Source organism: Cryptomeria japonica, chromosome 11 (genome assembly GCF_030272615.1).
Source record: "Cryptomeria japonica chromosome 11, Sugi_1.0, whole genome shotgun sequence".
Classification (NCBI taxonomy): domain Eukaryota; kingdom Viridiplantae; phylum Streptophyta; class Pinopsida; order Cupressales; family Cupressaceae; genus Cryptomeria; species Cryptomeria japonica.
Genome location: NC_081415.1, coordinates 722,798,667 through 722,942,845, shown reverse-complemented (window position 1 = coordinate 722,942,845; position 144,179 = coordinate 722,798,667). Strand labels below are relative to the sequence as shown.

The 144,179-nt window shown below is 35.6% G+C and overlaps 2 protein-coding genes and 1 pseudogene across 3 annotated transcripts; 2 read left to right on the top strand and 1 right to left on the bottom strand.

Moving 5' to 3' along the window:
- Positions 1–47,946: 47,946 nt before the first annotated feature.
- Positions 47,947–49,909, top strand: LOC131061380 (purple acid phosphatase 22-like; annotated as a pseudogene).
- A 3,862-nt stretch (positions 49,910–53,771) lies between these two features.
- On the top strand, positions 53,772–55,937 carry LOC131061259 (purple acid phosphatase 22). The gene is made up of 6 exons (XM_057994828.2): positions 53,772–54,140; positions 54,221–54,512; positions 54,663–55,042; positions 55,154–55,342; positions 55,438–55,526; positions 55,650–55,937. Exons 1-6 carry the CDS (start codon positions 54,009–54,011, stop codon positions 55,831–55,833), a joined length of 1,266 nt encoding a protein of 421 aa, XP_057850811.2. The 5' UTR covers positions 53,772–54,008; the 3' UTR covers positions 55,834–55,937.
- A 25,514-nt stretch (positions 55,938–81,451) lies between these two features.
- Positions 81,452–130,987, bottom strand: LOC131061261 (purple acid phosphatase 18). Of its 2 annotated transcripts, none has more exons than XM_057994830.2 (6): positions 130,354–130,987; positions 103,965–104,256; positions 82,936–83,312; positions 82,591–82,779; positions 82,408–82,496; positions 81,452–81,984 (listed from the first exon to the last, which is right to left on the bottom strand). In XM_057994830.2, the coding sequence occupies exons 1-6, from the start codon at positions 130,483–130,485 to the stop codon at positions 81,780–81,782; spliced, it is 1,284 nt and encodes a 427-aa protein (XP_057850813.1). In that variant the 5' UTR covers positions 130,486–130,987; the 3' UTR covers positions 81,452–81,779. The 2 variants fall into 2 exon arrangements, with proteins under 2 accessions (XP_057850813.1, XP_057850814.1); XM_057994831.2 differs by lacking the exon at positions 130,354–130,987 and adding an exon at positions 122,350–122,609.
- Positions 130,988–144,179: the final 13,192 nt, after the last annotated feature.

Below are 144,179 nucleotides of genomic sequence, written 5' to 3'. Positions count from 1 at the left end.
GGTTGAGAACGATTATTAGAAGTAGGTCTAAGTCCACAAGAAGCTAAAAAAAATAAAGGTAACAAATTGGTAGAAGACATTTTTTTATCCAAGAAGACTAGAAGAATAACAAAATGAGAAGAAGTTATAATCTATAATTTTGTTGTTATTAATAAATATTTAATTTGTTATCGGATGATTATCTTGCACTGCATGCTTTTTATTTACTGTTGTGACATTTTAATTTGTTATATTCATATCTAATTCCTTATTATAAATTGTAGAATCAAACCTAGAAAACAAAGATAAAAGAAAACTATATGTGAAACAGAATGATGTATATAAGTTACTATTTCTAATTATTCTCCCTTATGTTCTCATTGATTATTTATTTGTGAGATCTAAGGCAGAGTCATTTGTTGTAGGGGAAGAGCACCAGTAGCCATCATAGCTAACTTCGTGCACCCACAGATCCTAAATAGTACATCGAATATTGATTTATTTTTTTTAGTTGTCTTCGTATGCGACTTAACTGCTTATAGCTATTGATCTGGCTTCTGGGTAGTAACGATGCACGTTGTGGAGTTATGAACACACAGGTCAAAAAGTACACATTTCAAAGTGTCGCCTAATACCTAATTAAAGATGTTCCAGTAATCGTCAACTCAAAATAGCTAGTACTTGTTGTAGAATGTCTCAATTGAGAAGTCAACATAACAATAAGATGACGGTTATTGGAACTATGTTATCTATTGATATTCTTTCCCTATTTCCTTTTGATATGAGTTTTCCTTGATTCTTCTACAAGAACGCCCTTGTACACATCTTGGAGGAACTTTATGCTGCCGATGTGAACAATCTTTCATTGAACGCATTTGAAATAGAAAACACTACGTAGCCCCTAGAGTAGACTACGATTTTTTTGTCTCATTTTTGTGTAATTTTGCAGAATAATGTTGATGCGTGTGGGCCCATTCACATTAACGTGGTACAGGGGAACTCCATAAATTACAACTTCCTATCAACACATTCAGTTGTCGGTAGTTTTGTTTTATTTGCAACAGTTTAATTCTTCCACAGCTTTATAAATTAATTTGTAAATTTTTATTTGAAAAACAATAAATTTAGTATTCTCGTACATTTTTCGCTTTTATTTTTTAAGCCTAAACTGAGAATAGTATTAGGGTACAAGAAATTAAATTGTACATTTTTCCCATTTACTGTGGCTGGCAGTCTGCAGGAAACGAGATTCCAATGCAATCTGATTAATTAATTTGATACCTTAACATTAATTTTCACTAGAAAATTTTACAACGCCGCAGGTCCTTTACATTTTAAACATTTATATTAAAGGTTAAAAAAATATATATAAGAAGATTTCTGATAATTTTCAAAATTTATAATGTAGTATACTGTAACGATGGTCATGAAATTTTGGCTGAAAAGATATATATAGATAGAATAGTAAAAAAAAAACATTAAAAATAGTTTCAGTTTTTATGATGCATGGTGCAATGTATGTGATTGAGACATTCAATCTTGAAAATGAAGTTTGAAAGTAAAACAAATTTTAAAGAATTAAGGGAAGAGTATAGCTAACTTCACGCACCCACAGATCTTAAACGGTACATCGGATTTTGATTTTTATTTTTTTTAGTTGTTTTCGTATACGACTTAACTGCTTATAGCTATTGATCAGGCTTCCGTTGTGGAATCAGTTATGCGCACAAAGGTCGAAAAGTACACATTTCAAAGTGTCGCTTGATACCTAACTAAAGATGTTCCAGTAACCGTCAACTCAAAATCGCTAGTACTTGTTGACAAATGTTCCAATAGTGGTGCACTAGTGTTCCAATAGTGGTACACAAATGGGACAAATGTTCCAATAGTTGTGCACAAATGGGCCAATTAATTACAAAAAATGATCGGCTATTGGTACAAAACAAATTTGAATTGAAAATTGGTTATCAAGTTCTTCAATGTTGGATTGAAAATTATCAATCTTATAGTCATGGGTTTGATAGAGAACTTTGAATTAAAATAAAATCGGATTCGGATCTTTTGAAACCTTTCCTCTAAATTTTGGTAATACTGAGGGATAGATGTTTTTCATGTGAGACTCATTTCTTTCAAGAGTCAACAAAATTGGATATGAGAAAGTCTTATTGTTTGGTCCATCATCACCTAGAATTTTTTCGGCCATAATGATGTAGGGTCCAAGGGATGTATAAAATTCTTGACCTAATAAATGATTTGATGATTCCCCTAGGATAGATATTGATGGCGAATGCAATTCTTCTATTTATTGACAAGGGCTTTCTTTGTAAAGCAACCTAAAGAGTTTCTAGGATAATTTGATCCATTGATCTTTTCTTTTAATCCCATCCATCCAATATTATAGTTAAAAACCAATAAAGTAAAGCTAATCCAAGTCATTTTCATTGTCTTGGTCTTATGCATTGTTATGCTATCAACAAAGGCACCCACATCCATTGTCGTTGAGCACAACCACTATGACTTGGTGCAATAAGGGTTGGTGTTAGTAAGACTATTGTTTCCTTATATCAAAGTTTATTAATTCTTATGCTTAATGTAAATGTAACATATATTGTGAGTAGAATAGTTTAATATAGATTTAACTTGTTCTTATATGCTCCACTTTATTATGTGCATAGAACATAAAGAGATTGCATGATTATAGATCATATCAAGTGCATTCGCATTCAATCTAGATAAAATAACTTACAATGATATCATGATCATACATATGACTTAGGGGATTACTATAATGCTACAAACCAATGACATGATCTAGGAGAGAAACAATGAACTTTTGCACATTTTTATATTGTGCAAAGCAAGTTATCTTGTAATGCAAGATTAATATCAAATGAAAGTGGGCAATTTTAAAGCCAAAAAATATTTATAAAATATAAGGTCCCACCACTAATGACCGACCACTAAACATGTTTAATGATGTAACAGAAACCAAAGAATGAGCTTTGACATCATAAGGAGATGTGTGAGCCATATAATCAAAAGGAGGTGGTCCACACACTACAAGAACATAAGACCTTTGCAAAGAACAACTTTCTCCACTATTAAAATAAATTCATTCTCAACATGCATACACGGTGAACTCAATTTTTAGCTACCTAATACATAATGTACTACCAAAGATCAACACTTAACCAAATCACATGATCTATCAATATTCCTATAAAGCTCAAATAAATGGATGAACATATAGGTCACCATGAAAGAATACACAAATCTTGGTGAAAAGAACATGAGCAATATCGCATGGGCATGGGAAAGCTTAAGAGGCACAAAAAGGGGATTTAATGGTGCCCGTTAAATTAAAATTATTACCTTATTCATAACAAATTTTGGCTTTTTTTGGGTTACAACCAAAAATTATATTTGTTTAAATGCATCACTTTCTTTGTTAATGAGCTCTAAAACCTTAGCCTCACACAGTATCATTATATAAATCATTTGGATTTTGTTTAAATTTCAAGTTCTAAAGTCTAAGCACTTCATTATTGTAGTGCCTTTAATACACACATTGAATGGTGTCTTCATTGTTTATTAAAATAGTTTAATAGAATTGAAAATATTGTTATAAGGAGATGATCCTCATTTAGTATGTTCTCAAATATGTTAACTAACACCACTAGTAATTTATTCTAGGTCTAAACACCTAGATTAATCCTTATTTGTAAGTATAATTTGTTACATGGCATAAGTGTTGCTTCTCTTTTATCATTTGTCCTTGATATCAAAAATACATATGCATATGGAAGGGTTTCAAAGGTACATGATGATAAAGAAATTGATGTTTTACAGGCAGGTGATTGAATGGTTTGAAAATTTCTAAGTGTTGGACACTAAGCACATTTCTATGTGTTGTGGTTTACTTGGACTATGTTTTATAGTGCATTATCATAGCACTTTCACTGATAGTTTTTATGAATATCGGGCTCTATTTTATCACATGTCAATTGGCTTCATTGACAGCGAGGCATTCTTTGATAACCCACGTGGATTTGAGTAGGCAATGAAATGGTACTTGATTGACACATCATGATGTCAGTGGATTTGTGGATTTCAAAGTGATTATTATATTTTTTCTATCACTTACGTACTTAAATTTTTTAATCAACTTGTTTTGGGAAACAAATGAAATGTTTTAGGGTAGATAAAGATGTATTTTCTATTTTGCAAGACTATTGCCGAACCCTAGCCACCATGGTGCATATATAGTCATAGGATGGATATGTTTTAGCTAGTAATCTGATATTGGTTAAATTCACTATGCTCCAATTACAATGGATGCACAGTTCGTTGATGATTTTTTAGCTCAGATGGTCATGCATTCAACAGGTTTAATAGCTTTTTTATTTGACTTTTGGCCAGCTTAACACGGGTAATATCTAAATGAATTATTTTGTAGATATTCAATTTTGATCAGTTTGAAAAAGAAGTAAAAAGTAAAATGAGAACATTTTCTTTGTTAATTACCTATTGAGTTTGTTTGGAAAAGGGTTTTTATTCATTTATTTTAAATAAAAGATCATTTAGTTATTTGTTAACAAGAAAAACATTTGCAGAGTTTTCATTCATTGTTTTTGAAACAAAGTTATAACTAAAGGATCTTACAGTTATTGGTTAACTGAAATCATTTGAAAGTGGACTGGTTTTCTCTTCAACTGAAAAAGATCGTTGTTTTTTCTATAAAAAAACCCTAACTCGAGAGAAAAATGGATGAAAGTTGATAGTTACAAATAGGGGTTTCTTATGTTATTTTATGGCTTAAAGCTATAATGTTTTTAGTCGTTCAATAACTATTTCTTAACTTCAACATTGAAACCCTAGTTTGAAAAATGCAGTTGAACTTAGGGTTAACTTGTTCTCTCTTGTAATTTCTTGTCATATGTATACCATAAAAAAGGATATTGGTCGATATGTTAAACAAGTTGTGAAAAACAGGGCAGTTTAAGAGGCATTTAACGTTCTATCGAAAAAGATTGAAAAATAGAAAGAATTTTTATTGTCTCTGGTTTTGATAATGGAGAACATTATTTCAGTTAGAGGCATTATTGTGGCACTGTTAATTCAGTGGTATTGAAATGAGATTATTGAAATCATACTTTAATTGTATTCAACTGTGATGTTAGGACTGCACATATAATCCAAATTTAAGATCATTGTTGAGTACATTTCTTGATATTGATGTTTGTGAAGGAAGTTGATTTGAGGTGTAGATTTATACTCCACCATTGTAAAGTGTTAAATATTTGAGATTGAATAAAATAAGATAGGTTCAAGTGGTTTTTTATAACCCATGAGGGTTTTTTCACTCAGGAAATTTTGGTGTTATGCATTGCCATTGGTCTCTCTCTATTTATCCTATGTGTTCATGCAATATGTCAAGCTCTGATACTTAATTTCTTTGAGTTGATCATTCAGTTCATTTTGTACCTTTCTGTTGCCAAACTTTTCTTGGTCAGTTTGACTAATAATTATAAATCTGCAATGAACATAGTATGTCAATAAAGCATAAACATACTGTTCAGTATATTCTTTCGAACAATTTTATTAAAATCTTTTAAGATGAATTATTTGTTTGAGTAAGTGCTTTAGTTGCTCTCACATGTTCAGTTCATTTCATTCATGTATTGTGATTAAAAGTCTTAAATCTATCTCAAGTTTGTTTTGTGAAAATTTACATCACTCTGATTCACCCACCCCCCTCTTAGAGTGAGGGTGAACTCACAATAATGGTTCCCACTTTTTTGCCACTTTTGACACTGAGATGAACAATTTTAAAATAATCTTCAACTTCTGACAACTATAACTTTTAAACTATTAAGAATTTGAAGATGATGTAAATTAGTGATCTGTAGCATTTTGTCTATAGATTCTATATAAAAAAATTTCAAATTTTTTTGAAGGATGTTTTTTTAATTTTTCCATCTCCCTCGAAAAGTAGTTTTTTACAACAAACTATATTTTTTAAGAGTGATGTGCCTCCTGAAATGCATAACTGTTTTTCTATAAATGATAAAGACTTAATTCTTTCGAATTTTGGTTTGTAACATCAATATCCAGGGCTTGCAGTTGGTTTGATAGTGATATGTTCAATATTTTTCATTTTATTAAGTTTTGAAGTCCGACTAGTCATAATTCAGACATAGGTTTAAGTTTGAAAACATAACTTGATCTATATATATCGAAATTCTTTTTTTTTTTTTTGTTAGAAAGAAGAAATCAATACCTGGGGCTCAGATATTTTTCAGAATTTTTTTGAATTAGTTTCCTATTTTTCCCAATGTGTTGAACAGAGAAGTTCATGTTCGATGAAAAACCTATGTTTGGTAAAATTAAAAAAACAAGTTCATAATAAACTCAATATGTAATAAAATTATAGTCATTGGAAACTTTTTTCGAGGACTACAATACTTCATTTTGGGTTGTCAAGATCATTCCATTTGAGCCTTCAACCAGAGGTTTCAAGGCCAAAAATTTGCAAAAAAATGTAGAAATCTTCAGAGAAGTGTCAAAAAAGGGGTTCGAACGAAGGGGGGCTCGAGCGAACCCCCCATTTTTAGGGGGGTTCGAATGAAGGGGGGTTCGATCGAACCCCCGCGCTATAATTGAAACAAGCAGTAAAGGTGCTTCGCTCAAAAGATGGGGTTCGAGCGAAGTGGGGGATTCACTCGAACCCCGAAGGGTATTTCGTTCAAACACCCTCACTTCGCTCGAATCCCTCAAAAAATAAACTTCCCACTTTCGCCAAATTCCTTCGTTGGCAAAAGTGGGAACCGGCTTTGTGAGTTCACCCGTGAATCCATTTCCAGCAAGTGGTATCAAAGCGCAGGGTCCTGCATTAGGTCTTCTCTAAGATAGATCCTAGTCGAAGTCTTTCATCATGTCACAAGTTCAAGAGGGGCTCCAGTTACTAGGGCTCCGTTATTTGATGGAACTAATTATGTGTTCTGGAAAATCAGAATGGAAACATATCTGATTTCTATAGACCTTGGTGTTTTGGAATATTGTTTGTAGTAAATACATTGTACTTGTTACCATACCTACTACACCAGATGAGAAAAAATAATATGAAATAAATTCTAAAGGAAAACATGCTATATTGTGTGGTCTAACTAAAGATGTATCTGTCAAGATCATGCACTATAAATCTGCTCATGAAATCTAGGAAAAACTTGAAAACATCTATCAAGGATATGAAAAAGTCAAACAGTCTAAAATACTCACCCTCAAAACTCGGTTTGAGGAAATGAGAATGAAGGATGATGAAAAAGTTGTTGAATACTTTCTAAGGACGGATGAAGGTGTAAATGGGATGAGAGGATTAGGTGAAGAGGTAGATGAATTGACATTGGTTAAGAAGGTGATTAGAACCTTTCTACCTAAATATGAAACTAAAGTTTCCGCCCTTGAAGAAAAGAGATTTTTTAATAATCTTACCCTAGATGACCTTCAAGGAACCTTGATTGGTTTTGAAATGAGAACAAGCAAAGTTGACAATACCAATTCGTCATTGAAAGAGATTGCCTTCAAAACAAATAAAAAAGAGGATGTGGATAGTGAATCAAAATTATTTGATTCTTCAGAGGCCCTCTTAGTGAGAAAGATCAAAAAGAAATACAGAAGCAATCTGCATCTAAAATTATTTTCTTGTGACAAAGTTGGTCACTTTGCAGCCCAATGTCCTTATGCTGATCAAAACAATGATGATGATCAGAATGAAAAACATTTTAAGAAAAAAGCCTTCATTCCTAAAAAGAAATTGAACTTTAAAAACTTCAAAAAGAAAAAGACTCTAATGATGAGTTAGATGACTCTTTAGGTGATGAAGGTGAAATCTTATTCATGGATGAAATTGATTTATCTAAAACTTCAAGTAGTAAAACTATTAGTAAATTGAATAGTCAATTAGATTCAAAAAATTGTGAGATAAATATTGAAGGTGAACAACTCTGTGCCCTTCAAGAAATTAAAAAACTCAAGAAACATATTTCCTCTCAGGAGAAGAGTTCAGATAATTGGACTATTTCTCTTCAAACTGAGCTAGATGACTCTAAAAGAGTTCTAGAGAATCTCATATCAGTACTTTCTGAAAAGAAAAAAGAAAAAAAAGGAGATTCAAGCACTCAAACAAAAAGTCGGTATCTCACAAAGCAAGTGGAAGAACTATTCACTTGCACAATATTCTTGGAAAACAAAAGCAAACTGATAACACATGTGAATGTTCTAAATCTGCAAATCAAAATGTGACAACTGATAGTAAAAAGCAATCATTTGAAAATAAGTGGAGCAATTTCAGATTTAATTCTTTCTTTAATGGATATTACTTATTTTATAACAAATTTGGTCACAAATCGAATACATGAAAATTCATGATGCCTAGAACACCAAGATTTGGTCAGAAACAATATTTTGGATTTTCTAATATGATAAGGTGATTCAAATGTAATATGATTGGTTATACTTCCAGACAGTGAAAACAAAGTAAGCCAACTACAAAAAAGATTTAGAGACCCAAAGTAGTTCAGAACATAGAACAATCCATGCTTGTTCAAATTGCTTTTCTTTCTAATAAGAAACTTTATGGGTTGTTGATAGTGGTTATTCTAACTATGTGACAGGGGATAAAGACAAGTTCTTGAAACTTGAAGATTATGCCGGTGGCTTTGTGAAGTTTGGTGACAACTCAAGGATTCAAATAAAAGGTAGATGATATTTACTTCTTAATGATGATACACCTGTTCATGATGTGTATTATGTAGAAAGTCTCAAACACAACTTGTTTAGTGTCAGCCAGATCTGTGATAGTGGATACATTGTCTCATTTAACTCACAAGGTTGTGCAATCAAAACTAAGTCTAGTAAAACAATTGCAACACGATTAAGAACTCATGGCAATATATGCAATCTTATTGACTCATCTAATCATGAAAGAAATAAAGGTATGTGTCTTATGGGTCAAGTTGAAGATAATTGGTTGTGGTATAAATGTTTAGGTCATGTAAACTTTGATAATCTGATTAGAACCAATAAATTTTATAATGTAATAGGTTTACCAATGCTTAGTAAACTAAAAAATGTTACTTGTTCAGGGTTCCTTAAAGGCAAGCAAATAAAGGTAAGTTTCAAATCAAAGGAACACTCCTCCACTAAACCTTTGCAACTTGTTCACACTGACCTATGTGCTCCTACTAGGACAAGATCTATCAATGGTGAAAAATATTTCATGTTGTTTATTGATGACTACACTAGAATGATTTGGGTAACCTTTCTCAAACATAAATCAGAAGCTTTTGAAAGATTTAAAATCTTTCACAAAATGGTTGAAAAGGAATCAGATTTCAAACTTAATGAGTATTGTGAAAGTCATGGCATAAAAAGACATTATGATGTTGCTAAAACACCTCAATGGAATGGGGTAGTTGAAAGAAAAAAATGAACTATAAAGGAAATGGCTGGAACTATGTTAGATGAAGCCAGGTTACCTAATAGATTCTTGAAAGAAGTTGTTCATACAACAGTCTACATCCTAAACAGAGTGCAGATTAGAGTGAAGTCTAATTTCACACCATATGAACTATGGTATAGTCATTCTGCCAACTATTAAATATTTTAAAAATTTTGGTTGTAAATGTTTTATCAAAAAAGATGAAGAAAATATGGGCAATTTTCAATCTAAATTAGATGAGGGTATCTTTTTAGGATACTCTACACATAGAAAAGCCTATAAATGCTTCAACTTAAGGTTGAAAAATATTGTTGAAGCTATAAATGTCACATTTGATGAGAAGATGTTTCTAGATAGTAGTCATGTGCAGGACATTGAGGAGGAGCCTACGTTAGTACTTGATAGATCTCCTAAATTTGTTGAAGCATATAACACTCAATAGAAGAATGTTTCAATTTCTAAGGTTGTAACACCTGTAACTATACCCTCTAGTATTGTAAACAAGAGACATCCTCAAAATCTAATTATTGGAGATAAAGATGCAGCAATTTTAACAAGAATAAGAGCCAAACTTGATGAACAAGCTCAAATTACTGAACATTTCTATATGGTAACTGAATTTGAGCCTAAGATTGTTATTGATGCTTTGAAAGATGATTGTTGGTTGAAAAGTATGCAGGAAGAAATCAGACAGATTGAGAAAAATAAAACTTGGCAGTTAGTCCCAAGACTTGACAACAAAAATGTAATTCCAGTGGAAAATGGATTTTCAGGAACAAACTGGATGAGTGTGGCAAAGTGGTTTGAAATAAGGCATGCTTTGTGTGCAAAGGGTATGCTCAACAGGAAGGTATTGACTTTGGTGAAACTTTTGCACCTGTGGCTCGCATTGGGTCAATTAGAATATTTTTAGCATACGCTTGTTTCAAAAATTTTAAGGTTTAACAAATGGATGTTAAAATTGCATTCCTGGAAGAGGAGGTATATATGGAACAACCTGAAGGGTTATTTGCAAAAGACAAACTTGGTCATGTCTTCAGGTTGAAAAAGGCTCTTCATGGTCTTAAACAAGCTCCTAGATCTTGGTATTCAAGGTTGGATTCGCATTTGATAGAAAATGGTTTCATCAGAGGTGGTGTGGATATCAATCTCTATGTCACGAAGGAAGGTAATGATATTATGGTTGTAGAAGTCTAGGTTGATGACATTATCTTTGGTAGCAACAATGATGCACTATCTCAAAAAAATTCAAAGATTATGGAATCTGAATTTGAAATGTTTGGGTCCCAATTCTGTGGAAGTCTGCAAGCAAAAACGTTTGCTGATAGAAATGAGTGCCCATTTTTTAAGAAACGGGCACCCATTTAGCTTCGGAGCTCCGACCCATAAAAATAAAACGGGTGCCCGTTTAGGATCGGACCACCGTAGAGAAACAGGTGCACGATTTTTAGAAATGGACACTCGTTTCTAAAAATGGGCACCTGTTTCTAAAAATGGGCACACGTTTCTTAAAGTACTATAAATTTCAAAACGAGTGCCCTTTTTTTAATTTTAAATAACAGGCGCCCATTTCATAAAATATGGAGCGGGAAACACACCCATGCCTCGGTTTTGGCTCCAGGTTAGGCTTGGTGGGACCAAGCCTATGCTTGGACCTCCAAAAAAATGGCCAAGGCACTGGAATACTAGATTTCTGCCTTGCCATAATTTTTTGAAGGTCTTCCTGATCATATTTTTTGATGAAACAAAAACCCATTAGAGTTCTCACTGTCCTAATTTCAAAAATATAAATTTCATAGTGATATGATTAGTTTTACTATTTTTGCATTATTTATTAAACAAAAGTGGAACCTAAATGTAAAATAGTGAGGTTTAGTAAAACTTTAATAACTTTTTTGTTTTTAGGTTTTTTTGAAAATAAACTATATGACATCAATCTACATACAATTCTTTTGAAGATTAAAAAAAATAAAATTAAAAAATATGAAATTTTCATCAAATTATGGTGGTCGTACACCAGATGTTTTGAAAATGTACTTTATAGTCAATTAAAATTTAATTAAAAAAAATATATTCAATAAAAAAATAAGAAAAAATATTCTCATCAATATTTGGTGTATTAGGTATCTTTTCCCAGAATAATTTGCAAACATTCTTTTATTTACATCAAAATATGGTGGTCGTACACATGTGTGGTATTGTCCTGAAACAAGCATTTTGAAAAAGTGGTTTTTAAATATGCCTACTAAAAAGAAATTTCTACCATGTGGGTATTGAAATAAATTACATATTTGAAAATTAGACTTCGAGCACTACATTTTCTATTACTAAAGTTTTTTCAGATTCAAACTCTAAGTACCTCAAATTTTGACATCAATCAACAAAAAAATTGAAAAATAGGGAAAACACTTCCACTTTTTGCCCAAAAGTGGGACTCAACTTCTTGCACCCACCCGACATTGTTAGGTGAACTAACATTCTTTCTTGGTCTTCAAGTTTCTTAACTTGAACATGGCATATTCTATCCCAAACAAAGTATGCAAAAGAAATGTTAAAACAGTTTCAAATGGCTGGTTGTAATGTAGTAAACTTACTCCTATGGTCACCGACTGTAAACTTTCTAAAGTAGATGTATCTCTTGATCTTGATCAAACTGAATATAGGTCTCTGATAGGCAGTTTATTATACTTAACTACATCAAGACCTAATTTAATGCAGACATTTTGTATGGTTTCTAGATTCCAATCTGCTCCTAAACAGTCTCATCTTATAGCTATGCAAATAATATTTAAGTATATTAAGGGTACTCTTGATTTTGGCCTTTTGTGTCCTAGAAATGACAACTTTACTTTAATGGCTTATATTGATGTTGATTGGGCTGGTTGTTTGGATGACGGAAAAAGCACCAGTGGTGTTGCATTTTTCCTTGGTGATTGTCTTGTAGCATGGCATAGCAAGAAACGAGATTGTATCTCTCTTTCTATAGCATAAGCAAAATATATTGTTGCTACATCTTGTGTATTCAGTTGCTTTGGATGGCTCAAACACTCTTGGATATGGGTATTACTGTTGACAAACCTATTCCTATATTTTGTGAAAATACTAGTGCTATAAGTTTGTCCAAAAATCCAATTATGCATTCCAATTAAATGAAACACATTGCTATTAAGATACTCTTTCTTCATGAAAAGGAGTTGGCTAATGAAGTTACCTTGCAATATGTTCCTACACAAGCACAAGTGGTTGATATCTTTACTAAGCCCTTGGCTAAAGAAACATTTGAAAGGCTTTCGTTATGATTGGGAGTTGTCTCTCAATCTTAGTTTTCATAAATATCTTCATTGGTTCAGGGGGAGCTTCTAAGCTCTCTAAGCAGCTTTTTGTTGTTTCCTACGGCTTTCATTTGCTACTTCACATGTTAGTTTTGCTACTTCTTAATATATCTGCGTCATTTTAGTTTAGTTTTGCTTAGCATTATACAGTTTACCCTTTGTCCTTGTGAAAAAAAAGGGGGAGAAATCTGAGTTTTTTATGATTTTCTGGTGGCATAATAATTTGTGATTTTCTAAGTTTTTGATATCAAGGAAAAAGAGGGAGTTTCTTGCTTCTCTTTTGTCATTTGTCCTTGATGCTAAAAATACATATGCAAATGAAAGGTTTCACAGGTACATGATGATGAAAAATTTGGTGTTGTACATGCAAGTGATTGAATGGTTTGTAAATTTCTAAGTGCTAGACACTTAGCACATTTTTATGTGTTGTGTTTTACTTGGACTATGTTTTATAGTGCACTCTCATAGCACTTTAGCCGAAAGTTTTTAAGAATATCGGGCTCATAACTTAAAGTTATCGTGCTCTATTTTATCACATGTCAATTGGCTTCATTGACAGCGAGGCATTCTTTGATAACTCATGTGGATGTGAGTAGGCAATGAAATGGTACTTGATTGACACATCATGATGTCGGCGGATTTGTGGATTTCAAAGTGATTATTATATTTTTTCTATCACTTACGGACTTAAATTTTTTATTCAACTTATTTTGGGAAACAAATGAAATGCTTTACGGTAGATAAATATGTATTTTCTATTTTACAAGACTATTGTCAAACCCTAGCCGCCATGGTGCATATGCAATCATAGGATGGATATGTTTTAGCTGGTAATCTAGTATGGATTTTCACTATGCTCCGGTTACAATGGATGCACAGTTCATTGATGAACTTCTAGCTGAGATGGTCATGCATTCAACAAGTTTAATAGTCTTTCTATTTGACTTCTGGCCAGCTTAACACAGGTAATATCTGAACGAATTATTTTGCAGATATTCAATTTTGATCAGTTTGAAAAAGAAGTTAAAAGTTAAATGAGGATATTTTCTTTGTTAGTCACATGTTGAGTTTGTTTGGAAAAGGGTTTTTATTCATTGATTTTAAATAAAAGATCATTCAATTATTTGTTAACAAAAAAACATTTGCAGAGTTTTCATTCATTGTTTTTTAAACAAAGTTACAAATAAAGGATCTTCCAATTATTGGTTAACTAAGATCATTTGAAAGTGGATTGGTTTTCTCTTCAACTGAAAAAGACAGTTGTTTTTCTATTAAAAAAACCCAAACTCGAGAGAAAAATGGATGAAAGTTGACAGTTACAAATAGGGGTTTCTTATGTTATTTTTATGGCTTAAAGCTATAATATTTTCAGTTGTTCAGTAACTATTTCTTAACTGCTGAAACCCTAGTTTGAAAAATACAGTTGAACTCAGGGTTAACTTGTTCTCTCTTGTAATTTCTTGTCATATATATACCACAAAAAATGATATTGGCTAGTATGCTAAAAAAAATAATAAAAAACAAGGCAGTTTAAGAGGCATTTAACGCTCTATCTAAAAAGATTGAAAAATAGGAAGAGTTTGTATTGTCTCTGGTTTTGATAATGGAAAACATTATTTCAGTTAGAGGCATTATTGTGGCACTATTAATTCAGTGGTATTGAAATGAGATTATTGAAAATCATACTTTAATTGTATTCAATTGTGATGTTAGGACTGCACATATAATGCAGTTATAAGATCATTGTTGAGTACATTTCTTGATATTGATATTTGTGAAGGATGTTTATTTGAGGTGTAGATTTATACTCCACCATTTTAAAGTGTTGAATATTTGAGATTGAATAAAAGAAGACAGGTGTGAGTGGCTTTTTATACGGTACGATGAGGTTTTTTCTAGTCAGGAAATTTTGGTGTTATGCATTGTCATTTGTCTCTCTTTGTTTATCTTATGTGTTCATGCAATATGTCAAGATTTGATACTTAATTTCTTGGAGTTGATCATTCAGTTCAGTTTGTACCTTTCTGTTGCCAAACTTTTCTTGGTCAGTTTGACTAATAATTATAAATCTACAATAAACATGGTATGTCAATAAAGCATAAGTAGATTGTTCAGTAAAGTCTTTTGAACAATTTTATTAAATGCTTTTAAGATGAATTATTTGTTTGAGTAAGTGCTTCAGTTGCTTTCACATGTTTAGTTGAGTTCATTCATGTATTGTGATTAAAAGTCTAAAATTTGTCTCAAGTTTGTTTTGTGAAAATTTATATCAGACTGATTCACCCGCCCCCCCTCTCAGAGTGAATCCACTTCCAACAATAAGTTCATATTTATATTTTATTTTCAAACCTATATACACAAAAATCACTTCCATAAACAAAAATTCACTATAAAATTATAAAAAAGATTTAAAACTTTTTTTTTTTTTTTTTTTCTGAAAAGGTGGCAGTGCCACTTAATATATCATATTTTCTGGTTCAAAGAGCTCCCAGAGAAAAGAACCAATAAGAAAAACTCTGATCCTTGCTCACAGATACAATGAAAATAATTTGAATCCTAAACTAAGGAACCTTGAATGCTAGCCATACGTTAGTTACATGATCATTAAAGAGTACCTCGAAAAACCACTAATCCCCCATACAAAGAAGGCCAATGGCCATATGATAAACTTGTCTTTCATCTCCAGCAAAATATATCAACTGATACTGATCTGCATGTGAGCACAATGTTCGCCCAGAAAATAACCTTGCCCGTCCTTGTAGCCTAGCTCCATTCAATGAGACAAGAGGTCTCCCTGTATGGTTCAATACAAATTCTTTAAGAGAACCTCTTGATATAAATGAGGGAAGAAATTTTGAATTTTTTGTTGATTTAACGAATCTTTAAAGGTGAGGTTGTCTAGGAGATATCTGCATTATTGGACCCTCCACATGAGTCCCTTCACTGCCTAGGGGAAAGACTAGGCTTCACAACATCTTCCAGCTCTAGTGCCCCAACAAGTTTACGTTTGTTGATCTCTCGTCTTGCCTTGTTCTCATCATTTTCATCAGATTGATTAAATGATTTATATATCAATGCTTGGGCCTCAACAATTACAAGGTTACACTTTCCAGGTGGAAGGAACTGTGGAAACCAGTTTCAATATGAGCTTCTCTAAGTGCAAGACTGTGCAAGGAGAAGATGATTGCAACTGCAGACCTGGGGGCACATGCACCTCTTGCCCCTGCCAAAAGTGTAACATTAAACTCTACCTATTAATAATCTAACATTAAACTCTAAATGTAGCAATAAACTCTACCTTTTACCTTTTTATCATTTTAAATGTAACATTAAACTCTACCTATTAATAATCTATCACATAACTTTTATCTTCAATTTTCAATTTTAACACATGCATTTTTTATTTTTATTTTTTTAAATTTAATTATATACTTATAATTTTCTGTTTATCTAGTATTTAATTAGCCAATATGCTATTTTTAGGGGGGAACTCCCCATTGGATTCCACGGTTCTGACTCGAGTTTTTTTTACATTAATCATAAAGCTATTTTTTTTGTTGTTGCTCATAAATACACAACAGTCTTGCTACACTATCAATCCTCACTTCTTTGTTCAACCACCTACCTCCACCTCAAATTTATTTAATGCTTCTACAATTTTATCTTGTCGTCCAGTATAATTTTGCAAATCACCTTTTGAATACTATAAGTGCAAAGGTGATTATAATTCAAGTATGTTGTTCAATCAATAAAAAAATAGCTTTGCATAGCTTATCAAACCATGACAAACATTGTTGGTTTGCAAGATGCTATTATCAATGATAAGAATGGAGGCAATGCTTTAATATTTCTTTTCAAGTGTATCTGTAGTGTGATGTATTGTCTTTACTTTTCACTCACTTGTGACCTATAGAAATATCATTTCATTTCATAGGTCTTTTCATCTCTTATTTGCAACGTCCTAACTTATTATAGATTAAAAAACAAACTTTAGTATATTTTGTTGAACTATTAGAAAAGAAAAGATGTCATCTCTCACTCTTTGTAAATGCTAAAAGGAGACAAAAAGTTAAAAGATATTCCAGAAAAAGATTATGATACAAAAACTTTATTTCACATATCATAAAGTAGAGCCTTGTCAATAATTTTATTTATCTAGAAATTATACAGACACGGAATAAGCCTTGGTAGCTCCTATGGACCTCCCCCTAATCCACCTTGTTTGTTGAACTTTTGACGAACCTAGAAAGAAAAGCTACCAATTCTACTCTAAATCTAAAAGGGACTCCTAGGTAAATGCATGATCCTATGTCACACTTCCGGCCAACTATGGGTAGTTCGATCGGACTACAACTAGGCCGTGTGGCACCTGTGTGGCATTGAAATGGCGTCGGGAGTCCGGCCAGACTATTGGTTATATAAACCGATATTTTCCCCACTGACCCTCATTTGCACCCTAAGGAGTTTTGGGAGTTCAACTGGACTCACAAGGAGCTTATTTCCAACCCCCATTTTTCCAAGTAGGTTTATTTTTTTCCCTTTTTTTTTGTTTGATATTTGTAATTAAAAATTTTTATTTATTTATTGCTATGATTATTTTTATTGAATAGTTTATCAATTTTTTCAAAAATTTTAGAATGAAAATATTAGAAAAATATTAAAAAAAAATTAAGCCTAGCAAAATTAAAAAATTCATTAGAAAACTATTAAAAAAAATTTAGAATGAAAATATTAGAAAACTATTAAAAAAATATGCACATATACCTGTTAAATAATTTTTTTTTAAAATCATTTTCTCATTACCCTTACATATAAACCATAAAATATTATAATCAATACACTGCACTTCAAAAAATAAATCATTGTACCCATACAAAGACATAGATGCATACACCTACACCCACACCCACACCGAGACTCACGTGCACATACATACAAATATACATACACATGCATACACTGGTGTACATGTGTGTGCATGTGTGTGTGCATGTGTATGTGCGGGTATGTATGTGTGTATGTACGCGTATATGTATATGTGTGTATATGTGTGTGCATGTGTGTGTATGTACGTATGCATGCATGTGTATGTGTACATGTGTGTATGGATGTATGTGTGTGTATGTGGGTGTATGTGTGTGTACATGTATGTATGTGTGTGTATGTGTGTATACAGAGACACATATATACACACAAACACACATACATACATATATACACATACACACATAAACATACATACACACACACACACATACATACATACATACATACATACATACATACATACATTGACATGCATATATATAGACATACATGCATACATGTCCATACACATACACACATGAATACATACGCATGCACGTGTACACTTGCATACATGCATACACACATAAACACACATACATATAGATATACATATACATATACATATATATATACACATACATACATAGACACACATATACACCCACATACACACATACGCATGCACATGCATGCATGCATACACATACACACATACGTGAACATGTACACACTCATACATGCATATGTACACATGTACATGTGTATGTGTGTGTACATATGCGTATATGCGTGTGTACATGTGCACGTATGTGTGTATGTGTATGCATGTACGCGTGTATGTATGTGTGTACACATGTGTGTATACGTGTGTACATGTGCATGCATGTGTGTATGTGTATGCATCCATGCATGCACATATGTGTATGTGTGTATGTGGGTGCGTGTGTGTGTACATGTATATATGTATATACATATGTGTGTGTGCATGTGTGCATGTGTGTATGTATGTTTGTAGGTACATCATGTATGTGTATGTGCATGTGTGTATGTATGTTTGTAGGTACATCATGTATGTGTATGTGCATGTGCATGTGCATGTGGATGTGTATGTGTATGTGTATTTGTGTATGTGTATATGTATGTACATGTATTTGATGTTAATTTTTCTTAAAAGTAATTTCTATGTGTATGTGTATGTGTATGTGTATGTGTATGTGTATGTGTATGTGTATGTGTATGTGTATGTGTATGTGTCTGTGTCTGTGTATGTGTATGTGTATGTGTATGTGTATGTGTATCTGTATGTGTATGTGTATGTGTATGTGTATGTGTATGTGTATGTGTATGTACGCATGTATTTAATTTTAATGTTTCTTTATATGTGTATGTGTTTGTGTGTGTGTTTGTGTATGTGTATGTGTATGTGTATGTGTATGTGTATGTGTATGTGTATGTGTATGTGTATGTGTATGTGTATGTGTATGTACACATGTATTTAATTTTAATGTTTCTTTAAAGTAATTTGTATCAAATGTTTCACTTACTTCGAATTGTACTTTAAATTACAATTGTATATCATTTTGAAATATGCTTCAATTAGTTTAAATTAGTTTTCAGAATTAGTTTGAATTGTTTAAAATAGTTTTGAATAATTATTTTTTAAATTCTTTGCTTTTATAATGATGTACATACAGATATTTTCCACATGGTCGATCAGGCATCAGATGGTAGTGTTCATCACGAGGGCACTGACCAAACATCTAAACAGTCTTGTCAAATACCTTCTAGTGATAGTGATGTCAGGGCTCAACTTTTTGTCGAAACCACTCAGGCCCTATAGCTTGCCCTAGACCATCTTGCATCCACATTATATTTTTCCACTCCCCAACCTAATAAGGAAATGGAAAAGACTATTACGGATGAGTTGCTACATATGATTGACACTATTCAGACATATAATCTTTATAATGATATGTCTATTGATTCTTTCTATATCTCCCTTTCTCGCAGTGTTACTAGCACAGTGAAATGGGAAATCGTGAGCAAGGATGTATCTTCTACACAGATCAATACTATGTTCCCCTATTATAAGGGTCTAAGATTGCGCATGATTAGAGGATATTTAGTTACCAGATGCACTGATCTAGTTATGGCCCCATTCATATATCCTAGATGATTGACAACTCATCATATGTGGCCACAAAATGATGAGTTTCCGCTTTATTTGTCTAAACAATTGTTTGCAGAGTTTCATATGGGCTTAGAGTTTGATTATACATCGATACCACCGAATGTTGGATAGGGGAGAGGGAGGCTCGGTGATAAATTTAGATGACTTGATGCACCAGCGCTCGTTAATAAATGGGCACTAGCTGGTCCAAACCTTTTGGTTCTACCAAGACGTTTGGAGTTATCACAAGCAGCAGATGCAGTAGTTGATGATGACAGGTGATATTGTTAGATACTTGCTCAGTCCCAAAGACACTGAGAGGGGGGGTGAATCAGTGTCTAACCGGTTTTTGAAAGATTTAAACTTGTTTGCAACTTTACAACCCAAATTAATATACCGCTAAACAAGCAATAATACAATAAAGAGACATAATTGTATAACCATCAATGCACACCATAACATAGATATTTTTGGCAAGGAAACCCGGCAGGGGAAAAACCTCGGTGGGATTTGTGACCCACAATATTTACTCACTGGCCAATATGAATAAATATTACTTATACAATAGGGGGCAAGAAGGCCAACAACCTAGAGCTCACTGCTCAATCACAAAAGGAGTCACACCGACTATAAAATTGGATGATTAAATCCAATGATAATGTACTACTCAAAATGGCATCTGTAATGTTGGATTCAGTACTAGTTTAAGCTCTGTCAAATACCTTTGCCATAAACCTTGCTTCACTTTGCTCTGCTTTAATTCGCTCATAAAATTATTACATCAAAATGCATATACAGATATTCCCTATCATATACCGCTTCCATTCATTACCTAATTACATTACATATATGATCTCATACATATATGAGTCTTTACAATACGTCATGTTGGCTACACAATAATACTATAATACAAAACAACATAATTTCTTTGTTGGCTAGGGTGCCAGTAAGATCTGTTGTCGATGTAGATTGGATGTCGGCGTGAATAATCTTGTTGTTTCTGTCGATGCCGGTAGATGATGTCTATTGCCGGTGTAACCTGTGAACCATGTTACAAGTTGGTTGCCATCAATGACAACATCAGCTATTCTCATATGAGTGTAGAATGCCAACAATCTCCCCCTTTGGCATTGATGGCAACACTCATGAGAAAAATCCAAAAGCTAATATCCTAAAATAAAGTCAAAAAACTGATCCAAGAAATAAGAGTGTTCCCCCTGAGCAAATGATCTCTTTTGTACATTTTTCTCCCATACTACTACTCCCCCTTTAACATCAATGACAAGGGATGTCAAAAAGAATCAAAGAATTCAAAATTACCTCAAGAGCCTGTAACTCATTGTTTACAATCTGAAAGATATATGCTACATAAATTTAGTGTTGTCTGAAATAATGGTTTTATTTTGTTGGATCGTCTCGGTCAGATAGTGCATCTATTGCTCTAGTGATCTTTCTCCTTGAATTATTGTTTTAGTCAGCTAAATCCATTGAGTTAGAAGATTGTCCAATCTAGGACCAAGTTTATTTTTCAGCTCTCATGCCTTCATTCTTATCCTTGCTTTTTCTTTTTCTATTTTCTCAATCTTTTCCTCAAAAACTACCATTTCTTGATAAAAAACTGAGGTAAGTTCTGAAGAACCTATCATGTTGTTTTCTATATCATCTATCTCTTTTTGTGTTTTCCTTATCTCCTCATCAATGTCTTATGCTAGATGGTGAGGATTGCATGCTTCCTTATACAATTCTTTATATTCCAAAATAGTGGAATTAAGTACCGGTAATAAGAAATCAATATGCTTAGTACAGTCCTTGATAGTCTTATCAAAGAATTCACTTTTCTCCTTATTCACCCTTTCCTTAACAGTCTCTTCATTAATTTTATCTACAGTTAGAATATTTGAAGCAATGAATTTGGACAGTGTGTCCAATTTACCTAAAGATCCATCAATATGATCTATCTTACAATCTAGTGCAATCATTTTCAATATAGGTAATGTATCATCAATGGCCTTAAATGCTAAGGCATTGCAATCTGTGATCCTCTTTATGGAATCCAAAATTACATCTGTCACATTTGTGGGTCTGTAACCCATGGTGGAAGTGCTAGGCGGAGTGTGATGTTCTGCAGTAGGTTTCTTATCATTTATGGATTCCTTAGCCACCTCTGCTAACTTGTTTCCATCATTGACCTCTTCTTTATTCATTGTTTCTTCCTTTTGTTCACTCGGTTTTTCAACTTTATTTTCATCTTTATTGTCATTTTTACTATCTGCCTTGCTGACTGTCGGTTCAGCTATACTTTGTTCATGTCCTTCTCTAGTTTCAGTTTGTGCTTCAACTTCTGCTTCTATCGGCTTTCCAATGTTCAGTTGAGTATCATCAAGGGTGGTATCAGGTTTCTTAACTTCAGCTAGTATCTCAATGTATTGAGAGTCAACAGTGTTTACTGGTGACTCGGAGACCTTAACATTTGTAGCTTCAGCTTCCTTTACCTCTGTGGTTTCTTTATCCATGACAATGTTAAAATCCCGTGTCCACATTCATAGTAAAAATAATTTCAGACTCTAGATTAGTGTCATCTCTCGTTATTTTCTCTACCTTCTCTTCCACTTGACTGACAGTTTGTGTCGGTGCCTCTACAGTTATTGGTGAGGTGTCCTGTGCCAGTGGAGGAAGGTTATCCTTGACCGTGATATTAGGTACACTACCAATTTTACCTTTACCTTTATCCTTCTGATATAACTTTGCAAAAGACATCCATTTTATGTCTTTCCTTTTCTTCTTTCTTCTCTCTTTCCACAAAAAATATATCCCACTTATCTATCATTTCATCTGCAATTTCCTTAACTCTGCCTTCCATAAGGCTAACCTATCGATGACTACTCACAAAAACTGTTCTATTTGCCTCTGATATTAAGTCATCAATTTCCTGTTTGGAATTTATAGGATGCATAACAAGTAGAGCCTCTGCCTTTAATTTCTTGTCTAATTCCATTACCGACATTCTCTTAGCCTTTAACCTCAGGTATAAATCATTTGGAAAATCATCTACAACTTCAATACGAACTTTCTTGTAGATATCAAGATGTTAAATAATGCTTTCTTCTATGGTGTCCTTATCACAATCCTTGAAAGAATGATAAAGTTTATTTACATTACTAAGGTTACCTTCTTGTGTGATTTCTTTGATCAACTCTTCCGGTGTAAGAGTATTTGGTGCCTTAGGTTCTGGTTTCTTCTTTGGAGTTATTTTCTTCTTCTGACCACGGGGCTCTCTTATAGCCTTTTGTTTCTTCCTCGGACTCCTTGACTTCTTGGGAGATGAAGCAGGTGTCAGCAAGTGTTTTCTTTTCTTCCTGTCCACTCTCTTGAATTTGGTTGCCCTATCACTGTTAGAATCGGATGTAGTAGCTACAGGTGAAATGTGAGCTACCAGTTCCTGTTTTGATTGTCTTTTTACTCCAACGACAATACTACTCATATTCATTAGTCCTTCTGTCACCTCCTTAACCACTTTTGAAGCATCTTTCATTATCTTTTCTCTTCTCTTTCTTTGTTTCTACATGTCTACATCCTTCTCTATTGTTTCACAATTACCAAAAATTTCTTTAGAAGGTTTCGGTGAAGCATCTAAGATTATTTTAGCATAAGAGTCTAAGATGTGAGAATCCACCTCATATCCCATCTCTGTAATCCAGACAGTTCTGGGTCTAACTACCTCCATCCAGATTTCATCTCTTTTTACTACAAAGCATATTTGTTTGTCATATTTATCTACGATTCTCTGTGGAATCCTTTCCCTCTCATTTTGGTTTGGAATTTCTTGAAGTAACCTTTTATCAATTCATTATTGTTAGCTCCCATACCGGTAAATGCCTCATTTATCTGTTTTCCAACAGAAATATCATAGGCAAAGTCTTTGTGACCAATACTAGGGATCACTTTTGAAAAGTAAAGCATTAAACACACTAACAGACTTCCAGATTTGAAGGTTCCTTTCTTATCACCTTTGATTTTATCCAAATTCTCTATCAATTCATCCTTTAACCATTCATAGATGTCAATTTTAGCATTGTCTATAATAATCTCATGTGCACTATGAATGCATGAACTTGACACAGAATTCAATCTATTTGTATGACCAACTTTATATCCAACTACCATGCTAGCAAATTTAACATTTTTGTCCTTTATGTCATTGACCCTAAGTGATTGGTTGTCATATGTTGCTCTGGTTAATCTTATAACCTCTTTGTTAGGGATTTTCTTCTTGTCGGGTCTAATACTGGTGGAGGGTAAACCAGTAACAACCCTGATAGCTTCCTTGGTAATCTTAAAAACTGAGTCCAACCACATAAATTCACCATGAACCCTGCTAAGGACATAACGAATGGCTTCATCTGAGAATTCTGGCATATGGAGGATATCTATGAAACCTAATCGTCAACTACCTTATGTTCTGGTTTCACTGCCCCATTCTTGTCAGTGATTACATTCATGTACATGTTCATCAAATCTTCAAATCCTAAACTTTCTATGTTGCAATGTATGTATGCCCTGGGGTCTTCAGTAAACGCGACTCCCTTCGGGATTCTAGAAAATGAACCAATAGAGTCATCCTGTTTTGCTATCTTAGGAATGATCTTGAAAAAGAGTCTAGGTCGTTTGATGTTCTCCACTATAATAGGGTTTTCTATGAATTTGGGAACAGAATATGAAGATGCCATTGGGAAAGATAAATACCTTTTAACTGAGAAATCCTTGAATGCCCTGAAAAGACCTTTGTTGCTTCACCTTTAGAATACCTTTGCTCAATTTCACTCTCTTCGAATGCTTGGATGCTTGGTAAGTTGAAATGAGAAGTTATCGAGCCTTTATAACAAAAAATTAACTTACAATTGCAATAAATGCTCGCCGATGAAGTGAAAATTCCACATATCTCCCGGTAAAGAAGAAATATAACTTCTTACCATCAACCGAGGGTAAATGCATGATTTTCAATTTGTTTCCTTACCCCTAAGGATTATTCCTTAGTTGGATGAAGAATCTCCTGCTGGTGCAAGATTACCCTGTTTTGTCGGTGCAGTGATAGATTCAACATTTCTCTGATCTCTCTTCCTAATCCATTGTTTAGAGAATTCTTGCTTGATTTCAGACATCGTTTCTTTGCCTTTATCATTAGATCCTTTATTGTTTGCCGATATAGTCTTACTTCTAAATTTTTTTGAAATATGTCCAATCTTGTTACATGCATAACAACTTACATTGTTTCTCTAAATAGCCTTTCCATAACCTTGATCGGTTTGAGTTCTACATTGATTAGATAAATGTCCAAATCTACCACAAACATAGCATTTCACATTCATTCTGCAATTGTCTGAGTTATGACCATTTTTGTTGCATTTGGAACATTGACCGATGGGTAAGTTTGTATTCTGATTATTCCTAAATCAGCACTGATTTTCTTTATGACCAAACTTGTTGCAATTAAAACATTTCCCATTAAATTTAGAAGTATTAGGTTGCCTTACCGGTTTGTTGTGATCATGATTGTTTGTAGTCCCGAAACTTTCTCCATGTTCAAATCCAAGTCCAATAGTTTCTCCATCAGGTTTCTAATTTTTCAACATATCATTAAGATTATCTGAACTCTTCTTGAATTTGTCTTTGTATTCATTAGCAGTGACCAACTCACCTTCCAAAGTGCTAACTTGTCTCAAAAGTTCCTCTTTGTCATGTTGCATGTGAATCAAATTTGTTTTAAGCATATCATTTTCATAGCTAAGCCTTTGAGATTCATCTGATCTTTCATTAAGTCTTCTGGCCAAATCTTCTTCATTCCTCTTTCTATCTTCAATATCCTTGCATAGTCTCATGGTTAAATCTTGCATCTCATTCTTCATGTTACTATTCTCTTATCACAATTTCTCTGCATTATCTTTGAGAGTTTCTTTTTCTTCATCATCTTGATTTTGCAATTGCACATGTAATTATTTTCTCTTATTCTTTTCTATAACCAGGTTATCTTGAAGTGCTTTGATGAATTCCTGAGCAGTTATGAGTTCATCTTCCAGTTTGATATTCTTCAATTTTTCTGCATCAAAATCTTCAAGAGCTCCTTCCAACTGTTGTCTCAAACTTCCCATCGGTACCAATTTCAGAATCTTCCTCAAGCTATTAGGCTTCTGCAAATAGAGGACTAGGCTCTGATACCAATTGTTAGATACTTGATCAGTCCCAAAGACACTGAGGGGGGGGGGGGTGTGAATCAGTGTCTAACTGGTTTTTGAAAGATTTAAACTTTTTTGCAACTTTACAACCCAAATTAATATACCGGTAAACAAGCAATAATGCAATAAAGAGAAATAACAGTATAACCATCAATGCACACCATAACACATATATTTTTGGTGAGGAAACCTGGTAGGGGAAAAACCTCGGTGGGATTTGTGACCCACAATATTTACTCACTGGACAATATGAATAAATATTACATATACAATAGGGGCCTACACATGCAGGAAGGCCAACAACCTAGAGCTCACTACTCAATCATAAAAGGAGTTACATTGACTACAAAATTGGATGATTAAATCCAATGATAATTACCTACTCAAAATAGCATTTGCAATGATGGATTCAGTACCGGTTTAAGCTCTGTAAAATACCTTTGCCATAAACCTTGCTTTGCTCTGCTCTGCTCTTTTTCTCTCATAGAATTATTACATCAAAATACATATACAAATATTTGCTCTCATATACCGCTTCCATTCATTACCTAATTACATTACTTTCATACGTTTTCACACTTACAAAATAACCTATAAGATCTCATACATATATGAGTCTTTGCAATACATCATGTTGGCTACACAATAATATTACAATACAAAACAATATAATTTCCATATCAGCTAGGGTGCCGATAAGATCTTTTGTCGGTGTAGATTAGATGTCGGTGTGAATAATCTTGTTGTGTCTGTCAGTGCCGGTAGATGATGTCTATTGCCGGTGTAACCTATGAACCATGTTACAAGTTGGTTGCAATCAATGACAACATCAACTATTCTCATCTGAGTGTAGAATGCCAACATATATATCTACTTTAGCATTGCATAGATTGCCACTCATGTCGACCATATGGCATCTGATCATATTGGGAGATATTTTTTGCAATCGCAAGGTACCATTCTATAGGCTACATATGCGACATCTAGCAGTAGCACTGATCCTTACACCCATGTGGACATACCATCTCAACTTGATGCAACATAGTTGATAGAGGTTGATCCATTGTAGCAGATGAGTGCATTGTTGTCTAGTGTTTTATTGGATTTGTATACACTTCTTTCTTTGATTCTTGGCATCCCACTCGAGGATGTACCAGCACGGGTGAGACATCATGTACACGGAGGTAGAGCATATCAAGATGGTATGGGGAGAGAGGACAAAATTACGGTGCATCCTACAGCCCATCCACCACATACATCAATTGATCCCACACCTCCTCCTCAGTCTACACCAGGCAATCCAACACCTAAGCAACCACGTCCTACACCGTTGCCGCCTATTACTTTTACACCTCATTCTCGAGCTCACGATCACTATACCATTTTTCTTATTGATGGTTTAGTGGACATGCGTCGCTGGATATAGACATTGACCACATGCCCTTCCATTCATCTAAGGTCAACAAGATCGGGAGAGCCTTCGAGTCTCGTGAGGTACACATTTTTTTTTGTAAGGTCATATTATTTATTAAATTTTAAATAGTGGATTTCAACTTCAAAATTGTTAAAACAATTTGAATTTTGAATTATGTACGGTAACCTATTGCATTGGAAATATTAGGAGATTTGCAGCCTCCTTTTGCTTCTGCACATGGTCACAATCAAGTACACAATGTTTTTTTTTTGTAAGGTCATATTATTTAATTGATTTTATATAGTGGATGCCAACTTCAAAATTGTTAGTTAAAACAAATTTAATTTTGAGTTATATATGATCCAGGTTCGTGGACCACGTTTGAGTTTTTCATCTCGGATACCTATGGCTCATCTCTAGTGGTGCAGATGATGGATCAGACCAGGTAAAATTTGTGAGTACTTATGTTGAAGTAACATTTGCATTTATCGTTAGATAATATTTGCATGTGCTTATATATATATGTGTGCTTACATGTAATTTATTGTGCACGGACAACATTCAGGACACAGATCAGTGGAGGGTCGACCGACTTAGTTTATACATTATCATTGTTTGATGAGATTATAGTTCAAGTTATATAGCATTGATCATGTTGTTTTAGATGATAAATCTTGATATTTAGTTAATTGAATTGTTGATTTAATAAATTGAATTATTAAATCAATTAGTTAGTTGAATTTTAAATTGTTGGTTTGATTTACTTAGTTGAATTGTGGATTTAATTATTAAATTAATCAAATCATTTCAAATCAAAAAGTGATTCAAATCAATTAATCAAATGAATTCATTGAATTAATCAAATTAATTCAAATCAATTAATCAAATAAATTCAAACCAATTCAATGAATTATTAAATCAATTAGTTAGTTGAATTGTTAATTGTTGATTTGATTTAGTTGAATTCTTGATTTAATTATTAAATTAATCAAATCAATTCAAATCAAAAAGTGATTCAAAACAATTAATCAAATCAAATCAATTAATCAAATGAATTCACTGAATTAATCAAATCAATTCAAACCAATTCAATGAATTATTAAATCAATTAGTTAGTTAAATTGTTAATTGTTGATTTGATTTAGTTAGTTGAATTGTTGATTTAATTATTAAATTAATCAAATCAAAAAGTGATTCAAATCAATTAATCAAATCAAATCAAACCAATTCAATGAATTAGTCAAACTAATTCAAATCAATTAATCAAATGATCAAGTCAATTCAATTCAATGAATTAATCAAATTAATTCAAATCAATTAATCGATTCAATTCAAACCAATTTGGTGAATTAATCAAACTAATTCAAATCAATTATCAATCCAATTAATTAATCCAATGAATTAATTTAAACAATTCAATTAAGTCATTCAAATACATGCATTGATTTAATCGAATCAATTCAAATCAATTAATTAATTCAATTCAACTAAGTGATTCAAATCATTATAAGATAGCATGCAACAAATTAACTCAAATTGTGCAAATTTTGATTTCAAAGTAGTTGCAAACAAATAATTTCAAATGTACATGTGTGTGTGTGTGTGTGTGTGTGTGTGTGTGTGTGTGTGTGTGTGTGTGTGTGTACATATGTTGCAAAAAATAACTCAAATGTGCATGTGTGTACATATGTCTATATGTATAGTGATCCAAAAAATAGCTCCACTAATACATTTAGACTAGATTTCCGACTGAGGTTTCCGACGGAGAAGGTATAATGTGACCAAATTTGATTTGTTTTTGAAAAAATGCTCGAATTCGTCGTAACTCCGATGGTAATTTGTCATTTGGTTTCGATGAAGAAGGCATTAGCAATGAAAATTTTCTTTTTTTCAAAAAAGTGCTCGAGTTCGTCGTAATTCCAACGAAAACGGCCATTACTTAAAAAAAAGAAGAGGGCAATTCATTTGTGCATTGCAATCCCACGTAGGCGTCCGCGGTGACTTCAACCCCCAACAAGATCAAACCCACGTCAAAGGCATTTGTGCATTGCTTGCAATCCCACACAGGAGGTAGATTCTTCACCTTAATTTCATGTTGCAAAAAATATACCATTCAAGAGATTCTACAACTTTTGCTTGATTTTATACATGCTAGCTATGCCTGCATTCTTGTGGGATATTGACCGATTGTGGAAGCAACTCTTGGAGTATGAGAGATTCGTTTTTTATGCAAAATATGTTAGGAAATGAGACATGTGGTGGTTAATTGCCCTAGTTTTTAATGCAAACTGGTCAATCTTGTATTCATATTGATTATCCAATCTCAGGCTGGATGGCTCCTAGTCAAAGGTGTGGCTCCTTGAATGCGTAATACCCTGTAGGAATCCACTCCTCGTAAAACCATATAACTATGATTGAGGAATGAGCATTCAATTTTGTCGCAGCAATCCCTTCCTCCCGTATACATGTTGACTAATCACTATTGTACGAGCTAATATATAGGGCGGTGTCTGCCTCTGGCTACTGAATCGATGGAGATCAAACCAACGCACAACAAAACAATGGGAATGAATATTATTCAAGTGATTTGCAACCTTCATTCAGTGTTGTTCGAGAAAGCCTTTCTTTCTCTTGCCAGCCAGCCTAACACCCCCGACCTGGAAACCCTTGGGAGATACAATTGTGTTCGGTTCAGCACAATCCTAACCTAGAAGGGGTGGATTGAAAATCTCCAACCACACAACTTATCACTTTGTAATTAACATACAGTATAAAGCTAGTCTATATGACCCCCGAACCATTTTCTTACTGTCTCGGGTTACCCTAGTTTAGGGTATTGGTAGTTTTTACTAAATCTTCTCTATTTTAGGGTATTGGCAACTATCTCTCCTTTTGCATAGTTTTAGGTGGCATACAAATTAATTGCCTTCTTTGGCTTCCTTGTGCCCTCAACCTCAACGATCATCTTTTGCAAACTTACTTTCTTCAATACTCTCTTCTTTATCCTTTCAAATTTGAATTGTAGCCACTTAGGAACATCTAGATTCTCATCACTTTGGATGGATGGGTTCATGGTAGTTACAACCTACTTTGGCATTTGTTCTTCATCTTGTTGCTTGTGCACCTAAGTTTAAAATTTTGGAGGAGTCATCTTGGGGGTGGGGGCCTAGATAGATGCTCTTTTTCTTGTTCTCCATGCTTCTTTGACTCCATATTCTAAGTTCCTTCTGACTTATATTTCATTTTCATGAGTCAACTTATTCAGTTATAGGCTAGTATCTTGTGTGTTGATTGTACCTCTTAGTTTGATAAGGTTTTGGGTGGAATTTAATCTCTACTTTTGAGGAAAAATTTTCCCTATAAATGTAATTTCAAAATTCATTTTGAGGGTCTAATAATTGATTATTTAAGGTCCAAGTTTAGTAACACTCATTAGTGTGTTTTCTTTCAAAATACATTTAGCAATATGTTGTAGATTGAATACTTGTGCTTTGCTAGTATATTTTGAAGAATTAATGGAAATGAAGTTCATAGTTTGCAACAGTATTGGTAGTCTTTTTTGATTGCTTGGTATTCTTTTATTTCCTTCATTTTCCTTAGTCCTGAATTAATATTTACATTTATGAAACATCTTCTTTGTTATAATCAATTTGTGCATCTTTCGTGATGATTGAGGTTAATAAGGAACATGTGAATGAATAGTAGTAGTTGTTCTAGAGCTTTCCTTGGTCTCATTTTCATGTTAGAATTGGCAATTTTGGCATGATAAATTATTTACATACAAGGTTATTTCTAGATTTTGTTGATAATGTGGATTTAGGTAATACTGATGATTCATTTTCTCGTAGCCTTGTTCTATCTTTTGCAATTTATTTTAACCTTTTACCTTAGGCAGATTGAGAAATTGACATTTCAACTTGATTAGTGACATTTTCCCCTTGAACAACTTGATTAGGAAATGATAAATTCTAAATGTAAGCTATCTTAACTCAAGGGACTGAGATGGTATCCTACCATGAAAGATGATAGTTCTAAGCAAAAGACTACCTAATGATATGAAAGTTGATGCAAGATAGTATGGACAACAAGGAAATTTATTTTGAACTTTGACAAGATTGAATCTTTGGGTGGAAGTTTGAATGGATTGATAGCGAAAAGGCATGCTGATGCAGAGAATCCAATAAAGTCAACCAAAAAGGGGATATTTATCTCAACTCACCTATTCAATTAGGTGTCAACCCTTCACTTACTCACAAGACCCCTCACAAGACCACAAGTTACTCAAAAGGATTCAATACCCCGAAACACACCCATACTCACCAACCCTCACCCAACCATTGAATAACACTCAAATAGGACAAATAAACATGTCTAAGTCACAATCCAACCCTCCAACATTCAATCACCACCAACACCCTCAACCCTTATTCACACAAATCCTCCTTCAACTGGGTCTTCTAATCCCCCCTGGTACTTAACTCACAAAATATACTAGATATCCAAAAACCAATGTACTTTCAGATACTCTTACAAGAACCACCAAACATATACCACCATGGGTCTTTACCCTCCCAACCACCCAAAGGTCAAAGGAAGATTCACTGCTGCAACACTCAATTTTTGTGACAGTATTAAGCACTTAGGATAGTCACTCCTTTTATGACAGTATCAAGATCAGATCGATACTGGACTGGGTAATAACGGAACCACCAACAATGTATTTCTCATCTCAAATAATAAAGAGAATATAGGGCTGCATCTATGAAGAAAAAAATGTTGGAAAAGACTATTTCCACCTACTTTGCCACCAGAGTGGTTTTTGAGGTGTATTCAAAGCTTTTACTCCTTTTGTTGCATTTTCACTTGAAATATGGTTGAATTGGCTTTGTAAGCTCCTAGATACTTGGTACATGTTCTAATCGAGTTAAAAGAGTGTCAAGACTACCCTATAGTCATGCTCTACCTTATCCAGCTACTCAATTAGCTTCCCAAACTTATAGGACATATGGTTTTATTCCTTACTTTGAGTTGAAATTGTCTTGGGTTAGATATAACTAAAATAAGCCATTCCTTCAACTACTTCAAAAATTGTCAAAAAGACTTCATACTACTATCTACATGTGTTTCTATCCTTAAGAAGTCTAATTTATGCAAGTGAAAAAATACCTAAGAGGTCATAGCTACTCCTTTTGACTTGGTAATATTCATGGTTTTTCTTTGTCTATTTAACTTCATTCCTTGCATCTTACCCACTATCTTGTAGCATACTTTGTTTTCTTTTTTAATGAATTGCATTTAGTGGACTGTTGTGCATCTTTAAAATCATTTGACAACTTCAAGAAATGGTTTTCCTTCTTTATTACTTGACTATATCATTTAATATGCATGGATGGTATTATCATTTAATTTTCAAGATGGGCCTTATATGGATGGTCCTTGCACCTTTTCAAATTGAACTTTTGCAAAAGTCCAAATTTGGAGAGGAAATTCCTACTATTTGCGAATCCACCATTCATCTTTCAAATTTTAGGCTCAATTTCCATGAATAAGGGTTCCCAAGACCCTAGTCCTATAAAAATGAGCCACGAGGAACATCATGAATAAGGGAATGAACCAAATTTATGGAAACATTGTCAAACCTAAGTACAATTAGGCATAAATAAGGCACAACCACTTAAATTGAGTCCAAACTTAGTGTATATTTTTAAAGAGATACAACTTATGATGCAATATTTAGCCCCCTCTTAGAAAGAGTACGAAATTATGCTCATTTACTCTTTGGAAAATATGGAGAAACCAAATAGTCTTTCACCAAGATATTGAAGAGTCAAGATGTCGACAAGTTTGGAAAGGTGGTAGCTCCCAAGACTTATGATATTGTCCATCTACAATATTGAGATAAAAGGGAAGTACAAAGTGAGTAATATGAGTAACATTGGTAACACACATGGAGCATGCAAAACACAAAGTTATGACATTTAGAACTAGTAAGATTCATATATTCTCACTAGGAACCATATCAAAAAGACAAGGCATAGATCTAGGACTAGTAAGATCCTTATATAGTTACTAGGAGTCATGTCAGAGACACATAAAAGAATGATACCCAAGCTAGTAAGATCCTCTAATACTTAGTCATGGATCGCATTCTAACAACAAATAGAGACCTAATTGTGAAAGTTTGAGGTCCATTGGGAAAAAAGTTGTCATATTGCCATGACAACTTTTTCATTTCTTGTAGAAACTTCTTAAAAATATGGTTGGAAAGTTAGTTTATGGTGGTTTGAGGTTGTAACACACTTGGATGGGAATAAATAGGCCTTTGGCATGCCATCCAAGAGTTTTGCTTAATGAAATTGGGGTTTTATGTGCATTTTTCATGCTATGTATCATATCATGCTTGCTGATAGACCTCTTTTCATGCTATGTATCATATCAGGGAAGAATTTGGTGGGAAGACCAAGCGATTGGTATTTTGAAGTGGTTGATGATAGAGAGAGGGGTGAGGGGACCCTATGCAACCTTCGGAAGGGTTTGTTGATCAGAACCAAATGAAATAGATTAAATTTCTATGACTGTCCTAAGGGTATTGATTGTCCCAGTCATAGTTTTACTACTGATATTGTTTTTGTTTTGACATAGTTGTGTTTGTAAACCCAAGTGTGGACATGTAATGGATTCATGAGATGTCTTAAGACTACATCAATACTTTAACAACAACATAGTGTGTAGGCACCTAAAATATGAAAGGACTACATATTGGAAGGCGCGTGTGATGATGCCATGAAAGGTTTGATATCCCTATGTATCAGACTGAGAAAACCAGTGAAAGACAAAAAAAAATGCATTGAGAAGGAAAAATGTTGAATTGCCTAATGTTTGTTGTTGAAGTGATGTGTGGGGACCCTCCCAAGTCAAATACCTTGTTGTAGTTTCAAAGGGTGGAAAAAGAATAAGCATTTTATTTACCGTCCTAATAGACCATCCATCATAACAATTATTACGAATATTGATGTATGCATTGCAAACAAAGTTCTAGAGGAAGGCTCTTTCTATTGTAATACCAAGTGAGTGTTCATATACCTTCTGTAGGGTCCTCCTAGCCTAGATTTAGGAGTTCAAAGCCTACATACATTGATTTGGCCTTGTGGCCATCAATGAGTGCTCACCCAATAGGACAAGTCTTGAGACTGACAATTTTGGAAGCGTGGCATTGTTGAGAGCCAACACTTATGTGTGAACCCCGTCTTCACGTATTATGATTAGTTTCTATGATACTTGACCCTATCCTCATGATGTTGGCTCAATTCATATTAGTGTGTTTTGTTGAAGAAACATGATGTGAGAAGTTTGATGCAGAGTCAAGGGTAGAACTCAGTATTTCATATTAGGACAGCAACCACATTGATTAGGCAAGTTAGATAAGGTCTCTCCAATGTTTAGGATATTGAATTCACATTAGACACTCATGGATTATCCCAATTAGACATTAGTCAACTTAATATCTTATACAAGGATTGCATACCACAAAGCCATTAGATATGTTTTGAGATGAAAAAGAAGAGTTAAATGGTTTTGGTTCAATGGTGATAATTTCTATTTTCAAGTAATTTAATTCGGTATATTATACTGAAACGTGATTTCATAACTAACATTTCAACTTCTATATAACTAGTTCTATAGCCCAATTTTCTTGCCTATGAAGAAATACCATGTCAGACAATATCAATGAACAACAAAATAAGGAGACAATTGCTAGATTGTGGTCTAACTTGAAAAGAAAAGGGATGGAAAATGTTATTGTCAGGACTTCTAATCAAAACAACGAAGAAACATTGTAGGCTACATGGTCACATTGAAGATGGACATGATTATCATCCATTGGTAAGATTTTCATTATATCGTTTTAACAATTTATATACATAATAAATCACGTGATGATGAGATCATGATCATGGTTTATTTATGTTTATCAATTTTATATAGGTCGAGCACCCCGAAGCACATGGTATGGATCAACACAACCTGGAGAATATGGTTTTCGAAGTGGACGAACATGGAGGTGTGAATATCAAAGCTAAAGATAATAATCCCATGGAAGATGACGATCATGAGCCAAAAAACACAATTGAAGATGATGGTACAAATACATTGATCCATGACACATTTAGTACTCGCGCAACTGATCATGATGATGAAGATGACCTTGATGTTGTTCATGATGTCCCTCTACTTGAGAAGGAATCTGAGGCCCTTTACGAAGGCTCACAGTAACCTCTTCTCTCCGATGTATTGTTGTTGGTGAACTTGAAGGTTATGAATGGTTTATCCAACATAACAATGTCATGTATGTTAAGGTGTGTCATATATGTCATAATAAACTGTGAATCGTGATGTACCATTAATATTCTTTATATTAACAAATTATATTTTTTTGTTGTAGATTGATAGGTGAGTTTTTGTTACCACCATCAAATATTCTACCTCGCTCATACCGAGATAGTCAGGAGGCTCTTGGGAGTCCCTCAAACGTCTCAAGGATGTCCTAGAGATGTCTCAAAGATGATGGCATTGGTTTGCACTGGGGCGGCAGGGGGACGTCCCATCCAAGTCCCTATATTCTGAAGGTGTCCTCATTTCAAAAACAAACAGTTTTGGGGGAGGAAATGTCCTTGTGGAACACTAGCTCCAATACATACGTCTTGGTATGATTTTTTCAATAAGACACCAGAATTCATACAAGAATATCTTTAGAATCTATATTAATCAATAAAAGATGTTTCTAATTCAATGTATGTACCAAACCCTATTACCAACAATACAACAGCCCTAGCCTACAAATTGGACTAGTTAATTTTCTCCAATCAAACAAACATGTAATCACTCCATAAACTAGGTACATTAAGCACACATCGAATTATAAAATAACTAAATGTGATACATCAATATGTGAAAGTTTAATGACCTAGATATTAGGACTGTAAAATACTATATTGTATCCTAATTCCTAAAATAACCCTTTTTGTGTGATGTGTGAAGTACAATACACAACTAGGAACTATGTTGAGTCAAATGCAAAAGCGATACTAACCATGGACGCTGAGGATAAATCATGAATAACATATCTGAAGCAACACAGGAATGACTCAAGTGCAGATGAATGCTAGGAAATAAAGTAGAAAACAATGCAAAATTAGGTAAGAAACTAGGTGACAATAAACCATGAACAACTTGAAATAATCTATAATTAATGATCTATGTGATCCATCAACCTGTGACTATGAAACGTAATCTGCAAATAGTAAACTTGTGGACCATTAAGAACAAGAAGAAACTTGTTAGTAGATCTGCCATTTCTTGTCAATCAATCATCAAAGAACTTGTGATCTGCCATGCACTATGTATGTCGTATACCATATCTATATACAAAAATTTTGTATCGAGTAAACTACATTTATTGATTCATTGAACTTGTTTTGCTTGGATCCAAACACCATGGAAACATAACCATTAATCCTAATAACCTGTGAACCATGGAGTGCAAACTAAATGGAATCATGTCCAAAATTTTGGTTAAAACAATCTAGGGAAAATAGTGGGATTCCAATTATCCATCTCAAAACACCATCATTGAAACTTCCATGTTCAATATACAGAAAAAACTGTTTTTTTAACCATTTTACTCATCAATGTATTTTTTTGCTAAATAAAAGTTGGATTTATATTAAAAGAGCTAAATATTACAAAACCATTTCAGCACAGTTTATATCCCTATCATTTATCACTATTTCTTTTTGACAGATTGTTGCCTTTTTCCAGTGGCAGTGTTGTAGTATTGATTAATGTGCTACATCATAATGTGATCAACTTAAAAGAAGTACTAAATTTTACCTGATATTTCTTTTAAATGGTGCGCCTGATCATATTAGCTTGAAACCATACGCCTCATATTAGCCTCAAATCTATGCCCCCTACTGGTAGGTGGTGGGGATAGAATATCATTCGCTATACATATCAATGACTGGATAATAATATTTTTTTTTTGATAAAAATATTATCATCGTCGGAATTACGACGAATATCAAGCTTTCCACCGACGATGAAATCGGTGGACATACAGCGTTCTCGTCGGTGAAATGTTCTGGAGTCGTTGCACTTCCAAGTCAAACTACACAAACATCCGACGAGGATGTTGTACGTGCGATGACACTTCGTAGTCGGACGGTCATCGATGCCTCCGAATGGACCAACGACACAAGCATCGGAAAAATAGCATCACCGTCGGTGCGAAGTTCCAAATTATCATCGGCTTTGCAACGAAATCTACTGAAGCATCCGACAGGGATGCTGCATGGCCGACGAATTTTTTGATTGGAAGAGCGATCATGCCCACCATCGGCAGAGTCCATGGGATTGTCGTATTTTCGACGGTCAAGGCATCGTCGACAAATCCGACGATGAGTTTTCGATGGCTACTTTTGTCGGCACTCCGACGAAAAATTAGTCACAATTCTGAAAATCGACCGTTGTAAATTAGCTCCGAATGTACTAGTGCTCGAATGTGCGTACGTACATATGTATGAAGATCCAAAAAAATAGTACATACATATATGCATATATAGACATGTATGTATACATATATATGCATATATAGACATGGTACATAAAATATGGATCCTTTCTATCTTTTACTATCTCTAATATCCTTTCATAATCTTCGATAGGCAACCTCCACTTTTGGGGGACACAACCTCTTTTTGTAAAGTTTCAAAATGTAATCTTATTGCTATAACTAAATGGCTATGATGCAAAACTTTTTGGTTGGGCATGTATTCGATAAATGTAACACCATTGTTATATATCTTCGTTTGTTGATAATGAGTACCTTCAACAACGACTGATCCAGTGGGATATTGTTGCCCATCAGCATCTTCCACTGATTCTGATAATACATTTTTGGTTTTGTGCATCGTAGTAGGTAATAGTCAAGACCTTCTACATTTTTAGGATCTGCAAGCACAACAAAAATATCACCTATACATGACAAATTACAAACAATTAAATTATAAAGTGTATGGTAGAATGTAAAAAGAATTAAAATTTAAACATAGTACATGAAAATGTGTAAGGATATTTAAATAAAATGCAAGTGTACCTGGCACAACTAAATCGGAACCACGTTCATAATTAGTTGAATATATAGGATCATGAATATCTACAATGTCACTTTCTTCAAAAGGAAGCATTGCGACAAATTATTTCATCTCCCATTGTGAAACAAATCCATCTCTAATGTTCTAACATGGTTGAATATTTGCGTTGTTTTCAATGCACTCAACACAAAAATATGATTTTTCTCTAACCTGAATCACAAGAGGTTTGCTATGTTATGTAGTCATCACTTGATGCAAACTTCTAATTCCATTAATTTTTTGGCAATTATAACAATTGGATCAATCAATGTCTTTAACTTCCCAAAAATATCATTTGTTGTATGTTTTGTCACGTGCCCCAAAATGATTTTTGCACCATTCTACTATCTCACTTGAATTTCATATGATGTTACCTCCAAGTTCATATTGGCGAAGTGCAGGCTTCACACAAGCTCCTGCTCCATCATGCTCTCATTTTCCATGTCCACTCTCAAAAAAGTTCCACAAAAACTTTAGACCACGTTTAGCATGTTGTTGTGACAACCAATTGAACTCTTCTGCATATTTAAAGTGTCTTGTGAAGTTATAATCAAATCTATTATAATAGTTTACAAAACTTAATTATACTAGATAATTAAAACACTACAAAAAATATAATCATTTTTTTCGCTTACCAACACATCCATCAAACCAAATCCAATGTTGTGAAGCATTTATATGACGATGTATGATATTTTCAAAAAAAAATCTCAAAACAAAGTGCTACATAACTCCTAGCATGACAAGTGTCATCACTGATATAAAAATGAACTTCTTTAATGATAATGTGTTCATCTTCACTAGATTCTACATTGTCCACGTGAAACTCTGCATGTCTATACAAAACTTGTACAAAAATGGCAACCTGCTCAGAATGATAGTATTGACTTTGAATCTCAGTGTGAGGACTGGACATATAGTTGTCAAAGAAGTCTACTGTTGAAAGAATACAACCCGAAGGAAAGCAATTTTTTGAGATATGAAATTGTTTTGCTTGTCATCTTGCACCATGACAATGTAGGATATGTGGATATGTCATATTCTGAAATCTACACATAAACTCTTTGTAAGACAATTCACTCTCTTTTAACATAATTTTTTTCAATTCAACTCCTAACTTTGGCTGATATTTTTCATATTCAAATCTCTTCCATAGAACTTGCACTAAAAGATCAATGTTCTCATTTTGTACAAATTTCTTCAAATCTCCATAGTTTGCACATGTATTTTTTATACATTGTACTCATCTAAACCTTCAAATTTGTCACATAAAATAGACTTCACAAACTATGTTGCACTTGCAGGGATGACTACATTTGGATTAGTTTCTACCATTGCCTTTTTATATGATTGGAGGTGCAGCTGAAATTCAACATGATTTCGACAACAACAAGTTTCACATACCTTATTGATACACACAAAACATGGTCGTAATCCCTCAAACATTCTTTGACATATCTTGACATCTAGAAATTCTTGTTTGCATGCTTCAAATAGTTATGTCTGTGTTGTGTCTATAAATTATTTTGGATGTGCAATTTTTTTAGCATCTTTATTTCTAATCTGTATAATGTCTCTTCTATTAGAAGAAACACAGGAGTGACTGGTCTAGTATTCAATAACAAGTCTATTTACATCTTCAACAATTCTATCTTTTCGAGGAACCTTGCAAATATTGACCCAATTCTTTTCAATATTCTCATCCAACCTATTTATTTTCCTAATATATCTCTACTCAATTCTTCTAGAGACATCCAATAACTGGGCAATTGCTTGAGTTTGTCTTCTTTGTGATAATTTATTACTATAAATCATAGTCATTAATGCTCTCTATGCAGCACATAAATCAGCAATTCGACTTGTGCTCTCGATACATTTCAAAGCTTCTTGCAAATGTTCAACCATTGTCTGATTTACTGATCCCTCTGATGATTTTTTCTTGTTATCAACACCGCGCAACTCCAAAACGGAGGTCATTTCTTTTCTCCTAAAAAACTTTGCAAACAATTGTGCTCTTCCAATTAGATATTTATCTTGAAAATATTTGTCCCAAATTTTTTTGTTGTGTAGTGTTATTGTGCTTTCTGGTACCATATCCTCAACTGAAATCTCATTGAAAGGAGCATCTCCATCAAATTGGACATACCAAAGAAAAAAATTCCGAATTAACTAGGACCAATTTCTTCGCTTTCCTGAATCAAGACCACTTCATCATCAATGGGAACTTGTTCTTGAGCAGATGTTGTATCCCTTTTTTGTCTCTTTTATTCAAGCATACTTTTGTAATCTAGTCCTTTTATTGCCCATTGGACAAATTGCTATTGAGAAGCAATCCAAATCTGCAGACCCCTAAATACACATACCCACATGCACATATATTTCAAGTCAATTGGACCCATCTTTAAATATATAAATATACACTCATACATGCAAACACGGAAACATACATCCAAACACACACACATACATGTAGACATAGAAACATACATGCAGACACACAGACATACATGTAGACACAGAAACATATATACATACATACACACATACACACACACACATACACACACGTAGACATACATATACATACACACATACTCACACACATACACATGCACACACACACACACACACACACACACACACACACACACATTCACACACACACGTACGTGCACATATACATACATACATACACACACATACACATATATACTTGTGCACATATATACTCACACATACACACATGCACACATACATACATACACGCATACACACATGCATGCACACACACACACACACACACACACACACACACACACACACACACACACACACACACACACACACACACACACACACACACACACACACACACACACACACACACATATACTTGTACACACATACACACCCATACATGAACACACACACACACACACACACATACACTCATACACACATACTCATACATACACATACACTCATACACTCTCATACACATACACTCATATACACTCACATACACATACATACACACACATACACACATACACATACATACTCACACATACACATACATATACATACACACATACATACATACACAAAAACATAGTATATAAACACATACTCACACATGTAGACATGCATACACATACACACATACTCACACATTCACACACACATGTGCGTGCACATACACACACATACATACACACACATACACACACATACACATATATACTCGTGCACATATATACTCGCACATGCACACACACATACATACACACACAAACGTACATACACACACATACACATATACACACCCATACATGCACACATTCACACATACATACACACACATACACTCATATGCTCACATACACATACGCTCATACACTCGCATACACATGCATGCACACACACATACACTCATACACACATACACATATACACATACACATACATATACTCACACATGCACATACATATACATACACACATACTCACACACATACACATACATACATACATAGACACATACTCACACATGTAGACATATATACACATACACACACATGTACGTGCACATACACATACACGCATACACATATATATTTGTGCACATATATACTCACGCATACACACACATACACACATACACATACATACACACATTCATGTACATACACACACACACATATACAAACACACAAATGTGTACACATACATATACAAACATACATGTATACACATACACAGACATACATGTACACACATGCATGCATACACACACATAAACACATACATGTACATATATACATATATAGAAACACATATACACAAATTTTTTGTAGCCATTTAGATCAAACATCGCAAACAAGAAGACACAATGATCATTACAACTAGTGATACTATAAAAAATAGCGTGACCAATGTGTATGTTCATAGGCCAAATTCAACCCAATTTCCATGGGTCTAAACACATCAAACACTTTCTTGTCCTAAGGTCAATGTTCTCATGATGGTAACTTCAGCCCACAACCTGGAATCTTCGTCAGCTCAAGTGTAGGGACACCTTGAGGGTTGTATTCACTAATTTTGCCTTTTTCGTGAGCAAATAGCTAGGGGCCTCTAAGACTGGAAGGATGACCCTATCACCCTCTCCTCGGAAAGCTACAAGTATCTTATGCTAAGCCGAGGATTTCTATCTCATCCCACGGTAGCCTTATGGTGAGTGTCTTGGGGGGAAAACCATATATCCCCTTGCACTGAAGCTATCGAGATGTTCGAACAAAAAAAGGGTCGGCCACTACTCTAAGGTGTTTAGTGGGGGGACTTCTATGGAGTACAATAGGTGTAGATACACGTCACCAAAGCATCACGACTTTCGCCTAATGTATTAATTTATATAGCGAGTAGAAGAAAGTAACGCTTGGGTCATTCCTCTCTCACCGGCCTTATGGACTTTTTGGGAGGGCATGCCCTTCTACCTAAAAAGAAGATGATAACAATTTCTCTTAACCCCAACGCCCAATGGAAGACGAGGGGAGTTCAGGTACTTTTTTTATCATCTTTAGGGTTCTATCTAAACACAAAGCATGCCAAAGGCATAAAACACATCAAAAAAGTTAATTAACCCCGAAATGGAATAAAGATGTGAGCCTAATTAAACTAGAAAGGAAAAACAAACAGACATGTAGACAAACTTTCTAATAGTATTTAAATGAAAAATGGGTAAAAACGCAAATTATACATGTAATTTAAATATCAAAATATTAATAAATTATTAAAATTAACATCAAAAATATTGAATTGAATAAAAAATACCTTGTAAAAGTCATCAACAATACATCCAAATGGTCGTCAAATTGACCCTAATAACCCAACTAGTTGACTTTGCAAAAATAAATAAAAAAATCTAATTTTGTCACATGGTCGGATGGGGGGCCAAGTTTGGCGGGCAGGAGTCCGACCGGACTAGCCGATGTGGCCTACCATGTGGCACCAAAATGACCATTTTCTCTGCATTTTTACCAAATTGAACTTCTGGCCAATTTTTTCGTCACACAAAATTTGTTTTTTACAAAATATGAAAAATACCCTTTTGCAGAGATCGAAGTCACGAATCCGGTCATATATTTTTTTTACTTTTTTGATAATTTTAATATTTTTTATTAATTAAACATTGAGAGTATCTTTTTAATGTTAAAAATAAGCCTGATTAGAAATTAAAAAATAAATATTAATTGAAATTAAAAAAAATTAAAAAATTATTTTTCACTAGATGAGAGAATCTTATCGAAAAGGGTTTTTTTTTTGTTAATGATAAATTTAGTAGTCAAAAGGTGATGTTGAACGAAAACTGTCAAATTTAGCTATGTTGGACTTCCAAATATTATAACGAGAAAAATATACATCAAAATTAAATTTTATTTTTTTAACAATGCATATATATATGTTCTCTATTTGGAAAAAAAAATCGAAAAAAAAAGTCCATTTTCATTTTTTTTGGTGGCACCAACTAGAACCCCTGATTTTCAGCATTTTTCAGCAATGAAAAATCTCTCTTTGAATTTATAAAAAAAATATCAATTTTTTCCTTAAAAAATCAAAAAATAACAAACATAAATTTCATTAATATTTTTACATTTGATCAGTTTACATCATTTCAAAATTAAATTTAGAAATGTCACTTTTATGTGGTAGAAGTTAAATAGTTTTAGTTATGTTGGTCAATGCCTTTATAAAAGTGTGACACGACATTGTGCTTTTACCCTCCTACCTAGGTTAAAAAATAATAAACCCTCAACCCCTCTCGTTATTGGATTCATTGTTGAAGAGTTGAAGGCAGAGGAGAATATTTCTAAGGACTTTGCTTCCTCCTAGTCTAATAGGTTGGAATGGACTCCAAACAATTCTTCTTGAAAATCTTCCACCTCTTCATTTGGCTCCCCACTCCCCTCCCCTACTAACTCTCTGAGGAAATAAAATTTTCTAGCCTTTGGTGACAAGGTAAATGAGCTTTGTGATGCCTACAAAAAATAGGAAGCCATAATTTGTTGGCTCCTTGGCCAACTCAATATGGTGAAGAATAAAATAATTAGGATTGAGGCCCTCCCCAAGGCAAATATAAGAGCTTCTAGTTGGGCAATGGATGAAAAGGATCAGAGGGTTTGGGTGGCAACAAATGATTGGCAGACAAAGTTGAGAAGTGGGAAGGGCTGGAAGAGGAATTAAAGGTTTTTAGTGAGAGTATGGACCAAAAGGATGATAAGATGGAGACGACAAATCTTATTGAGGAGCTTTAGGATAACAAAGTGACCCTTAAAAGGAAGATGGAGGAGATGATGGCTATGAACAACACGATGTCAAAAAAGAACTCTGAGACTCTCCAAGCCATCCAGGATGAAATTGATAGAAGGCATGCTAAAACAAAATGACACATGGATTCATCTCCTACTACGATGATGGAGTTGTCGATGTCGAGAGTGAAAGCTACACCAGAGTCCCTTTTTGTTTCTTTAGGCAAAGGTTCGAACAAGAGGCTCTCCTCTATGAAAATGAATGTGAGAGTCAAGACTGAAAATTTGAAAATACTCCCACTAGGTAGACCATTGGTGTGTGTCTTTGGTGGGAGGTGTGTTAGAATTATTTTTTAATTTTATCGAGTAGTCTTTGTCTAGTTTTTTTGGTGTTTGGCTTTGAGTGTCAGTTGGGTTTTGTTCCTTTTTGTCTTCTAGTTCTCTAGTTTTGGGTTCTCACTCCTCTTGAGACCCTTGGTTTCTTCGTGTTAACAATTATGTAATGGTTCGAGCCTCTCTTGATTTAATCTAATCAAAACAATTTTATTTAGATGTTCTAAAATAGATTAAATTGGGAGAGGGCTCCAACCTAGGTACAAAATAGGGTACTCAAAAGAAGTGAGCCCACCAACACCTACAAAGAGGAATGAACCCCTTCATAGAAGTAGAGGCTTTTGACTAGAGCACTCACCCAATGAGAACAAAGATCTGGGAACCTCGAAAGGCTTACACTTTCAGAAAAAAATTGTTTAGGAAATCACCCCAAACCATAACCAAAACAAAAACCCCTGCACCAGTCAAACAATCAAGGAAGCAAAAAATAACCAACAGGTTTTGAAAGGCATCCCACAACATTTTTCCTGAAGGACCACCATTAGAAGAGACTTTCTTAGCCATGGGGGAAGGCCATAAGGATATCAAAGCTTCCACGAACCTTATGATCACAAAAAAACCAATCCCAATAGTAGAAACAAAGCATATAATACCAATGGTTTTGAAAGGTATCCCTAAACCTTTTACCAAAAGAAATCTTGCGCACACCAGGACCACCTCCATAGGTCCTCTTGCCAAAGTGTCAACAACCACAACAACCTTGTCAAACACAAGCATCAAGACCACCTCAATAGGCCCCTTGTCCACAAGGTAGCAGACACTATTTGTCCCAAAGGAACCACCAAAAGAAAGGACCACCTCCATAGGTCCATTGATAGCCGAACTAAACATCACAACCACCCCTGCATCTGTAGATATCTAAACCCCTGGCCCAATAGGCCTGTATATAGTTGTATATAGAGAATAACTAAAAGCCTTCACAAGGCCAAGAGAAATGGCACCAAAGGATACAAAAAGAAATCCCACATCAACATAGGTATCATGCACCTCCAAAACATAATCAGTTACTGGAATCCACACACTCCTTCTACCAAAGCAAAGAATCATGAGGAGAAACCTAGAAGGAGAACAAAATAGGGGGCAATGTAGATCCCCACTCAAAAACCTCAATCTCCCCTAGAATAGGAGAGTGAGAAGAACCAAGGGTGGATAAAGAAAAGCCCCAAGATAGTCACCAAAGCAAACAATCTTTGATGGGAGTTCCCTGCAGAGAGCATTGAAACTCACATTCCAAAAAAACCCTTCCACTGTCTTCTGTCAACAAACAACTAAAAAACCAAAAAAATGCACAAAAATAGAGCATCCAAAAAACTGAATGGATCAATTCTATCCTGAGAAGCACCTTGAGCGCTAAAACTCAACATAGCACAAGAGGAAACCTCCACACAAACCCAATAGTAGCGATTGTTGCCTCTCCAACACTCAAAAATGTTAAAGAGAAGAAGAAGCGCCCAAAAAAAGAGGGAGACAAAAAACAAATGCTCCTCATAGCCCCCAAGCCAAGTTGTGAACAAACACACCCACCTACCAAAGGATGACCCTAGAAAGCAGACCCATTATGTTGCCTCTAGGATCCTAGAACTAGGAAGGAGTCGAGTCCCATTTGTCATCCCAAGGTGAGAAAATGCAAACAAGAACTCACGACAGGGTATTAACCAGCTCCGTGTAATGCCCATGTACCACAACCAAGGTCTTATGAAGAAAGAGGGCAGCAAAGCCCTCAATGTTTGCCTCCCTATCTCCATCCTCCACCTCTGAATGTCCTTCAACATGTACATCGCCTAAAACCCTAAGTCCCCCACTCCTACTCTCCATCCCTTAAAGTCTTGTAGTTGTTTCAATTTTATTTATATGTTGATGGTATTATTGTTTATTGTTTTGTGTGTGACTATATGGGCTCATGATTTCAAATTTATTTTCCCATTGAATTCTTTGTTTTCACATTGTTTATGTTTCTTCTTGTCTATTCTTTTATGAAATTTGCTAAAGATACCATATACAAGTCAATCTCCAAATTTTGGAAACAAAATCATTTATCTTCACCTTTTGGTCTAAATTTGTTTTACCCTATGAAGTGTGTTTTCAGTGTGTACATGGTGTGCTTCTAGAATCATTGTTGTGATATAAGTAATACTTTGTGGTCATACTTAGAACATTCAAATCTTGATTAGTTATATTTAAGAGAGAGAGTTTCCTAGAAATTAAGAGATGTAGATTCTTTTGGGAAAAAGTCAAGTAATATTAGGTGAAAATTGTAGATCTTATTTTGAAATTTGAAAGGTCATATAACTTGTGAGAGGGTTTTTGGAGAAGCTCAGCATTAGATCTTGAGTGAAATCTTTGACTAATATGTCACTTTGTTTGAGATGGCCCAACTTAAACGCACAATAAGTAGTAAGGCCCCTCAATTGTAACTCCGTTTTTTTCTATTTCCACCAGATTGTAAAAAATTTGCAGAAAACCAAACAAGTGAAGCCGACATTACAATATCCCACTTCACACCAGCTCAATTTCAGGGTCTTTTCGGCCTCCGTCAATGAATATCCCAAGAGCATAACGTGATGGGGATAAATACCACTTTACCTAGTTGTGCTGCGAGAAACAAAACTACTCACAGTACTGAAAGCGGCAAACATGGAGATGGGTTTCTGTAAACTGTTTAATTTGCTAGTTATTATAGCAGCATATGGATCTGGATCTTTTGGCTTCCGTCCTCTCAAAGCAGACACGGACCAAGATCCATAACAGGTACTAAACTTTCTTTGCATTTTGGATTATGCTTTTTGAAAATTTTGGATTTACTTTTGGAGAATTTGTATTATGGGCAGGTACATATATCTCTAGTAGGAAATGATCATATGAGAGTTTCATGGATTACAGAGGATTTTGATGTACCCTCAGTGGTGGAGTATGGAACATCCCCTGGAAAATACACTTCCTCTGCAACAGGAAACAATACTTCATATTCCTATCTATCCTACGAGTCTGGTAGCATTCACAATGTGTTGATCGGATAACTTGCTGCAAATACTGTTTATTATTACCGTTGTGGGGGATTCGGGACTGAATTTAATCTCAAAACTCCACCCTCACAATTCCCCATCACTTTTGCAGTTGTAGGTAGGCATTGCTGTTAATCAAGCTCAAATTTTTTATTCTTTTGCAGGGGGTTTGTTTTCTTATAGCCTTTAAAATCTCAGGGAATCCATAAGATAATTGGGTATTGGTTGGATTTTGCAGGTGATCCGGGACAAACAGATCACACAAAATCCACATTAGCATACATTGAAGAGATGAAGTATGATGTTTTACTTTTGCCTGGAGACCTTTCTTATGCAGATACAAACCAGCCTCTGTGGGACTCATTTGGCAAGCTGGTAGAGCCTCTGGCAAGTAGCAGGCCATGGATGGTTACCCAAGGGAATCATGAGATAGAGACCACTCCACGAGTAAAAGATACATTCAGAGCATACAATGCCAGATGGAGAATGCCATTCGAACAAAGCGGCTCGAGTTCGAATCTCTTCTACTCATTTGAAGTTGTAGGAGTGCATGTAATAATGCTGGGCTCCTATGCAGACTTCGGCCCAGGTTCAAATCAATACAAATGGCTGGAGGTCTGCTAACCCCATTCTCATTCTTTAGTACATTCTTAAAAGGGCTATAAAAATAGATTGCAATACAATCCATTGAAATAACGAGACTTTTTTTTTTTTATGATATAAGGCGGATCTTGGAAGGGTGGATAGAAAAAGAGCACCGTGGCTTATAGCTCTGGTGCATGCACCCTGGTACAACACCAACACTGCTCATCACAGAGGAGGAGAAGACATGAGAAAAGTCATGGAGAAAATGCTGTATTCTGCAAAAGTAGATATGGTGTTTGCAGGGCATGTTCATGCATACGAACGCTTTGTGAGTATCTCATTTCAATCAAAGCAAGCAAAAACCTTAATAGCCTGTTAGGACTTGTGGGTACTCATGATACTTTATTGTATTGTATTTTCAGAATCGAGTGTATACTGTATAACAATAAGGCCGATCCCTGTGGAGCTCTTCACATTACGATAGGAGATGGAGGCAACCGCGAAGGGCTTGCTTCAAAGTAGGTTTACCATCGACATCGTCTCCTCCATTCTAATCTAATATAATGGGCTGAATTCTCATCATATTTTACAACTTGTATGATTCACAGTTAAAGTTTTTCTTTTTTTGGTTACCATGACAGGTTTGGGCAAAACCAGTCTGGATTATCTTTGTTTAGAGAAGCAAATTTTGTTTGGGCATGGTGAATTAACAATAATGAATGCAACGCATGCGAATTGGACATGGCATAGGAATGAAGATGGTGAGTCGGTTGCAGCAGACCAAGTTTTGATTCAGAGCTTCGCCAATTCAACAAGCTGTGTATCCTGAATTCTTTATAAAGAAGAGAGGGCTTATTCTTACTCTCTGTAAATCCCCAAGTTTGGCTGGCACTGGCAAATATTGTAATAAAGAGGGCTTAAACATTGTGTTAAAGCAGTTCCCGCAGCGAAGCGAATGTTGTTTCGTTTGATGCAAGCCTGGAATTTGATGGTCACTGTTTTTATATGACAGGTCATTGTAATATTTTTCATTTCTAAGTTTTAAGAAAAATATTAATTATTAAAGAGAAGAAAGTTAGAATTGGAAAGGTGTATGTTGTGTAATCAAATGAAGTGCCATTATTGACATTTGAAAGGAATTAAATTCACATTTTTTACATAAAATATTAAATAAATTATGTTCTCTCACAAAGATCGTAACAAGCAATGGTAATTTTAAAGTTTTCAAAGGTATGAACTACAAAGTATATACATTAAGATTCACCTATGCACAAGTAGAAGATTGAAGCTAATGTGAAATAAATGCAGATGTTGTTTCTTGAAAAGGAATGAAAATCGTTGTCTTTTCATTATTCGTATCAAATATGGATATATTATATAAGTAAAAAGAATGTAAAAATTAAGAAAACAATGATAAATTAGTAATATATGCAAAAATATTAAATTTAGTAAATAAGTTTCTAAATTCATACTCAAAAATCTTGTTTATTACTAGATTGGAAACTATTCTAAAAATTCATATTAAAATATTTTTAAAAATTAAAAACAATTAAGGGATTGTGTTTGATAAGGGTTTAGTTAACAATGAGGTGTGTTTTGAACACGTATAAGATTCTGGTTGCTTTGAGCCGCGTGCCACCTTCCTCTCTCTCCTCCTCTTCTTTTTAGGCTTGGTCTAATATGCAACTTGTCATTTTATGACTCCTAGCTCTCTCTACTATCATGATGATGGATCACAGAGTGTGATCTGAAACATTGATGTAAAAAACTATACACAATCTAATTCCAGAAGCACTACAGATTATTATTATGGATTGTGGAAATCTGATATCATTAACGTATAAGATTGTAAATTGTCTTGGGATACACTTGAAAAGTTGAGCAATTTATATGATTGGTATTTATAATTCAGGTTCATTCAACTATAATTAAATTTGTTCAAATTTGAATAAATATTGGTTATCAAGTTGTTTAATGTTGAATTGAAAATTATCAATCCTATAGTCATAGCTTTGATAGAGAACTTTGAATTCAAATAAAGTCTAATTTTGATCTTTTGAAACCTTTCCTCTAAATGTTGGTAATACTAAGGGGGAGATGTTTTTCACGCAAGATTCGTTTCTTTCAAGAGTCACAAAATTGGATATGAGAAAATCCTATTGTTTGGTCCATCCTCACCTAGAATGTTTCCTACCATAATGATGTAAGGTCCAAGGGATGTGTAAAATTGTTCACCTAATAAATGGTTTGATGATTCCCCCAAGATAGATATTGATGGTGAATTTAATTCTCCTATTTGTTGACAACGGGTTTCTTTGTAAATCAATCTAAAGAGTCTCTAGGCTAATTTGATTACTTGATCTTTTCTTTTAATCCTATCCATCCAATCTTATAGTTAAAAATCTATAAATTGAAGCTAACCCAAGTCATTTTCACTCACTTGGCCTTGCAGATTGTTATGTTATCACCACATGTCAATTATCCTTGAGCACAACCACTATGACTTGGTGCAATAAGGGTTCGTGTTAGTAAGACTATTTTGTGCTTGTATCTATGATTACTATTTATTATTCTTAATATACTTGTTACATATATTGTGAGTATAATAGTTTAATATAGATTTAGCTTTTTCTTATATGCCTCACTTTTTATGTACATAGAAGATAAAGAGATTGCATGATTATAGATCATATCAAGTGCATTCGCATTCAATAGATAAAAATAACGTAAAATAATATCATGATCATGCATAATACTTATGGGATTACTACAATGCTACAAGCTAATGGCATAATCTAGGGGAGAAACAATGAACTTTGACACATTTTTAAATTGTGCAAAGCACATTCATTATCCTCTAATGCATCATTAATATCAAATGAAAGTGGGAACTTTGTAGGTCATAAAACATAAGAGCTTTACAAACAAAAACTTTGTCCACTATTGAAATAAATTAATTCTCAACATGAATACACATTGAACTCAATTTTTAGCTACCTAATACATTTAATGCACACTAACAAATCTCAACACATAGCCAAATCACATTATCTATTAATATTCCTTAGTAAGCCATGTTTTTGTTAAAATACCTTTAGCTGGAATTATTTTTTTGTTCATTTATTTTTGGGTATTCTTAGTGTTATCAATGTTGTGTTCAAATATGTGTTATTACCACTTGTAGTTGACACATATGTTGTATTACATCCATTAGAGTGAGTCAAACATAGTCATCCCTACAACAGTATCACATATCCTTATTACCAATATGCAACTCAGTACAAGCAATGAAAAGCAAACAAGTTGTTTCTTAACAACTGTCATCCATTTAGATTCAAATTTAGACAAATCGTCACTTTAATTAGTAGGAAAAAGATGCACTAAAAATATTTTTCCTAAATGCTTGAATAATTTTGATTTCATTTCATACGTTTGTATCGCTTATTTGCAATGTCTTAACTTATTACAGATTAAAACCAAACTTTTTCTATTAGATAAGAAAAGGTGTCATCTCTCGCTCTCTATAAAAGTTGAAATGGGGAGATAAAAAGTCAAAAGATGTTGGATGAGTTATAAAAAATATTATGATCCAAAAATGTTACATATATTATTAAACAGAGCCTCATCAACAATTTTATTTATATATTGATGGTATTATTGTTTATTGTTTTGTGTATAACTTAATGGGTTCACAATTTCAAATTTTGAATTCTCTGTTTTCACATTGTTTATGCTACTTCTTGTCTATTATTTTATGAAATTTGTTGAAAATACAATAAACAAGTCAACTCTAAATTTTGGAAACAAATGCATTTATCTTCACCTTCTATTCTAAATTTGTTTTACCCTATGAAGTGTGTTTATAGTTTGTACATGGTGTGTTTCTAGAACCTTGATTAAGCAAAAAATAGTTGTGATATGAGTCATACTTTGTGGCCGTAGTTATAACGTTCAAATCTTGATTAGTTATATTTAGGAAAGACATGGTTTCCCCTAAATTGAGAAATGTAGATCTATTTGGAAAAGGTTAGGTAATATCAAGTGAAAAAGTATATCTTGTTTTGAAATGTGAAGGGTCATATAACTTGTGAGAGGGATATTTTGGAGAGGCTCGTCATTAGATCTTGAGTGAAACCTTCGACTAACATGTCACTTTGTTTAGATGGTCTTATTTAAGCACACACTAAGCATTGGCGTTTAGTGTGGGGCCCCTTTAACTTTTTTTTCCATTTCCATCAAATTGTAGAAAGTTGTCAAAGCCTTTCAGTAACTTGTCAAAAATTGCATGAGAAAACTCAGTTTTTGAAGCTTTACGTGCCTCCTTTAACTCACAGAAGACTACAAAGTCACACCTCATTTAACTCACAGAAGGCTACAAGTTATGACTTGAGAACTTGATATTTGATTTAGTTTTTTACATTTTAAAATTAATTTGTTTATCTTATAAATATTTTAAAATATATTTTACTATCTAGTAACCATTGCACCTCCTTTAAATACCAACGTTGATTATTAAATATATTTAGCTCAGATATTTACGTGATTTCCTTTTTAAGAAAAAGGAACCTTGCTTCAAAAGTCATCCTAGTACTATAGGGTTTAAGATATGGAAAGATTGACAAATAATTTTGAAAGCGATTTTTGTTAACGTATTTGACTCTTGTTACCCTGCACGCCTCTCACCAAAGGTTACACGTTGCATTGTCCGCCGGATATTCTGACTCTACTTGCCCGCCCTTGTTACCATTCACACAATTATAGATTCAAGCTTATTGATTTATGGAGGGGCTTTCAAATTTAGTTAGCTGTTACTGAAAATTTAGGACAAAATTTTAGAAAGTTAATGAAGAAAAACATACGAGATTCTAACTTACATAATTTCTCACAAAAATAGTTCATAAAATAGCTCCATAAGACACTGATATCAATAGAAAACCAAAAAGATGAAGCCGACCTTACAAAATCCCAGTTCACACTTGCTCAATTTGAGGGTCTTTTCAAAGCTTCTGTAAAAGAATATCCCAAGAGCATATCGTGATGGGGATAAATACCACTTTTCTAAATTGTAGTGCGAGAAACAAAACTACTCACAGTAATGAAAGTGGCAAACATGGAGATGGGTTTCTGTAAACTTTTTAATTTGCTGGTTATAATTGCAGCATGTACTGCATCTGGATCTTTTGGCTTCCGCTCTCTCAAAGCAGACACAGACCAAGATCCACAACAGGTACTACAGTTACTTTGCATTTTGGATTATACTTTTTGAAAATTTTGGATTTACTTTTGGAGAATTTGTATGATGGGCAGGTGCATATTTCTCTAGTAGGAAGTGATCATATGAGAGTTTCATGGATTACAGAGGATTTTGATGTACCCTCGCTGGTGGAGTATGGAACATCCCCTGGAAAATACACTTCCTCTGCAACAGGAAACAATACTTCATATTCCTTTGTAACCTACGAATCCGGTAGCATCCACAATGTGCTGATTGGACCACTCGCTGCAAATACTGTTTATTATTACCGCTGTGGGGGATTCGGGGCTGAATATAATCTCAAAACTCCACCCTCACAATTCCCCATCACTTTTGCAATTGTAGGTAAGAGCTGCTGTTAATCAAGCCCAAATTTTTCTTTCTTTTTGCAGGGCGGTTGTTTTCTTATTGCCTTTAAAATCTCAGGGAATCCATAAGATAATTGGGTACTGGTGGGAATCCATAAGATAATTGAGTATTGGTTGGATTTTGCAGGTGATCCGGGACAAACAGATCACACAAAATCCACATTAGCCCACATTCAAGAGATGAAGTATGATGTTTTCCTCTTGCCTGGAGACCTTTCTTATGCAGATACAAACCAGCCTCTGTGGGACTCGTTCGGCGAGCTGGTTGAGCCTCTGGCAAGTAGCAGGCCATGGATGGTTACTCAAGGAAATCACGAGATAGAGACCATTCCACTTATAATGAACTACCCATTCAGAGCATACAATGCCAGATGGAGAATGCCATTCGAACAAAGCGGCTCGAGTTCGAATCTCTTCTACTCATTTGAAATTGCAGGTGTGCATGTAATAATGCTGGGCTCCTATACAGACTTCGGCCCAGGTTCAGATCAATACAAATGGTTGCAGGTCTGCTAACCCCATTCTCATTCTTTAGTACATTCTTAAAAGGGCTATAAAATTAGATTGAAATACAATCTATTGAAATAACAAGACTCATGGTTTTTTTTTTGATAAAAGGCGGATCTTGGAAGGGTGGACAGAAAAAGAACACCGTGGCTTATAGCTCTGGTGCATGCACCTTGGTACAATACAAACAGTGCTCATCAGGGAGAAGGAGAAGACATGAGAGTGGCCATGGAAGAAATGCTGTATTCTGCAAAAGTAGATATGGTGTTTGCAGGGCATGTTCATGCATACGAACGCTTTGTAAGTGTTTCATTTCAATCAAAGCAAAGCAAGCAAAAACATTTTTTAGCCTGTTAGGACTTGTGGGTACTCATCATATTTTATTGTATATACAGAGTGGAGTGTATAACAATAAGGCCGATCCCTGTGGAGCTCTTCACATTACAATAGGAGATGGAGGCAATCGCGAAGGGCTTGCTTCAAAGTAGGTCCACCATCTACATCATCTCCTCCATTCTAATCTAATATAATGGGCTTAATTCTCATCATATTTTACAACTTGTATGATTCACAGTTAAAGTTTTTCTTTTTTTGGTTACCATGACAGATTTGGGCAAAACCAGTCTGGATTATCTATGTTTAGAGAAGCAAACTTTGGGCATGGTGAACTAAAAATAGTGAATGCAACGCACGCGAATTGGACGTGGCACAGGAATTCAGATGGTGAGTCGGTTGCAGCAGACCAAGTTTGGATTCAGACGTTCGCCTCTTCAACAAGCTGTGTAACGTGAATTCTTAGAAAAAGAAGAGAGAGAGCTTATTCTCACTCTCTGTAAATCCCTAAATTTGGGATATATTCTAATAATAAAGAAAGGTCTTAAACATTGTGTTTGCAGTCCCCGTAGCGAATATGTTTTTACTGCGATACAAATATATCTCTGTCACGGTTGTAATCACTCTTTTTCACCATTTTTGCGGGAAACCTAACAAATGTTTGTTTAGTTACACCGACTTCGTTGAAAATCGTGCCTACTGCCGACACACATAAGCGTACGAGTTATAGAGAATATAAATTGCGTGCCTTTCTTAATTTGATAAAAGGTTCTCCTAGGGCTGAGTCATTTTGCAAACCGACAGGGAGCTGGTGGAGGAGGTCACGTGAATGCAACAGAGGCTTTGTGGGACGGGTACAAGCACGCAAATAAGGGCTTTTGTCGGCTCTGATCATTTTGTGGGATTTGTACAAGGTTGTGTTGGTTCTGGGTCCCATTTGGACTACATCCCATCAGGTTAGATTCTTCTTTGTCTTTTCTGAATTGTTTTTGCTGCCTCTTATGTCTCTTTCCTGGCAATGGAAAAACAAACTCCTCCAATTTCAGAGAGTATTCTTGAACTTCCAGAACTTTTTGAAACAAATCAATTGGGGCAAGTGAAAATTGCCTCAACTACTAAAACTGGTAAATGGATCTGGGTTAATGCCAAACAGTTTAGGGGTATCTTGAAACATAGACGTGCTCGGTTAAGATATGCACAGGAGAAAAAAAAACAATATCATAAGAACAATAATCAGAGTCTCAGTTGCAAAGGTCACACCAAGAAATCCCCTTGGTTAGGTAGAGGGAATTACATGCCCTTTCGCAGCAGCGACCCTGGCGACTTTGACGTTTATAGCCCTATTTCCACTCCTCTAACTTGGTCATCTGAATTATATGTGCAAGATCTTTAAATGCCAAAAGGAGGTTGGAGGCTTTGGAGGCTAAAGAACAACAAAAAGAGATTAAAATACAGGGGTTGACAGCAGCTTATAAGTCCCTAGCAAACAACAATAAAGCATTAAAAGAACAAATATCATTTCTGCAGGATGCGCTTGCTGTTGGGAAATCTGAGTGGCAAAACATGAAGGATGGATGGCAAAATGTGAAAGATGAATGGCGAATTTTAAAGGTTTCAGTAGCAGCACATAGTGAGGGGCTTAATGCCAAGGCATTCCATGGTGGGATGGAGGAATCTTTGGATCAAGCACGCCACAGTTTCTCAGAAGTTACCAAAACTTGGGCCAACATCAGCAAAGAGACTACAAACATGGGTAAGGAAAAAAAATTTCGGGTAGACGAAACACAAGATAAAGAGCTCAAAGAAAGGCAAAGAAGAGCAACAAATGTAATCATCAAGGGAGTGAGGGATTATGGGAAAAATGAACACACTCTTGACCTTGCAAGAGATTTCTTAAGAGATATGCTACTTTGGCAAGGGCAAATCACTAAATCTTGGAGAGTTGGCAAATTATGTGATGGGAAAAATAGGCCTATAAAGGTTATCTTACCAAGTGTTCGCGACAAGCAAAATCTGTTAAGTAAGAAGCAACTTCTAAAGGGTACTCATTTTTTCTTGGATGAAGATCTAACTATGAGACAACTAGAAGAAAGAAGGGCTGAAATGGCAAAGATTAGGGCAGCTAGAGATGAAGGAAAAAGAGCGTGGTTGTTCAATGGCAAAGCAGTAATTGCATATTTTGGTCCCCAAAATAGGACAGAGCAACAAGAGAGCAGCAAAACAACAACAACAAATGGAGCTAGGTACATTGCAACAAAAACCTTTCACCCACATAGAGATGAAGACTTAGCACCGAGTCTTGCATCCCAAGGCAAATAGCAATCAAGATCTACCTAGGCCTCTTTGAGTCTAGTTTGTTGGAACTGTAGAGGCTACCCTTGGAGACGTGGGCCTGGGTTAGGGCCTATTGCGGAAGGTAGAGACGTTATTTGTCTTGTTGAGACTCATGAACACGAAGGTTGTAAAACTCCCACATTCGAAGGTTATTCAAAAATGACAATGTGGAACAAAGCAGCTAGCAATGGCAAGGGTCATGGTGGGATATTGGTGTTAGTGAAAGGAAAAGAAGGACGTCTCATTCAGCTTGAAAAAGAGGACTCCAATAAACAGTTTTTATGGTTTAAGATCTCAGAAAATTACAATTTTATTAGGATTGCAGCATGTTATTTTGCTCCGCAGGTCTCCAAAACTTACAAGAAATGTGGTCTTGACAGCAAAGACCCCTTTTCTGCCCTAAAAAAAGATATTGATGTGTTCTCTCAGCTTGGCGAGGTCCTCCTTGTGGGGGATTTCAATGCTAGAACTGCAAGTGAACAGGTTTGCATCTTTAGCTGTAAAGATGATTGTAATCCTATTTGGCTCCTAGAAGAAGAAAATCATCACTGGGAGAGAGTGTCAGAAGACACCAATGATTGCAACCAATTTGGGGAAGAGTTGCTTATGCTCTGTGGCATGTTTGACTTAATTATCTGTAATGGTCTGATTAGATGGACAAATTCCAGCAATTTCACTTGCAACACTTACAATGGGGCGAGTGTGGTTGACTGCGGTGTTTGTTCGCATAGCCTATGTGAAAAAATCGAAGATATGGTGATTGGTGAACATTTATGGGACCTCAAATCATATCACAAACCGATCTATTTAAGTATTGTTTGGGCAGAAAAGAGGTATTATGTGGAAAAAAATCAACCTTCCCTACAACAACATTCAAAGGGCAAAATTCTTTTGACGCAAGAAAATGCTTGTATCTTCCAGGCTGCTTTGGAGAGACTTCTTAAATGGGAGAAAAAGACATTTCATGATCTCAACAGTCATAAGTTAACAAATCTGATCCATGTGGCTCTCTCAAAATGCAAAAGAACAAAAAACAAAAAATCTAAGACAAATTGTTTCCTGGTGAATGCTTGGTTTGATGAGGCATGCAAAATGGCTAGAAGAGGTTTAAGAAAGTCAAATAATAAAGAGACTCACATCAAAGCTTACAAACAGATTTTAAAGAAAAAGAAAGCTGATTTTATGTGTACTAGGAGGGAAGAGTTAATTTTTCTTAGCAAATATAATCCCAAAATTTTTTGGAAAGAGTTGCAATCAAAAAAGAAACAGATTGACAATAGTATCACAACCACTCAATGGTTTGATTATGCTAGGCAACTTTATGAACATGATTTGGAGGTGGCTCCCCCACCCTTGGTCAACATTTCTACTAATCTTTTCACCGTGCAAGAAATTGAATTGGGTATTAAGAAATTGGGTGTTGGTAAAGCTAAAGACTTAGGTGAACTTCAAGCAGAGTTTCTCAAGTGGGGCATGAAGTCCCTTGCCCCTCATATTGCAAAAATATTCAATAGCATCATTCCTCATGGGTTTCCTAAAGATTGGACTACAAGTCTTGCTATACCTCTTTTCAAAAGTGGAGATGTCAATAACCCCTCCAACTATAGGACTATAATGATCAATCCTTTGTTTGCAAAATTATTTGGCAACATGATAGAAAATAGAATCAACAAATGGGCAGAAGAAAATCATAAACGTGCAAAAGGCCAAGCTGGTTTTAGACCTAAACATTTCACAGTTGATCATGGTATTACTTTGAGACACATCATCGAAAAAACCTGGGAGAAAAAGGAAGATGTCTTATGTTGCTTTGTTGATTTCAAAAAAGCTTTTGACACAGTCCCACATGACAAACTGTGGCACAGAATGGAAGAGCTTGGTATCCCGGCTCATCTTAGGGCTATTGTTCATAGGCTTTATGAGGAGGTTAAAGTGAAAATCAGAACTCCTAATGGCATTTCAACTAGTTTTAGGAGTGATATTGGTGTCAAACAAGGGTGTCCTCTTTCCCCTACCTTGTTTGGCTTATACATTGACAAACTTGAAGAATGGTTAAACATGCAGAATGGTGATGGTATTCAATTGGGTGAATTTGTGATAAGGCTGCTCCTTTATGCTGATGACCTCATTTTGCTTGCTAATTCCGCCCTTGGTTTGCAAGAGCACTTATTTGCCCTTGAGCGCTTTTGCAATATTGTGGGAATGCAAGTTAATATCAGCAAGACGAAAATCATGGTTTTCTCAAGTAGAAGGAAACAAGAGCAACATAAGTTTTACTTTGAAGGTAGCATTCTTGAAGAAGTTGCAGATTACAAATACCTTGGAATTGATTTCCACAAGAGTCTTAGTTGGGAAGGTTGCAGGAAGAAGAGAACTCTAGGCGGTTGGAAGGCACTCTATGCACTTCAAAATAGATGCAAAGAGGCTGAGCTTTGGGATTGGAAAACCATCCAAACACTTTTTAGGCTTTTGGTGTTGCCGGTTATTCTATATGGTTGTGAAGTTTGGGCCAGCAGTACCTTAGATTCTCAATGGAAGCAAATTGAGATAATTCAAAAACGTTTGATCACAAGCAAGTTCAAAATTAAAAGCATGGTCCCATATGATATCATGTTAAGTGAAATGGGTGTTGCCCCTATTGAGGCAGCTGCTATGGTGCGTCTCATTAGCTATTTAAAAAGAACCGAGCAAATGGGAGAAGATAGATGGCCTAAGGTTGTTGTCAACGACACTTTGTGCAAAAGGAAGAAGACGTGGATGAAACAAAACATCAAATGGTTGAAAAAATGGGGTATTTATTTGAACTCATGCCCCACAAACAGCGAGGAGATAAAGGTCTTCGTTATGGAAAAGTTTTACAAGAAAAATTGGAGTATTGGGTTAGGAAGGAAGAAACAATACTATATTAATGAGTTCAACCCCAATTACGATCATCTTCAAAAAGTCTATATAGGGGCTAATATATCATGGAAGGCTAAAATTCTAATCGCACAGCTTAGAACCAACTCTCACCAACTTCGGTGTGAGACCGGGCAGTGGAAAAGGCCAAAAGAGATTTGGGAAGAAAGAGTTTGCCCGTTTTGCATCAGCGGGAGTGTGGAAACTGAAAAACATTTTATCTTGGAGTGCGAAGCACTTAAAGTCAGTCGGGAGAAGTTTGCCAATTTCCTAATTGCCAGCACATGGTATAACCTGTTCAGCGAGGAGCATATCGTGAAGATGGGTGCTCTCATCATCAGCCTGAATAAGCAGAGATCATACCTTAAAAAACTGATTCAGCTTGATCAGATTGTCCCATAGGCTATTCTTAGCCTTGTGGACGTTAAAATTCTTTCTTCTTCTTCTTAGTTCTCTTTATCTAAACAAAATTATTGAGTCCAAGAATATTACGATAGCTTTCAAGTGTGAATTTATATTGTCCAGGTGTGACAACACACGCCACCATATCCTAAATTATTATTAAGTTTTGGAATTATATGAAAGTTTTACTATGTTATAATAGTATAGATATTTTATATACATATAGATAATTGGTATAATTATATGTAAAGTTTAGCTCATTTTTCATTTTTTTTTTTTATTTATATTTATTATTTTTATATTTTATTTTATTGATATTTTTGTATTGTTTTGTATATATAATAAAATAATAATATAATTTGTGGAAAGTCTATTATACTCATATGAATATAACTAGCAATTGCATCTTGGTGTGAAATGGAATGTGGAAGAGGTGTGAAAAGTCAATTAGGAAAAATATTCATCTTATTTTTGCATGCATTTTGTCATACATGAGGTTGATTGGTAGGCCATTTAAGGACAGATATTGTTTAAGGCCATTTAAGGAATGATATTGTTTATGCAACAAAGGTCTCTAGGAAGAAGTGATAGCTTCAAATCAACTATGCATCTACTTATAGGGATCCAAACATGACAAATAAAAACTTTGAACTAGGAAGATAATCAAGTTCCATTACCAATAAGCTCATGTTATGTTTGCAATAGGGAGGGAGAGATAGGAATAGAAAGAGGAAGAGATGTAGGGGAGAAAAATGAGAGAGAATAAGAGGGATAAGGAGATGGAGGTGGAGGTGGATATGGAGAAGAAGGATATGGAGATGGGGAGATATAAAGAAGGAGAATGGGAGAATAAAGAGGGATATATATATATATATATATAAAGAGAGAGAGAGAGAGAGAGAGAGAGAGAGAGAGAGAGAGAGAGAGAGAGAGAGAGAGAGAGAGATAAAATTAGATATATATAGAGAGAGAGAGGTTTGAAGGAAGAGAGAGAGGGAGAGATGGAGGGATGCATGTCTAGAGATACAAGAGGAAGAGGAAGATGGAGGTAGAGATTTTAAGATAGATTGAGAGAGGAAGAGGAAGACAAATAGATAAAGAGATAGAGAGAGGTAGAGGAAGAGATAATGATAGAGAGAGAGCGAGCTAGATATGTGGAAGAGGTAGAGAGATATAGAGGGAGAGATAGAGAGATATAAGTGGTGAGATAGAGTGATAGAGACGTAGAGATATAAGGAGATATAGAGAAGGGGAGAGGGAGTGAGATAAAGAGATAGGGAGATAGAGGTAGAGAAAGATATGGGAGGGGAAAGACAGAGAGGCATGAAGGTCAAATAGGGAGATAGATATAGAAGTGAAAAGAGTGAAAAAGAAAGGAGGTGATAGAGATAAGTATATCAAAGAGGTATAGAGAGAGACAAAGAGATATAGAGAAGGGGAAAGATAGAGATAGAGATATGGAGAGAGCAACATGGAGTGTATCTTTATATAGGATGTGTTAAGGGGTGTCATTGATTGGAACCTAATACATGTTTGGAGAGGATCATGTACCCTATAGATTTAAATATAATAATATATTGTAAGCATGTTGGATGAAAGGTAGACTATCATCCCATGTGAGTCAATGTATATTATTGTGAATTATTAGAAGGCATCTCAATGTGCAATTGACCACCTCTATTTTTTTTGTCAATCTATAACTGAAAAGGTTATCAAATGTTGCATGCTTTGTAATGGTTATCACAATCCTTTCTTACGATATATTATATGATTGCATGCATATCCTATGCTAACATGCTTATATATTATGAAACTTGCCATGCTTGCATTATATGTCTTAATTTCGCATGCACATAATTCTTAGCTAGCATTTATGGTTATTGTTTTCTTGTTATTTACCTTTTTGGCGATAATATTGAGTAGCTCTTTTTACTTTCCCTAATTACATATGCTTTCTTGTCACACCTTAAATATGTTTTAACATCCATAAATTAATTGATAATATATTTACTGATTTTGCATCTTTTAACTTGGTTTTATCTTTTGATCATTTAGATTTAGGATATATATGTCAATACATTCATTTTGTGATCTACATGTTTTGGATTGACAAAACTAAGAATACATCTATGTAGAATGGACCTTTATCAATCCTCTATGATGTTCAAATATCCCACTTAGTCGCATTACTATTAATTTTTTCCTAGCAAAATTCCTATTATTTTCCACTTAGGTAATACTCTTCTCCTTTCTTCTTTAGCTATTTTTGAAGATAGTTCTCAAGCATTTTATAGTTAGTTAAATGTTTGACAAATGGTATTCATCAAAAGTTTTTTAATATTATATACATTTTGATGGAGCACTCGTTATGGAGAAGATCAAGAGTTATCATTGAGCATTAACCACTTTTTCATTTAGAATTAAACCTCATAGTAGTTTGCATGTATGCATAAAAGGATAGAATACAATACGAACTTTAAAGTTCATGTCATTTTACCTTATATATATGTGTGTGTGTGTGTGTGTGTGTGTGTGTGTGTGTGTGTGTGTGTGTGTGTGTGTGTGTGTGTGTGTGTGTGTGTGTGTGTGTGTGTGTACACACATAGAGAGAGAGATTGAGTGAATAAGAGAGGGAGATAGAGATAATGAGATACAAATATAGAGGGAGAGGGAGAGATGTGAATATAGAGATAGAGGAGCAAGAGTGAGAGATACATTGGGTGAGAGGGACAAGTAATAGAGAGAGGGGTTAGATAGAGAGATAGAGATAGGTAGGGGGAAATAGGGAGTGTGTGTATATGAGTGAGAGAGATATAAAGATAGAGATCTAGGGATGGAGAAACATGGAATGTGTATATGAGTGAGAGAGAGAGAGAGAGGAGAAAAGTAGAGATAAAGAGATATAGATAGAAAGAGGGAAAGAAATAGAAAGATAGATATAGAGGGGGGAAGAGTGAAAAATAAAGGAGGTGATAAAGATAAGTAATACAAAGAGGTATGTAAAGAGAGGGAGAGAGATATAGAGGCCCGGAAAGATAGAGAGATAGAGATGGAGAAAGATAGAGATATAGAGAGAGCAACATGGAGTGCGCCTTTATATTAGGAAATGTTAAGGGGTACAATAACATATTTTAAGCATGTTGGATGAAAAGTAGACTATCATCCCATGTTAGTGAATGTGCATTATTGTGAATTATTAGAAGGCAAATCAATATGCAATTGACCGCCTCTATTTATTTATCAATCTATAAGTTAAAAGGTTATCATTACATGCTTTGTAATGGTAATCACACTCCTTTCTTATGATATATTATATAATTGTGTGTATATCATATGCTAACATGCTTATATAGTTACAAACCTTGTCATGCTTACAAATTATGTCTTATTAATGCATGCACATAATTCCTATCTAACATTTATTGTTATTATTTTCTGTTTATTTACCTTTTTGGTGATAATATTGATTTATGTTTTTTACTTTCCCTAATTATATATGTTTTCTTGTCATAGCTTAACTATGTTCTAACATTCCTAAATTACTTGTTAATATATCTACTAATTTTGCATCTCTTAGCTTTTATCTTTTTATAATTACCTCCAATTCCTTACATCCTCTATATGCAACCATTTGGAGGTAGGACATATATCTCACTAACATTCCTTTTGTGAGACATGTTTTGCATTGACAAAACTCACAATCAACCCAGGTAGAATGGACCTTTGTCAATCCTCTATGTTGTTGAAATCTTCCACTTAGCTATATTCCTTTTATTTTTTTCTTAGGAAAAATCCTATCATTTTTCGCTTAGGTAATACCCTTCTCCTTTCTTCTTTAGCTATATTTGAAGATAGTTTGCAAGTATGTTATAGTTAGTGTCTATTTTAAATGTTTGACAAATGGTATTCATCACAAGTTTTTTATATTATATGTTTTGATGAGGCACTCATTATTAAAGATGAACAAGAATTAGGAGAAAGAGAGTGTATGTATGTGAGTGAGAGAGATATAAAGATAGAGATAGGGAGGGAGAAACATGGAGTGTGTATGAGAGTGAAAGAGATATGAAGATATAGATTGAGAGGGATAAATATATGTATAAATAGTGAGACATGAACTAAAGAGATATAGAAGCAAGGAGAGACATGGATAAAAAAGATGGAGATGTACAGATGAAAAGTAATAAATTAAGAATATGTTTCTTGTCACAATTTATTTTTGTGATGTTAATAAAAATTAATTGAATATCATATTATATTAAACATTAAATAAATTAAATTTCCCATTATATTAATTATACACAACTTAAAAAATAAATTATTAAATTAATTTTTAAAATATTAAAAAATTTCTAAAATAATTATATATTTTAATTTAAACATACAAATTAAAAAATTATCAAAATATTTTTAAAATATTAATAATTTGCTAAAAATAATTATATTTTTTTATTTCAAAATTACCTAAAATTTATTGAAATTAAAAATATTCAATTAGAGGAAGATTTAAATTTTTTGTAACTGGTATTACAAAAATTGGGAATTGACGGTTCAATTGATTTCACTCCCCAGTGGCTAAATGGAAAATAATGAATCATGGACCATACGTGATGGACATAACTGGGATCTACATGAAAGAATGGACTCCTTATTTTAACCTGTAGAGACGAGAGATCAAAGTTGTTCCAGACTGGATCCGGCTCTATAATCTTCCTTTTGAGTACTAGGAAGCAGATATTCTAAAGATCATTGGTGATAAATTAGTCTAGTTCATAATGGCAGATGAAAATATTGAGGATAGAGAATTTGGGACCAATGCAAGAATATGTATTAAAAAGGATGCCCTATCCCCCGCTCCCAAATGAATTAGAAATACATGCAAATAAAAGGGTTTGGGGGTATAAGATTGAAAGGGAAGATGGGTTAATTTCATGCAGTAAGTGCAAGGCAAAAGAGAATACAAACAAGGAGTGAAAACATCAATCCAAACAGTCCTTTAGAGGATCAAGCACAACCATGAGGGATTTTTTTGACTGAAGGAAGAAAGTGGAGAATGATGTTGATAGGAGAATGTTCCAAAGGATTGAGCCTTGAAAAAGGGAATACATTAGGTCATGAAGAAGCAACCAAAGAGAAGATCAGGGGAAATCTTGGTGAGATGGTTCAGGGGAAATCTTGGTGAGATGGTTCAGCCTAATAACTTGGCTCTATCAATAGATGAAAATATGGAAAGCAATGGGGAGATTATGGAAGAAAAAGGGGATATAGAAGGCGAGGCTTCAAAGCTCATGGTGTAGAAGGAAAAATATTTGACAATCAGGATGTAGAAGCAAGGGAGAGAATTAAGCTTCATGTACAACAACAAAAAAGTGAAAATGTGTAGATGGCAAAAGGATTAGACCAAATTCAAGAAAATAGGATGGGATGATAGTAAAGACAAGGAGTTAGCTGAACTTTTGTATAGCTTAGGTTTTAATATTCAAAGTGATAAATTAGAAACTCCAGAAGATAAGAAGGGGACAAGATAAGAAGGGGGTGGTGACCCTAAGGACGAGGAAAGTGAGTTTGAGGGAGATGAAGGGGATATAATGGAAGAGAGAATGCCAAAGGTCACAAGAAATTAAGAAACATGAAGGAAATTTTCCTAGGAGCAATGAGGCTAATCACTTGGAATATTAGGGGTGTAAATGCTCCTAACAAGTGGCATTTGGTCAAGCACCAAATTGACCAAACCAAAGTAGATATGATCTTCATGCAAGAGACAAAGTGGAGTATGGAAAAAGGTGAGAAGAGATCAGGGAATTGGAAATAGTGGGATGGTGTATTTGTTCATGTTCTTGGTGCTTTTGGGATGCGACCCTCTCAAACATAAAGGTGAAGAGGTAGAGACAAAACAAATTGGTGTTGTTGAACATTAATTATTTTCCAGGGAATGTATTTTTTTCACTTTCAATGTATATGGACCAATATCAATAGAAAACAAAAGGGAGATATGGCGACACCTCTCTGACAAACTACAATCCATGACAAGGGAGAAAGTGGTGGTGGTCATGAATTTTAATGCCACCCTGAACAACACAAAAAAGTGGGGTGGAATGACAGATGTCAGTCAAATCCAACTAGATTTTTAGTAGTTCATGGAGAATAACTTGAAATAAGGGGTGTTTGGTCCAAGAATGGCACTTTCCCTTAGACGAATAGGAGGAAGGGTTTCACCAATTTTGCAGAGAGGTTGGATAGATTCTTGATCTCTAAGAGACTAAGAGAACCTGATGATGATCTCGAAGGCTATCATTCTTCCCTTGACTGGTTCAAACCATTTTCTTGTACAACTCTGACTTCTAGATAGGGTCCCTATAAAGTGCCCCTACAAATTTGAGAATATGTGGCTTAGATATGTAGGCTTGAAGGACTTCATTGTAACTTGGTGAAATGAGGTCAGGTTTGGCAACAACTATAAACTCTACATTCTTTCGAAGAAGTTGTACCACATTAAAAATAAAATAAAGGAATGAAATAAGGAGAACTTCAAAGGCATATTTGCAAATAAGGATATAATTGAAAAAGAATTGATGGGATTAAATGATAAGTTAATTAAAGATGGCATGAGTGAGGATGAATTTTGTCGGGAGAAATAATTAAAGCAAGAACTGGTGGAAGTGTTAGCTAGGGAAGAGATATTATGGTAGCAAAAGTCCAGGGAAGTCTAGCTATAGGAAGGGAATAAAAACATTAATTTTTTCCATAAATCTACTATTGCTAATAGGAGTAGAAACAAAATCTTTGAGATCTGAAAGGAGGATGGAGAAATGGCCCTCACCTCAAATGAAGTCAATAAGGAAGTTGTAGGTTTCCCTAAGACACTCATGAACAAGGATGAAGTTGTCAATGGTGCAGAAAAGGAGAAGATCCGAAGAAACATTTCCAAGATCATCAAAGATTGAACAAAACAAATAATTATTTAGAAAATTCACAGAACAGGAAGTGAAGAAGGCAACCTTTCAGTTGAATCCAAATAAAGGCCCTAGGCATGATGGGTTCCCGGTTTACTTTCTTTGGGAGTTTTGGGATATTGTTGGTCAGGATGTGGTTAAGGATATGGAAAAATATAGAAGGAAGATGATGATGTTGGGAGCCTTGAGTCACACCTTTTTGGCATTAATACTAAAGAAGGAGGCCCAATCCATGACTGACTACAAGCCTATTTCTCTGTGCAATACAATTTATAAGATAATCACCAATTTTATGGAAAATTTAGGCTAAAGAAAGTATTGTAGGATATTATCTCTCTCGAGAAGAGTGGGATTTTTCCTAGGAGATCCATTGTTAAAGGTATCATCACCGCACATGAATCCATTCACTCTACCAAAAAGACCAGAGTGGGATTCTTTTGGTAGATGAACTACTGACACAAATTATTAGGAGATTCTTTTGGAGTATGATGAGAGAGCAAAACAAATTTCCTTTGATTGCTTGGGACAAGGTATGCTCTCCTAAAGAAGCTAGGGGAATGGGGTACAAAAGATGAAAATTATGAATTTTTCAATGGGAGCCAAATTAGTTTGGGTCATGCTTAGAAAATAAAATTAGAATTATATTTTGATACTTAGGCAAAAGTATCTAGACTCTGATATCCCATCCAGAAACATCCAATCGGTGACCCCCCGAGAGGCTCGGTAGTGTGGAATTTCATATTGGAAAGCAGAGATATCATTACAAAGCTTGTAACATGGGATGCTAGAAATGGGAGAAAGGCCTCCTTTTGGGCTAACTCTTAGGACAAGCATCCCCCACTAGCCAACAATCAAGACCTGCAAGAAATTAGAGGGGCTACTTGCAGAGCCTGGGGACACAAGGTAAGGGACTATGTTGTCTTTGACGAAGGGGGTGGGGTGTAGAGAGGGAATTAGAGGTCCTTATAGGATATTGATGCCCCAAAAGGCCAGAAGATTGAATTGAAGAGAATTCTAGAGCGAAAAATATTGCCCTCTCTACTAATGAGGATAGGATTAGATGGGGTGGATCAAAGCCTGGGGGATACAAGGTCAAGTTCGGATTTAGAAACAAAGAATTTGTTGTGAATAAACAGAACTAGCCTTTGCATCTTTTTTGGAATAAGAAAGTCTTACCCAAAGGGGGTGTATTTTCCGAGATGGTATTTCAAAAGAATATTTTAATAGAAGATAGACTCAAAAGGTTTGGCATTAAAGGGTCGAGCGGATGTGTCTTGTGTAAAAAAGAAGAGGAAACAACTAATCATGTGCTTCTTTCTTGCCCCTATGCAAAATACTACTAGAAAAAATTCATTGGCAAACTCAACTGGGCTTGCCCACTCACAAAAGATATCAAGAATTGGTTCCAAATGTAGCCCAAATTAAAGAAAAAGGCCTTATTTGGTTGCATTTAGGTTGTTCTACCCTTTGGCATCATATGGGAAATTTGGAAGGAATGAAATAGGAAGATATTACAAGGTAAAGAATTGAGAAAGGAGCCACTGGTCTTAGAGACAAAAGTTATGGTGGTTGAACTATACAATGTGGCAACTCACAATGTGAAGTAACTGACTCACAAATTGGGATGACAAAAAACTGAATACTTTGAAAGGGTTAAGAGTTCCCCCCATTAATGGGACCAGGAGGATTGATCTTCCTCCCAATCCCCACGAGGGAGTCATGTGGATTGCTCCAAATATGAGTTGGGTGAAAATTAATTTTGATGTTGCCTCGAAAGCCAACCCTGTAGTAAGTGGAGCTAGACGTATTGAAAGATATTAGCTCAGAGGTTGGTTAGTCTTGGTAGAGGTATGAATAATGAGGCAAAATTCAAAGTAGCTCTGATCGGTTTGGAGTGTGGTCGAGATCTTAATGTCTACAAAGTGCGCCTGGAAGGTGATTCATTGATCAAAATAAACTCAATTTGATAGAGACAAACTCCCAATTAGAAACTATAGAAATGAATTCTTTTATTTGGGACTTGGTGGGAAATTTAAAAAAATCTAAAGTCTCACATGTATATATAGGGAAGGTAACATGAAGGTAGATTAGTTGGCCAAGTTGGCCACAATTACTCCATGACATGTCAATGGCTAGGTATAATTTGGATGGGGTTCAGTGGCAATGGAGAATTTTGCTTGCTATTTTCTCTTTTGATGACCATGTCGAAGCATGAGTGTTTTTTGGATGGGATAGTCTCGTGTGGCCATTATACTCATCTCTGGTGATTTTTAGGTGACATTGTACTTCACCAAATTTGATATCCCCAAATTTGAATGGAAATTAGACACGCTACATGGCTTCATGATCACCAATGATTTTAAAGCACATTTAAAATACGGCAGATAGCATTTGGCCTAAGTGACAGCTAGGAAAGTTGGGAAATGCTACTAAAAAAATGGTGATATTTATGAACTTGGAGATCGGGGAATGATTTGTTTTCATGTATGTCTTCTAGAATTAATTTGTCATCATTGTTCATGATTGCAAGAAATCGGTCTAATGCATGCTATAGCCTTTAAATAGGTATCATTGTTGACAATCTCAATAATTTGATTTTTGCTCTAACGATAGTAGTGCCTCCTAGGTGTGAGAGTGAAATGGACACCCCAGTTCAGTTAGTCTACACGAAATGGTAAATGGCCTTTCTTGGTGAGATTTATGAGAAGAGGCTAAAGTGCATTTCAAGTCAACCCACAACTTAGTGGTCCATGCAGTGAAGATGGTGTTGGGTGAAGAGTTTATTAAGATAAACCATCACGTTACTGAGTTGACGTTGATATTTCCTCCATGTTTTTGGCCACCCTGCTCAATGTGGGTGATTCCAAGGAGATGGCCAAATTGGTATACCAAAGCGTGATAAAGAAGCAATTTTTGGATAAGTTTGGTGATGTTTTATAGATCCACTTCCGAAGGAATTTTATGTGCAATACCTTAGCTGCTTTTGATTGATCAAAAAATTGACGTATTCCCAAAAAAATATGCGCTAATTTGTGTTGATGAAGATACTACAAGTGGAGGCAGAAGTAGTGAAATTTTATCTAAACTTGCACAGTAAGAATCTAGCTAGGAAAGTAAGAACACAACTTGCAAAATAGAGAGAAGAAAATTTGAGAGAAATAAGAATGAAAAATGATTTATTAACTAATTTACAATGAATGAATTTACAAAATATATAGAGCCTCTCTGAAAGCATAAAAAAATGGAAAAAAGAAAAGCCTCTATGAAAGCATAAAACGGAGAAAAAATAGTAATAAAATTGCCTACTTTCATTAGCTTACAATAAAACAAGCAATAGCTGCAGTAACCCATAAAACACCGATAAAACATATTGCAGTGTTTGTTATCCAAGAAAAACATGGAAAAGCAGAAAAAGTGGATCAAGCAGATTGTGTTGCCATTGCAGATTGTGCTAACACTCCCCCTTAAGTCTAACTAACGAGACTAAAGCCTAAGGAAAGAGGAAAGAGGGAAAACCCGGTGGGAACAAAACCCCCCCTCAAAAAAATTACACTAATTTTGCATAGCAGCTTCTATGTTGCAATGTCCTCCACCCCAAGAAGGTCTTACAGAAAGTGAAATTGAAAAGATATGGCCCATTTGTGCTTCCACAAAGAAGAAAAAGAATGTCAATACAAAATGTAGCATGGCGAATTCTATAGTAGGTTCATCTGCAACAAATGATATTAGGGTAAAAGTACAAACTTGTGTCTCACTTTTATAAAGGAAAAGACTAACAACAACAAAACTATTCAACTTCAATGGCACAAAAGTGATATTTCTATTTGGTATTTGAAGATGATGTAAATTGATGAAATGTGTAAAACTGGATTAAGTTTATGCCTGTTATTTTTTAAAAAAAATTGGAACAAGAATTGATATCTTTTTTTAATTATTAAAGTCAATTTTTGAATTATTGAAAAATACTACAAATCATGGGTTTCTCCTCCCACCACAAAACTATATGTAAATAATCTTGTTTTCCTCTGATTCTGAAATATGTTTTAGATGACATCCATAGCCAATGCAGAGAAAAAAAAAAATCTGATTTCAATGTATATTTTCACCATTATAACAATTCAAAGTCGAAGTTTCTCGAAATCGACAATTTTCGTCTCCCACCAAATTTCCCCTCTCAAAACTATAGCAATCCCAAAAAAAAAAAAAAAAATTCTTGAAGAGGACTCTCTCCTCTAGTGTTATATAGAATTTTTAAATTTTTCTGATACGATTTACTATTTTTTTTTGTTTTTCCGAATCAAAGTCTTCTCAAATGTTAATATACCTACCTGTAGTATTTTGTAATTTTAATATACGAATTCTAATTGAAATTCTATAAAAAATATATGTCAACGTTCCTCACTCCGAGCTCTTGAAAACGGTATTTTAGTTTTTTTTTTAAATAAAAAATTGATGGTCTAATTCTTAGTAGAACTTTCTTAACAGAACTTAAAAGTTCTGCAAATTGGGGGGGGGGGGGGGGGTTTGCTGAGTAGGTTGCCATGTGGGATGCCACATAGGCAGCCTCGGCCGAGTACAACTCGGTCGAGTAGGACTCGACCGACTCTTACTCGGCCAAGTAGGGCTAGACCGAGTCCCCCAAGTGACGGGACCCTCCACAAGCGGTCGCATGGGGAAGCGACCACTCACTTCCCCACCCTTTCCCTCATATATTAATGCGACACGACACTATGGGGGGCTAAGTGCAGTTGGCGGGTATATGTAGGACTCGATCGAGTATACCCCGCCACCCATCCTCCACGTAGGCACCATGTGGTGCCACGCAGACTCAGTCAAGTCCTACTCGACCGAGTAGGATTTTTTTTTCCTCGCACTTAGCCTAAAGTGTTACACAACACTATACTTTCACCCGATACCTCTTCCTTTTGGAAGATAGAAACCTCGAACTGTCGAACTGCTGAATTCCCACTCAAGTGAAATATATGAAGGAATCAAAATGAATGGTTCTCGAAAATACTCATATTTCTCCAATCTGATGTTGAACTGTGACTCTGTCATACAAGACTCAAGAATGGTAACCACTGAAGTGAGAGATTTATTCGGATGTGAATTAAGATGTGTCAAGATAGTAGCATGGAGTGGTTGAGAGAGTACAAGAGAATCCAAACCAAAAGAATATGCATCTTGATGTGAGCTGACATTGGAGAGATGGCATGTGTCCTCAATATTATCATCATGATCAAGAAGAGATTCAACAAACAAATTATAAATGTCTAATAGAATGATATCTCTCTCATCAAGTGGACAAGAATGAACCTGTTGAAGAGAATCTGAGGTAGCATTTGGAGAAGCCAAAATCTCTGTCAAACTGGTAGGTGGAGGTGACTGAATAGATGTCGATACTGGAGGTGTAGAAAGAGGAGATGTCTCAGTCTATTCAAGACAATCAAGACTCTTCCAATAAGCAATTTCCTCTTCATTGTCATCATCATACGTAGGATCATCATCATTATCAAGGGAGAGAAGCATATCTATAGTTGGATCATCTGGGAATGGAGGTTCAGTGGGATCTCCATACATTTCCCATAAAGTGGTCCAAAGAGTGTGAGGGCACTCAATGTGTGATAAAGCCCATGATGTGTGGTCCCCAACACTTAAACCAATTAATCCTAATACATGATCATTTCTACTTTCCCAAGCAGATTTCTGCCAACAAGTACTTGGTTCAGGAATAAACCCATACAAATGTGGCAATAGATGAATCCATTGACAATGCTTTAGGATTCCATCATGCCAAGACTTGTAGTTTCCTTCTTCCAAAGTGATGACAGATGGATGATATTGTATTCCCATTTTAGACTTAGATTACCCCCTCTTGGAACTTTATTTCAGTTCATGAATACATAAATGAAATTAACAAAAAACCCCAAGACAATGAAAAAATTCATTCTAAACTAGCTCTAATCTTCAAAAATTGCAAAAGATTGTTATGCTTCTTCTTTTTAGCAGCCATGTGCTTTGATACCATGTAAAATTTTATCTAAACCTGCACAGTAAGAATCTAGCTAGGAAAGTAAGAACACAACTTGCGGAATAGAGAGAAGAAAATTTGAGAGCAATAAGAATGCAAACTGATTCATTAACTCATTTACAAATGAATGAATTTACAAAATATATAGAGCCTCTCTAAAAGCATAAAACAGAGGAAAAAACAAAAGCCTCTGTGAAAGCATAAAATAGAGAAAAAATAGTAATAAAATTGTCTACACTCGTTAGCTTACAATAAAACAAGCAATAGCTTCAATAACCCATAAAACACCAATAAAACAGATTGTGGTGTTTGTTATCCAAGAAAAACATGGAAAAGCAAAAAAAAGCGGATCAAGCAGATTGTGTTGCCATTGAAAAATTGCACTAACAGAAGTGACTAAGAAGAAAGAAGTGAAAAGCTTCTTTTGAATTGAATGAGACTTTGAAGGTCAACAAATTAAGAATAGAGTGAAGTCACCTCCACATATTCAAGTTGATTATGCTCTTCCTCCTCTATCATCCCATGTGGTTTCTCTTATTTCTCTTAACATCTCATTCATTTTTTTTATTTCACCATCCATTCATATTCAACTAGAAGGTACTTCTTTTTGTTTTGTACCTCTACACCATGATCTTCATCCTTCCTACTAATCAACATCTCTTCCACCTTTTTAACATATAAAAGACAATTCAAATAGACTGATTCAAAGAGACTGATTGAGGATGCATCAAAGTAGTTGTAAGCATATTTGGTAGGAAAAAAGGGAGTGGTGACTATAAAAGCTCTCAATTTTGTTGTCATCTCTACAATGATACAAAATCACAAAGTCGTGAGGTTCAAAAAGAATAGAGGGTTACATCGTTGTAGATACAACTATTCCACCAAATAATAAGGATATCCAAGAAATGTATGTTTCCAACTTTTCAAATCATATAAACCAATTCGGCCAATTAATAAATAGGGCAATATGGATATATTGCAATTTGCAATAGATGGTGTTAAGGATGTGATAGGAAAAGATGGAGAAGATAAGATCGCCTTGAAGGGTAAAAATAGGGAGTAGAGAGTTGAGGATGGTAATCAAAGGAGACAATTAGAGGAACTAGTGTCTCAACAATGGATTGTATAATTTTGTGATGAAAGTCTAAAGCTTATTCATTAGCAATTCAATATGCTCAAGAAAATCATATCAGAGTTGCACTAAGTTATGGACATGGAGTGTGCAATGACTTAAGGTTTCTTCTTCTAGAAATGTCATTACTTATTTGGAGCCCATTGAGTTATTGGGCATACATAAATTTGGATTAGATTGAGAGTCATTTATAATCCTATTGGTTATCATTTTCCAAAATGATTAGTATCATTTCAATTGATTTTTTTGGAGATTGAAGCAAATGATAATTTGGAAGAAGTTGAACTCGGATTTGATCAACTAGTGCAAGTGTACTTAGAAGGTTTTGTTGTTGTAGATAGTGGAAGAGCCATGAATATTGCGATGAAATTTTCATCAAAATAGAGTAAGATGTGAGGAATCCAATTGTTGATTGAGAGAAATAAGATTTTTGCTCATCATAAACTTAGTGAGGAAAAAATAATTTCTAGACATCCAACTATCATTGCAAGATAATTCATTGAAAAAGTTCAATTGTCTATTAAAGAGGATAGTATACTAACACCTATTTCTCCACATTTTGAATTACTTTTTTTCAAATACAAAGGAACTTTTAAACTAGGCATTTTTGGTTAATTCTATTTTGATCATATTCTACATTTTTGCAAATCTTCCTCAGTTTTTCTCTAGTTTTCTAGTAGTCACTTAAAAGAATAATTTTTGTGGATATATTTTTATTATTTTAAATCCCTAAAATCTATATTATTTGTACAATATAAATAAAAGCTTTGGGCATAAAATATTCTCAATAATAGTTAAACTTAAATTTATGCTCAAAAATTTGCTATTCATACATTCAATGTAGGTTTCATGTGTGTTTATTGTGTTAAATTTTATTAAGTGAATTGAAAGGGATGAATAATGTTAAATTTTGGATTATATTGCAATTCATATTAGGCAACTTCGTGTTCTTCTAAGTGGTTCATTTTACTAAATTATTACATTATGGATATGTATTAGGAGTTTTTTTATCATTTATCTTGTATGTGGACATGTTGGTATTTGTTTCCAACAAGTAAGACAATTGTGATGCTATAAATGTGTGTCAATGGAAACAAGCATACACATAGATGAGACAATAAAACATAAGTAGGAAGCAAATACAAAAGCTAAATTAAAGATGCAAACCCATAGCCTCCTTTCAAATGTCTCATCTTCTTCTATTCTTGAAGACCTTGAAGGTTGTAGAATTGTTGGCTCTCAGTGGAGCAATGACCTCCAATACTGACAACTCAAGAGTTGAGTAGCTACTTAATCATGATTGATTGTGCAAATGATATGAGATGCATGATGATTGATGTATGATTTAGCGAGAATGATCTATTCAAGCTACATGATTGATAAAATGCAACAAGATTAATATGAAAATAAAATATGATTAATCTAATTAACAATTATTGCTAGATGATCAAGATGTAAAATGCCTATAGTAAGTATGCAAAAACTATGAGTGCAAGGGATCTTTATTGCTCCAAAATGAGGGGTATTTATAGGATTTTCAAGGCCAAAGCTGAGGTGGCATGAATCGACGGTCTGGATTCGATCTAAAGATATCAAGGGCTGGGATTGGGGAAGTTGGAGAAGAGGTTGGAGGAAGGGACACATATCATCCCTATGGTGACAAGTGTCAAGGAAACTTGCTCATGAGAGGGCAAGTGTCTAAGGGAGAAGACATGTGGCAAAGTGCCATGTGTCTCAAGGAGGGGATATCCAACCCACAGGAGGTTAGAATAAAAGAGGTTAGGATGTGCAAGATAGAATAGGGTTAGTTAAATCCAAGATTAGATAAAATGGGTTAGGTTAGGGGGTGGTTAGGCTAGGAGGTTAGAAGTTAGGAGCCATGTGCTCATTTGAATTTAGAAATTCAAATAATTAGGAAAATGGATAATTAATCTCAACAAACTTGGATTTGTTAATTTTAATTATAGGATTAGAAGAATTGATTAAATGAAGGGAATTAATTAAAGATTAATTAATCAAAGGGGATTATTGAAATGAGCTTAATGAATAAATCCTTAGATTTATTTATAAGTAGATGAATGGGGAAATTAATCAAATTATTTGCGATTTCAATTAATTGGGAAGGGTTATTAATTAAATAACTATCTATTTAATTAATTATCTTCAGACCATTTTTAGGTGTATACAACAACATTTATTTTAGTTTTGTTTGTTTTTATATTAGGAAAAAGTGGGTTTTGAAAGAGCTTGAACACTTGTACAATAGAATAGCCAATAGAAAATTAGAATAAGTACCATGAGATATGGGACAAACTAAACAACCCAACAAAATGATACGAAGTGAGATACAACTTCAGCCAAGTTGTTGTAGACAACAACCTAAAAGTAAGAAACAACTGGATGCCTCGAAGTCCAAACTAGAAAACGTCAAACCCAACCACGTTTAATCTCACACCCTTCAATCTAGTATGATTTTGAGAGACAAAATTGGGAAGGCCTTTCTTCCGCCTTGTACAATAGTCCATGAAATATTATCATCCAAGTTTTCTTTTGTATTTTAGTAAATAGTTGTTTCATCTAGTTGTAAGTGTTTTAAAAATAAAAAACCTTACTTGTGAGAAAATAACCTTTCAATTCTTGGGCTCGCTCCTTGAGGTAAGAAAGGTAGGGTGGGATCACATTTCAATTGTTTATTTCATTCAAATGGCCACTATAAAAATTGTTATCGCTAACTTTTTTTTTTTTTATGATGACTAAGCTAGCTTAGATCTAAGGTTATTTTATCTTCCTAGGGATTTTACCCTCCAAATCTAGAGAGGGGTTTATCCTTGTATACTACGTTGTTTTGTGTTGTCTTGTGAGACCCATTAAAATGCTAACAAACCTGAGGCATCTCCAAATTTTCTTCCAATTCATTATTGACCTCCAACACTCTAATGGTAAGTTAGAATTTCATTATCTACAGTTTGTTTTGATTTCATTAGAATATTTTAATTATTGTTTATTTTGTTAGCATAGTTAGTGTAGTCAATGTAGATTAAATTGCTTGTTTTCTTTGTTAAGCACTTCCATCTTTACTATCACAACTCAAAACAATTATAATGGAACATACAACACTTCTACAAAATCAGACATTTGCACATAACCAATAACATAAACATAATCCTAAAGCTTTGTATGAGAAACTAAAGAAGATCCTTTTGTGATCTTAACTTCCCATTTATCTATCAAACACTTAAATAAATAAGGGATTATCTTAGTCAATTAATAAAAACAAAACAACATTTTAAACATCACAATCAAGACAACTATAGAAAACATTGCAACATTCTAACAAGTCTTCCCATTTAACTATATAACTTTGGAAACATTTCAACACAAGGAATATTGTTCAACTTATTCAAGTATTTGAGGCAAATCTATAAACTTTATTAGAAATGAAAACCTTCTCTACACATAAATATTTCAAGAATTCCTTGCAACTTTGCATCTTTTACAATTATGAAACTTCTTCAAACTATCAAACCAATGTATAATCATGAACAAATCTTGTCAAATCAGCCCCAACACCTTTTCAAATTCTCTTTTTTGAGTCCCTTTGAGGCTTGATTTTGGATCTCTTCATTATTTCCAAACAAGCGTTAATGACTTCTTGTGGTTTGGGCTCAAGAAGTCATGTATGCCCATTTTAGTTGCATACAAAACGAGGTATGCATTTCTCCCATCTTCGATGTTGCAAATTTGTACCCTCAACATGTAGGAACAACTCAATGAAGATGATAGTTTCAAGTTTGAAAATTCTAGATTGAAGACAACTTCTTAGAAAGAAAGGGTAAGAGATTGAAGCAAACAAAAGGTAGAGTACAAAAACTCATAGGTAAAATGGCTGAATTCATTTTAGGCTAGTCATTATGAAAAATCATTAGAAGAATTCTCATGAAAAAGAACTCGTGTCTTTTTCCACCTGGGTTGTGTAATGCAAACAAGGCCTCTATTTGACAATCAATTAATCCCTTATAAATAAAATTTTCTATAATGATTATCAATTAAAAGTTGCTCTTTAAATGTTACATCATTAAAAAATTGTTGTATCTTATGACGAAAGAATAAATACACCCATACAACAATCAAATTTAGCCCTAAATTCAAAGACATTCCTAGTTGCATGAAAAACCAAATCAACCCAAAAAAAAAACACCAGAGCTACATAAGTGTCATGAGGTTTGTTCTTATATTGACTTTTTATGAAACATTTGGTATGCATATATTGGTGTAGATGAACTTAGAGGAGTTGACTAATCTAAGGACTAATTTACGATGATTGTTTGTGAAACCATCATCAAAAGAGAGGTCACCAAACTCGAGACATAGAAAGAAAAAAAAATGTTGTTTTATGTCCTTCTAACCTGTAGAGAGACATCGTGGCATTTTAATGATTGGAGTCTTCAAGATGTCTTTGAGAGGAATTAACGACATTTTGTGGGTTTTTTAAATAGAGAAGAGTCCACCTTCATATTTTGTATAGCAACACTTCTATAGGGGAGTTATGATTGTATTTATGCTAAAAAGTGTTATTTTACCTTATTCTTTTATATTTTAACTTGTTATACTCATCATGGGTTGTGGAAAGAGTTATGATTGTATTTATGCTAAAAAGTGTTATTTTACCTTATTCTTTTATATTTTAACTTGTTATACTCATCATGGGTTGTGGAAGCTCTATTGAATACCATCTACATTCATGCAAAAAAGGGGAGAGAATTAATGAAGAAGTTGAGAACATTGGACTTTACCTCTTTCTATTTTTTTTAAAAAGCAATAGAAGATTGAGAGAAAAATGAACGACATGTTGGTTTTTCATGATAAAAAGGAAACCACGCTTTAATTTTTAATAAGGGTTGACTCTGAAGTTGTAGCTTCGTATTTGTATCAGTATTTTCAATTAACATGTTCATGGGTCCATGAAAGTATTTTCAATTAACATGTTCATGGGTCCATGAAAGTGTAGCTTGGCAAAAGCAAGGTTTAAGAGCTTGTGTTTGAACTCTAATATAGTAATGTAATCGTGACAAATTGTTTAAAAACATTGATATCATAGATGATCTACATGTTTGGAGTGCTTGAGTGAAGGAATTTGATGCTCTATAAAATAGATCAAAATTTAATGTGTTGCACTCATGAATTTTTTTAGAGTTTAATTAGGTTGTGAGGATTAGGTGGCCCTTAATTGTATCCCCTCATTGTTTGCATCATCACATATCATAGAAAGGGATATATATCATAGAAAGGGACATTTGATAGCCTAAGTTTAAGAAAAAGCAATCTATTTGATGCTATTATGTTTAAAAAGTAATATAATCAACCCTCGCCTAAATGTGAGGGAGGATAAAAACACTTCTACATAAATCTAAGGTGAATGAATAACACAAATATTAAAAATCTACCCTAGATTAAATAGTTATGGAAATGTAATAAACATAAATGAATTAAATGCACTAAATCAAATACTTCATAAATTGAAAAAAAATATGAAGGTATGTAGAAAATGGCAACATATGTCAAATGATCATTTGCTGGTAGTGTAGAAATATCAACGAAGCTTAGACAAATGTTTTTGAATTAATGAATGCTCTATTTGTAACCCTGGATGGCTTCCACTATTATGGATTTTATATCACAAGTGTGGGTTTGATCTATCTTACAGATCTTATATGTGCATGTGGGCATGCTCTCTGCTAATTTTCATAATGTTGCTTAGGCTTGCTTTGATGTCCTCAATATGTTCCCAAATAAAAACTGTTTCTTGTGCTTTCTAGTTTGCGCATGGCAAGGGTAATTTCTCACTTGTATCAAACCATGTTAGGATACCGATTTAAAGGCTAGGTAAATAATTGAAAACAACACTATTAAACATGCAAGCAGCCCTAGATGATTGTATAATGCAGATATTTTGATAGTATGCACCTAATTATACATACAAGTAATAAATGATACCTCTAGAATGCTACTAGGAGATCATCTAACATGCCTAAAATAAACTAGGGTTTCCATTTTTATGTTAGGCCAAAAAGGACAGGTCCCCATGAATAAATGTGAATAGGAACATATAAGGTTCTGGATGTGTTCCCACCCTCGGATAAAAAAATGTCATTTGTATGCTTGTTATTGCATAGTAAACGGGTCAATTGAAGATAAGGACAGGTCCCTATGAATAATTGTGAATGGGAACATATAAGGTTCGGGTTTTGTTCCCACCCTCAGCTTAAAAACTGCCATTTGTATGCTTGTTATCGCAAAAAGGTTATTCTAATTGAAATGGCCCAAAACTTAAGGAAAAGGGCTTGGATATGCAATTTTCACTATTCCAATGTTTATTAACAACAAGAATCACAAGTTCAGCTAATTACACTTATGATATATTATACAATTTCATTGGACGACTACTATTACAATGTTCTCTTTTACCTGTTTGCTTTGATCTTATCAACTCTTGATAGGAGATGCAATGTGCCTTACAAGACTGCGTCAAATATTCCTCCCATGTCTGTTCTGTTTTTTGGCATGCTTCAAAAGTTGCCAAACTACCGTGTAAGTTACCAAATAGATAAAAGCCAACATCAATAGTGAATTCATTTATGACATTACAACATGACACTATCCCTTCACCATATCATCACTATCAGTACATGTGCTTGAGTTGCTTAGATTGGTGATCCAAACTTCATCTACTTTAACTGGTTGGTCATCATCATTACGGTGCCAGCTCCAATGTGCATGAGTTGCATTATAAATTGAAAGTTCACCATGTCCAAAGCTTGCTTCTCGAAATAGTGAATACTGAGGATGTGGATTCAAAAATCTGAAGTACAAAGGTATAAGAATGCAAATGAAAGTAAAATAAGTGAAAATGTCAAAAAGAAAATTGTAGAGGAGAGAGAATATCTTTTATTTACCTGATCAAGAAACAGCAAAAAATGAGTTAAGCAAAGACAGTACATGCAATATCTAATGGGATGAACTCAAGTGGTAAAATATTGGTACTTCAAAAAAGAGTGCCAACTTCAAATTCCTAGGAAACATGATAAAGATTTGAAACCGGATAAAGCACCACATCCAGATCACTAGGTAAGGCATTACTCAATGGACTGGATGCAAAGTCCCAGGTGAATTTGACAAAAAAAAACCTCAGTCCTGACATCCAATCCAAAGATCATCCTACAAGAGGAGTTAAACAAAAACGAAATTTAGAAAGACAGTACATGCAACATTTTCTTGTACTTACTTGGATGCAAGTCCTTCCCTATTTCCACCATCTCCTATAGTAATGTGCATAGCACCACACGGATTAATGTTTTTCTTGTAAACTCTAGTCTGAAACAAAGATCGAATACCAGATAATGTTACAACAATCAAGGAACCTGAATGAATTTAGAGCATGAAAAACAAGACCATGTAAGCTACTTACAAATCGCTCATAAGCATGCACGTGGCCAGCAAATACCATGTCCACTTTAGCTGTATAAAGTAGCGGTTCCATAGTTTCCATCATGTCATCACCTTCTCCTTGGTGAGCAGTGTTGCTGTTATACCATGGAGAATGGAATACTACAATAAGCCAAGGCGTTGTTCTTCTATTTACTCGTGAGAAGTCGGCCTGGATTTGACAAATATTCAAAGCCTTAGATATCTCCACCCAAAAGAATTGTTCTTTTATATTATTATTTTTGTAGTCATCTCCACCCAAAAGAAATAAAATTAATATTTATAAAAATATATTCATACTTAAACCACGAACAATAATGAGGTGCACCTGAAGCCACTTGTACTGGTCCGAATCCTTTCCATAGTCTGTATAGGAACCAAGCATGATTATGTGTACCCCTGCAACTTCAAAAGAGTAATACAGGTTGGAATCTGAACCACTTTCTTCAAAAGGCATTCGCCACCTTGCATTAAAAGCATCAAAGGAATGAGTTAATAATGGAATCTTTTCAATCTCATGATTTCCTTCTGTAACCATCCAAGGCCTTCTGCTTGCCAAAGGCTCCACCAAATGAGCAAATGAGTCCCACAGATCTTGTTTATAATCTGCGTATGAAAGATCACCAGGTAAAAGAAGCACATCATGCTTGAAATTTTGTATATGCTCTAAAGTTGAGGCTGTCCACTCTGTTTGGCCAAGGTCACCTGCAGTGAATGAAAAACAAACCAAAATATGTTTAGAACATTTGCTTGCATTTAATATCATTTTACAGTAGCATGAAGGAAAATGAACAAGAAAAAATTTAAGGATTAGTAAAGGAATAGGGAGAGAAAACTGAAGCAAGAAAACTCACCCAAATGCCATAATGAAAGATCTATCCCTTTCAAAGTTTCTTGATGACTCTTCTTAAGAATTATCATCCAAACCAAGATCCTAGGACTTTATAGTTTATACTAAAGTGCAGAAGTAGAGGGAATACAGATATGGGATCTCCCATCTGACTATTATTTTGCAATGTCTGACAATGGAACTCCTTCCTTCTATTTGAGAAATGGGAACATCTTCCATCCCAGATTGTTGTATGATGTTTAAGAAAGACAGAAATGATAATAAGGAGAATTCAATTGTGTAAATTACATTTTTTTTTAAATGGGACAAGGAATCAAATTCTTCCATTCGAAACATAAACAAACAAATTAGATGGCTACTAGTACTTCAGTAACTCGCAGTTAGCTCCATGTGAACTAGCTCTAGATTTGCAGTTGATTAAACTCTATATGTGGTCAGCAAAAAATCATGCAACATCTTTCTGTTGAATGTCTGTTTGCTAAGTGTCCTAGCAATGTCTAGTAATGCAACTCCTTTCTTCTGTTTGAGAAATGGGAGCATCTTCCATCCCAGATTGTTGTATGATGCTTAAGAAAGAAAGAACTGATATTAAAATATCTTTTGTGAATGTTATATCTGTTTTCAAACATCTGTATCTTAGTATGTATCTGGATTGGAATCTGAAGGTTCTTAAACATGGAGGCTTTCTGGTCAATTATGTCTACATAAGCATTTTGGTTTCTGTTGAAAAAAGGGAATGTTAATATTTTCAACAAGGCACTAAATATTGATTTGCATTTCCATTTTCATTTGAAGGTCCCTGAATCTACCTTGAGAAGGTTCTTGAATGGTGGGTACCTGCAGTTGGTCCTGAAAACCTGTTTGACACTAGCAGATTCCCTGGTTTTCCAGCTTTCCACCCCCTGCTGATTTGGCCCAAAATGAGATTTCAATTATAAGTGATGTAGATGAGGATGGGTGGAACAAAATGTCTAATTAGTAATGGCAACCTGATGTTGAACCTCCTATTGAGGACCATGAAATCCAGCAAGAACCCATTGTTACTAGAACAGGGATTGTTGTAGGACAGATTCAGCAGGTAAATGTGGTCATGATAGATGTAGAGCACTCTGACAAGATAGAGGAGAGATATACAAGCAAAGAAACAAGACTCAGACTCGGCGCGGACTCGGCGAGACTGACCCGACTTGGGACTGGGTAAAAAATCGGCAAGACTCGGCAGGACTCGGCAAAAAACCAGTTTCTAGTGAGTCTCGCCTAGAGCGAGTTCCTAGAGAGTCCCGAACCCCTGAGACTCGACTAGGGTCACTCGGCTCGAGACTCGCCAGGACTCAGAGAGTCCTAGCGAGTCCTGGAACTATTTATACAAGTGTTTCTGATGCTATTCTAAAGGATTTACAGGCATCAGCAAATAGGATGGAGAAGAGGCAACTACAGTTATCAAATCAACAACCTAATGAGAAGGATTTTGGCTCCACTAAGGCCAGAACTGATGATTCTTTATCTGCTTGTATACTTTCTTCTCACTCTTCATTGGAAGACATCCCCATTCCTCGAGTTTGGAAATACAAGCAGTTACTCCCTGCATTTGTTGAAAATTTGATACAGAATAAGGCACATGATATGGTTGAATGGTTCAGGGAATCATTGATTGGTTAGATTCTAGGAAAAATGAGGGACAATATAGAGTTGCAGCACATTATTATACAATTAAGGATTCTGGTCAGACTAGGAGGCTGAATGGCAAGGAGGACAAGGACAAAGGAAAGAATCTTATGAAAGATGTTGGCAAGCCGTTCCTTCAGGATTTCATTAGTTTTATTTGTTTTATATTATCTTAATGATAGTACTCTTTGATTTGTGAAAACCATGCATTGATCTGCCTGTGACGGGACTTTGATTTCCGATCACTAATTCTTTTCATAAGCTATGTTACACTGATAGATATTCAAGATCTTAAGTGATAATTTGATGTTTTTTGCCTGTCTTCTAGGCACACTCATATTTAATAAACTTCCATTTCAATAAAGAAAGCATTAGATTTTTGAGATAAACAATTTGATGTAAACTTCAATTCCTCTTTCTTTGTGTTCTGATTTTGAGAAATTAATTGCTAATTTCCAATGTCCATACTCTGAGTTAATGCAAACATATGCCACCACCACAACATTTTATGTCAGCCATGACAGTGAGGAAAGTAACACAACATGAAACCAGATTGCATATGGTGTAGATGAAACTCAAGTAGAAATCTGCATCAAAAACCCTGGAGATGTTACCAGAAAGGGCAAAATCAATATAGACATTTATGATAAAGGAATAGAAGTTAAGAGATAGAGAAGCTCATTAAACCAGTGTAATGGCTGATGATGATGAAGCAATAATCTTAATATTTACTATTGATGGAGTTTTGTTCTGAATCTAAATCTCCCTGAATTCCATCATATAAGGCCATTTCATTGCTGTAACATGTCTTACCCTTGTGTTGGCAGCAATCTGGAAAAAGTTAACTTTTAGAGTAAACCCTTTTCTTTGAATGCTTCAAAATGACATCCAACATTCTAGATTGTCAATAACTATAAAAACATATGGCTTTGCAAGAGATAGCAGACTGTGTAGAATGTTTAAAGTCAAATTTGGCATCAGGGATCAATACTCCACTTCAAAGAAAGAGTAGGGAACCAAACTAGATATTTGTATCTAATATTATATGAAAACCACTTTCTGTGAGATCCAATCCACTAATGGACACAACTAAAGACACCTCAGGATTTTGATGCCCTTTCTGTAAATGTGCAAAACCAACAACCAAGAATTGTTCAATCAGGATTTGCCATTCTCAGTAAAGACTGTTGACCACAATAAGGATAGGTAGATTATAGAAAAATGATTGCAAATTTTATCTCAAATCCATCTCAAATACTGTATATACCATAGAAGAACCAAAACTAGTAGTATTTCCAAGAAGCACTTCCCTTTCTTCCTTGGTGTCAATGGCCCTTAGAATCCACTTGAAAACAACTTCTCTCCTTCCATGTATAGTTATCAACATCAATATCACCCACATTTCCTTTGTCTTAAAAATCTCAACAGAAGTCCCAATAGACCATATGAAAGTATATTCTTCCATCAATTTAATCCATAAAAAAAAGACCTCAGCACTATTATGCAAATTTGAAACCTAGGAAGGAGCCTCTCCTCCTCTCCTTTTGGTTCTTCCTCTTCCATCAAATTTGAAAAAAAATTGGTTGTTTAACGTCTTAGCAAGAAGCCTCTTCTTGCTTCTTACAAAGACAAAGACTATGGAGGTGTCTTTATACCATTGAAGCTCGAAGCATGCAAAATAGTGGAAGATGAGCCAAATAAATTGCACAAGCAAGTTGTTTTCCTTCATTTTCTCCCCTGATGATTGTATTTAGCGTACAATGTCTATTGTTCAATAATATTGGTTATCCGACTATGTATTAATTGTTCGTATCAAGTGTTTGTTGGCATTGGGTAGTTATAAGCATCGGGTAGCTATGCGTGTCGATTTGTCAATGGTTGTGTTCCTCTTGGCAACTATTGGGTCTTTTAAATATATTGCGTATCATCAAGGAAAGTAGTATGATCTAGTCCGATAAACTCCGATCCCTGGCTGACCATCTTTGGTCTTCTTCTGCAATAATTTCGTGTGCAAATAAAGACATACTTTACTTATGTATCTCGTATGCATTGTCATCTTTATTATTAGTTCATGTATTTAATTTATCAGATATAGCAGTAAACACTGATCCGAAGGGCCAAGGCCACTAGTTTTAAAGGAGCACTGATATTTATGATTCTTGTAACCCCTTCAAGAAAAACATGATCTACCCCTCAAAAATTTCAGTGTTTGACTACCCGTTGTGACCAAATCACACATCGCCCCATCACAAATGGGGACCCCTCTTTGCTTTGTCGTAGTTTAGAATAATGTCTCAAAGAGTCTCTTTTGAGATAGCCCAGCATGAAGTGAGCAAGAGCGATTCACCTTCAAAATCAAAAATTTGGCTAAGGCCTGAAATAAAGTTTGCCGTTCTAGGCTAGAACACCATCCGTTCTACGCTAGAACTGTTTTTATCCTTTGACTTAGAGCCAATTGCATGATCAGCTCGTTCTAGGCTAAAACACTAACCATTATAGACTAGAACATCATCCGTTCAAAGCTAGAAAGCCATCCGTTCAAAGCTAGAAAGCCATCCGTTCTAGGCTAGAACGCCTTGTCCTTTGACCAAACATGCCATGTCCTTTGACCGTGATGATCTATGAGTGGAGCAATCTCAGCTAAGCCTACCTTGAAATGAGAAGGGATGATGTTGCCTCAAACTTTGAAAAGCAATGCAATTCATTTGATGAGGCATGATGAACTAGGAGATGATAGTGTGCTCAATGCGTGCAAGGCATAAGCATTTAGTGATGCCAACTTAAGACTTAAATTTCCAGGATGCAATCTGTATACCACATTCAATGTGAGTTTTAAAATTCAAGAACAATTTCAAACGATGAATGCAAGGCATGTAATGAGAGGACTCGCATAAGTGAAAGACATTTAAAATTGATATCCACGCTTTTGTGAAGATCAATGTGGATCGTTAACTTGGATATAGCCAGTTGATTCATAAGTGAAGTTCAAATTTTAAAAGTTCTAAGCATGGCTATGAACGATAATTGCGACACATATATGCAATTTGCATTTCACATTTAAGGGTTGAGATACAAAACTCGAGGTTATTTTCTCATGATTAATTGGGCCACATTTAATATATGAGGTTCGTTTTATGAATTGATGGCAATGTATTCAATCTGATAATCATGAGTTGATTCGATCAATGCGATATATTACATTTAATAACACCAAGGTAATTACACCCAATGACTCGAATTGCAAAGCTCGAAGCCCTTAATGGGCATCGATTACAATCATTTAATTCATGGCACCTTGTATTCATAAATGTATCCCAACACATTTGATCTAGGTAGCGACTCACAAGAATATCACAATTTTGAAATATGGTGCTCTCATTTAGCTATGCAGCATTGAATGATTACAGTCAGATTGCCCTATTGTTTTAATTGCAAGAACATTAAATGAAAGTTGCCAGATGATTTGTGATGAGGTATTGCTCCCAAGGGACTATAAGCTTGTATTGATCATTTCATTTTATCAATACAAAGATCGATATTGCCTTTGCCAAGAACAGCGACTCAACTATTATCAGCGAATTTGCTCTTGTTACAACAGCGAATTGCCTTCATTCTCTAGCGAATTTGTTCTTTAAGGATGGCGATTTGAATCTTATCTCAGGCAATGATCATTCTACAGTGGTTTCGATTTTGAAGGCCAGCGATTTCATCTAAAGATAGCGGATTTATTTAGAGGCAGCGCTTTTGTGACTATAGACACCATTGTATCCATTGACAGCGACTTAAGGTGAAGAGCGATTATACTAAGACACAGCGAACTGTATGCATTCCAGTGATTCGTGTTTCTGATTACACACTTCTAAATCACTGCATTACCTTGACAGCTATTCAAACATAGGACAGCAATCCTACCATTGGTGTCTGATCCAGGTTACATCAAAAGGGAACAACGAACTCATCTTGTTCACAGCAGATTGATATCATTTGGTTAGCGAATTTGTTATTGGAGATAGTGATGGAAGAAATTGATCAATGGCAATCAATTAAATCCCAGCAAATACACTCATCAACAGCAAATTTGGGAGCAAGATTATCATTTTTACATCAGCATTGGAAGGCAGTCTTGTCTAAAATCGATTACCAGCCCATTTTAGATTAGTTTGCAGGTCTGAGACAAGTTGAGTTTTGTCATATCAGACCTTATTATAAGGCTGGCATATTTTGTCATTCATCAAATTCAGTCATAAATGACTTTTTCAATGAGCGTTCGAACATCTCTTGATTATTTACAAAGATTCATTAATGATCATTTCGTGCTACGGGTTAGAGTTGTCACCCTAGCGTTAGATCTTGCCTAGGTTATTGAATTTTATTTGTTGATTGAATATCATTCCACAAAACTAACTTAGACAACTCTCATAGGTGCAGCATGGCTGGAGCAAGGCAGGCCCTCATCAAGGAAGATTCAAGGAACGTCATTGTGGAATCCAAAATCACATCATTTTGGGGCAATGTGGGCGATATCAACCTAGGCCAGATTGACATGAACAAGTTTCAAGGCCCATTATATACTACCAAACTGACAGGATGCTCCAGGGTGATGATAGATAGTGGCATTGTGAAGGCAGCAGGCTTCCCTTTGGCAGTGCAGTGCAATGAACTCATTGTGGAATGTGCTAAATGTTATGATCCGAGCAAGAGAATGATAGTAGCACCATATGGAAGAGAGCTCACCTACCTTTCCGAAGATGCAATTAGCGAGGCTTTCCATATTCCAGAATTCAACAACATGATATATAAAAGCAAGGATGTCACAAAGGCGGTCTATGATGATGATCCCGACAAATGCCAAGAGATAATCAACAAATATTGGGTGCTAAAGAGTAGACCCCGTCAATCAAAACTTTTGGGCAAGCTCCACAAGATTGACTTCAAGGAAGAGTTTGGAGATTTGATCACGCTTATTAGCCGAGTCTTCAGGATTCCACAGGCCTTCCAGTGCAAGACATGGATGTTCTACTTCATGGAGATCATTTCAACAGGAAAAGGGAGAATCAACTGGGCAAGGATTATCAGCAATAACATTGATGTACAACTCAAGAGGCTAGAGCAGACAAGGACATTCTACGTGGGCTCATATGTCATATATTTTCTCGCTAGGGCTTGTGAATACGCAGGATTAACATACAAGGGACTAGTTGATACAAGATCAGGACAACTGAAAGCTTGTGAATCTTACACCCAGATGCATTTCCTTAACAAGGCACGCTACAAGAGGGAGAATGATGCATTCACCATGTGCATATCACAAGGACACTACAAGGAGGTATTCACCAAAGGTCATCGCCAGAAGCAAAGGAGTTAGTGGAGAAGTTCGGTGCATGGTTCATTCAGTTTCCTAAAATCACTTATATAAGGGTCCAAGGATGCTCTTGCCCGCCTTATATGTTGCCGAGATATCCTCCTGATAAACTGATATTGCTTGAGCTAGTGAGGCAATTAATGGCATACAACAAAGTACAAAAGAACAAATTGAAGGCAAAGATTTCATTTCCCATTTCACTAGGACGATCCTTGGAAGTGTGTCCATCATTGTAGGCAGCAAAGAAGATAGATGGGGAATGGAAGTCTTTTCTCCTAATGTCGTATACTCTTAGAGACAATTTTGATCCCTACGGCAACATCGAGAAGACTAGCGGAAGAAAGCATAAACACAAGCTACAACTTGAAGATCATTTCATGAATGCACCTGATGATTTGGAGATAAGGAAGAAAATGTATTCCAGGCTACCTATTGAGATCATTAGAGTAACCAAGATTTTCAACATTCCTGATCAAACCAAGGACAGTGTAAAGCATCTTCTACCAATATACGAAAAGGAAAAGAACAAGGAGGTGAAGGTCAATTGGATTGAGGTAGAGAGCACAGACTTGAAGGACTTGATGAAACCGATCCTATCAAACACAAAGCGATGGACAGAAGCACAAATCAATATGTTGAGTGACCAAGGTGTTCAAGTGACATTCCTGATGATGGGAGAAGTGGAGTCTTCTGATGAAGAGATGGAAAGTGAAATTCAAAATGTAAGTCCCACCCATTCAGCTCATTCCAAGGGATCCAAGAAAAAAGGAGACAATGTAGAAGAGCATCCAAAGAAGAAACAAAAGTCAAGTCAAGAACCTCGTCCTTCTATCAGTACCTCATATGTACACCAAGTAGAAGTGAATCGAGCAGTCGAAACAGGTATTGATCACGGAATGAGTAATAAAGGAAAACAATAGGTGGTCCAAGACAAAATAGCCTCACCCAGGCCAGTCAATGATAAAGCAGGCAATGACACATATGTGAACATAGAAGATGAAGAACAAGAAGTCACATCTCCATGACAAGAACAGCAAGTAAATGAGATGCAGGTTGGAGAAGAGACACTAGCTATACCTGCATGGCTGAGAGAAAGGCTATCAAAGAGCGTGGTTATAGAAGAGGAACGAGATCATTTTGATGTAGGTAGCTACTTGGATAGAAATCGGGAACATGAAAAGAGGACAGCCACCAGGATGTCAAAGATAACAAGAAATGAAGAAGGATTCAGGATCATACAGATTGCCATTCCAAGGGTAGACAAACCAGAAGATGAAATTGCAACTAAATAATTTGATTTGGAGACCATCAATCTAGGTCCTCCTACCACCAATCAAGCATTGGAGGACATGAATGACACGGTGAAGACAGGTCATGACATGCTCGAGCTGGAAGAACAAAAGAATAACAAATTAGAGAAGGAGAACAGTATATTGACAGGTTATCTCGAGCAACTCAAATTTCCACTAAGGCAACATGACCCATCAGCTTCGCTATCACCGTTACCTCCTCCGGATACAGTTTATGACTTTGAAAAGATAAAGCAATCAACACAACTAATGGATGTTTTGATCACTAAAACTTATAGAAGGGCAAAGGCATTTATAAGGGAGTTAGCAAAGATATTTGAGAGGGCCATAATGATTCTTGAAAGAACACAAGCACTCAAGGTGGCATATGACAGTTTTGTCTACACAAGGGACTTCACCATACCTATTTTGCAAGTAAGTGAATGAGATGCAGGCTGGAGAAGAGACACCGGCTATACCTGCATGGCTGAGAGAAAGGCTATCAAAGAATGTGGTTATAGAAGAGGAACAAGATCATTTTGATCTAGGTAGCTACCTGGATAGAAATCAGGAACATGAAAAGAGGACAGCCACCAGGATGTCAAAGATAACAAGAAATGAAGAAGGATCCAGGATCATACAGATTCCCATTCCAAGGGTAGACAAACCAGAAGATGAAATTGCAACTGAATAATTTGATTTGGAGACCATCAATCTAGGTCCTCCTACCACCAATCAAGCATTGGAGGACATGAATGACACAGTGAAGACAGGTCATGACATGCTCAAGTTGGAAGAAGAAAAGAATAACAGATTAGAGAAGGAGAACAGTATATTGACAGGTTATCTCCAACAACTCAAATTTCCACTAAAGCAACATGACCCATCAACTTCGCTATCACTGTTACCTCCTCCGAATACAATTGATGATTTTGAAAAGATAAAGGAATCAACACAACTAATGGGTGTTTGGATCACTAAAACTTATAGAAGGGCAAAGGCATTTATAAGGGAGTTAGTAAAGATATTTGAGAGGGCCGTGATGATTCTTGAAAGAACACAACACTCAAGGTGGCATATGACATTTTGTCTACACAAGGGACTTCACCATACCTATTTTGCAAGTAATGAAGACTACACCAAGGCAAACATTGATAAGCGAAAGGATAATAAAAGATGGACAATCATCTGATTTTCAACAGTGGAGTAACTTTCTTCGCATGAGAAGGCTCATATTCAAAGACATCAACGGTGGATGCACCTAGGTGGATCAAGCAATCAATTCAATACATGATAAGATCTTAGAAGTGGCTGATTTTATTCTTGAGAAAAGAAAGAATGGAAGAATTGACATTGTTGCTAAAGAATTGATGGAAAATGTGAAGATTATCTTCTTTGAACCAAATGGAGCACCCTCTGAGAAACAACTAGATGCTATCCATTCATTCACCATGCTTACCAACAAGACGAGAGACTTTGTACCAGATTGGGAGAAAATTTTCACCTTGAGTTGGATGAAGTCAACTACTTGGAAGAACAACTAAAGAACATGCTTGGAGTCCCAATAACCGAGATAGAATCTATGACGTCTAGATTCGTTGAATTTGCAAAAAGAGAGAAAAGGATAAGGGCAACAAGATTCTAGAAAAAAGTTTGTTATGATCCTATGTGGCATCGAATTTTCCTATTGGAGGATTTTCCTAGTATTTTGTGCCAAATGGATGTCGTATTCCCATTGGCTGTCATTTAATGTTTTGCAATAAGTTAAGTATTTTGTAATAAAAAACCCTAATTAGGGTTTAGGTGGCAAAATTTGGGCCCTTGATGTTGATTTAATCTTGGCCATCCATTGTAATTGAGAGCTCTATATAAGCTCAGCTCATTTCATTTGTATCTCATTAGATGAGAAATTAGAGACTAGAAGCAAAAATTAGAGAGAAGAATCGATCAAAAGACTTCGAAGAATTATTGCTTGATGTTTCAGAAATTAATAAAATCATTGAAGTGTTGGTGACTTATCGAGTTTTGGAGCATTTGCCTGTTTCTTCATCCCTTTTGTGAGAGCTTATAATTGAGAAAAGACAAAAAAAATTAGAATAGATTTGCTTTTGAGTATTTTAGGTGAGTGAAAGATATATTTGCATGATTGATAGTGAAGCTCCATTATCCATACCACTAGCAGTTTGTTGATTGCATACTTGCCCTGCATGGTCAACTGGAATCATTCAGCTTAAGCTTAAATTCAATTGCTATTCATCATTGATATGTTTCAACTCGAAGGTGTCTATGTTTGAGTTAGTGATTTGAAAATCATCAAGCTACCCTAAGAAGATTGCACTAGCGTTGTGGAGATGTTCACAAGATATCAAAGCAAGGCTTAGTTGAGCTCACTTGAGATCGTCCATTATCTTGCATTCCTAGTTTAGAATAGCATTCCTAAACCCTATTCTTTTTTCACTTTTTTTATCATCGATCAGTAGAAGTAGAAAGAGTGATATTGCAATATCATTTGAAGAACGTCACACCATTGAGATTGAATCAAGATACTACGTAAGTCCCCTCACAGATACAACAAATCGCATCATACCATTGAAGCTATCCAACACATTAAGACCTAACATCGAGAACCTTGGAGTCATCTCAAGTGATCCTTTTAAGCAAATCTTCAGCATTTGAGAGTCTTTATTCAAGAGAGGATAGAATACCTTTGGTATTTTAGTCTGCGTTGCATAGTGCGTGAAAACACCAACAACACTACCACGAGAGGAAGAAGCCTATTCAGCTTTGATTTGCCAAACCAGATAATAGTCCCAGAATTTTGACAACATAAAATTGTATTTCAACCATCAATGCACAAGCACATAACATGCAAAGACCGTATCATCACAAAGGTTGGCCAAAGGAGTTCATCCTCTTACCCATCTTCAGTTTGCAGATGATATATGCTCCTAGGTAAAGCTACTTGCTTAGAAGCTCAACAATTGCAGAAACTTCAAATCTTTTCTAGAGCTACTAGTCATCTAGTTAATCATGTCAAATGTAGCATCATTTTCTTTCACTGCTCCAGCACACTGGAGGACCAAATTCTCAACATCTTCCACTTTAAAAGAGGATCTCTTCTACTTCAATATCTAAGGATACCTCTTGTAGCTAAAAAACTTAAAGATTTGCATTGGCTTATCAACAAAGGGATGAAATTGCAGAAGGGGTCTAATAAATGGATTTCATCAAGAGGATGAATGGCATTGGTTAAGGCAGTCCTTCAAGCCTTGCTTGTATATGTTTCCTCTATCATGAATATTCAAGGTTGAACTTTGAAACAATTGGATTCCCTTTGCCAGAAATTCATGTGGAGTGGTTTGCAAGAAAAAAGAAAGTGGTCCCTTGTTAAATGGTAAACTCTTGTCAACCTAAGTAGGAAGATGGCTTAGGTTTCAAATCCTCCATCAAGCACAGTAAGGCTTTGGTAGCTAAACTTTACTAGAGAATGCTTATGGTTCCTTCTGCATTGTGAGCAGCTAATATTCAAGCTAAGTATGTAGAGAATAACACCTCAGAGAGTATCATTAGGTTGTCTCTTCCTTCAAATGGATCATCCATTCTTCTTGTTCTAAAAGTGGGGGAAGCTCTTATAAAACAGCACTTGTTTTGGATTGTCCATAATGGTCAAAGTGCCAAACTCTAAATTGATTCTTGGGATGGACATCCACCTATCATTACTCAATTCCTAGAATTGAAGACTGCCATGGATGTTTTGCATGAAATAGGATGGATCAAAGTTGCTCACTACTACCATCCCACCACTCATGCTTAGAAGATTGGGCAATGTTGGATACTCTCTCTGGAATGGCCAATCATCATGGGGCAAGTACAACAGCCTCAGATTAATACAATTCTCTTGGCTTGTTCTCTTTCAACTTCCTCAAGGTCTGATTCCCTTGCCTTGGGAAACAGATCTACAGGTGAATATACAGTATCTTCAACTTATCCAGCTCTAAACCAGAACAGTTGCCACTTGTTGAAGGATGTCTTCAAACTCATATGGCAGCCTGCTATCTGCCCCAAGGTGAGTTTCTTTGTGTGGTGGTGCTAAAGGGAAGAGTGTTAGCTAAGGATGGACTAATGAAGTGTGGCTTCTATGGCCCCTTTCATTGTGTTTTTTATTTGGATAATGAGGAAACCATCACACATCTGTATTTTCATTGTCCATGGGTGGCTCCCTTATGGAAGTTTTTATCTAAACTATTTAATCTTCCATGGGCCAGCATTCAGTCTTTTAAACAACTGATTCAAGCATGCCAAAGCCATCTACCTCAGGGTTAGAATTTCCTCCCCACGTTGTGGTCTGCCATCATCCTTATGCTTTGGAACATTTTAAAGGAGAGAAATAGCAGAATTTTCCAGCAAAATAGCAGGGATATCAGTTATGTTTGGGAGAAGATCAAAATGAATTTAGCTGAATCTATCAAGCATAAGATTTGTCTGCCTCAAATTCTCCTCTGAAATGGGAGAATTTATGTAACAACTCTCTTTGCAACCTAGGACTTCAACAATGCCTTTTTTTACTTAAAAAAAAATATAAGCTAGAGAGACCTTGGACAGCTCCTCCTTTTGGGTATGGTAAGTTGAATATGTATGGTGCTTCAAGGGACAACCCAAGGCAGCCCAGTATGGGAGGTATTGGTAGATATTCAAATAAATCTTGTAATGTCCCCTTTTTAGCGCAACATGATATGGGGTGTCGTTAGCCTATTCTGACATGGTCCCGAAGGCTAACAAGGACATTGATGGGATCCTGAGGTGTTTTGGCCTAGGTGTTTTCGATTTCAAGCCAATCGGTGCTGCTTTGACAGGGTTTCTAGACACTTACTATTTATAGTAAGTTAGTCTCCAAGCAGTGACTTGAAATTTTTAGTGTTTCCCTGGTTGGCATAACTATCAGTAAAAATATTTGAAGGCGACAATGATTTAAAGGGATTATCAACAATGTTTTAAGATTTAACGATAAAGTGTAAAGTTAAATTAAATATTTAACTTTATTGTTATTTTATAAGGTTGGGAATATAAAGTAATGTTTAAAATATTAAAAGTTCCCTTTAATGGTACATTGTGGGAAATAATATTTTATTCTAATTGTATTATCCCACATTTAGGAAATGAAGTGTTTGCATCCAGGGAGAAGATATAAATGGAGGTTGAGAGCTCTCTTTTGGGATATGCTGGGATGAATTAATGTTATGCTGTTGGATTTCGTAGAAATCTGATTATTGGGCTTGGAGGACGGAATCCCTCTTTGCTAGCATTCTCTTCGCTGTTGAAAGACACAGTCAGGAGGATTAATGGTGTTTTCATTCAGGAAACACATTGGGCTTCATTTGGTGCTCTCGCATGATGTTTTACAGGAGTTTGAAAGTGCAGATTTGAAATAGTGTTTTGCTACAGTACCGCGTGAATAGTGATTTGCTACAGTACCGCGTGAATAGTGTCTTTGCTACAGTACCGCGTGAACAGTGATTTGCTACAGTACCGCGTGAACAGTGTTTTGCTACAGTACCGCGTGAACAGTGTTTTTGCTACAGTACCGCGTGAATAGTGTTTTGCTACAGTGCTGCGTGAATAGTAAAAATGCTACAGTGCCGTGAATAGTGCAGCTACAGTGCATGAACAGTGTTTTCAGCAGGTTCTATACTTGTGGAGTCCAGGTTTGAATTTGTTTATTATCATATGGTCTGTAATATTCTTCAAATCTGATTTGTATGCTTGGAGTTGGAATTAAATAAATACCATCAGCATTAATCCTCTTGTTTTTGGTATTTGATATGTCTGGTTATTTTTATATTGAATAAACTTTGAAAGCTTTACAATAAATATCAGTTTACCAAATTTATCCTATAGCAAATCAAGAACCAAAAAATCCAGTAGTCAGCGTGCACGCCAACTGTTTGACAAAATTACACTAAGTGAAAAGGACATAAATTTAGTACCGAACAGGGGGTGACCATTACAGTGGTATCAGAGCAGAAGATTCTGCCATCTTGTGGGAAACTTTCACCAAAACATATTGCAGAAATAAAACAGGTCCAGAATATATGATTGAGCATGCGACAGGGGCATTATAATTTTCGCAATACCAGGGCCAGACAAAATAGAAATCCAGATAGTCAGAGTGAGCAGTCTAGTTCATCCGTGCAGGTGGACATAGAATCCAGTCATACAGACATAGAGGAAATATTCTTTGATCAGGACAGCAGTATGGGTGACCGAGATGAGAGGAATGTCGTTCCAGATCAGGGGGAGGTGATGTTCAGACAGTTGCCGGGTACGTTAGAGCAGGGGCAGCGTATGCAGCAGGAGCAGAATAGGCGAATGGACATGATGTTGCAGCTTATGGCTAGACAGATGGGCATCAATATTAATCCAGGTGATGCCAACAATGGAAACAATAACAATGAGGGTAACACGATAGAGGAGAGCAGCATTCCTAAGGATGATAGATCGTTGGCACGCTTGACAGGGGCCCAAAAGGCAATCACATTTAAGGTCAGGGGCACTATCCAGGGGCAGAAAGTGATATCTCTCATTGACACTGGGGCTACACATAACTTTATAGATACACAGTTGGTAGCCAGGAGAGGTTTACAGACAGAGGAGCATGATGGTTTTAGAGTCATGGTGGCTAATGGCCAAAAGCTGTTATGTACTCGGAAGGTTTCAAATCTTCACATTAGATTTGGAGATGGTTATGAGTTGAAAGATGATTTCTATGTTGTGGACATGGGAGATTATGACGTCATCCTCGGTATGACATGGATGGCATCGCTGGTTGAGTTCACTTTCAACCTAGCGAAGTTGGAAATGAGGTTTCAGCATGAGGGTAGGACTGTTGTACTCAGGGGACTTTCAGATGGGAGTTGCAGGGTAGTCTCTTTAAGGAGAATGGAGAAACTTTTTCGACATAATGACATAGAGTGGGCGACAGAGTGCTTAGTTATGCCAACTTCACCGGAGCCTCGGGTGAAGAGTTATCCACCAGATATACAGGAGATTCTTGACAGGCATGCCAAGGTATTCAGTGATATTCCTCACGGGGTTCCTCCTAACAGGGGTGCGGAGCATGTTATTGAGCTCGAGGAGGGAGCCAAACCAGTGATGATCACTCCTTATCGTCATCCTAAGAAACATAAAGATGAGATAGAGAAGGCAATTAAGGAGTTGTTGGAAATGGGGCACATCAGGCCTAGCAAAAGCCCCTTTGCTTCAGCTGTAGTTTTGGTAAAGAAGAAGGATGGGACGATGCGCATGTGCATCGATTACAGGGCATTGAATAAGAAAACAATTAAAAACAGGTATCCCATTCCTAGGATTGATGAGCTGATTGATGAGTTGCATGGGGCATGCTTCTTCACTAAAATTGATTTGCGATCTGGATACCATCAGATCAAGATGAGAGCAGAGGACATTGAGAAAACAGCCTTCCGATGTCACTATGGCCACTTTGAGTTTATGGTTATGCCATTTGGACTAACCAATGCACCCGCTACATTTCAGAGTTGTATGAACCAGGTATTCAGGGAGCAGTTGAGGAGATTTGTCTTGATCTTCTTTGATGACATCTTGGTCTTCAGTAAGACCTGGGAGGAACATTCACAGCATTTGGAGGAGGTATTATCTATCCTAGAGAGAGAGTCTTTGTATGCCAAGGAGTCTAAGTGTGAGTTTGGTATGACAGAATTACTATACCTTGGGCATATTATTAGTGCGGATGGTGTTCGGGTTGATCCCGAAAAGATTAGAGCTATAGTAGATTGGCCTACTCCGACAAACCTCACACAGCTTAAGGGGTTCTTTGGTTTATGCGGGTTTTACAGGAGGTTTGTTAAGGGGTTTTCACAGACTGCAGCACCTTTGACAGACCTCACTAAAAAGGGAGCCTTTGTATGGACAGAAGCAGCGCAACGATGTTTTGACCACTTCAAACAAGTGATGTCATCTTGTCCGGTTTTAGCTCTACCAGATTTCACGAAGCCTTTTGAACTTCAGTGTGATGCTTCAGGTGATGGGATAGGGGCAGTATTGATGCAGGAGAAACATCCCATTGCATTCGAGAGTAGGAAGCTTCGAGGTGTTGAGAGGAGCTATTCTATCTATGACAGGGAGATGTTGGCCATAATGCATGCATTGGCCAAATTCCGATCATACTTAGTAGGTGGACGGTTTGTGATCAAAACTGATCACAATAGCATAAAATATTTCATGAGCCAGCGTGATCTTAATGACCGGCAACAGAAATGGGTTACTAAATTGCAGGCTTATGACTTTGACATAGAGTTTGTCAAAGGTAAGAAAAACGTGGTGGCTGATGCCTTATCTCGGAGACCTCACTTATGTGCTCTGGCAGAGATTTCAGGAGATTGGAGAGATCAGATTATAGCAGAGTATGTCGGAGATGCTTGGGCTTCTGGATTGATTTCAGGTACTATACAGGATGATCGCTATGAGGTGATAGATGGATTGATCAGAGTTCAAGACAGGGTTTATTTGATTCCGTCATCACATTTGAGAGAGGTGATACTTAAGGCATTTCATGATGCACCCACAGTTGGGCATCCGGGGATCTTCAAGACCTACAGGCAGATCCGAGAGCGGTTCACATGGAGAGGGCTCAAGGATGATGTTCAGAGGTATGTCAGGGAGTGTGCGGTTTGTCAACAGAATAAGGGAGAGCACACATTTCCTGCAGGTTTATTACAACCCTTGCCCATTCCAGATAGGAAATGGGAAAGTATTTCGATGGACTTCATCACTGGTTTACCACGAGTGCAGGGAAGGGATTGCATCTATGTGGTGGTGGACCGCTTGACGAAGTTCGCTCACTTCTTTGCTATTCCGTCCATTTACACAGCAGCACAGGTGGCAGATCTTTTCTTTAGAGAGATATTCAGGTTACATGGGTTGCCCAGATTCATTGTCAGTGATCGGGATAGTAAGTTTATGAGTGTTTTTTGGCAGGAGTTGTTTAGGTTGTGTGGTACAGATCTTACACCTAACACTAGTTATCATCCGCAGACAGATGGGCAAACAGAGATTGTGAATAAATGGATGGAGGGATATTTGAGGAACTATGTAACTGCACAACAAAAAGCTTGGGTCAAATGGTTGCATATGGGAGAGTATTGTTATAACACCACTTATCATATGTCCATCAGGATGACCCCTTTCATGGCACTCTATGGTTATGATGCACCTAGCTTCATGGATTTAGTTTTGGGGGACAGCAGAGTGCCCAAAGCCAAAAACTTATTGCAGGATAGTCAGGACATCCTGAAAGTGCTCAAGGAGAATATACAGCAGGCCCAGAATCAACAGAAATTGTACACTGATCGGCACCGAATAGAGCGCAGTTTCGAGGTAGGGGATATGGTCTACTTGAGGCTACAACCATATAGACAGTCATCACTCAAGAAGAGCGGAGCTGAAAAGTTGAAGCCTAGATTTTATGGTCCCTACAGGGTGATTCGCAGAGTGGGCGAAGTCGCCTATGAGCTTGAGCTTCCAGAGGGCAGTCGGGTGCACAATGTGTTTCATGTGTCTAGGCTTAAGAAAGCCATTGGTCAGAGTGTAGTGCCTTCTGCAGATTTACCCCCTTTGGATGAGGAGGGGAAGCTTGTGTTAGTACCCGAAGCTATTCTGGATATCAGGGAAAGGACACTCAGGAACAGAATCGTTAAGGAATACTTGGTGAAATGGAGAGACCTGCCAGATGAGGATGCTACATGGGAGAATGAGCAGGTATTGCAACATTCAGGACCGAATTTGCTTGAGGACAAGCAATTTCAAGGGGGGCGGACTGTAATGTCCCCTTTTTAGCGCAACATGATATGGGGTGTCGTTAGCCTATTCTGACATGGTCTCGAAGGCTAACAAGGACATTGATGGGATCCTGAGGTGTTTTGGCCTAGGTGTTTTCGATTTCAGGCCAATCGGTGCTGCTTTGACAGGGTTTCTAGACACTTACTATTTATAGTAAGTTAGTCTCCAAGCAGTGACTTGAAATTTTTAGTGTTTCCCTGGTTGGCATAACTATCAGTAAAAATATTTGAAGGCGACAATGATTTAAAGGGATTATCAACAATGTTTTAAGATTTAACGATAAAGTGTAAAGTTAAATTAAATATTTAACTTTATTGTTATTTTATAAGGTTGGGAATATAAAGTAATGTTTAAAATATTAAAAGTTCCCTTTAATGGTACATTGTGGGAAATAATATTTTATTCTAATTGTATTATCCCACATTTAGGAAATGAAGTGTTTGCATCCAGGGAGAAGATATAAATGGAGGTTGAGAGCTCTCTTTTGGGATATGCTGGGATGAATTAATGTTATGCTGTTGGATTTCGTAGAAATCTGATTATTGGGCTTGGAGGACGGAATCCCTCTTTGCTAGCATTCTCTTCGCTGTTGAAAGACACAGTCAGGAGGATTAATGGTGTTTTCATTCAGGAAACACATTGGGCTTCATTTGGTGCTCTCGCATGATGTTTTACAGGAGTTTGAAAGTGCAGATTTGAAATAGTGTTTTGCTACAGTACCGCGTGAATAGTGATTTGCTACAGTACCGCGTGAACAGTGATTTGCTACAGTACCGCGTGAACAGTGTTTTGCTACAGTACCGCGTGAACAGTGTTTTTGCTACAGTACCGCGTGAACAGTGTTTTGCTACAGTGCTGCGTGAATAGTAAAAATGCTACAGTGCCGTGAATAGTGCAGCTACAGTGCATGAACAGTGTTTTCAGCAGGTTCTATACTTGTGGAGTCCAGGTTTGAATTTGTTTATTATCATATGGTCTGTAATATTCTTCAAATCTGATTTGTATGCTTGGAGTTGGAATTAAATAAATACCATCAGCATTAATCCTCTTGTTTTTGGTATTTGATATGTCTGGTTATTTTTATATTGAATAAACTTTGAAAGCTTTACAATAAATATCAGTTTACCAAATTTATCCTATAGCAAATCAAGAACCAAAAAATCCAGTAGTCAGCGTGCACGCCAACTGTTTGACAAAATTACACTAAGTGAAAAGGACATAAATTTAGTACCGAACAGGGGGTGACCATTACAAATCTCTAGCTTTCCTCTTTGCTGAAAAATTGGGACATATCATTACAATAGTTTGAGAGCCATGGTCAATTGTACGTAACACATGCCATGCTAATCCATGTCCAAGACCTAATGATTTTCCATCAAATGATATGTTGCCTGTATCTAATTTTTGAGTTTTGATGTCAGCTTTTCAAAACATGCAATTTAAGATTCATCAAAGCTTCATGATATCACATTTTTTGGAAAAATTGACAAAATGTGGAGCCTATGACTAGATCATTTCAAGAAATACCATTTTCGGGAATGTAAAAACATTTTATTAACACATAATACATGATAATTTCAAATACACCTGACTGAACTCAGTTCTATATGTTTTTCACTGTGCATTGGCAAAAGTATCTCTGTAACATCAGATTCTGGCACTAGACGGGATGTCCAGATCTATAAAGCCTAGCAAGTAGCAGTGCTTATTGTAATATCATGAAGGGAAGGTATGTTGAAATTATATAAGAGATATTAAACACCATTGGAGGAATGAAGACTGTTGAAATCCCAAGGTTCTTAATGTGAAATGGATGGATGACTTTTTGTCCTAGATCATTAGTATTTAGGAATAGATTGAGAACGTGATCAAGATTCCAATGATCTCTGTCTCCTCAAGCTTGAAACAAGATCTGATTCTGCTTCTATAACAAACATAGCTTCATGCTAACTTATTTCTGTTCTCTCCCATTTCATTCCAAAGCAAAATATTTTTCCCCTGTTTGATTGTAATTCATCTACTATAACCTTTTTGCTAAAAACAATTTATGGATTCAAAGCTGTTCATTCAAGTTTGCAAGTACTAGTGGTACATGGACGACTTGTCTTGTATGTCCTCACCACTCACCATCTTTATTATGTATAGAGGTTGAGGTATGGTGGTTTTATAAGTATTCTTTTATCTGGGTAGTAAGTTACTCTGTTTAGAAAAACAAGATGTGCCCCCGTTTTCCCTACTCTCCCTCCCTCTTTCTCACACACAAATGCATTTACATGTTCCATTTTGTTTATATTCGACGGATTTTGAAGAAAAAGCCTCACCAACAATTGCAAAACTAATAGGAAACTGCGATGGAGGAGTTTTGAAACTATACTCAAGACCATAGCCTCCACATCGGTAGTAATATGTCTTATCAGCATCTAATGGTCCAATCACGGTATGATGAATGTAGCCTGATTTGTAGAGCATATAGGAATATTTAGTTATTTCTCCATTTGCAGATGAAATATAAGCGCCTGGAGATGTTCCATACTCCACTGCTGAAGGCACGTCTTTGGACTGTGTTAGCCATGTGATCCTCATATGATTTTTCCCTACCAAAGAAATATGTACCTGCATTTTTCAAAAAAGAAACAAAAAATAAGTCTTGCAATAATACAATGCAGTACTACAGGAGAACGAAATATAGGATATTTGTACCTTCTAAATTTTCTGCAATTTGGATTTCATTCAGATAGAACCAGGCTCCAATGCCTTAAAGTAGATTTGAAGGTATAAGGAAAATAAAGATCTAAATTCACATTAAATTTTTCAAAACTGTTTATTTCTCTAGAATGTTAAAATGGTGTTTTCCAATTCTTCAGTATTTGATTTAACAGACCTTTGTATATATATGTCTCTGACAAATCTCCAAATTGGTTTTGAAAGAGGCCATCTTTAGTAATAAATACATTAGATATTCTAAAACTGATGTTCATATGCAATTTAGTCATTATATCCAAAGCTAACATGAGTCTTCTACCCAAAATTGAATTTTGAATTTTCTATGATATACTACCATCCAGATGGTGAGAAAAAGACTTTCACAACAATGTTTACTCTTTAGAATATTCAAATTTAAACGAACAAGGAAACTTGTTATCTCAATCTGTCTGTCTTTATTTAGAAAGTCTCGTTGATTGCTCTTATGCTTCAATTCATACTCAAATATTCAGTTTTTTTATAAAATTTATGCTATTCTTTGAATGAAATAGAATCAATTTTATTTTCTTTAATTGTCCAGATTCTAGAGTGAATTGAAATGTTGTGTTCAAATTGTATTTAGATTTTTTTCTGAGACTCCAACAACCAGAAGGCTAATTTATGAAGCAATAATGATAATAGGATAGTTTTGCTACAAATTTCTTTATAGATTTAGTTAGGATTGCTCACAATAAATTTAGATTGCAAAGATGGCTAGAAATTACTCAAAAATTGCAACTAATAGTAGAGTAGTAAACCATAAATTGCTTAGTTGATTGAATTATGGATGCTACTATTGTAATTCCACACCTGTAATTGTGCAGTCTGCTTAATTAATAACAATACTCAAGTAGAAACATATTTTTCTACATATATATACACACACATGTACACTTATTTGAGTGACAGGTCCAGAATTAACCATTGCTAAAAATGAATAGTTTGAAATGCAATTTAGATGGAGACCATAAACAACCACTGTTACAAAATTCAACATGATTTTGTACGATAGACTGTGGCTACAAATTGAAAACTCAAAAATGACTCAAAGTAATTGTATTTTCAAAATTGCTTTAAATATACAATACAGTTGTGATTCTCACATTGATATGTTAAGGGTTGTACCATGGCAATTATAAGACAGAGATTAGCAATGGTACATGTGCATGCATGATGTGTATACATATATAATCATAATACATTGCAGATATAGGAGCATACTAGATGGATATATAATTGATACTTAATTATCAAAAGCGCGTAGCAATGAGGAAACTTATCCTAAAAGCTATGTGTTGATGTGTGTTTTGTGACACCTTACAACACAGAATAAAGTACCAAGTCTCTATCCTCTCTTGAACAAAATCTCCTCAAATGCTAAACTTCATGATCAAACGAGGCGACTCCAAGGTTCCTACCGCGTACAAGCGACTTTATGTGGGATAGACTCAGTGTGTTGATGCGATTGCTGGTATTCCAAGGGGACGTTTATGAACTACAACTGGAACATGAACATCAGATGTATCAATCATGTGATGCTTCTCCTAAACTAATTCAACCTCAAATGAAAAAAAGGACAAAAAGGGGAAAGGGTTTAGAGAATTTATGCTAACTCCCCATTCCTAAGGACAATGGCACTAATGAATGATGCTTTGATAGACAAATCCTTCATTGTAATGTCTGTTTGTCTGGTTGCTTATGGGGTAGGGACAATTATCTGGTAAGCCTTGATCTCAGGATATGACTTTCCTTCGCAATTGATATGAAATATGAAATCTAACTAATGAACTGGTACGTGCCAATAGAGGTTTTCTACTATTTATGATCCGTAGATTCCCCCTTGAGAATGGAATTCGATCTGGATTATATATCTTGTGAGCTAAACAGTTGTACCCCTTGGATATCTTAAGACATGTCTTTCCCATCCATGTCTCTCTATAATAGATCACATCTTTTCAATATGTTTATGGTAAATGGATTATTAAGTTCTCGCATTATTTCATAACAATTCAGCTAGCTATTGCCTTTACTTGTAACCACTCTCTTAGCCAAGAACATTATTTCTTCCTAACCGCAGATTGGAGAATATTGTCTTCATCATCCATAAATAGTTTATTGTTTGTGTAGTATTGCTGCCATATCCTCAGAAAGTATATGGAAAACTAATTATAATTCGATGGTAGGATTTTCTATTATTGATTAATTGCTTGTATGGGTCGCACTGTCTCTCATGCTTACTCTCGGTCTCTTAATGCTTTCATATGGCTATTTTTAATGATTTGCTACATACGGAAGTCTTCACTTAATTGCTCCATACCATTCTTATCACCAATCAATCTTTGTCTTAGTTTTAAGTCTTGCCCACGATTTGTCCATAGTGATCAACACTTATGAGACTTATTCACGATACTTGATGGTTTACGATGATCCCCCTTATGCCATGATCATGTGTCCTCTTAATCAATATTCTTGATATCTTATGATGAGCTCCTTCTACAATGTTATCGCTGCCTTATAATATTACTCTTGCTGACTTCTGTACTACCACATAATAATTTCAGATGTTCTTCTACAGCGGCTGGTTACGTGCTTACAAGGATTGCTTCATCAATAGTAAGCTATCTTTACTTGGTGCGGATATTACTGATTACTATCCTTAATCGCTGATTTGTGGATTACATTGATATCCTTCCTTTGGCTTCCGTTGTTCATTCTTGTCATTAAATTGTATATCTTTTACTTCCTAAATTGGGGACATTACATTCATCAAACTACTTTCTACTTAACCAGAGATAGCTCACAATGCCATAGAAAGAGTGTGATCTCCTAAGGTAGTGAAAGATCTTCATATTGTAAACAATACATTCGAATACCCAATAATGGCACAATTCAAATGAAGTATTCACAATCGAACTTAGCCACAATAATAATTAGGTTCAGGCTAACCATGCAAAACAACTTGCAATCAACAAGGTGTAAATGGTATGAACCAAAGGATTCATCAAATATCATCACACTTCTCCATCATAATCAATGAACCTTATATGAATTTGAGAAGTAACAAGGAACCATGCAAGATGTAGAAATTACACATAGAGATCCACAATGCTTCAATGAAGATTATGTAATAAAATCAACAAGTATTGGCAGCAATTCCTTCCTTCCTCCTCCTACTCTACTCTACATGCTATCTTACTGCTATTAACCTTTACAAATGAGGAGAGCAAGCCATTTTATAGACTTCTCTTTACAAATGAATGGCCAGGATCAAATCCAAACCAATGGCCAAGATTTTACAATAAAACCCTAATTAGGGTTAGTTACAACTAACTTCCTCTCGGCCCATGAGATAATTACATTAATTGTTGGCAATTGACACTCATCCGGTGGATATCGATGCTTGATTAATGGTTTAGGGTTGTCATTGATCGCAACCCTCCTTGGAAATCCTATCCGGTAATCATGGATTTTGATATCCGGAAGTGAATGTGATCTGGTGACAGACAACCGGTATTTCAGGTTGAGCGGAGCAGTTTTGATCCGGAAGCTTTCCGGTGATTGCAGTGGTAAGATTCGTTCATGGGATGATAGGGCCGACGTATAGAAATCATTTTATCATCATTTGGGTGATCCGCGTGTGTTTTGATGATCCGGTTTAAGCCGACTCATGTTTAAACGTTACATTACAGGTTGACTTGATAAATGTTTTGTTTGTGGTTGCAGATATATAAGACCGATATAGAAGATATTTTTGAGGTATGGTATGAAGCAATATGAGCGAGTAATGATCGAGAATCCCTTTTGGCGCAGTTTCACATGTGCATTCTTGATCTGGTAGCTGACTGAGACAGAAAACAGAGCAAAGTTGCAGAGTAGATACAGTCAGAGTTATTACACTTAACCGGAACTCGTCCAGGCATTGTTTGATGCTATTTTGGAGTTCAACAATTGTAATTCATCATTGTAAAAGATTTGTAAGGCAGTGAGCCTTTCAGGGTTGCAGCCCTTATTGTAATTGGGTTGTAAGCTCTAGGCAGTGTGCCTGAATGCTAGTGCATTCCCCTTTTGTAATATTGTTTTGCTACTGGCCATAGTAGAATAATATTGTGGGTTCAAATCCCACCGTGGTTTTTCGCATTTGGGTTTCCACATAAAAATCCTAGTGTTATGATTTTGTGGCTGATTATCTTGTGTTTTTGCATCTTACTTTCTTACATATGCTTCTGGTGGTTTGAGATTAAGTCAGAAAATTTGTTTGTCAGTAGATCACTAATTCACCCCCCTCTCAGTGATCCTCGATTCCAACAATTGGTATCAGAGCCTAGTTCCTCTAAGGAAGCCTAACTGCTTGAGGAAGGTCCGGGAGATTGAATCAATGGATTCTGGTTTGCAGAGACAGCTTTGTGTGGCTCTTGAGGATCTTGATGCAACAAGAAATGAGATAAGTTCCTTAAGGAGAAATTTGAATGCAGTTGAAGACTTCATTAATGATTTGAAAGATCAAGTGAACACTTCAAGAGATAAGAGGAAAGAGCTGATGGACAAGTTGAAGGAGAAAGAAGAACAAAGCATGGAAAAGCAGGACAAGGCTGATGAATGTGATAAGCTTGCTAGAGAGAATGTTGTATTGAAAAATGAGATGCAATCCATTGTGATGAAGCTGACTAAGGAGATTGAAGACCAGAAGAAGAATGAAGAAAATTTGACTCAATCATTGAAAGACAGATCAGATGAATGCTTCAAAATTACCTATGAGAATGATCAATTGAAGCTTGAATTGACACAATCAAGAAACAATGGTCAAGAACTTGAGAGACAGATTGTTGCCCTAAGAGATGAACTTGCTATTGCAAATGAATATAAAGACAAATTCGATGCTAGCTCAACAAGGCTTGATGAGATGCTGGAAAGTCAGAGACATGGAAAGGACGTGAGAGGACTTGGATTTGAGAAGGGAGAATCCTCCAGATCTGGACAAGGCAATGCAAAACCTAATCATAAGAAGAGCAAGAACCCTCCAGTAAGACAGCCTAATGCCTATAAATTCAATGGTAGATGTTTTACTTGCAATAAATTTGGTCATATGGCAAATCAATGCAGAACTAGGATGAATAACGGAATGAACAATATGAACAATGGTCCTACCTTTACCGGTCAGTGTTTCATATGCAATAATTTTGGTCACAAGTCAAATATGTGCAAAGCAGTAATGAACGATTTTCAGAACAAGAGATGTTATGCTTGTGGAATGTTTGGACATATCTCTAACCAATGCAGGATGAGACCAAATCAGAATAATTTCAGACCTATGCAGAGAAGTGTTGTTTGCCATGCATGCGACAAGCCTGGTCACAATGCTAAGTACTGCAGAAGCAAGAATAATGGTCCGGTAAACAAAGGCAAATCAAATGAGAAAGGAAAGGCAAAGGTAGAAGCGATTAGAGACAAGCATGAGAAGATGTGGGTCAGAAAAGATGAATCCAAGGCGGATAGTGGATCTGCACCTGAATCCGGTGCAGGATCATCATCTGGTAACTAAGGCTTTTGACCTTAGGGGGTGGCATTTTCATACAAAATCTTGCAGAACCCCCTGGAGAGATCTGTGATCGATCATGGTTGATTGCAGATGATTATCCGAAATTATTTATATCAATCTTGGAATCCGGTTGAATGGTTTATGCAGAATAGGGCATCCAGTTGAACCTTATCAGTGCATTTATGTCAACTTAAAATTAGGGTTTGCGAGGTTAAAAAGGGAAAATATGAATCATTTCTCACTTTGCGAGCTATGAGTTGAAGCAGCAAAGCAAGGCGAAATAGTTTCCAAGGCGATCAAAAACTGAGGCGATCCGACAAAGATTATTGTGCATCCGTCAGGAACGAGTTATTTACAGAAGCATATTTTGAACCCTAAATTTCTCAAAGTGGCATCTTCTTCTGATAATACACCTTTGGTAGTTGAGATTTTTGAAAGAGCAAGGCCACAATTCAAGAAACATCCATTTAAGTCAGTTGAGGACAATCCGAACGGTGCTTTCTCATCCGTACCATATGGAGTTTTGCATGTTGATGATGTGAGAGCTTATATTCACTGCAACATTGAGGAGACCGGAAATGAGGCGATCCTAGCACTCTATAACAGACACCTCCAGGACAAAGATGGAAATCTCAAACCGGAATATGCACAGTTGCAGAGGAAGGGTTTCACGCAATTTGTTCATTTCCCGCTATCTGATGAAGGCGAGTGGGTAAGATACATTATGAGTTGTGTGCACGATGAGTTTATCTAGTTGGACAAACCATACAAAATAACCAAGCAATCCATTCATGCAATCATTTGCCTGAATCAAATCGGTGACAAACCTAATTTGAGGAAGGTAACGAACCCTACTATCACAAAGCTAACCGGTGGGCAATTTGATAACAAATCTATGACAACTAATGATATATTGGAACATGATGTGAGATTTGCCTCTATGATCATCGGATATAAAGTTTACCAATCTAGCAGGCTGAATTTTGTCTCTGGTACAACAATTTATGCAGCATATCAAATGGTGAAGGAGGATATGCAATATGATCTATGTTCTGTCCTTCTTGAAGAGCTTCTCAGCAATTTGAAGAAGATTAAATCAGATAAGAAGAATGTTTTTAAATTCGGTTTTCTAATCATTTGTCTTGCACTTTATTTTATGAATGAGATTCCCAAAATAGGGAGAGTGCAATGGGCTTATGACTTACTGGTGGCAACTCAGATCAAACAAGGTCTACAGAGACTGGGTAACAGGGAGAATCAGACTGCTGCCTTGTGGAGATTTTTCAAAATCTTCCAAGGAAAAATGAAGGATAGGGAAAGGATTCCAAAGCAAGTGGTGGAGAAGTATGAAAACTCTATCTACTTCATGGTCGACAAGGACCAATGCCACATGGAGGCAGTAGAGCCCAGAACTATATGGATTTTGCCAATGGGATATGAAATTGATGCGCAAACACTTGAGGTCTATGCTCAACACCTTCTGACCAAACCGATGGATCCAAATGAACCAAGATTTGGCACCTTCAAGGAGAAAGATATGGAGCTTCACAAGAAGTTCACCCAGCCGGCAAGAAAGAGAAAAGTATCCAAAATGGTTGAAGAAGTGGTTGTGCAGATGGGATTCACTAGAGAAGCAGTCAAGCAAGCGAGAGAGAAGGCGGCACAAATGGAAGCTAAGGAGTCAAAGAAGCCTAAGGCTGAACCGGTTCCCTCCAAAGAAAAGTCTAAGGAGACCAAGTCTGCCCCTACTCCAGTAAAGCCTTCTACAGGTCAAAACTCATCTAGCAAAGGAGTTCTGAAGTAGAAGGAGAAACCAAAGAGGACTTATGTTGTTGTTGTTGCATCTGACACTAAAACAGATGAAGAAGCAGTGAAAGCAAAATTTGTTAGAATAGAAAGGAACCACAGTCCGGTGGAGTTCAACAGAGCAAGAAGACTAAATCTAAACCTAGTCTAACCGGAAGACCTAAGAGAGGAAGAAAGCTTAGGACCGAGCTTGATGAAGACCTTGAATCCGGTAATGTGCAAGGTAAATATACCTTTGATCCCCCACTGACAACAGAGCAATTGATTGATGAAATAATTGTTGATGGTAACCTGAAAAACATTGGAGCATATTATGAAAATCTTGTTGAGGTTGATCAAAGGAAGATTGAGGAAGCTGTTGTTTTGCACCTATACAACTTCAACAATTCCTTGATTGAATTGGAACATAGCATCCCAAAGGATCTATACAACATTCTTGATGCTAGGAGGTTGACCACCAGCAGAGTAGATACAAGAGATGAAAGAGCGTGAATTGATAAATGTCTGCACTTGTATCTCTCAAGAAGAAGCACATAATAGACTCATTGAGGAAGCCAATAAAAAGGAATTTAGGAGCAGGAATAGGGTAAACAGGCTAATGATTGGCAGGGTTGAAGAAGTAAGAAAAGAAATCGAAGATATATGGAAAAGGATCATAAAGAACAACCCTTTGTATAATGATGCCACTCAAAAGGAAGACACTTCCCATTCGGAAGTACAGGCAGGTGTCCCAGATGACGAGAAAGATGAAACTTAGACTGAGACACATCAGGTAGATCAGCAAAATGTAACTCTTGTTGCCGAGATCAGTGAGAATCCTCTGGTGGAAGGGAAAATTGGAGAAGTTCTTGAGATTCCAAAGGATAATACTGCACCAAGTGGTGACACTGGTGCACAGGATAAGGGAATATTGGAGAAGTTCTTGAGATTCCAAAGGATAATACTGCACCAAGTGGTGACACTGGTGCACAGGATAAAGGGTATGATGCTGAGGAAGAGGAACCGGAGAAGACAACGGTGCAGGACAAGGGAAAAGAGGTGGATAAAGGAAAGAAAATTGTTGATACTTCGGCAATTGACACTCCAAAGGACAAAGGGAAAAAGTTCCTACCTCAAATTTCAATTAATCTTGATGGCCCTTTGGATATTAGGCAGATGTCTCTAGCTGAAAAGCTGATGGTTGCAGCCGCAGTTCAGGCCCAAGCCAGTCAAGACCTGGTTAAGTCTGAAAATGAAGACAAAAAACTTACTCAGATGTCTATTGATGTTTTGCAAAAGGTGGTACCGAACTTGCAACTAGATCCCAATTCTAATCCCTCCAGTAAATTATTGCAGTTGATAAATAATGTAAATACCAAATTTGAATCATTGGAGAAGTCCACCACCAAGCGAGTATCAGATAGATTTAAGGAGGTTCGTATGCAGACATTCTGGAAGATGATAGAGGATGACAGAGTGAGATTAAACAAGGGTCTACAAACAATCTCAGAGGCACTGACTAAAGGTGATAAGATATACAAGTCTTGTCTTATTTTGCCCAAATTCACAGTTGATATAGACAAGCAGATTGGTATTTGTCAAGGCAAGCTAGCTGGAATTTCACAGTCATTTGACTCAAATGTAGCCCTAACCAGCAGCATAGGAGGGCAAGTAATGGATCTAAATGATCAAATCTCGAGCCTTTATAAAGATAAAGACAGAATTTTGAGGAGAGTTGGTGAACTCCGGAACCTGATTGCCCCCCGGATGGACACCATGCTAAGTAATAAAGTAGATTGTATGAAGGCTATGGCACAACCTTTTTTGACTCAATTGAAGGATGTGGAGATTCATGCCTATGTTTTCAGTGCCTTCATCACAGTTTTGGATAACTTGAAGACTGGGTGGGATACCCACTTAGGATTTTTGAAGTCCATTTTTGCTGACATCTTCAAGTATGTATAAAGTGTCCGGTAGCTATCCTTGTACATAAGTTTTTGGACAGCACCCCTACTTTGACATTGTTGTCAAAGGGGGAGAGTAGAGTGAAAAATGTACAGAAGGGTACAAGTTTTGGGTTGATACAAGTTTTTGAGATTTTGGTCTAAGGGGGAGCCTTAGAAATTTTGATCCAGTGTAAAGGTTTCAAAACTTAGTCATTTTTCACGAGTATTGCCATCAATGCCAAAGGGGGAGATTGTTGACAATTGACACTCATCCGTTGGATATCGAGGCTTGATTAATGGTTTAGGGTTGTCATTGATGGCAACTCTCCTTGGAAATCCTATCCAATAATCACGGATTTTGATATCCGGAAGTGAACGTGATCTGGTGACAGACAACCGATATTTCAGGTTGAGCAGAGCAGTTTTGATCCGAAAGCTTTCCAGTGATTGTGGTGGTAAGATTCGTTCATGGGATGATAGGGCCGATTTATAGAAATCATTTTATCATCATTTGGGTGATCCGCATGTGTTTTGATGAACCAGTTCAAGCCGGCTCATGTTTACACGTTACATTACAGGTCGACTTGATAAATGTTTTGTTTGTGGTTGCGGATATATAAGACTGATATAGATCTTTTTGAGGTATGGTATGAAACAATATGAGCGAGTAGTGATCGAGAATCCCTTTTGGCACAGTTTCACGTGCGCATTCTTGATCCGGTAGCTAACTGAGACAGAAAACAGAGCAAAGTTGCATAGCAGATATAGTCAAAGTTATTGCAATTAACCGGAACTCATCCAAGCATTGTTTGATGCTATTTTGGAGTTCAACAATTGTAATTCATCATTGTAAAAGATTTGTAAGGCAGTGAGCCTTCCGGGGTTGCATCCCTTATTGTAATTGAGTTGTAAGCTCTAGGCAGTGTGCCTGAATGCTAGTGCATTCCCCTTTTGTAATATTGTTTTGCTACTGGCCATAGTAGAATAATATTGTGGGTTCAAATCCCACTGTGGTTTTTCCCATTTGGGTTTCCACGTAAAAATCCTGGTGTTATGATGTTTTTGCATCTTACTTTCTTACATATGGTTCTGGTGGTTTGAGATTTAGTCAGAAAATTTGTTTGCCAGTAGATCACTGATTCACCACCCCACCCCCCCCAGTGATCCTTGATTCCAACAAAGTCTATCCTTGCATGATTTAACCTTCCTGAATGTCTTGATTTCCTTGATCTTCAACATCTTAATGTTGCCACTTGGTGTAACTCAATCCTCCATGTGATTGTTCTATTCTTCATTGTTGAGTCTATCATGATGTAGATGCACTACTATGGTAAAAAGTCCTCCACTCTATGGTTCACCTTCCTTATTCCCTACTTCTCCCATGCATTGAACCTTATATCAGACCTGGGATGAACGAATTAGCCTTACATCTCATTCCCTTCAATTCTGGAAATCAAGAAGTGTAAATTTCTGAGTCTGATTGCATTTATTTATAGTCTGATTATGATCACACTTGTCCAAAATTCACACCTATGCCCACTCCAGTTTGCCAAAGTCTGCTCTGCTGATCTGCTGGCAAAATTCGCTAGGAATAGGAATTCACTTTGATGTTTGAATGAGGCAATTGATCTTTATTTTATAGAGTCCTAAAATTGAATTCACATCCACTCTTGTCCAAGCCGACCTAGGATTTATTAATCACATATTTTACCAATAAAACATTTATTCCTTCCCAATTAGGGCCGACTCAGGCCACATTTCCTTCTTTAGGCAAGTTTTAGAAGGGTGCAAGGACATGTTTGAGCGCATTTAAGGATAAGTTTGAGCGTTGATAGAATACATCCAAGGACATAAAACAAGTCGGCTTAGGCACTTGATTTGTTTTTTGTTACGTTTTGCAACCTTTTTATAAGTTTGAAGGGTTTTATTACTTTCACCCTAGGTCAGCTACATGTAATCCTCCCCCTTGAATACATATAAATGTAAGGTGATTCAATCTCCATTCACCACAATTTGCTCACCAAAATCATATTCTTCTCTGCCTTAGCGAATTAGGGCTTTGCTTCTATGAGTTGTAATTTTAGTTCCGCCTTTAGGGTGCAAATTAGGTCTACCTGGGCAAATTTCTGCCCTGCTACCAGAATTTTGTGGATTTTGCAACTTCGTGGATTTTACTAGATCGTGGATTCCTTGAGGTCGTGGATAAAACTTGATCAACATCAAATTTTCAAGTCATGGATTTTGAGGCATCATGGACAAAATGACTAACCCTCACCAAAATCGTGGATTTAGGCTAATCATGGAAAAATGACACTCTTCACAAGAATCTCAAGGATTTTAATGACTTGCATTTTACTTGATCTTCTCTATCATTCTTGCTCTTCCTTCTTGAAGAGGGTTTCTTGATGAGGATTCCATCATTGAGGTGCATTTATGCTCTTTCCTTTCATCATCCAACCTTGTCCTCCTTTCATTCACTCTCACAACACTTTTTGGTTCATCATTCCCTTGATCATTTCTCACCCTTCATTCTTGAACTTGCTTCACTTAGGTGTTCATTTGCTCAAACATGGAATATTTCACTTATCTCCACAAGGTCATGGATTTGAGCAATTCATGGATAAATCTTGCCTTATTACCAAAAGTCATGGATTTTGAGAGGTGAAGGACAAATTGAATGCATAGTCACAAAGTCGTGGATTTGCTAAGGTTGTGGATTCTTGATAGCCAAGGACAAATGTTGATCTCCCACCCTCAAATTGTGGATTTCTTGAGGTCATGGACAATAAGAGGTTGCAAATTCCTTAACCTCATTGATAAATTCATTCACCTTTCTCCAAGTCATGGATAGCATTGATTACTTCATCGTTTACTTATTTTCATCATCAAAAGCATTTTGTTTGCAAATTTAAAGGCTCAAGGGCAAATTTAATCATTGCAACCCTCACTCAACATAATCTTCAAGACCTCCATGGCATGGATTTCTTGCACTCAAGGACAAGTTTGCACTTCAGCATTAGATCGTGGATTTGCTTAGGTCATGGATTTGCTTGAGTTGTGGATTTCTTGAGGTTGTGGATTCCTCAAGGTCATGGATTCCTTCACCTCATGGAGAAATTCGATCTCTACCTCAAGTCAAGGAAAGAGTTGATCACTTCCTCTCCAACTCATTGATTTCGCCAAGTGAAAAAAGTTGTTGCAAGGTTGATTGGAGGTGATCTCTCCTTGTCGAAACCATTCTAAGCATTAAGTCACCAAACTTATGTATTTCACCCAACCTTTTGAAGGATTGATCACCTCCTCTTAGGCATCAAGTCACTGAATTCGTGGATTTGTGAAGGTCATGGATAGATTGATCATTCCACCTCTCACCTCTCTTGAGCATTGAGCCTTTCAAGTCATGGATTTGAGCAAGCTATCGACAAATTTCTTCACCTCACCTCAAGGTCATGGATTTCACCCAGTCGTGGATTTCTCCACTTCATGGAATTTTTTGTTTCATCCACACTTATCTTTTTCTTGAAATCCACCTTTAAGAATGCTTCACATTCCTTGATTGATTGCTCCACTTAAACTCTATATGATCATGACTTCATTGAGTTCATTACTTGACAACCTTGCAACATTGACAATGTTGACAACTTTCCTAACTTGACAACACCATTTTACACTTTTCACTATCACAACTCTAAAACTCAGTCCTATCGCTCCACCATGGACTCCAAACATGAAACATGACTCCTTGACTTGACTACCCTCTGACAATCAAGGCATTGCATCTTCTCACAAACAAAAGGCTAAAGACACAAAAATTATTGCCAAACTAGGTGACTAAGCTAAAACAACTATGCTATCAAGCAAAAAGTAGGGGTCCCCATTTGCAATGGGGCGATGTGTGAAAATGTCACAACACTGTTATTGAGCAAATATCATATCTGCATAATTATAACCAAAAATGCCCAATCCATGTTAATGAAGATGTATGGACGCTTTGCCTGGTGGTTTTATACACCAGTCATACAGCTCTCCTTATACTTATCATCACTAGTGCCTCTAATCAACTTATGTTATCCGTTCTCCCCTTGCAAATGTTAGGACTAAGGTGTCATCTACCTTGTAAATCCTATGCCATATTGCATGTTTCCTACATCCTAGGAAAGTGTCCTTAGGCATTTAGGGTATATTGGGAAAATAATTTGTAATATTTTATTCTCACCATAGATGACATACTCGCCGAAAACTCGGCGAGTGACAAAAACTCGCCGAGTTTTTGGGCCTGGCGAGTAGTAATGACTTCTACTCGCCAGGAAACTTGCCGAGTTTTTGGCAAAAACTCGCCAAGTTTTTGACGAGTTTTTGCCAACCGAGTTTTTGAAAAAAACTCGCCCGTGTTTCCAATACAGCCGAAAACGGCTTAAAAATTCATTTGTTTTTTGTTTTCCAATTATGTTTTGGGCTGAGAAGGGGGAAACTCATTTGGAAGGCTTGGAAGGTGATTTGGGGTGGTTATTGAGTGATTCCAAGTGGATTTGAAGGGGATTTGAAGGGAAAATCAAATTCCAAGTAAGTTTTTTATTTTTTTTTTCTATGCTTTTTTAAAACAATTTGTTTATTTTTTGTTGCATTTAGATTGATTACAAATGATTCCTAGGTAGTCTAAATCATTTCTAAGTTATTTACACAAGATTTAACACAATTCTTGTTGAATTTTCACAATTTTTTTGAAGAATTTAGTTTTCAAAAAAAAATTCAAACCCTACTTTTTTTTAAAAAAAACTTCGAATGATGTCTAAATTTATTTAAACTAATGTAGATAGTTTGCTTAGTGCTAAATTGTTTAACTAAAATGTTAATTTTTTTTTGCACTTTGTATGTGTAGGTTAAGTAAGCATTAATCATGGCAAGGGAGCAATGGCCACTAGATCCATGCCCATCTAGATTTATAGGCACCCGTCCTAGAGGTGCTAGAGATGGGGCATGGAGGTATGCCTATGAGGGACCCGATCCTAGGTCAATTATATGCATAAAGTGTGAGAGAATACTTCATGGAGGCATCAACCGCCTCAAATACCACCTTGCAGGAATAGATAGGCATGATGCTAGAGCATGCCCTGGGACCAATGAAGAAATAAAAAGACAAATGAATGCCCTACTTGCAGCTGGGGAAGAGAAGAAACTGCAAAGGGAGAGGGCAAAACTAGCCATGAGATCAGCCATAGTTGAATCTCAAGGTGTTTCTATTGACCTTGAAGAGGAAGAAGAAGCACTTGAGGGCATAGTGGGCTCTCGGCATGGCCCACGTATCCGCAAACCGACCATCAGCTCGCCCATTGCTTCTGTTTCCTCTAGTAGAGTACCTGGCCGGGGCCCTGTTCCACTTCCATCACAACGATCAGGTTCGATAGGTGATTATTTTGTGCCCAGAAACACACCTGGAGGACAACCATCATTAGAGGCTAGAGGATGGAATAAGTAGGTACATGAGAAAACTGACATTGCAGTTGCTGATTTTTGGTACTTCAACAACATTGCATTCAATGTGGCGGAGAATGCTTATTGGTTGAATTTGGTGACTGCTATGACAGTTTCAGGAAAGGGGTACAAGGCCCCTTCTCGCAGGGATTTGAGTGGGAGGTTAGTAAATTACTACATAGTCCACTTGATTTCATTTTTAATTATTTTTTAGATTTCTTGTTTATTAAATCAAAATTGTGTACTAATACCTAATTTCACTTTGCACTTACAGGTTGCTCACAAATGCAGTTGCTAGGGCAAGAGAAGTGATGGAGGATCAAAAAATTGATTGGGCAAATTATGGCTGCACCATTCTTTCTGATGGGTGGACAGATGGCAAGAACCGCACCATCATCAATTTTTTGGTTGCTTGCAAGGACAATGTAGTGTTCTTGAAATCTGTCGATGCCTCCAACAAGGTGAAAAATGCAGAAACATTGGCTGGAATGTTGGAGCGTGTCATCATGGAGGTGGGGGTAGAGAATGTGGTGCAAATCATCACAGATAATGCAGCAGCATATGTGTCAGCAGGTAGAATCCTTTTGAATTATCACCTTTAGGCATTAGCAATATTCTCATTTGTTGTGGGTTTTGTTTTACTTGGTTGCATATTTCTTAAGAATAAATTCTTCTTTTGCAGGAAGAATCCTCCAAGAGAGGCACCCCACTCTTTTTTGGACACCTTGTGCAGCACATGTCCTTGACCTTCTTTTGGAGGACATAGGAAAACTTGAGTGGGTGACTCCAGTTGTGGAAGATGCAAGGAGGATCACCAAATATATCTACAATCACCCTTGGGTCCTAAATTTGATGAGACAACACACGCAAGGGAAAGATTTGGTGAGAGCTTGTGTCACAAGGTTTGCAACGATTTTCTTGACGTTGCAAAGCATTCTTGCTGCATTGACTTCTTTGAAACAAATGTTTGTGAGTGGAGAATGGCTTAACTCACCTTATTCAAAGAAGCCTGAAGGAGAGGCTGTCGCATGCATAGTCTTCGACAACCAATTTGCACAAAGGGCTGCAGAGATTGTGAAGGTTGTTACTTCAAAACTTTAATTTTTAAATTTTAGTTATTCTTGATTCAAGTCTCTCATTACTAATTTGTAACTTCATTATTTAAATTTTGATCTTTTTGTAATTTGTATTTTTCAATTGTAGGTGTCAGAGCCCTTGGTTCGAGTTCTTCGCTTGGTGGATGGGGATAAAACCCCAATGGGATATCTTTATGAGGCCATGGATAGGGCCAAAGAGTCTATCAAAAATTACTACAAGGGGGATAGGCTCAAATTTGATCCCATTTGGGAAATTGTTGATAGGAGGTGGAACAATCAGCTCCACCAACCCATTCATGCAGCAAGGTACTTCCTCAACCCTCGTTTTAGGTTCGGGGGTTCTTACTCAGATTCGAATGGAGAAGTCATGGAGGGCCTCAGTACATGCATTGAGAGGATGGTACCTAATGTTGAGGAGAGAGACCTCATTGTGAGTGAGCTCCAAAATTATGAGGGAGGAAGGGGTAAGCTATTCTCTTCAGAGCTAGCTAGGAGAGGAAGAACCACTCAAACCCCAGGTATAACATTTGCCATTTGGATTTTGGGATCTAAAGACTAAAATGATTGATAAATTATGTTTTCTCTTTTCTCTTTGCTTTCTAACTTTTCCATTTTATTTATTTTGCAGATGCTTGGTGGCAAAATTGGGGTGGAAACACCCCACATCTCAAAAAATTTGCCCTCAGAGTCTTATGTCAGCCTTGCAGTTCATCCAATTGTGAGCGCAATTGGAGCTTGTTTGAAGCAATCCACACGAAGAAGAGGAGCAAGTTAGCGCAGAAACGGCTCAATGACCTTGTCTACGTGCAATATAATCTTCGATTGCGCGTAAAGAAGGTAGAGGAACTAGAAGGTGGTCCAATTGACTTGGATGATATAGATCCTTACAGTGATTGGACATCACAGGAGCAGCCTCCATTGTTTTCCGACACTGACATCACTGATTTGGAGAGGCAGGCTATGGAGGAGGGGGGTGGATTTGGTTTCAGGCTGGATGACATTGAGGAGGATGAGGATGAGGATGAGGATGAGGATTCATTGCCAGTGCCAGAGGCAGGTGGAGACATAGCTTCATCCAGGATGGAGGATGAGTCTCAATCAACCATACCGAGCGAGGAGGCACAGTCACGCCCAGTCCCACAGCAGACTTATACGACTAGACAGTCTAGACCCTCTAGCTCTACCTCTCCCCATGTTTTTGCTAGAGCTGGGAAGAGGAAGTTGTAATTGTAATTTGTGATGATGTATTTACTTTTGGTTTTACAAAAACTATTTAGTAATTTGCTATTTTGCTTCAGGCTTCCAGCCATCAGCATTCCTCATGAGGATGCGATTTTGTAGACACTTTGCATTTAAATATATCTAGAATCAGCTTTTTTCTTTTGTGTTATCATTTATTGACTCATTGGATGCATCTTCTCATTAAAAATTGCAAAAAAAATGCGTTTTTACTAAGTTTAAGTGTGTTTTTAAGTTGCCGAGTTTTTCGCCGAGTTTTTCCGAGTTTTTCCCGAGTTTTCGCTGAGTTTTTTTCCCAGGGGCTTGGCGAGTCGAGCCAAGTCGCGAGTAGTTCAACTATGATTCTCACCATTGCTTGTAAAACATTCATAAGGTATGAAGGGTTCCACTACCAGCGGTAAAGGTGACTTGTGCACATAAATATTTCATTGATTTTTTCCCAAATGTGGATACCTAGAATGGGATGGTAAAAGACAAGTGAAAAGAACAAAAAGGTGACTGTTGGACTTCTCCAAGTAAGCGTTTGGAAAGAGGCAATAGGTGTCTCTTGATATTCCTTCATTTGTGGCATTTCATGTGATATTTCATTTCCAAGTTGTAGGAACCCCTATTCTCCTCTACCCTAACAATTCTGATATTGTTTTCTGATTGTGTTTGTTTGTCTTATGTCTTGTAGTTTAATGTGTTTGTTTGTCTTATGTCTTGTAGTTTAATGATTATATTGCCAGGTAAAGATTAAGAAATGCATATACAAATTCAAACAAGATATATGCTGAAGCAATTGATAATTATTTCAGTATATGAAATCAGATTACAACTCTTTCTATTGCAAGTATAATAAATGTTCAAATCAGATTTTCATTTCCTTTTGACAACAATGAATTCATACCTGGAAAGATGAATGTTGATTATGATGAATTTCTGAAGTTGATCAACACATTATTCAGTTCCAATTTGCAATGCCAAACTTCAGATTTGAAAATCACCAGCTAAGAAATTGTCCAAACACCTTCTTTAATATATACGCCCTCCATGGATGAAAGTGCAGCCTCAAATGCCAGGCGATTCAACCTTAGAATCCAACGCCTCCCATAGAATGATGTATGGCTAGCTTACATCTGTTTGCTACAGCCTTGAAATGTAGATCAGCTGTAGAGAAATGCAGCCATAGATGATTTAAAGGCTCTCACACAAATCTGGTACAAACCCTTGAAGAAAATCAGAAAATTCTTAAATGAAACTCTTGTATTAGCTTCTCTAAAATGCATTAATACTATAGCATTAGTGTAGCGTGTACTGTAGCAGCCAACACAAATTTTGCTGTGCAAATGATTAACTCTTAAAATTCTGATCTGCTGGTAAAACCCTTTATGAGTTCTCACAAGTTTTGCACAATATTGACCTCTGGATGAAGCCAATCAGATTAGCAATCTTCAGTTGATATTTCACAACCTCAGTATGCTAACAATGAAGAGTGAACATTCTCCAAAGTCTGGAAAAGATTGAAAATCTGCAGAAACCCTTGGTCTCTATTCAATAATCCGTTTGATTTGCTTTTTTAAACCTTTTATATCATCTCAACTCTTAAAGTGCCTTTAATCCCCTTTTGAAATCCACTTTTAGTTTTTTCATAAAACTTTATAATAAGTCTTCAAACTTGGGCTCTCATATTCATGAATAATAAATGCACTTTAATATCATTTAAAATAATATAACTTATGTGCACATTAACTTTATGAAATACTTTAATATTTTGGCCTCCAAAATATAATCCATTAATTGCACTTTAAGTCACTTGAATGAAGGGTCATGGCCCCATTGAATATAAAGTGATTTTTTAACTTTATAATTGCACTTTAAAAATTAATTATTAATAAAGCAATCACTTGATTAATAATTAAAATAACATAACTCCACAAATAATCATTATTTCTCAATTTCGTCTGAACTTGGGAGTTAACCATTATATCCACTATGCATCCAACTACCTTACTAAAAATAATTAAGGGTCCCTCTCCAACAACCACTGACTTACTATAAATAGTAAGTGTGTAGAATTGAGTCTGACAAAGGCCAAACCTGAACTCTAGATGGGAATAAGCCTCATGCTCTGATAACTGAGTCCCTCTAACCAACTGCCTTAGCCTACAAGGGCCAAGAATAGGCTAAACCATCCAAAAACAACAACAGGCTAAAAAGGGGACATTACACAAGTTTGGCCACCTAAGTTGGAGGGAAAGTTTTTGAAGCAAAAAATGATTCCTTACACATTCCTAGGAGGCAAATCAAAGGATGAGATGTTTGGAATGAAGAGTCATCTTTGGGCACCAAGTTTAGTGCATAAGACCTCTTTAAAACTCTAAATTCAGCTCGAATGTGGAAAAATGTGGAATAGTTGAAAGTAGAGTTATATTGTAGATACAAGAACCCTAAGTCATAAGGTTCGAATTCAAATTTGTGTTTGGCTAGAATAAAATTCAGATGAAGTTCGGAAAGGGAAAAAAATTGACTAATATAAATAAAAAATCTACAAAATTAATAAAATAATTAAACTTTAATAAATATATTAAATTTTATATTTTTATATATATTAATAATTTAAAATATTAAAAAAAATATTTTAAATTTTAGATTTTAATGTATAACATTAATATGTTAAAGAGATAAACACAAAACAAAATGAAACAAGATATGTTTTAAGATGGCCCTTTTTTAATAGACATCCATTCTCGTTAATTCCTATACGACAAAATGAAATGAAAAGGCCAAAGAAGACCTATACATACAAAACAAATTATATTCACCAGTTAGAATATATTAATAGGGGCCTTTTAATAGCGTAGCTTTTATTCAATGGACAAGAAGACTTGCTCGTGGATGGGAAGAATCAAGGGGATGTGGTCGTGATTACACTCACTAATTTGGAATCGCTGATCTAGAATTTCTCCGTACTTGGGGCGAACTTAAACGAATTTTCAAGATTTTCATGTTCGTCGAATTTTGAATTTCCTCCTTGAAATTTGGCGAATACTATGACTAAGCAAGAACCTATGAAGGAACAAATTGGAGCACAAAGAGGTTGTGTTATGCCATGCACACACACCCCGTATTTTGACAGCCAAAATGGGGACCCCCTCCCTTTTTCTTTCATCCCCTTTTCTTTTCCTTTTTCCTTCCTTTTTCTTTTCTTTATTTTCCTTAGTTTGTTTTTGCTTTGTCTTTGGTTGTTAGGAATTTGGACCCTGAGAGGACTTAAGGACTCAGTCCTAAGATCCTTGATTGTTTCATTCTCCCGCTCTCATTGTTGTTTGCTTTGTTTTTCCTCTTCTCGAGACCTCGAGTCCTAGAAGTACCTTAGGAAAAAAGTCCTGAGGTCCTTGTTTGGCCCACGTTCCCATTTTTCCCCTTCCTGTTTTTGTCTGTTGAGACTTCAAGTCCCGTGGGGATAGGAGAATCTAGGTCCTAATGTCCTCGTCCACCCACTCCCACTTCCTTCTTTCTCCCTTGAACTTCAAGACTTTGGTGGGATGTTGAACATGTGGATTTTAGTCCTACACTTAACTTTTCCTCTACTTCCTCTACCTCACCTACCTAATCAATCATTAAAGCATCTAATCATTGCCAATTGAACTCCCTAAGAGATTTGAGCTCCCAAAACCCTCCTGTGTACAAAATTAAATGCAATTTAGTGATCTTGTGCCCAAATTTGTGTCTCCCTTCCACTGTGCCCGCTTGTTCGTGTTGTTATCTCTTTCTCGTCTTGTGGAAGAGTTGAAACCAAGTAGGGGGGGCTTCTCTTCTTGGTTCTTTTGCTTTTGTTCTTCTCTTTTCTTTCGGTTTGTTTATTGTCTTATTGTTTTGCTTCTTCTATAGTTTGTTTTTGCTTCTTGGGATAGGGTTAGTTAGCTTTAGAGTTTTAGTTAGGGTTAGGTTAGTTCCTCGGTAAATAAATGGACCTCTTGCAATTTTTTGAAGCCTTTGTGCCCTAAGTCTCAGACTTTAGCTCCTTAAGGGGCAATCATTTTCTCCCACCAGAATTTTGTGCTCCGCCTTGACCCCTTGTCTACCATTAAAACCAATTAGAATTGTGCTTCAAATAAAACTGAAGTTTAAAAGTTAACAACAAAAATCCCTTCGAGACTTCGGGTCCCAAAGGGGTCATTCAACCATAGAAATGAGACTCGCCTAGACTCGCCAAGGCTTAACAAATCTAACATGAGATACCCTTGCCGAGTCTCACCAGACTTGCCGAGTATAGTGGACTCACCAAACTCATTGAGTCTAGATGAGTCTCGACCGAAAGACTCGGCCATTTTAAATTTTGTTTTTTAAAACTTACAAAATCAATGCTTGTTTGGTTTATGACATGCCCATCTAGGATTCAAAAAAATATGAAAATGGTATGCACCATAAAGGTCTGCCCCTCAACTCCACTAGGAGCGTTGCCCCTAGACCCCTGTGAGGGGCTTTGCCCCTCAACCGCACTAGAGGCACTACCTCCAAACCCCCACGAGAGGTTCCACCTCTCAACCCCATTTTGGTGTTGCTCCCAAACCCCCATCAAACTATAAGTCTAATCAACTAATAGGCCAATGATGAATCATGATCATAAAAATCTACAAAATACATATCCCTTGTTGCAAATATTTGCATCTTCACACTCAAAGCCACAATCAAGGATTATCTTGTTTCATACATTGGAGACAACTTGTTTAGTATATAAGGACCACCATAGGCAAAGTTGGCATGCTACAATCCTTGTACTATTGAATACAAATTAGGTCATAGTTGGCAAGAAATGCCATTTTCATAAATGCAAAATGTATCAATCATGCCTTGCATAGACAACTCATAGAACAATCCCATCTATTAGCATCCTAGCTAAGGTCAAAATAGAGCATAACCATTTATCCTTTTACTTAACCATTACTCTTCATTAATGAGCTTGTCACAAAACATGCAATCTTGAAGGCTTCAAGAAAAATTTAATGATAAATTCCTCACTTGAATATACACACGAACCATTGAGACACAAGCAAATAACATGGCTAAATCATCATCCAGGACCCATCTTAGACGCCAACAATTGACTTGTCGTGATGTTGGGATGAGTATTGAGAACACAAATTCATCAACATGTAGAGTATTGTGGAGCATGAGGAGCTGTAAGAAAGTCCAAAGGTGTGTCAGGGATGGTACGGGACATCTCACAGATGTCTTCAAAAACAAATTGAGGACCTCAAAATGACCTAGAAAACTTATTTTGATGAACTCCTCATTTATCACAGCTGAGAAAACTTTATATACCATGGTGAATGATCCATATGCCCCTGTGAATGGTCCATATACCATGACAAATTCATATCCATCACCTAGTGAAACCAGCAAAAGCATCACAATTCAATCAGTATGTGAAATACAAAGGGTTTTGTCAAGTGATCTTGTTTTTTTGAAATTTTATATTCCATTTTTAAGGAGGGACAGACTATAGGAAAGACATTTGAAGTCATTTTCACAAATTCAGAGTGTTAACTCATGTAGAAAAATTCCACATTCATGTTGTTCTTGGGAGAAGAAAGTGACGATGCAGGATTTGAAGGTGCAGAGGAGGTTGCAGGTGTTAGGATTTGGTGTTCCATCACTATAGAGTTCTGAATATGCCCTAGAGGCATTGTAACACCCTTCTTACTTGGCTAAGATACTAGAATAAGGAGCATAGATCACTCTTGCTAAATTTTTCTCCCTGATTTAGGGTTTCTCTACATAATCTTTTTGTTCAGTCTTGTTTGTGTGTGATATTTTGCATACTTTCCTTCTGTTGTGAACTTCTTTCATATTTTAATCATTTAAACGAACATTGGTATCTGTAACAAGCATCTAAGAGAGATAGATTACAGTGGCTTAAGAGAGTGTTAGTGCGTAGGCACTGAGAATCCATAGTTGATGAACAGCGTTTGTGGAATGCCCTCCCTGTTTATGGATCACAATACACCAAGGCATCATAGAAGTTGCAGACTCAAAGAGACAGCCATAGTAGTTGAACGGTCACTCCCAGAAGCCAAAGATTCACTTATTATTCTTCAACAGTCTCAACTTCACACATCTTCCTATGGTAATCAATCACATAAAGCACTGAAATTTGTAAGAAAAATCTGCAACCTTGTACCTCGTCACTTATATCAACATGATTAAAACTTAGTAAAGTCTTCACTTCCCTTTGCTGATTTATGGTGCTATGATTATTTTACTGCATAATTGTGTGATCACAAATCCTTAGATATTCTATTTAGGCAGCCCTAAGAAAAGAAATGTAAGGATATGATAAGAAGATTTATCAGGTTGCATGTAGGTCATACCCTGTGGTAGTCACAGAGGAAGTCCTCTCCATCTGGTGTTGGCCCTTGTAGTTGTTCCTTCTGTGAAAGCAGTAACAACAAGATGCATCTTTGGCCTAGTTGCTTGCCAATTACATTCACTACCGATAGGCTGGCATGGATGTTTTTGTCAACACTCCTATCAACCAATCCTATAAAGTCAACTGAGTCCCACCAAATAACCAACCCAAACATCAAAGTGCTACTGGTATGTAAGACATAGAAGCCACCCTAACCTCTTGGACCATAGATTAATCTCTAGGGTGACCAGCAAAATGAAGGATACTACAGGATTAATTCCTCGATTGACCACCAACATGAAGAATGCTAGAGAACTAATCCCTGAGGGCATCATCAATATGAAGAATACTAGAGAACTAATTCCTGAGGGCATCATCAACATGAAGTATACGAGAATCTCTTAATTGGTGTTTAATAAGAAGACAAAGACTATCTCACTCATAATAAACATATTTTTGGCTCCAAATGAAGCCTCTAGGGACTACCTAGTAAAGGTCGTATGGGTATTAAATGCATGCATAAATAAATCTGAATAGGAGGCATTTGAAAAATTCGTGTCACTACAATGATCATTATTTACATATTTTCATAATCATAATCCATAAATAGTTGTGCCTCAATGTGATAAATTAGTTGAATGCCTTGTGAAAATAGAACGACCATGCTAGGATTCCACATCAATCACATGTTAACCTAGCTACTGAAAAAGGAATTATCTGTGTTTATGATTATTTGTATCCGTGATTGACTAGGATTTCAAAAGATAGCATGTGATGTTGACATTAGTAAAATTAGATCCAAAAAAGCATTGCCCTGTGGTTGAGCACATCTATGTAGTGTAAAATACAAGCTAGGCTAAAGGAGGCATTCTGCGTTGCTGGCATTATAAAGGGCCCTACCACACTAAACTCATACGTCGCATGCTCATACTTGCAGATGTGTGCAGATGGAGCGAAATCATGTGAAAGTTTATTCACATATGCATAGAGATAGCGATGACCATTTAAGGCCAATTATCATAAAGGGTTTTTCTGCATGATTTTAATAACAATATAGCTTGCCCTTATAGGTGAGTGCAATGTACTTTATTGAAATCAAAATTGATGATTTTACTCCCTTATGATGTGCACGCATGGCACATACACACTAACCATATCATTATTACTTTCATTGTGTATCCTTTGCTAGTGTGAAGAAGTACTCCTCCGCAATATATGTTTCTGTTTATCTAACAGCCTTATCTTAATGATCTCCATGTGAGATTCTTGTCAGAATGGCATTGCAGATTGACAAGGTGAACCATATCTGACTGAAAGGTACTGAACATGAACAGAATTTCAAAAAGGTTTCCAATGTCCAAAAGAGCGTGATCAAGTAGTTGAGAGGAGGTACCACCACGCAAAATACAGGGGTTCAAATTCTAGAGGGTGTCGAGCCCTCAATATTGATAGTATGTTAGTTCCAGTAGTTTGTCTAGACCATTGGATTTTTCAATTTGATGAAACAAGAACCCTAACGGGTGTCATCTAAGCTAAGGTGCGTATTACCAACGAAAAGCACCAACGAAAAAATTAAAATAAGATAGCTAGTATTTATGAAGATTATGTTTGAAGATATATGTCAGATACATTCACCATACTAACATATGCGTCCTGCAAAACATTTAGACCAATTAGTTGGCTCAAAACTTACCTAAGGGACCAGTCCATAATTGCGATACTTGATATATTTACTAGAATCTTCATTGCGTTAAAAAGAAATTTAACTATGGCTTGAGGAAATAGGATTACAATGAATAAAATGATGCAAAAGGCAGAAAAAAATCAATTAAACACAAAATTGCTTTGTTCAGTTCTTAACCTTCTACAATTGTGACTTTTATGCCTATGAGTACAATATTAAGAGATCCTTTGCTTTGTTCAGTTCTTAACCTTCTACAATTGTGACTTTTATGCCTATGAGTACAATATTAAGAGATCCTGGACCAAAACTTTACCAATTTTTATACCAGGCAATGGTTCATTTTGCAGATTTCAATTCAACCCTTTCTAAACGTGAATATCACCTCAGGTGATGAGTACAAAGCAGACCATTCAAGCCCATAAGAGATGAATTCCTTCCTGCACCTGCGGACGGCTACTCAAGAAAGAGGTAGAATATGGAAGGAATAACTGGAGCATTCACTATTAAGTATTAAAACTTATATCTAATAATGTGGGTCTGTAAAAACCCCAAATCCAGTAAACACAGTTTGTAAGTCTTCTGGATCAACCTGAGTAAAATTATATTACACTGAATCTCTAGACACCCCATCCTGCACAGATTTTTCTTACTGGCCGACACTTACACCACTCTATAATTCAAACTAAACTGTATTTTATGCCATGGCATTCTTGCTCAATTGAGCCTAAATAAAGTAAGCTACATTTTACTGAGTACGTCTTTTTCATAGAAATAAAGCATCAGATAAATTATTATGTTAGAAAAGAGGAGCATGCCTGCTGAGGATCCGTGTGTGAGGCTGAATGAGATGCAAGAGAGAGCATGGAGCGGGCAGGAGGCCGAACATATGCACAAGCATAACCAAAATACAGCACAAGAAACGTTAAAGCGGCACCCATTGAAGCCATGCCCACGCTTGGTCTTGGGACACTTCTGTATCTTCAAATATCATATAAGAGGCACTTTCAGCTATAACTTACTTTTGCAAATCAAACACAAAAAAGACCATGGAGAGAGAAATATGGCCTTTTTACTATTCACGACAGGCATCGCATACCAAGCCCAGGAATGAGCATTTTTTTGTGTGCACGCCTCGTCCAAATTACCAACCTAGCTGACAGACGAGCATCATACTTAATAATAGCTGTCTATTAGGTAGGTATCTTTTTCGATCATGGTCTCTAATTGCAAGAAAACCATTATTAATTTTCAGTATCTCTAATTTGACGGTCTGCCCATTGTTTTAACGATTTTAGGCCGAATCTATAAAACGAAATTAAAAGACACGGTCTCCTGGTATGCACGCGTCATCCACATACTAACAAAAACCGGAAAAAGTTGTGTTCACAACCATGAGACATTTATTCAGACAAGAGAAATTAATCAAACAATCTGTAAGATTATTCAAGATGAGGCAAAAGGCAACTGAACACCCAAAAATGAAAGTCACAGAATTTCACTTGGCAGATGATGACGACCGTCAAATTCCTGGCGCACTCACTGTTTAAGTTCAGAAAAGCCAAGCAATTACATGAGTCGAGTACGTGTCGGTGTAGGGTAGGCTGAACTGAAGTATACAAATATATTGGTGGTTCGGTTGGCATCCAAACATGGGTAAAGAAATTGCTATATCACGAGTCGGCAAACGCACTCGATTTTATTTTATTTTGGGGAGAGCAGAGTCAAATGGTGGGTCTTCCTTTCTGGAAAAGACAATGCTGTGATGCATTTTATCTTGCGGATAGCTGTGAGTCAATTTAGGTGGATACGAAAAAAAATAGTTTAAACGGATTGCTTTGTCTTTTTTGTTGATCAAATGACAAGTGTTTTCAGTGAATGCAATTACAGACCATGCTATTTGTTCATTTCAATTAAGTTGTCTGCCTAGGTTTCATCCACTATAAAATTATTTTGAGGATTATGATTCCGAAGACTCTAAGGACAGTGACTAAACATGGAGGCATCAAAAAGTATATACGATACCTATTTTCATAGTGAAAATGAAGTCACATAGCATCACTAATGACGTAAGCAAGAGTTGGCATTGGTTTTTAATATTTATTGTAGGGTTATTCTTCTGTCATATAAATGGTTTCCATCTTTCAATTAAAGGTTCCAAGGTTCCATAGTGGAAGAGTTTCTTTTCTTTTAAAGTAAACCAAGGAGTTTGTATTTAGAGTGTTCATGAATACATTTTTAAAACAAGAGACCCAAAGCATCATGTTCATGTCAATAGTGTGGTTAGTTTAGAATAGATGAAAGTATAAGTGAATATAAAGGAGAGGAAGAGGTAAAGATAGAAAGAGAGAGAAATAAATAAAGAGATAGATAAGTATATAGGGAGAGGAAGAGATAGAGAGGATGAGATAGATACATATAGAGGGAGAGGGAGAAATGGAGATATATGTGGCACTATGATAGAGTGATAAAGAGATAGAGATATAAAGGAATAGAGAGAGGGGAAGAGGTAGAGTGTGAGAGATAGGTAGAGAGGGAGAGAGGGGTAGAGGAGAGGGAGATAGGTAGAGAGGGAAAGAGGGCTCAATATATAGAAACAAAGAGGAAGAGGGAAATATATAAATAGGGGACGATATAGATAGATAGAGAGGGATAGAGAGATAGATAGAGCAATATATATTTAGTAATACATGTAAATATATCAATACATATTTGATATTTCTAAATATTTAACACACACACATATATATATATATAATATTAAAGTTAATTAAATATTTTGTTCATAACTTTTATTTATTTATTTGTCCTTAATTTAATATTGAATTTACATTATATAGTAATAGATTAGATACTTATATTATTATAATTAATATTAATTATATAAAAAATAAAGATTTTTTTATTTTAAAAGTAATTCACATATCATCCACACTTACAACTCATAGTTCTTAATTTAACTTAACTTTACACATATATCAATTTTATCAAAATAATGCATAAATGTATTTCATTAAAAAAGGGGAATAACAAAAATTCACATATATATTCTTCTAAATCCATATATTGAGAGAGAACCATTTCCCTATTGACACAATATTTTAGTATCTTAGGATGAGATAGTTGGATTTTATTTTCCACGATAGATTTGGCATCAAAGTGATGTCAAAATCATCACATATGTGCTAAACAAGGTTATGTACAAGTCAACAATGTCTAGCGAGTGAATGACAAACCCCTCATTGATATGTGTGAATGAAAATCTATGAAAGAAAATAAATGGCATAATATTCAAAATTTCTAAATCTATATAAAAAATCATATAAAATGATGAAGTAATCATTTGAGAATAGTCTATGATTTAATATATAACTAATACATTGAAAAATCTAAAAGCTTAAATTTTGGCCTTGCTTTTGTAATCTTCTTCAATAAAATAAAAACTCTATTAGTTGATAACCTTAAAAATAATAAATTATTAATAAAATAAATTCAATATATTTTATATTAGTTTTCTTGTTGTTAAATAAAATTAATTAAACTAATATATTGAGACATTGTGATTTAAGTAAGTAGAAACTATGGATTTTTATTTACTTCCCTTTCTTTCATTTATTTAAATTATTATTTTTTATTTTCTTGACAATATTTTAATTTACTTAATAATTACTTTAATTTACTTTATATTACCTTTAAATTTTTATGGTACCTTCTTTTGGCATTTAGTTTTCTTCTTTCTTGATATATTATAAGTTATCTATTTAATAATTAAGATTTTTTTCCATAATTAATATTAAATATACGTCATTAATATTTATTATGATAGAAATAGTATAATGAAAAAAATCATAGTCACTAACAATTAAATATTTTAAAAATAACTAATAGAAAAAAAATTAAAATGTTGTTTTATAACTAAGTTTTTTTTTTTAAATGTTAAATAAGAAAAGAAAAAATTATTTAAAATAATAAAAAATACTAAATAAAAAAGATGAACATTAAATGGTTTATTTTTTAAAATCATATTTCTCGAGACAATTTATTTTAATTGTGGCTAGTTATATAAGCCTTTTACGGCAGCCACAAAACATTTAATTCAAAAGAATGCATTGAACCTCTCTACTCAACGACTAAGCAATAAAGTACAACTTATACTTTCTTGACATATAGAAAGTCAATTGTATTAAGTTATTATTGTTATGACATTATGATGGGTTATTGTTGGTTATGGCGCTTATTGGACAAGATTGGTTACAATCTTGGGTTATCCAATAGCGACAGGGATTTTTTGTTTTTGATTATTAGAGTAGGGGTTGGATGACTGTCGTGTTTCTGCGGTGTGTGTGCTGGTAATGGTTTGTTTGTTTCTCTCGGGTCAGCCCCCAGTTTTGGCTACTTTCTAATAAAAAACATATCTCCAATAGACCTTATAATTTGCACTCAATTCATTATGAGCAATGTTATAATTTTTTTTTAAAGATTATTGATTCTCTCATATTGCATCTATTTGCTATTTGAAAAAAAATCACATAACTACTTCAAACAGCTATACTTTATTTAAAAATGCAAAACGTTTATATTCTTAATTAACTCAAAAAAATAGTTGGCTACACAAATAGGAGATAATGGTTTTGAAAACCGAAAAAAAAGACTGTCATTGAATATTTTTTTCGCATTCCTATCATTTCGATGTGCTTTATATTTCGATGTACGCAGATATTATTTTGGTCTCTATAATCTTTGACTAGTACAATGTTTTTAATACAAAGCCTATGATACGAGTCATGAATACAAAATGACAGTGATATATTAATGTTTCCATTCAACTGTTAAATGTTTAAAAATGTATTTTTTTGAATGACATGAAGGTGCAGGGCTTACTCAAAATATTTCAACCAATCACATGATGAATAAATCATTTTTCAAATAGTTTTTGTTAAAAAAATTGCATGTTGACTTTTGTAAAGATAAAAAAATATTTTAGTCTGAAAATTTGTAAAAATTATTTTTTTAAGAAGGACAATAATTAATAACTATTTAAACTATTTAAAAACTTAATGAATGCAATAGTATCCTTGGCATGAACTAATAAAACATGTTTAAATGTGATTCTTCCCATCTCAAAGTTTGAGAGAGTTTACCATTGATTAGAGAACTTTAATAGGATATTTGGTGGGAAGGGTTTTGTAGTACCCCTGCCCTAATCAGATTCTAATTTCGGTTTGACCTTGGTTAGTTTATCATGTTATAATGTTATAGTCAGATGTTTTGATTATTGTGTGTACCGGTTAATGTGGTTTTCACATCAATTTGTATGTAAGCTTATTAGTTCTCTTGATTCGTGTTATTAATCTCGGGCTAACACTTTTATTAAATAAATATATGTATGCATGTGTGATTCATGGTTGGAGGAGATTGCAAGTACAGTATGGCATCGGTGCAAGGTTCGTCTCCACCTGGATTCGCAGGTTTGAGTGTTCCTCATTGACCCTTAGAAATTGGATTAGGTGGTCGTGAGACCCTCGTTTGACCATAGTCGTGCTCAAGTGAGCGTCGTCAGTCATCTGTCAATATCCCCTTTGGTGGGGTATGCAGGTCGTGTGTCTGTTTGGCTTTCTTGGGTTGCATGTTTTGTGTATGGTTAAATTGAGTAATTAATCCTTAAATGTTTAAATTGATTTAATGTGTGTTTACACATTAGTAATCAATGGATTAAATTCAATAGGTTTCCTTTATGCGATTAATCGTTAATTAGAATTGCTCAATTCAAGTTGGTAGCAAGTTCGATTAAATGAATAATTTTAAATGATAAATTTATAATGTTTATGCTTTTGGAAAGGAAAGATTTAAATTTATTTGAAATAGAATTAATTTAATTTCTTTGCCCTTTTTTTTAAAACAAAAAAATAGAGTTAAAACTATTGCCTTAATTACTTTTAGAAAAGTTAATTAAATGTCATGAGAAAAGAGAAATAAAAGAAACGATTTTTACAAATAACTTTCCCATTTACTTTTTGGAAATTAGAAAAATAATTTCTTTAATTATTAAATATTATGATTTATTAGAAAACATTTTTCAACCTAAAAGTTTAGGTTGAATATTTTTCTATATTATGCTTGTGAGTTCACGGGAAAGAAAAATGCATATTTTTGGAGAAATTTTGGAGGCCAAATTGGAAACCTGAACTGGAGCTTGGAGGTTTGATTCAGATTGTTTGCAGAGTATTCATCCAGGATTGCTATCACAGGTTGGGTGTTTGTCGCTCTTCTTTTTGTTTTGAAATTTTTTAATTTAGTTTAAAAAAAAATACTTCTTTGTATGTTGATTTTTCTGAAAGATCCCCGTTTGGAGAGTTTTTAAAGTTGTTTAAATTTGAAAAAGGGTTTTGTTTTCCTGTTGTATGAATTTGCAAATTTGTGGTGAAAGGAAAAGTCATGGGAGAAAATTATAGATTTTTGGTTTAATAAATTTTCCTTAAGGCTTTGTGAAAGAAATATTTAGGAAACTTTATGTTTTTTCTCAAATCGTTGGTTCCTCATATAAATTCTTTTTCAGAAAATAATTTTATGAATGGTTGTGGTTTATTAAACATTTTCATTTAAACAAAAATAAATTTGTCTGTGATTTTATTAAACTCTATTTTCTCAAAGTGCTAGGAAAAGAGATTTTTTTTATAATCTCTAGGAAAATAGATTTTTATAATCTTTGATTAAAAAAAAGATATGTTTTGTGGGGTCTATGTATACCGAGAGTTTGGGTATTGAATTTATTAGTTTTAATAAATTTAAAATAAAATTAAAAAATAAAATTGACTTTTAAAATATTAAATCAAGAAATTTATGAGTTTGCTAGAAAACTTATAAATTTCTGAGTTTTGCTTTGTGATCTGGGAAGTGAAAATTTTGTTAAAAAAAAAAGGTTTTTAATTTTATTTTATTAAAAAGTTTTTTTTAATAGTTTTTATTTATTTATTAATTATTATTTAATATATATATTATTAATGAGAATTAATATATATATATATATATAAATTAATATTTAATTGGTTAATTTTATTATTAATTATTAATTGTTTATATTTTATTAATCGCGGATTAATAAATATTTATTAATTAATATTTAATTTTGGTATTTGTCTTTATGTACGCAGGAAGTATCTTTTTTAGGAAAATGATAAAATAATGTATTATTTGGAAACATTGGAAATTTAGTAATGTATCGTTTGGAAAATTGGAAAGTAAATGATATTTTCATTTAGTAAAATAAATTGTTTAATTTATATTTCTCTCTATATTGGGAAATAGGCAAAATTGTACTATTCCAATTGTGGTATTGAAATTATCTTGTATGTTGATTTTCTGTTATTGTTTTTTGAAAACTTAGATCCTTTAGAAAACTGGATCGATTGTTGTGTGAAAACAATAGGAAAGAAGATTGTCTTTTCCAATCTATGCCTATGCATGTTTAATTTTTTGTATTTGCATTTGCTTAAGAAATGGCAAGTCTTTGATTTTGTTTGTTGGATCTTGTCGTAAGTTTGAATTGGGTACCTGTTTTTGTCCTCGATCTCAAGTTTTGACTGTTGGTTTGTGGTTGACCATAGCTGGTCAGGTTTCTAGTTAAAGTATCGTCAGCCAGTACACCTCGTATGAAGTCTTGTTTGACCAAGTAGGTATTCTTATCATGTTGAACTCTGTTTTCTTAACCTTGTGTATTCCTTGGTTTAGGAGTTCGTTTGAGTATAGTCTAGTGTCATTTGGGAAAGTGGCTTTCGATTGGGGGTCGCGCCCAAAGTGGTTGTTGGGTAACCCATCGAAAGTGTGTCTAAATAAGTGATAGTCTAATAGCATATTAGAGAGTTAGTTAATGAATCACTAAGTAAGATAATTGTGCCTCACGCATGGGATGAGTGCTAGCATAGACTCGACATGCAATGAGAAGGCCTAAAATGGCAAACCATCAACCTTGTCTTCACGAAAGGTTGTGTTGGGTCCACATGAGGCTTGGATGGGTCGAAGGTTCAGAATAGGTTGTCAAGGTAAACCAGTGGATGGGGTTAGAACCTATGAAGACCTGACATGGTAACCATACCAGGTTATGTGATGACCCTTGTCCCTTATGTTCGCTAGTGTGTTGTTTTGTTGTCTTGATATGAGCATTGTTGATGAGTCGTCTTGATGTTTATGCCCTCGTGAGAACCTAATATCATGTTAGACCTGGGGTTGCAAAGATTTAGTTTCACTGATTTTCCAGTTGATCTTTTGTAATTGATTCTTATTATGTTCAGTTGGATCCTTTCCTATTGAAGGATCATTCATGAATTTATTTGACCAATAGGGTCGTATGTATTATTGGTTATGTTCGCCTTGATGGTAGGATTGTAAATGATGTGAACCTTATGTATTCTTTTCTATTATTTAATTATCAGAGGGGTCTTGCAGTTGAGCAAACCCGAAGATGTAGCCCACTAGGGGTGAACTCCAAGATCATTTCGGTATTATGTGGTGTTTTACAATCTTATGTTTCTTTTTAATTTAGCATGTGTGGATGGCATTATGTTAGTATGTATAATGTGGATTAGAGAAAGTTAATCTTAAATGCATGTATGTAGTCATCTTATTAAATGCAGTAAATTGGATCATGAAGAATGTAGATTTGAATAATGGAATGTATTCAATTATTGATTATGCAATTAAGTATGCATGGAAAGTATTCATTAGTTTGTGATGAAATTAAAGTACGTTGTGAAATTAGATGCATGGCATATGTTTAATGTAAGATTGTACGTAATGCTTGGTTAATTTTTATTGGATGAACTTAATCATGTCACCTATACTTTTAACCTCAATGGATGAACCTTATCATGTGATCTATATTTTTATCTTACCGAAATAAATTATCCTTGTTTAAGTATTATCTTGTCATTAAGTTAATCAGCTTAATTGGATTTTTGAACGTGATTTGAGTTAAATGTTGAATTAAGTAATCACGTGGGAAAACTCTTAAGGTGTTATTTAGTCTTCCGCTGTAGTATTTGAACTTATGATAACTCGTTGTACCATTGTGTTGTGTTTAATTTAAAAGAAAAATTATTTGCACTCTATTCTTGTGTTTTAGCTTAATCCCTTCGGGGTTTCCTGGCGGGGCATTACAGGTTCCCTCTTAAAGTATGCTCAATTAGTGAGTGGTCTAGACTTGGGTCTCACAACAAATTTGTTTTGATGTCATGCGAAACCAAACAAAAGGGTTTTTCCTTTTATATTTTGTTGAAGCTAGTCATCTAGAGGTCATTTTTTAACACAGCCCTAACACAGCCCTTAGTTTGCTTATGTTTCTCTACACTCTTCTCACTTTAGACATGAGAATTTACAATCTTTAATGAGAATGCTCTTCAAATCCTCATATATGTGGAGTTTCCTAATTTTCCTTTGATTTGATAGAATTTTTTTATCAAAATAGCCTCCTCACTAGGCAACATCATATATGTTGAGCCCAATAAGTTTTTTTACCTCATCTTCAAAAGCTATTCCATGTCAAAACTGACCTTTCCAAGGATTTGGAATCAATTGACATACATGTTGGGCAAATGAGGCACTCATAAGATGTCCTCTATTTGAACTTGTTTGATACTTACTTTTGTTATTAATCTTTTGAGCACAAGATGTAGGAATGCCCTTTGGTTCTCCTTACAAGAAACATTTATCTTAACCAACTATTGATTCCCCTCTTATAGGATGGTCAACTATTATTAGTTGCAAAAATAATAAGTCTAATAGCAATGGTGGTGTACCACTCAAAAACCCAACTAGTAATGGTGGCTAGCCACCAAAGGCTTAAGATGGTAAGTTGGTGATTTATAGGTGAATTATCTAGAGAAGCAACTACATAATGTTGCAACTAACTTCTATGTTCTCAAATAGAAACCATTACCCACTCTTCTTCCTCCTATTAGTGTAAATATTATCTCATGGGGTAATTATGCTTGGTGTTAAGCCTACTTAGATGTCCTAGTTAGAGGGAGATAAGATGCTAATTATTTGGTGATTCTCATGGAGTTGGCTCACCACCTCTTGCTAGTCTTGATGAAGTTAACTTGCCACCAATCTCAAATAATAGGAATTGACTCAACTACTACTCTAGGTGGTGTTATCTTCCCTCTCTCATAAATATACATCTTATTTTGTGGGTTAATATAATGTTGTTGGATCCATTCCTATGTAATTTGCATTTTCTTTGCATTTTGTGTCTTCTTGATTCATCTTATGGATAGGGACATGTTTGTACTTGACTCACCTAGCTCAAACCAATACAAGAATTCAGTCCAAAAGTTCTTGGTGTAGTCTCACAATGTATCAAAGTTGATCTAGAATTTGATTGCTAGTTTGGTATTGTTTGTTAAGTTTTTTTAAAATTAAATAGTAGTTGCATTTTTTTATGTATGCATTAGAAATAGATTGCCTTTTTGTGAAGGTTACTTTTTGTATTTACACAAAATTTTGTATAGGGATTTTTTCACACAAAGTAGACTACATCATTGGATCCAACAGATGACAAAAACAATGAAACAACTATGAACTTGGCCATATTTGAAGAAAATTAAAATTGTGGTTCTACATTTGTCTCATAGAGACTAATGATCACTTTAGAAATCACACCAAACGAGAGGGTGATTATAAAAAATCCTTTATGGGTTTTTCTAGGTTTGTAGTGAAATTTTTTAGCTTTCTATCAATTTTATTGGTATGAGATAATTTACAATAGATCTATGATGACCATTTACATTTTGATTTTAAGGCAATGTGGTAGAAGTAAGAACTTGGGTCTATTTTTAACGGAAGCATTGAGCCAAAAAAAATCTCAATAGGAACGAGTACACATTTAGGAATTAAGCTTTGATCTTAAACACACACCTAATCAAACCAAGTACCTATTACGGTTTGAGGTTCTAGCCTAAATGAATACTCGCAATGAATGTGTACTTATTTAAAAATGGGTACCCATTTTGAAAAGTTTTTTTTTTCAAGTCTGTGAGCTCATTGTTCTGCTACAACAACAATGAAGGTGACCAAAGCAACGAAAAACCAGAACAAGTACCCTCTTGTTGACCTCCAACCACCACCATTTTCCGCTTTCTCCCTCCTCCCTCCAAACTCACACTTTCTATAGCCCTACAAGCAATTTTTTTACAATTTTTTAATGTATTTTTTATATTTTTTAGGGTTTAGGATAAATGTAGGTTTTTTATCAAAAAAAAAAGTAAATTTAAGGTTTAGGGTTTGATGTAAATTTAGGGTTTTGGGTTTGACATAAATTTAGAGTTTAATATGCATTTAGGTTTTTTATTTAAAAAATTTGATGTGAATTGGTGATGATAAAATATTAATAATGTTCCTTAGAAGAAGCATATATAGATAACATATGAGTAGCTTCAACGATTAATAGCAATATGAAAAAACTAAGAGCATGAGAATCATCAAACACATTCTTTCACCCAAGAGATTATCCAAGTTGTAGGAGCAGGTTGGTCATGGCCTTCCTAATGTTGGCTTGATGATAATGTTTTGATGTAATTGGCTGATTGATGACTTGTTTTATGTTGTCATTGATGGCAACTATGTTTTGATAGTCATCCAAGTCTTTTAGGCCAACCGGTAGAGGAGACAGTTTACCAGTAAACTGACAATAGGACTTCAACCAGTAAATAGGAATAAAGTTGTATTCAAGCAACCAGTATGAGCGATCAATGAAAAGTTAGGTGATGCGGTTTTTCAGGAATGTTGGAGACAGATACTTGCAGCTATGTTTCACACCGCAGCAGCAGATTCAATAGGATGAGCGAGTTATGATCTACAGAGCAGTCAATCATGAAGAATAGTTAACCGATAGAAGCAAAATGACTTAATGCGGTAAACATGTAATGGTTATGTTTTATTTTTAAGTTGGTATGTTGGTGGAAGACATAAGTAAAGTGTGTAGTGCAAGATTGACTAGATTAATTAAACCTAGGAAATGGTTCCAAGGTTGTTAGCCGACTAAGTTGATGTCTATAAAAAGTGTGATGAGTTATGAGATAAAGTATGAGATCAAAAGTGAATATTGAGAGTTTGATTGTGCGGTAATCTGAGAAGCTCTGTATTGATGTGTTGTTGAAGGAAATTGAAGCAGATCTTATCAAGCATAGAGGTGCTACATGGAGATCATTTTACTGTTGTTTTCCTAATAGTTGCAGCAGTGAAATCTCCTAACTGAGTAGATCCTAACAGGCCTGAAATTGTAAATCCCCTAACATGGTAGCTCATTAACTTGAGTCTAAATCCTCTTGCGAGGTTGCTCCTAACAGGGAAAAGCTTTTAATAGGGTTGAGGTAAATCCCTTAACCGGGTGACTCCTAATAGGGTCTGCTCCTAACCAGGCATATTTGTAAGACCTTAACCAGTCAAAGATTTCTATTCTGCAGATAGTGAATCTTGTGGGTATTAACTCCCACCATAGTTTCCCCCTTTTGGGTTTCCACGTATAAATCTTTGTGTTATGTGGAGCTTGATATATTGGGTGTTAGCTTATGTGGTGATATTTCTTTTATATTTGATAAGCTTTAAGTTATTTAAAGTGGTGATCAAATTTGTGTTGTGGTTTTTTCTTGCACTGATTCACCTGCCGCTCTTAGTGCCTTGTAAGTTTATCAATTGGTATCAGAGCCTAATTCCCTTAAGGCTTAACCACTTGGGAAATATCCCTAAGGCTATCACGGGGGATATGAGTTATAGAGAGATGTCTAACTGGCTTGCAGAAGCTGAGGAAGCCCTAGATACATTGAAAGGCAAGTATAAAGCCTCAATTGCTAAGAGAAGAGATCTTGCAAAACAATTGATGGAGTTTACTGAAAATAGTTCTTCTGATGAAGCAAACATAAATGCATTGGTTACTGAAGTTGAAAAATTGAATGATGAGAAGGCAAACCTGAGGAGAGAGTTGGAATCCCTAACCATCAAGATGAGTCAAGAGCTTGAAGCAAGGAGGACAGCTGAAGATAAGATCAGAGAAAAAGAACATGAGATCTTTAAGTTGAACTAGAAGGTTGGAACCCTGTATCATCATCTTCATGAAGAACAAAAAGAAAAGGAAGAAATAAAGGCTGATCTAGACATGAGAATGTCTCTAAGAGAAAGTCTAATATAAAAGAACGAAGACCTTATAAAGGAACTTGTTGATGCTAATGAAACACTTGCAAAGTTTAACAAGAGCTCTACTATGCTTGATGAGGAAATCCAGTCACAAAGGCAGAATGGAGATACACATGGCTTGGGACTACTTTTGAGAAAGGTGAGCCTTCTAGTACAAAGGACAACATTAAAGAAGGTAAATCTGCACCTAAGATCCAAAAATCCACCGATAAGAAACCCTACAAAACAACACGCTTTAATCATCATAAGCCTGGACATACTGCTAATGTTTGTAGATCTAATGTTGTTAATGGTTATAGACCTAATTCCTATCAAGGATACAAACCTAGAACCTTTAATGGATATTGTTACACTTACAACATGTTTGGGCATAGAGCTGTTGAATGCAGGTATGGAGCAAATAATCTGACACCCCACATGAATCAAAGATCTGGTGGAGATTGGCAAAGAACTTTTAATGACTGGAGAAATGCAAATTGGCAGAGACCCTATGCTAACCGGTCTAGCCCCTATGAGATAGAAAAGAGAATGAATGTGATTTGCATAATCTGTCATAACTACGGTCATGTAGCTTTGAATTGTAGAAGAAGGATAGGTAGAGGCAATGTTGGACCCTGGAGAGAACCTGGTATGGCATGTTTTCATTGTCACCAACCGGGACACCTAAGTGCGAAGTTTTGGAAAGCTAAAATGAGTCAACAAGTAAATTAATCTGCTGGCCAGAAAGGGAAGAAGAAAGTTGGTGTGGAAGAGACCAGAGCAGAGATGAACAAGATCTAGAAAAAGAAGAGTGATGAGAAAGCTTAAGACAAACCATCAAAAGATCCTAATTCTTCACCTAGTGTGGAAAACTCATCACTGGCAAACTAAGTTGTTAAAAGGCTTAAGGGGAGCTTAATGTCAGATCCATTTCCGAACCCCCTATATGGTGTGTGGTAAGATAAATCTACATATCTTGATGCTTTATGATGTTTTGAAGTGATTTTGTGATCAAACCAGTAGGTTTGATGTGATATGAGAACCGATAGTATATTGAATGGTGTTTCAGGGTTTCTTTGTTTATACAACTGGGAATAACATTTAATGCAGTAGGTATTGAGCAAATAAAAGGACTTTTTAAATATCATTTGTCACTTTGCATTCTTGAGAGCACCCGAAGAGCGAAAAGAGTAGAGAAGAGCTTGTGTGAGTAGCATTTGATCAGGTTAACAGAAGATTTGGAGTGATCTACAATCAATAATCAATGAAAGTGTTGAAACCCTAGTTGAGGAAGCGTTGAAAGGTACTTATCCAATAAATCTTGTTATTTGTTTCTAAGTCTGAATCTCTGAAGATGGATGCACCACATCTGGTAGATGTTACAGTCAGGCCTCGTCCAGACTTTAAGAAGCACCCTTTTAAATCCATTGAAACCAATCCCACTAGAGCCCTATCTGGAGTCCCATATGGAGTTTTACAT

Bases quoted from the DNA above. Each gene is read 5' to 3' on its own strand.
- LOC131061259 (XM_057994828.2), top strand. From the start codon at position 54,009: ATGAAAGTGGCAAACATGGAGATGGGTTTCTGTAAACTTTTTAATTTG. The intron at 54,513-54,662 runs GTAAGAGCTGCT...TGGATTTTGCAG, and splicing joins CATCACTTTTGCAATTGTAG to GTGATCCGGGACAAACAGAT. The intron at 55,527-55,649 runs GTAGGTCCACCA...TTACCATGACAG, and splicing joins CGCGAAGGGCTTGCTTCAAA to ATTTGGGCAAAACCAGTCTG.
- LOC131061261 (XM_057994830.2), bottom strand. From the start codon at position 130,485: ATGGCTTCAATGGGTGCCGCTTTAACGTTTCTTGTGCTGTATTTTGGT. The intron at 104,257-130,353 runs GCATGCTCCTCT...TGAAAAATGCAG, and splicing joins CACACACGGATCCTCAGCAG to GTACATATTTCTTTGGTAGG. The intron at 81,985-82,407 runs GTAAGTACAAGA...TTTGTACTTCAG, and splicing joins AGGGAAGGACTTGCATCCAA to ATTTTTGAATCCACATCCTC.